The 132,079-nt window shown below is 41.8% G+C and overlaps 7 protein-coding genes and 1 long non-coding RNA gene across 12 annotated transcripts; 5 read left to right on the top strand and 3 right to left on the bottom strand.

Moving 5' to 3' along the window:
* The first annotated feature begins 11,432 nt into the window (after nucleotides 1-11,432).
* On the top strand, nucleotides 11,433-74,506 carry arfgef1 (ADP-ribosylation factor guanine nucleotide-exchange factor 1 (brefeldin A-inhibited)). 2 transcript variants are annotated; one of them, XM_015955239.3, is made up of 40 exons: nucleotides 11,433-11,952; nucleotides 38,546-38,576; nucleotides 43,192-43,348; nucleotides 43,545-43,691; nucleotides 47,551-47,730; nucleotides 48,018-48,071; nucleotides 52,608-52,950; nucleotides 53,233-53,367; nucleotides 53,970-54,202; nucleotides 54,645-54,778; nucleotides 59,793-60,027; nucleotides 60,107-60,206; nucleotides 60,281-60,420; nucleotides 60,489-60,597; nucleotides 65,109-65,310; nucleotides 65,378-65,489; nucleotides 66,393-66,598; nucleotides 66,682-66,766; nucleotides 66,851-67,016; nucleotides 67,100-67,251; nucleotides 67,331-67,459; nucleotides 67,553-67,711; nucleotides 68,305-68,449; nucleotides 68,542-68,632; nucleotides 68,716-68,756; nucleotides 68,844-69,013; nucleotides 69,219-69,370; nucleotides 69,633-69,805; nucleotides 69,923-70,083; nucleotides 70,185-70,315; nucleotides 70,402-70,531; nucleotides 70,608-70,743; nucleotides 71,542-71,680; nucleotides 71,846-71,918; nucleotides 72,031-72,190; nucleotides 72,314-72,453; nucleotides 72,528-72,699; nucleotides 72,782-72,920; nucleotides 73,141-73,258; nucleotides 73,329-74,506. In XM_015955239.3, the coding sequence occupies exons 1-40, from the start codon at nucleotides 11,829-11,831 to the stop codon at nucleotides 73,548-73,550; spliced, it is 5,826 nt and encodes a 1,941-aa protein (XP_015810725.3). In that variant the 5' UTR covers nucleotides 11,433-11,828; the 3' UTR covers nucleotides 73,551-74,506. The 2 variants fall into 2 exon arrangements, with proteins under 2 accessions (XP_015810725.3, XP_015810726.3); XM_015955240.3 differs by lacking the exon at nucleotides 48,018-48,071.
* On the bottom strand, nucleotides 74,035-84,739 carry LOC107382898 (centrosome and spindle pole-associated protein 1). 3 transcript variants are annotated; one of them, XM_070553193.1, is made up of 26 exons: nucleotides 84,680-84,739; nucleotides 84,152-84,226; nucleotides 83,993-84,067; nucleotides 83,834-83,931; nucleotides 83,646-83,729; nucleotides 83,475-83,576; nucleotides 83,106-83,386; nucleotides 82,936-83,025; nucleotides 82,458-82,552; nucleotides 81,137-81,233; nucleotides 80,900-80,957; nucleotides 80,433-80,761; nucleotides 80,253-80,365; nucleotides 80,002-80,083; nucleotides 78,629-78,722; nucleotides 78,416-78,551; nucleotides 78,249-78,335; nucleotides 78,102-78,172; nucleotides 77,885-78,028; nucleotides 77,589-77,822; nucleotides 77,463-77,523; nucleotides 77,275-77,392; nucleotides 76,037-76,149; nucleotides 75,153-75,239; nucleotides 74,989-75,075; nucleotides 74,035-74,870 (listed from the first exon to the last, which is right to left on the bottom strand). In XM_070553193.1, the coding sequence occupies exons 3-26, from the start codon at nucleotides 84,033-84,035 to the stop codon at nucleotides 74,692-74,694; spliced, it is 2,883 nt and encodes a 960-aa protein (XP_070409294.1). In that variant the 5' UTR covers nucleotides 84,036-84,067; nucleotides 84,152-84,226; nucleotides 84,680-84,739; the 3' UTR covers nucleotides 74,035-74,691. The 3 variants fall into 3 exon arrangements, with proteins under 3 accessions (XP_070409294.1, XP_070409295.1, XP_070409293.1); XM_070553194.1 differs by lacking the exon at nucleotides 84,680-84,739 and having other exon boundaries at nucleotides 83,812-83,931; nucleotides 84,152-84,371; XM_070553192.1 differs by lacking the exon at nucleotides 84,680-84,739 and having other exon boundaries at nucleotides 84,152-84,370.
* Nucleotides 84,740-84,940: 201 nt separating this feature from the next.
* Nucleotides 84,941-90,337, top strand: cops5 (COP9 signalosome subunit 5). Its single transcript, XM_015955244.3, has 8 exons — nucleotides 84,941-85,239; nucleotides 85,382-85,616; nucleotides 87,707-87,835; nucleotides 88,113-88,178; nucleotides 88,337-88,422; nucleotides 88,503-88,614; nucleotides 89,274-89,422; nucleotides 90,086-90,337. The coding sequence occupies exons 1-8, from the start codon at nucleotides 85,100-85,102 to the stop codon at nucleotides 90,174-90,176; spliced, it is 1,008 nt and encodes a 335-aa protein (XP_015810730.1). The 5' UTR covers nucleotides 84,941-85,099; the 3' UTR covers nucleotides 90,177-90,337.
* Nucleotides 90,338-91,895: 1,558 nt separating this feature from the next.
* Nucleotides 91,896-98,556, top strand: ppp1r42 (protein phosphatase 1, regulatory subunit 42). Of its 2 annotated transcripts, none has more exons than XM_015955238.3 (9): nucleotides 91,896-92,173; nucleotides 93,148-93,366; nucleotides 93,435-93,601; nucleotides 93,675-93,813; nucleotides 95,332-95,448; nucleotides 96,763-96,880; nucleotides 96,992-97,126; nucleotides 97,851-97,935; nucleotides 98,255-98,556. In XM_015955238.3, exons 2-9 carry the CDS (start codon nucleotides 93,235-93,237, stop codon nucleotides 98,334-98,336), a joined length of 975 nt encoding a protein of 324 aa, XP_015810724.3. In that variant the 5' UTR covers nucleotides 91,896-92,173; nucleotides 93,148-93,234; the 3' UTR covers nucleotides 98,337-98,556. The 2 variants fall into 2 exon arrangements, with proteins under 2 accessions (XP_015810724.3, XP_015810723.3); XM_015955237.3 differs by having other exon boundaries at nucleotides 91,898-92,173; nucleotides 93,169-93,366.
* A 957-nt stretch (nucleotides 98,557-99,513) lies between these two features.
* LOC107383150 (transcription factor 24) lies at nucleotides 99,514-100,763 on the top strand. The gene is made up of 3 exons (XM_015955625.3): nucleotides 99,514-99,644; nucleotides 99,915-100,354; nucleotides 100,504-100,763. The coding sequence occupies exons 2-3, from the start codon at nucleotides 99,953-99,955 to the stop codon at nucleotides 100,615-100,617; spliced, it is 516 nt and encodes a 171-aa protein (XP_015811111.1). The 5' UTR covers nucleotides 99,514-99,644; nucleotides 99,915-99,952; the 3' UTR covers nucleotides 100,618-100,763.
* mcmdc2 (minichromosome maintenance domain containing 2) lies at nucleotides 100,123-113,475 on the bottom strand. Its single transcript, XM_015955235.3, has 15 exons — nucleotides 113,332-113,475; nucleotides 113,121-113,251; nucleotides 112,988-113,047; nucleotides 111,951-112,146; nucleotides 111,522-111,644; nucleotides 111,350-111,451; nucleotides 106,827-106,955; nucleotides 106,504-106,741; nucleotides 106,223-106,428; nucleotides 105,985-106,142; nucleotides 105,727-105,906; nucleotides 105,508-105,647; nucleotides 105,090-105,199; nucleotides 104,793-104,982; nucleotides 100,123-100,261 (listed from the first exon to the last, which is right to left on the bottom strand). The coding sequence occupies exons 1-14, from the start codon at nucleotides 113,426-113,428 to the stop codon at nucleotides 104,816-104,818; spliced, it is 2,037 nt and encodes a 678-aa protein (XP_015810721.3). The 5' UTR covers nucleotides 113,429-113,475; the 3' UTR covers nucleotides 100,123-100,261; nucleotides 104,793-104,815.
* On the top strand, nucleotides 101,746-104,657 carry LOC107382894 (uncharacterized). Its single transcript, XR_001572677.3, has 5 exons — nucleotides 101,746-101,863; nucleotides 103,478-103,531; nucleotides 103,735-103,776; nucleotides 104,290-104,337; nucleotides 104,533-104,657. It is a non-coding gene; the product is annotated as an uncharacterized lncRNA (long non-coding RNA).
* Nucleotides 113,476-113,624: 149 nt separating the features above from the next.
* sgk3 (serum/glucocorticoid regulated kinase family member 3) lies at nucleotides 113,625-129,493 on the bottom strand. Its single transcript, XM_015955236.3, has 17 exons — nucleotides 129,043-129,493; nucleotides 121,729-121,908; nucleotides 121,534-121,617; nucleotides 121,361-121,433; nucleotides 121,189-121,264; nucleotides 120,985-121,057; nucleotides 119,606-119,655; nucleotides 119,436-119,493; nucleotides 119,075-119,158; nucleotides 118,858-118,989; nucleotides 118,440-118,552; nucleotides 118,327-118,363; nucleotides 115,682-115,768; nucleotides 115,407-115,502; nucleotides 115,161-115,316; nucleotides 114,937-115,026; nucleotides 113,625-114,441 (listed from the first exon to the last, which is right to left on the bottom strand). Exons 2-17 carry the CDS (start codon nucleotides 121,804-121,806, stop codon nucleotides 114,271-114,273), a joined length of 1,458 nt encoding a protein of 485 aa, XP_015810722.1. The 5' UTR covers nucleotides 121,807-121,908; nucleotides 129,043-129,493; the 3' UTR covers nucleotides 113,625-114,270.
* Between the last annotated feature and the right edge of the window lie 2,586 nt (nucleotides 129,494-132,079).

The raw sequence follows: 132,079 nt of genomic DNA, 5'->3' as shown, positions 1-132,079 counted from the left end.
TGTTGAAAGGAAGGCAAACATGTAGTTCTTTGGCACAAATCTAAAATAATGTGTTTTAATTCTGGTTTTGTACTTGAGTCCTTAAATAGCTCCAGTTTAACTGTCCCGGGTAAATCCTGGATCAGTTTCTACATTAATCCTGTTTTAGCCCTTGGGTCTGCCTTGTTGCTAAAAGGTTAGGTGTTTGTCACGTTTTTTTTTTTTTTTTTGCGATATTACTTTAAATCTTTTTACATACTGGTGAAAACCAGTAAATTAAAGTTATATTTTAGAAAAGGAATCCCTCGAGGGTCTGGTTCATGTACAAAGTTCCTGGTTGGCTCATGTGCTTCGTGAAATAAAAAAATCTGCAGGCTCCATGGGACCCAGCTGTCTCCTCCCCTGCTTCATATTTACTCCCATATTCATTAAAGTTCATCCTGCCAGCATGCGCCAAAGCTCTTTATAATTTTAGCTTTTCTTTGTTTAAAAGATAATTTACAGAGACAGACACCCCTCAGTGACACGAAGAGTTGAAAAGGAGACAAGACAACAAATGGCATCAGAGTCCAGCTCAGTCCCACTTTTATTTGACATTTCACAACAAATCAAAATTCAAAAACAAAAATTAGGGTTATACTTAAATTGTCTGGGATTACACCATTAGAGTTTATCTAATAAAATAAATATATATTTTTATTTTTTACATTACATGTCTGTGGAGCTGAAAAATGTGTAGCTGTAACTTTTGCTGCCTCTTGGCCAGGACTCCCCAGAAAATGAGGTTTTAATCTCAATGAGACCTTCCTGGTTAAAAAAGAATAAATAAAATAAAAAGAAATATATACAGATTTTTCTGTAAGACTTTGTTTCCATCTAGTGGTGACTAGTGAAACACTCAGTGCATCATTAAATTAACAAACAGGAAAATAATTTAAAAAAATCTGAACATTTTACGATTTCTACATTTATTTTAAAGAAAATAAATAAATGTTATAATAATAAATGCCTGGAAATAAATTTAGTCAAAAAGTGTAATTCGGCTGCGCAGTGGCGCAGTGGTTAGAGCTGTTGCCTTGTAGCAAGAGGGTCCTGGGATCTTTCTGCATGGAGTTTGTGTGTTCTCCCTGTGCATGCGTGGGTTCTCTCCGGGTACTCCGGCTTCCTCCCACAGTCCAAAAACATGACTGTTAGGTTAATTGGTCTGTCTAAATTGTCCTTAGGTGTGTGTGTGTGTGCATGATTGTTTGCCCTGTGTGTCCCTGTGTTGCCCTGCGATGGACTGGCTCTCTGTCCAGGGTGTACCCCCCCTGATTGCCCGTTGACCACTGGAGGTAGGCACCAGCCCCCTCGCGGCCCTGTGTGGACAAAGCGGGTTCAGACAATGGATGGAAGAAGTGTAATTCAATAATTCTATATAACATTATAAAATGACTTTATTTTGAAAGAAAGCCAACCTGAAGCACATTTTATGACCAATAATCACAAAGGAGTCATTCACCAGATGCAGTTCCAGACTCATTTTGTCAAACCTAATTAAAATAATTAAAAAAAATTTAATTTACCTAATCCACTGACACCAACACCTTCTTTATTTTATATTCCATCTTCACAAGTGAAAAACCTGGGCGTGATTTTCGATTCTGAGCTGACTTTTATCCCCCACATAAAAAACATCACTAAAATAGGTTTTTATCATCTCAAGAACATCGCCAGAGTCCGCCCCATTCTCTCTCGGGCCAATACAGAGACACTGATGCATGCTTTTATCACCAATAGGATAGATTACTGCAATGCCCTGCTTTCTGGTCTTCCTAAAAAGAGCACTTCAGGTCTACAACTTTTACAAAACTCAGCAGCTCGTGTCATGACGAAGACTAGGAAGTGGGAGCACATCACTCCGGTTTTAGAATCCCTGCATTGGCTCCCCGTATGTGTCACGATCAATTTAAAGATACTTTTAATGGTTTTTAAGTGTCTTAATGGTATTGGCCCGTCTTATCTCTCACAACTGCTTTTACTATATGAACCCTCGCGATCCCTGCGCTCCTCTGGGAGTCGTCTCCTTGTCCTTCCTAAAGTCAGGACACACACTCACAGCGAGGCGTCTTTTAGTTATTACGGCCCTCGCCTCTGGGACGGGCTGCCGGAGGATCTCAGGGCCGCAGAGAACGTTCATGTTTTTAAGAATAGGCTCAAGACCCTTTTTAGTTTAGCTTTTAACTGATTACCATTTATTGCATTGCTTGTTTTACTTATTTATTCATACCACACATTCATTTCACACCAAACCTTCCGTCAGGAATCTTGGCGTGACCTTTGACCCAGCTCTCACCCTGGATTCTCATGGCAGTTCTCTCGTTCGCTCTTCCTTCTTCCATCTCAGGAACATTGCTAAGCTGAGTCCCATTCTGTCCCGCTCTGAACTTGAGACAGTTATCCACACCTTCATCTCCTCACGCTTAGACTACTGCAACTCTCTTTTCACGTGTCTGAGCAGAACCTCCCTGAACCGTCTACAGGTGGTTCAGAATGCCTGTGCTCGGCTTCTGACCAAGTCCTCCAAACACACCCACATCACCCCGCTTCTCCTCCAGCTTCATTGGCTGCCAGTCAACTTCAGGGTTCATTTCAAGATCCTGGTTCTGGTTTATAGGGCCTTACATGGACAAGCACCATCTTACATTGGTGATCTTCTTAGTTCAAGGGTGCCCAATCCTGGTCCTGGAGGGCCGGTATCCAGCAGGTTTTGTGGTTTTTCTGCTCCAACACACTTGATTAACTTTGAAACACCTGTGCAGCATCTCATCAGGCTCTGCAGAAGCCTGTTTATCATCTGCTGATTGAAATCAGGTGTGTTGAAGCAGAAATAAAACTAAAACATGCTGGATACCGGCCCTCCAGGACCAGGATTGGGCACCCCTGTCTCAGTCCCTACACCCCCAGCAGGTCCCTGAGGTCCAGTGATCAAAGCCTACTGGTTGTGCAGCGCACCAGGCTAAAGATCAAAGGTGAAAGATCATTTGCTGCTGTGGCCCCCAGACTCTGGAACTCTCTCCCCCTGAGCCTGAGATCAGTGGACTCGGTGGTCTCCTTTAAAAAGCAGCTGAAAACTCATCTGTTCAAACTGGCTTTTGTGTGACCTTCTTCACCCTCTCCTTGTTCTGCTCTCCCCACCTATTCCACCTTCCTCAGGGTCTACTGATTTCCCTCTTTCCTATTCTCTCTCTCTCTTTCTTTACATTTTTAATCACAATTGTCAATTTTTGTTGCTAATTTTAAATATATATTTTAATCATTTTCTAAATTATTTTTTATATTCTTACATTTTTTGTTTTTGTGAAGCGCCTCGTAATTTTTATCTTGAGGCGCTACATAAATGATCTTTTCTTCTTCTTCATCATTTATGTTAATTACTGTTGTGTTACACATATATTAGGGCTGGGGGTAAAGGATTATTTTTTAAACGATTATTCTGACGATTATTTTATCGAATAGTCGACTATTCTAATGACTATTTAGACGATTAATCAAGCGATTATTTTCTTAATGCACAATTAATAAAAACAAGAAAATCTCAAATAAATTCCTCAAAGAAATTGATAAATTGTTACTAAAAGATAATAAACACTACAGGCCTTCCATTTTGTATAACACTGCTTTTATTGTGTTGTGGTTGGTTATGTTCTGGTGACGTGTAGAATTTGGGAGTGCAGGCTGCTGCCTGAGAGGTGGTTGGAGACGGAGTGTCTCCATGCTGCTTTGTTTTGGTCACTTATGTGAGTGAGGCGAGTGGTGTTACGACTCTTGTGTGCAAAAAGGAAGGGACAATAACACGGGATTTAAAAGTTAAAATGATGATCAGTTTTATTTACAACAACAAAAAATCATAAATCTTTCCACCCACAGGTTGGGAATAATAAAACTAACTAACTGCCTGTGGGGAATTAAAACAAAAGTGCAAACAACTAGGGATGTCCCACTGGGCAAAGATTACAGGGTTCTGGACCAAAATATGGATCTCCAAAGGTCCAAACTCTAAACTGGGTGGTTAAACCAAACTCAAGGTGATATTTTAAACTAAACCGAAAACCCACAACACTCTAAATGTAATAAAAGGGAGATCGACGCCACAAAAAAATTTAACTCTAAACCAAAACGTAACAGCTTATCCAAACGCAAGAAGCTGTTAGCGAAAATGCTAACAGTAGCTTTACCAACGTTAAATTCAAGTTACCACATTTAAATAAACCAAAAATACCCAGCAGCAAACAGACCAGCACGAAGGAGAGACTGCTACCACAAAAACAGCTCTCCTAATGTCTGAAAGAAGCTCCTTTATGAAGGGGGAAACTCTCCCAGTGATTTTCTACATCTGCGGTAGAGACGAAGTAGCGCATTTGACCCCGGAAGTTGTCTTTTGCCGGGAGGTGAAGGCGGGCAAAACAGGAAAGGAATCTAGTAGTGGACGGACATTGTTCCGGGTCTTTGGTATTTGGCGGAGATGTTAGTGAAGGCGGAGAAGAGGGTGAACTAGAGGAGGAAAAACTTGCAGGTTCCTCTATTTACAAACTCCTGGGGATGCAACAAGTGGGCGTGGTGCGTCGACTACCGGATCTGACGTCGACGAATTTTTAGAATCGAGCCGTCAACGTCATTGACGCTTCGCTACAGCTCTAACATATTTGTTGTTATATTTCTATAATCACATTTTATTGGATATTTTACTATCCATATTATCTTTTGTGATTTTACATGTTACGTATTTTAATCCTTCCAGTGTTTCCTCTGTGGAGCCCTCTGCCTCAGAACCGGTGGTCAGTGGAGGCAGCTGGGGCGCTCCTTGGGTAGTGCCCAGGTAGTGGGGGGAGTTGCCACCCTCCCTCCCAGGGCGCCCTGGATTGGTGTCTTGGCTGCTGCCGTCGATCTGCTGCTGTTGAGGCAGATGGCTCCCTTGATGGCGTGTCTTTCATTACCAGTCCAATATGAGCTCAGCCTAGTGTTTACTGTGGTCTTTTAATGTGTTGTGTTGTGTGTGTGTGTGTGTGTGTGTGTGTGTGTGTGTGTGTGTGTGTGTGTGTGTGTGTGTGTGTGTGTGTAGATAGTGTAGATATCCTTTAATGTCATTAAATGATTGTCCATTCAATGAAAGTTCCTAGTGCTTCACATTAGGTGTCCACTAAAAATGCTAAAAAAAAAAAAAAGCTACAAGTACAATATGCACCATGCAATTTAAAACAAAGACGGTACAAAATACAATAAATAGTATCAATGTAGTTGATTTTTCTGTCCATTCAGGGTTCTAACAGCCCAGGGAAAGAAACTGTTCCTCAGTCTGTAGGTCCTGCAGCTGAGGGATCTGAACCTTTTCCCAGAGGTCAGCATGGCAACAAGGTAGTGGTTTGGGTGGTAAATGTCCCTGGAGATGGTCCTTGCTCTAGTGAGATACCTCTGCAAGGCGATGGTGTCCTAGGAGGGGAGGGTGCATCCAATCACCTTTTCCGCCGCTCTGATGACCTTCTGGTATCTGTTTTTGTCAGCTACTTTGCACCCCGTGTACCACACAGGGATAGCGTAAGTCATCACGCTCTCAATAATTGCTCGGTAGAAAGACACCAGGAAGTTGTTCTGTAGCCTATTCCACTTCAGGACCCTCAGGAAGAGCAGCCGCTGTTGTGCTTTTTTGACCAAGGCAGTGGTATTGATTGTCCATGACAGATCCTCAGAGATGTAAATCCCGAGAAACTTAAAGGAGGGAACTCTCTCCACCTCAGCTCCTTTAATGCAGAGGGGGCAGGGGGCATCCTTACTCCTTCAGAAGTAAATAATCATCTCCTTGGTCTTCTTGATGTTAAAAGAGAGGTTGCGATCATCACACCATTCTGATAAATGGCGAACCTCATCTCTGTATGCTGCGTCATCTAGAAATGGTATGGTATGGTATCGTTGTTATGGATAAGTCCTACAAGAGTGATGTCATCTGCAAACTTTATGATCTTATTAGAGCGATGAATAGGAATGCAGTCATGGGTGTAGATGGTGAACAGCAGGGGGCTTAGCACACTGCCCTGAGGGGAACCAGTGCTGAGCATCAGGGTGGATGACCGCCTGTCACCAAAGCTGACAGCCTGTGGGCTATTGGTGAGGAAATCTTTGATCCAGCCACAGGTGGTGGGGGGAGATTCAGATTGATCAACTTGGCTACAAGAATGTTTTGGATTATGGTATTAAAAGCAGAGCTAAAATCAATCAATCAATCAATCAAAGCTTTATTTATAAAGCGCCTTCTGCAACCCTGTCAGGAAGCCCAAAGCGCTGAACATTGTACAGTTGTATGTAAATATATTGAATAAATCAACAATAAAAGAAATTCAAATTACAAAATACAAAATGGAAATTACAAGATAGATGAAACATTCTGGTAAAGGACAAATGTGTGAAACACATTTGGATTGAGTGGATGGATTGAGTGTACCAATGAAAACTGTGGAATGGATTCAACATAAAAGAGGGCCATCAATATATCAATAAAAACATTCTAACAGAGATGCCGGGGTTCTCCAGATGTCGCAAAGAGGAGTGGAGAGCAGTAGATATGGCATCCTCAGTGGACCTGTTTGCTTTATATGCAAACTGGTAGGGATCCATGCTGGGTGGGAGGAAGTCCTTGATATGTTTTTGCACCAGCTTCTCAAAGCACTTGGTCACCACCGGTGTGAGTGCTATGGGTCTGTAATCATTGAGAATGTTGATTGTAGTAGACTTGGGGAGTGGGACTATTGTTGTTGATTTCAGACAATATGGAACCGTAGCTTCAGACAAGGAGCAATTGAATAATTTGGTAAATACCATGGATAGCTGTTCTGTGCAGTTCTTCAGCACCTTGCCAGGAATACCATCTGGACCAGCCGCTTTCCTCTGATGAACAGCCCTGAACACGGTGCGAACCTGTTGTTCTTGAAGTGTGAGCATTTGTGTATCTGATCTGAACTCAGCAGATGATGTTATAGGAGTGAAGTTAGTTGTCAGGAAGCTGGTATTCTCAAAACGAGCAAAGAAATAGTTGAGTTCCTCAGCTAATGAAGCTCCTATTTCAGTGCTAGATCTGCTATCCTTGTATTTGGTAATGTGGCAGAACTTGGGTGATCCTATAACCTGCCGATGCCAAATAAGGCAATTGTATGTACTCGAATACTTCGCCCAAGGAAATAGTTAAATAGCAAGGCACTTAGAACAGTTTCCCTTTAGTGAGACAGGAGACGTGGTTTTAACAATCACAATCCATTTATTGTTTAAACAAAGAAAAGGTCAGTAAAAAAATCACTCCTTTATTAGTTAAACCAGCCGTAAAAAATGTCCGTTATTAAAATCACTCAGTTCTATATAAGAAAACACTAAAATTAGACAGTCAAATTTGTTTAAACCAGCAAATCCAGGGAGCGATAACAGGAATCAATTTAACCTTCATATTACTCACTTTCCCCTCCCCTCAGTTCCAGGGTAAGTAATGCAAAAAGGTTAAACAACAAGAAAAATATCGAACTGAGGCTAGTGAGGGAGGCAGGGGAGTCACGGAGGCAAAGAAATCCCAACAAAATAAAAAAACATAAAGAAAATATACTGACTTCACCCAAAGTAAGTGCACAGTCACTCCAACGTGAAAGACCCAGCACCAACACACTCGCAGACGGGACCGCCACCTCCGAGACCACACTCCTGCCTCAGCCTACACAAAGGAAACAACAAATTACAAACAGCAATAAAATAGAAGTTTAGTTGTTCCCCTCCTGGGCCCCGGCTATGCGCCAGGGGACTTCCTTGGAACAACTTTTGTCGAGACAAGATCAAGAGAAAGCGAAACAGCAGTGCCGCTGGCCGAACCACGGGGCTCTAAACAAAAGACAAAAGGTAAAGATTACCATCCAATTAACCTTAGTCAGGTGTGGAGCTGGCCAGGCCTACACCTACCGATCTTCCAGCTAATAATGCTCGAACCAGAAGGGAACTTCCTGCCCGGCAGCTACGGAGATTCAATATACCCCTGCTTTGATACAAAGCTGGCGTTAGAATGTTTGACCCACATATCATCTCCCCTTGCAGGAAGATACATACCGTTTTCCCAACGCTTCCTCGACTCCAAGGTGAGAAATGATGTCACACCCAACGCCGACAACTAATGCCCAAGCTGTGGAGTGCACAACACAGCCTGTGAAACAGTAGTCATAGTGCTAGGCCTAATAGCTGTCAGGGTACCTACCACCATTGGAGCAGAGCCAATCGTAAAGTAAAACTCCGCCTGAGGACACAAGCTGGAAATGCCAACACACAGCATTTCTGAAACTAGCCGCTTCCTGGGTTTACTTCCTACATGGGAGAGGCTCCCTTTTATAGCCACAGCACCCTCTCACATGTGGAGGCTGTACTGTTCCAGTCCAATCAAATGAAAGCAGGTATTTCATCTTGCTACATTCATATGTCTCAGCCCTTCCCAGACCCTCCTTGGGTTGCTGTCAGCCAGATGTTGCGACAGCTTTTTGGTGTAGCTCAATTTAGCATCCTTGATTCCCTTTTTAAGATCAGTCCTTGCCCGCCAGTACTTGGCCTGGTCTCCCGACGCGTATGCAGCATTACGTGCCTTTAATAGTACCCTGACCTTATTCGTCATCCAGGGTTTACAGTTAGGGTAGATCCGAACCTGCTTGTGAATGATAACAGTGTCCATGCAATGTTTGATATAACAGCACAGCATCTGTGTAAATTTGAAGATCCTCATTTTCAAAAATGCTCCATTCTGTTTGAGCAAAACAGTCCTGCAGTTGAGCCATGGCAGCGTATTAATGGTTTTAATAATTGGCCTTGTTCCTTTTTTCAGTGGTATGTTTGCAGGTAGGAGGAGCAGAGAGAGATGATCTGACTTTCCATCAGTGTTGTACGAGTTATGTGCACGTGTGTGTGTGTGTGTGTGTGTGTGTGTGTGTGTGTGTGTGTGTGTGTGTGTGTGTGTGTGTGTGTGTGTGTGTGTGTGTGTGTGTGTGTGTGTGTGTGTGTGTGTGTGTGTGTGTGGATTGGGGGTGAAACTGTCATAATTGTTTTAAGTGTGGGAAAGGGAGGGAATGTGGATTATATGGATCATTTTAATCTGTTAAGCACTTTGTGTTGCTTCCTGTGCATGAAAAGTGTTTTATAAATAAAGTTTGATTTGATTAATGCATACCGGTATTCTGAGCAGGAGGGATTCTCACCAGTGTCCCTTTGGATAATGCTCCGTTTGGGGTAGGCATCTAGATCCACAAGCTCTTAGTGTTTGAAAAAAAGGATATTGTGTGTGTATGCAAGGTTTAGATCATAAACCTGCAAACCTCCTTTGACTCTGAATGTGCAGTGCTTTTCAGGCCTGGCTCTGATCCTTCAGTGTAAAGCTTCAGTCCATCCTTCAGACACTCCAGATGATTGCTGTGGAAAGGAAACAAAAGCAGATAAAAAATCAGCATAACAAACATTTGTTCAGTCACCCTTTTAATGATGCCTCTTAATCTTAGTTTAATACATTCACAACTATTTTTGTACACATTTTAACATCCATAACGGGATGTATTTCATATCACAAGAAGAAATGCTGGACTGAGTGTTTTCAATTATCTAACGTTTTTAAAAGCTAAAAGTAAACAAAGGTGACTGTGAGTTGTGGTGCTCATGGCCTCTTGTTCCCCTGCTCTCCTCTCTCTTCCCACTGAGCAGCAGTCTGCCGCTGCTCTAGAGCGAGAACTCTGTGCTGCAGACAGAGAGATGCTTAAGCCTGATTTATGCTTCTCCGTCTGCGTCAGTGCGGAGACACGCAACGCCATTATCCGTCCTTGCGTAGGGCTCCGGCAGGCACGCAAGTACGTACGGAGTCGAGCCCACTTTTTTAAACATCCGTCAAACGAGACGGATTACGCAAGCTTGTGATTGGTCAGGACGCCACTGTTGTTTACAGCGCTGCCATTGCAAAGAGAGCCGAGGATAACTAGCAGCAGACACGGAGAAGCTTGAAGAATGCCTCGCGAAAAAACTCTAAAAATATGAACGTTTAATTCTCCCGTGACTGGAGGAGTGAAGAGATGTGCAGCAAGCGTTTTATTTGTGGACAGAAATGACAGGAAACGTGGGTTTAGAGGTGGGGAGCGCACGAAGCGGTGGGAGAATGAGAGACAAATTTGTCTGTGTTAAAAGTCTCTTATATACACAAAAACACAATATAAACACACTATCTTGGACCGATACATGACAGGATACCACAGAACAGCGCTACGCCCTCTGTTGTCCTGCCGGGCAATTGCTTTGCAACACTCTCCAGGAGACGGAGAAGTATGAGAGCAAAACGCTTCCGTCAATCCGTGCGTGTCTGTCCCTTGCGGAGCTGACAGAGAAGCATAAACCAGGCTTTACTCCACAGCATCCAGAATGATAATGAATCAAGCATGCATGAAGCCCTCGCCAGTCAGAAGTGGTAGACATGAATTTCAGCTGGCCAATCAGTTTGTAGTGTCACCTTGGTCCCAGACGGACTGCCGAGGAAGGGGTCTGAAAAAAAGTCACCTAAAATGCACATATTACCCAGATGTGAAGCCAAATAAGCTACCCAGCCCAGACTGCCTCATTCTGGAATGTACTGAAATTGTTGAGAATAAAAGTACTTTAATTGCTTTATGTGAGAGAGATTTTGTGCAACAAACTTCATAAAAAAGTTTTTTAATTGACCACATAACTGCTATAGAAAAAATGTCATGACATATTTCCTTTAAACATTTCATTTTTGTATAAATGTTGTGGTTTTGACTGAAAGCAAGCCCAGGCAAGATATTTAGGTTTATTTTAGACGTATTGAACAACAGAAACGACAAAGACACATAAATAAAATATTAACAATACAAAAAAAAGTATATTATGAAAAATATTATTATTATCGTTAATCAAAAATGGGAGGATGACACAAACTGTTACAAAACTAAAGTTATACAGTGTTCATAACATTCATAACTCATTTTACTAAACAAATCTACAAGAACACTGTTGACATACATACGAAGATTTTTGTTCATTTATTACATAAATCATGCATGGTGAAATACATGTGATGCAAAAATATTTGTATTGATTTATCTTATAAATTTGCCCAACCAATAAATCAAATTACAGCTAAGGTATGTTATGTAATGTGCTTTTTGGATCAAATATTTCTGTTCAAGCCATTAAATATTGAAATGGCAACTTTTATGTTTATTTATTTTACTTTGGACTTTGTTTTAGGACACAATGTCAGCTGCGGAGACATTTATTTTCATTGTACAAGTGGATTTCTTACAAAAATACCTGCTCATATAAATTGCTACTTGCAAAGATTTAATTTCAGTTTACAATGAATGTTATGCTATATTTCGTTTTAATTACGGTGTGTCTAATGCGGGTGTTGGGTCTTATTATTATTATATGTAACAACAGCTTGCCATAACATCTGAAGATCTTTTGCCCGGTGTTTTCTTTAGTAAAACTCGTATTTAATGGTATTTAGCGTTGGTAAATCGGGTTGATGGATGGATTGATGGGGAAGACTTTGCCTCTCCCTGCTGCCTCACTGCGGCCGTCCGCTTGTAAACGTACGTGACGTCGCTTCCTCTCTCCAACATGGCGCAGGAGGCAGGTTGTTAATGGCAATCTGAGGGATTTACCCCACCTTCTGTATTTATGTTTGTCTCTTAAGGGCTCTGCGGCTGACTTTCGTGGAGGAATACATCTCGGATCGAGGCGGCTGCAGCCCTCACCCCCTTTCTTTGGGACCAGGCACACCTCGCTCCAAATTCCGTAGCGATATGTATGAAGGGAAAAAAACGAAAAACATGTTCCTGACAAGAGCTTTGGAAAAGATCCTGGCCGACAAGGAGGTGAAAAAGGCTCACCATTCCCAGCTGCGCAAAGCCTGTGAGGTGGCACTGGGTGAGTTGGTTTTTATTAGCATCACCGTGTTGTTCTGGACTTGGACTCATTGATTTAGACACGTCATGCACCCTTTCACTTATTAACAGGGTATCCTGGAAGAAATGTCGCATCCTTTTAGCGATAAAGTGTATTCTACAGCTATTCCAAGCCTACCGATTCAGGAGAGACAGTGTTGTATTAAATTTTTTATCCATCTGTGTTTTTATCGACGTGGCGTGAGCCCGTTTTGAGTGATTCCGTCTAAAACACGGAAATGCTGCAGGACGGGTGGGTGTTTGCAACACCGAGCGAGCCGATGCTGCGAAACTAGTAGCAACCTTAGAACGGGCCGAATATCGTACTAAAACTTCCTTGCCGACTGCTGTGCTCCCTTTTAAACGCCAACATAACCCCAAATAGCCCATATGCCATCTTAGTTTAAACTATTGCTATTTAAATAGCTTAATTTGATCACGTTTAATCTATTAAAGGTGAATGTTTGCATCTTTTCCTGGAACACGGTGCTGTGTCCCTGCTCGGCCATCATTGGAAGGCATTATCCATTTAATTAATACGTTATTCATTAACCAGTTTAATCACTATTCGTTCTGGACCTTTCTTTGTCTCTGTTGCTAAATGTAGTTGGCAACAAACACAAAGTAATAGATGACAGTTGCGCCTTCATACGAGAACTAGTCATTAACCGGAAATGGCAATGGCACTTCCGGTTACTTTTAAAATAAGTTTTATGCATAACACACAGGATGCGAACTAGAATTTCAAGGGGCTACTGTTTCAACTTTAGCAGAGAAACTTTGCATTTAGCATAAAACGAATGGAGAATAGTTAATGTTAGTTTCCTATAAAATGTTTTTACTCTTCTTAATAGCATATGGTTTTAAAAAGTGCTTTATTTTTGAAAGGCACATCCCTTAACATCCGTTTTAACTATTAGCTTTAGGAAGCTGTTAGCATGTGTAATTGGCATATATTTAATTTTTTAAGTGGCTGAAAATAATAAAACTAATAACTTGCAACAATTAATCAACTATTTTCCAAATAAAGCCTTAGAACAGAGCTACATAATTAAAATGGGCTTCACTTGGAATTTATCTCTCAAGTCTACTAGGCTAACTGCTTTGTGTAGCTTGGACTAGAAGTGGGGTTCTGTTTTTGTGACAGCTTGGGAAGTAAAATTACTCTGGCAGACTGAAACAAAGAGTCTGTGTTATGGAGCAGCCACACATGCTACCTGTCCTGACAATGCTGCCATTATCCACATGCTCTGCAGTTGCAAGGTTTTGCAATAAGCTGGAAGCCTAAATGCACTCTTCATGTTTCCCAGGGCTTGTTTTGATGTTTTGCTGAAACAACCCACCCACACATGCATATATAATTTTTATTGTCCTACAGCTACAAAAAAAAAGCTGAGTGCCACAGGTTTGCCTGTGTTTAGTATGTGCATAGAGGCAAAATAGTGTTTGATAAGTGCTAAAATTATTGTCCTCTTGGCTCACATCATCTTTAAACCATTATAAAAAAAAATTAAAAGATGAGCTGCATTTGTTTTTTGTAAAGATCATATTTAAGCAAACTGAGTGGAAACAAATGCAAAAAATGAGGATGGAAGTGGAGCCATGCTCTGAAAATTCAAAATGAGAATTTCTGCAAGGAGACGATTAGGGGTAAAGTTATTCTGCACATGGAATTAAAAAATTAAATAAAACAACTGGGTGACTCAGTGTCATGGATTTTATCAATATGTTTATCAATAACCCCATTTCCTGTAGTGAAGAGAGAAGGAGACAATGAGCAGACAGTTCAAACAGTTATAACTGTGGCATATGCACGAGGCAAAATGCCCCGAACATCTGGTCACAGAGTTTATTTATACCAAGAGATAAGAAAGGAGTGAAACTGAGATCATATGTGGGAGAGAGAGTGTGTGTGTGTGGGAATTCAAGAATGTGTGGGTGTGTTTGAATAAGTGAGCATGCTTTGAGGCATAGAGCAATACATATTACATTCAGTTGATTGAATCATTGATCAAGAATAAATAAACATAAAGTATACTAGGTGACTTAGGCCTAGTCCACACGTAGCCGGGTTTTTTTAAAAACGAATATCCGCCCCTCCAAAAACTTGCATCAACACCACCTCGTTTAAAAAAAAACTGTCCCCACGTACCCTGATAAATACGTTGTTAAGGACATGCCAGACCTGTAGGCGACAGTACTTCCCCCATTCTTAACCTCGTCCTTCATCTGTGGTCTTCCGCAAGGAGCAGTAATCCCGCTTGCAAAAACAAACAAGCAAAAAGCGCTTGGACAATTGATAAAGCGAGCGCAGCTTTGAGGGCATCCATGCTGTCGGCTAGTGTAAACACAGGTCGCACACGTGATGTCAGCATTTTTTTGTCACGAGAAAGTGACGTTGCGGACCTTAAAACTCCGGTTTTGTCTGTCCACACGCAGACACCCAAAACGGAGAAAACGCAGATCTTCACTTTGGCCGGAGTTTTTAAAAAGATCCGTTTTCGTGTGAAAAAACTCCGTTTTCGTGTGGATGACAGGCCAAAACGTAGAAAAATATCTACGTTTTGGCAGATCCCCGGCTACGTGTGGACAGGGCCTTACATAATCTCCCCCAGCTTCTCAAAGAGAATATCTTTTAGTCTTATCTTTTCTGTCACTGAAAATCGAATCATTCCTCTCTGTTTTTAGAAAGAGTTTATTCTAATGTTTCACACCCAAAAAAATCTAGAGATGATCAGTAAAGCCGTGTTTATGCTATCTTTAGTAGGCAGGCTACCCTCATAGCTCTTACTCTGACCTTTCTCCTGGATTATCAAAATGTCACTCTGCAGTTTCACACGAGGTATAGCATCCTTGTTTCTCACACACTCCAAACAGCAGCAGCAGGGTCCCGTTATCTGGGAATTGGTCAAAAGGTGCAAAAGGAAAAGACTGATGCAAAAACTTCAAAGCTCCTTTTAATCTGTTTTACCTGCAATTTACTTTGTTCTGTTGCTTCACCTGAAAAGAATTGGGTCAGGAAAAGAGTGCTGAGTTTGAACAATTTTGTGGTTACTCAACACTTTTTTTTACTTTACAAACATTCTCCTAAATAACCAGGCAGAGATTTTATTATTATTATTTTTTGAGCTATTCTAATTTCCGTCACAGCTCAGAAGCAGCTTGTAGGTTACAAGCTGTTGTCTCGTCTTGTAGTAAGTCAGAGTAGTAAAGGAGAATGGTGCTTAAAATAAGTCACCAATTGACAGGCTTTTTTAAGCAGCCCAGTGAGTCAGACTACCCGCTTGCTCAGTGAGCAGACACTAAACAAAACTGACAGTCTTCTTTACTGCCGTCTTATAAAATGCACTATTCAAATGTATTAAGAAATTTGGGGGAAAACTCAAAGCCGGCTAGATACCGTTTTTGTTTTTTAAGCTGTGTTAAATTTAGCTTCTTAGGCCTGCTAAAGAGTTTTGGATTCACGAATCATTTAAAGAGGTTTTAGTTGCAAAAATTAGATTGTAATTTAGGAGTGTGTTTGAGTAACATCACGGTTTCATTCAATTCAATTCAAATTATTTATATAGCGCCAAATCACGACGAGTCGTCCCAAAGCACATCACAATTTTGTTATGCCAATTACAGGGAGTGCAGAATTATTAGGCAAGTTGTATTTTTGAGGAATAATTTTATTATGGAACAACAACCATGTTCTCAATGAACCCAAAAAACTCAATATCAAAGCTGAATGTTTTTGGAAGTAGTTTTTAGTTTGAGCTATTTTAGTGGGATATCTGTGTGTGCAGGTGACTATTACTGTGCATAATTATTAGGCAACTTAACAAAAAACAAATGTATACCCATTTCAATTATTTATTTTTACCAGTGAAACCAATATAACGTCTCCACATTCACAAATATACATTTCTGACATTCAAAAACAATACAAAAACAAATCAGCGACAATATACCGTAAATCCTCTAATACAGGCCGGTATTCAATTAAAGGCCGGGTCTCCAATTTTGGCCGGTGTCGGAGTCAGCGGAGGTAAATAATGGCCGGTCTCTTATTGTGGCCGGGTGGAATGTGGTGACAAGCAAGTATGAGCGTCCCAGCGGCATGGTTATAGTCCCCAACTCAACCAGCAGGAGGCAATAGAGGTTCACCCGGACCTTTATTAGGCTTTTTCTTCAATGGTTAGTAACGCTACAGACACAATCCTCTATCACGCTCCTACCACACAGAGTCACGGTGTCAGTTAACCATGCTAATTCAACCCCTCCACAGAACACACATCACCTTCCCTGTGGCTTACATAACACTCACACAACACGCAAATCAGCACATAGGAACTAGCAGAACGATAGGAAACACATATAACAATACCCAGAATGCACCTGGCTTACAACCCCAGCCAGGTCATTACACTATCAAGTTCAAAGAGAACGTGCTGATTATGCTGCAGAACACTCTGGAGAGCAGCAGTAGGGGGTGTATGAACTAGTCAACTTCACTATACAGTAATCCCTCCCTACTTCGCGGTTCGTTCATCGCGGATTCGCTGCTTCGCGGATTTTTTCTTTGGAGCATTTTTCAGGGGGAATTCGCAGATTCGCGGTATTTTTCACTGATTCGCGTTATTTTTCTATGCGAAATATCAAGAAATTCTTGTTTTTTTCATCAATTTCATCATAAAATGCACTTTTTGTAATAAAACTAAAAAAAAAACAAGTAAAAAAAATTTTTTTTCTTGAGTTTTACCCACAAAAAGAGAATGTGATCATACGATAATTCCATAGGGAGCGTGGTTTCACAGACACGGAAGTGATAGCGTCGGTGAAACGCCGGCCGGTCTAGGAAACCCCCGAGTGTTCGAGCGTCAACGAAGTGACACGGAAATGCCGGGCTTTCCAGAAGTAAGTAAGATAACTTGCTATGAGCTGGTAGTTCGTTGGATTGATCGGTAGGTTGGAAACTCTGATCATGAATCTGAAGAAACGATGACTGAGTGGTGAGCTGGAAAGGCGACTTCCGTTTATAGCCGCGGTTTGTGACGTAGGTGCAACGTGAGGGAATCCCCGAGAGGGGCATGCTGGGAGTCCCTACTTCGCGGATTTTCACCTATCGCGGCCAGGTCTGGAACGCATCTACCGCGATAAACGAGGGATTACTGTAGTGACTTTTTACGCCTGTCATCGACTAGTCGCTGTCACGTGATAATGACCGGCAAGATGCAGCCCTCGGAAAAGACAGCAGCCTGCTGTCAGCAGGTGACAAGCTCCTGATGCGTTTCGCTGCTGTGGAGCGGGGCGCTGCGCGCATCACCTTGTCCTCCGACGCACTGATCACTGATACGGCCGCCAAACAGCGAGCGCTCCGCTGTTTTTGCGGTCGGTAGATCTTTTAGAACTGCAGTTCAAAGGTAACTCATGAGGTGAATATATATGAACCCAGGTAGCAGTTTTTCTTTAGGATTGAGAGGAGATGCAGGAAGATAATAAACAGACAGGACAGAAAAATAGTCAAATAAAAACAAGTTAGTTTTTGTACCTGGTGGTTGCAACAAACAGACACCATTGAAGGTAATCAGAAGTGGAACAGAAAATGAAATAATTATTTTAATGTTTAGAGCAGCAGGAACTCCGAGAGGCTGCAGGCGCATCAGTGAGTTTGCTGCCGCTGCGCAGGGGGAGGGGGGAGATGGCTGAAGCAGGGGGAGGGGGGAGATGGCTGAAGCAGAAAATACTGTTGTTAAAAGAAATGTGTTTAACTTTGAAAATGTGGGCGCAATTTTAATTGTCAAAAACTCCAGCGAACCATTAGTTCATTTTGCTCAATTAGAAATAGAGGCCTGCCTCTAATACTGGCCCTCCTTCCAATAAAGGCCTGGAGCTTGATGAGCTTGAGTCAAATAAAGGCCCGGGCCTGTATTAGAGGATTTACGGTAGCCACCTTTCTTTGCAAGGACACTCAAAAGCCTGCCATCCATGGATTCTGCCAGTGTTTTGATCTGTTCACCATCAACATTGCGTGCAGCAGCAACCACAGCCTCCCAGACACTGTTCAGAGAGGTGTACTGTTTTCCCTCCATGTAAATCTCACATTTGATGATGGACCACAGGTTCTCAATGGGGTTCAGATCAGGTGAACAAGGAGGCCATGTCATTAGTTTTTCTTCTTTTATACCCTTTCTTGCCAGCCACGCTGTGGAGTACTTGGACGCGTGTGATGGAGCATTGTCCTGCATGAAAATCATGTTTTTCTTGAAGGATGCAGACTTCATCCTGTACCACTGCTTGAAGAAGGTGTCTTCCAGAAACTGGCAGTAGGACTGGGAGTTGAGCTTGACTCCATCCTCACCCCGAAAAGGCCCCACAAGCTCATCTTTGATGATACCAGCCCAAACCGGTAATCCACCTCCACCTTGCTGGCGTCTTGAGTCGGACTGGAGCTCTCTGCCCTTTACCAATCCAGCCACGGGCCCATCCATCTGGCCCATCAAGACTCACTCTCATTTCATCAGTCCATAAAACCTTGGAAAAATCAGTCTTGAGATATTTCTTGGCCCAGTCTTGACGTTTCAGCTTGTGTGTCTTGTTCAGTGGTGGTCGTCTTTCAGCCTTTCTTACCTTGGCCATGTCTCTGATTTAGGGCTGCAACAACGAATCGATAAATTCGATGAAAATCGATTACTAAAAGCGTTGGCAACGAATTGCGTCATCGATTCGTTGTGTCGCACAACTCTTCCAAAAGCGCCCCCCCCCCTTCCCGAATCCCGCCCGCCGTTGCGCGCAGACCAGAGCAAGTCAGATCAGCACGAGGGAGAGCCGCAGATCAGCGCGAGGGAGAGCCGCAGATCAGCGCGAGGGAGAGCCGCAGATCAGCGCGAAGGAGATCCGCAGATCAGCGCGAAGGAGAGCCGCAGATCAGCGCGAGGGAGAGCCGCAGATCAGCGCGAGGGAGAGCCGCAGATCAGCGTGAGGGAGAGCCGGTAGCGGCAGATCAGCGCGAGGGAGAGCCGGTAGCGGCAGATCAGCGCGAGGGAGAGCCGGCCCGGCAGACTTGCGCTGCTGCGAACCGGTTCCGCATTGTTGCACAGCGATCCAGGCAGCTGCTTCCAGCGCACGGTCCATTCTCAAAGTGGCGCAACCAAAAAACTATAATTAGCACACGATCGTTCTTGTCTGCACATCTTCTCTATTTTCTGTCTTATTTGTGCCTGAAGCTCGCTACTGCGGAGCTCATCACCTGTGCTGTGGTGATGTCACCTCACGCAGCATCGAAAACGCGCTCTGCGCTTTTCGGTCAGGAGATCCCTTTGATCTGCTCAAAAGTAACTGATGAGGTGAAAAGGTAAGAATCCAGGCAACAGATTTTCTGGAGAATTAAGAGGAGATGCAGGAAGATGAGAGACAGACAGGACAGGAAAATAGTTCAATAAAAACAAAAAAACAATCAATCAATCAATCAATCAATCAAAGCTTTATTTATAAAGCGCCTTCCGCAACCCTGTCAGGAAGCCCAAAGCGCTGAAAGTGAAACAAAGCGCTGAAAACAAAGTGTTGAAAAGTAAAATGTAGGTAGATTTATCACCACTACACGTTTTTACCTATAAAAAACAATAAGTTATACACATGTCATATTTATACATCTGATACAATTCAGATCACCTTCAAAACTCAGTCACACACCCAGGGCCGTTTCAAGACATTTTGGGGGCCAAGGCAAAATGCCCCCCCCCCCCCCCCCCCCCCCCAATAACTGGGCTCCCCAGAAGCCTCTGTGTAATTCATGCCCTCTCCAGTAGTGTTAGTTATACGGTGTTTATAAAAGCCCCTCAGACATTACTGACATGTTCTAATATTGTCAGATGAAAAACTAAATTATCAGACATGCTGTCTCATCTGCTTCTTTTATAAACTTGCAAAAAGTAACAAAACCATTTGAAAGCCACTATTTGTGGATTCTTTGAAAGTTTCCATGGAGTGTGTGACTAGTTATTTTTTCATTGATCCTATCGTCTAATCTCACAGCTGAAACAAGCATCCTTAATAATCCATGCACAGGAAGCGTACCGATGCTGTAGTAAAACAAAAGGTATAATAATTTATTATTAATAAAACCTTGTTGCAGAACTAAAGCAGAAAAATTTGATTTTGCATTAAATATGCTAAATATTTACATATGAATTGTTTTAGAGCCCTTTAATTGGCAGAATCTGATATTAATTTAGTTCTTACAAAAAATGGGTCCCAACATGGTTTGTGTGGCGTTGCCATAGTGTGACATCATAGGCACAGATCCCCTGTCCTCTTGTTTGGAAATGGAAATATGATCACCCTACATTAAACAAACTGTCCACCCGGGCTTTTGCGCTGCACAGAGAAGCTTCGCTGCCTACGACTGAACGTCAGTTGAGAGTCAGTCTCATGCAGAATGACCAATGAAGAGAGGGCCTCAAGTTAAGACCCTCTCCTCATTGGTCAGTCCACACGAGGTGGGTCAAAGGTTACTCTGGGCGGGTTACGTGTTGTCAGGCATTCAAGTATTGAGTATATTTACTGCATATTACAGTAAAATATTCTGTATGTGACCACATTATGGTGATCCTCGGGTCGTGATGATGGAGCCCTTGAATATTGTTGCCCAGGGTACAACAAAGTGTTAATCTGGCCCTGGTTCCGCCGTCACATTCCCGCAGAAACTGGTTGATCACACCGGGGCCAGACTACTAGCGTGTGGTTTTACAACCACAATGTCCTCGGAAGCAAAAACGCTTTTAAAAGGGAGGGAGGAGTCCTAACTGTTGCTGCAGGTGTGTTGTGTGAGAGTGCAGTTATATACTGGTTAATATATTTTTGGGTTCAGTTGCTTTCATGTGGCCTAATGTGAGTCTATTTGGGATCATTGGAATGATCAGCAGCATTTCTTGATGTGACTTTATGGCAGTTGCCCAGGGCATCATCGCAAGGAGGATGGCATTCATTTACTTTTGTTTTATTTGGTATTTTTTCAGTCATTTTTTGGAAATAGTGATCAATTTTGATTAATTCACAGCCTATGTTTAATTACATTTAAAATATATGTCAACAGATGAGATCAAACAAAACAGATGAGAATTGCCCTTAAGCTGTTTAACTTGGACCAAGCATTTTAGGTCACAGATAGATGTAGCTTAGGGTCTCTGTCTATACACCTTATAAGACAATTTAGGTGATGGCATGTTGTTTTTCTGCTATTGAACTGTTTTCTAATAATGTTGTGTTAAATAAAGTGAAGGAAGGAGAGAAATAACGTTTCCCTAGCAGTTTTTAAAAATTTCCCCATGTAATCCGATTAATCGATTAATCGTGTCGAGACCCCGTCCGATTAATCGATTATCCAAATAATCGTTTGTTGCAGCCCTACTCTGAGTATTGCACACCTTGTACTTTTGGGCACTCCAGTGATGTTGCAGCTCTGAAATATGGCCAAACTGGTGGCAAGTGGCATCTTGGCAGCTGCACGCTTGACTTTTCTCAGTTCATGGGCAGTTATTTTGCACCTTGGTTTGTCCACACCCTTCTTGCGACTCTGTTGACTATTTTGAATGAAACGCTTGATTGTTCGATGATCACGCTTCAGAAGCTTTGCAATTTTAAGACTGCTGCATCCCTCTGCAAGATATCTCACTATTTTTGACCTTTCTGAGCCTGTCAAGTCCTTCTTTTGACCCATTTTGCCAAAGGAATGGAAGTTGCCTAATAATTATGCACACCTGATATAGGGTGTTGATGTCATTAGACCACACCCCTTCTCATTACAGAGATGCACATCACCTAATATGCTTAATTGGTAGTAGGCTTTCGAGCCTATACAGCTTGGAGTAAGACAACATGCTTGAAGAGGATGATGTGGACAAAATACTCATTTGCCTAATAATTCTGCACTCCCTGTGGTTACCGTAAGTCTCCTAAATAAGGAACCCAGCAGATTGCTTTGAGTTAATCAATAAATCAATCAATCAAAGATACTTTATTAATCCCAGAGGGAAATTAGAGTTGCTGACTAGTGTCGGTTACTTTACATCAATCCCCATATCAAGTGTGACCTGGTAAGCGCCCTGGCTGCTTGTCCCCGGGGACATCCCTTTGGCTAACTGGTTAGCGCACGTGAATCTCACCTGGGAATCTGAAGATCTAATCCTGCCTGGGCCCTCGTTTCTCCATCTTCCCACACAAGTATGCATGTAGCGACAGTGGAGAGGGAAACTCCTTTTTAAATGGATACTAGGCAACTTCTTTGTATTTTTAAATCATTTTCTTGTGCCAGTATGTGCTAAAATGACCTTTTACTGCGGGGGTAATCAATTCTGGTCCAGGAGGGCCGGTATCTCTGCTCCAACACAATTGATCCAGTGGTTGAATCACCCATGCAGCAGCTCATCAGGCAGCTCATCAGGCTCTGCAGAAGCTTGTTAATCACCTGCTAATTGGAATCAGGTGTGTTGATGCAGACTTGAAACCAAAACCTGCTCGATACCGGCCCTCCAGATCTGGAATTATCCGTTGGACTTGAGCTGACATACCTGTTGCTGCAGTCTGCTTCCAACACGTTCCCTGCATGTTTTAGTTCATGAACACAGCTGATGAATTACTCCTGTAGACACTAATGAAGGCTGAGGAGACGTTTCAGCTGTTAGATTAAGATGTTAAAAAGATGAACGAGGAGATATGTTTTGATTTTGGTTGTACTAAACGGACTCTAGGGGGTGCTAAAAGCAAGCCAAAACTGCCTAGTCTCCCTATAATGGGAAGAAACCTCCAGAACATCCTAGCTCAGTAATGACCAGCCGCCACCACAACCCACTGGGGAGCAGACATGCGTACACGTTCACATGAAGGAAATCCATGAGCAGAGTGTAGTCGCGTCTTCAGCTGGAGTCAGTAAATCAGAGTGTTGAATTGACTCAGTCCACTCACTATTGTTCTGTTTAAAGACGTCCATCTCATGAAATATTTTGAATTCAGTGAATCAGAAGTGTTTTCTTTCAGCTTTTCAACAAGGTTTTAGAATTCATGTTTGGGTCTTACTGCGTGAGACCATGACTTGTGAGCTTTGCTCTGCGAGGAAGTCGAACAGTTCGAGATGGAGCCGAGTGCTACGAGTGTACGCTCGGTATAAATGTGAAGTCCAAAACACCAACTTTACAAGTTACTTCCAATCTAAGCGGTCAGGGAAGGACCCGACCTACATGGACCAGGTTGGATGGGTTCTCACTAGAACGCTACCCCTGAACATGGACACGGCCAGTGATCAGCAAACATCTGATAATCCAAATATTATCAAATCACTTCTTAATGAAATGTAGAAAACAAGTAATGCTTGTTTTATATTATTCTTTTGTGAACAAACCCCATGTTGTGTTGCTGAAAAGTTTCAGCCTTGCATTTGTAGCATCACTGGTGCAACACACTCTCCTCCCGTCCACGATAACCAAGAGCCTTGAGTTAAAGCTGTAAACAAAGACCAGAACAGCAAGTGTTTGAAAGCTCTTTTTGAATTCAAAACCCAAGGCCACTGCCTGCATCTCTTTCCTCTGAGCTGGCAGGAGCGCTAGTGCAACAAATACACCTCTGATCATTAGGAATGGTGAGGCTACATGATAAGCGTCTCCGTTTTCAACGTCTGCTCACCTATGATAAGCACCAGGTTCTAAACGATCCTGTCATTAATTGAGGTTTTGACCATGACTCCCCAAAGACCCGACACAACCTTCCTGATATGTGGAGCACAGGAAACGAAGGGCTCTGCAACAAGGGATAGCCTTGAATGCAACAAGGGATAGCCTTGAATCTTTATGCATTTATTGTAAAAAAGAAATGAACTCTTCGTGCTTCTGAAAGAATTGTAGCAATCATTCGAGTGCTGAGAAGTACCTGGCAGGAACAGAAAGGCATTATTGGGGAGCAGAGGGTAACTATGGGACGAGACGGCACCTTTCTATGACATTTTTATGTCACTCTGATTTCCCAGGCTGCTGTAAAGTGGAACTGAATGGGTTTCTCCTTTGACCCACTGGAAAATGTGAATATGTGTGATGTTTGTGCTCTTGCTTGCACTGAGTTTCCATTGCATTTGTTTCAGGGGCTTTATTCCAAATATCTTGTATTGATCAGTCATTTGTATTCATCTCAGGACATTTGGTTGGCGCTGTGCACATAACACATCACAACAATGCTCAGGAAGAGGCATCGGAGGGGTTTGTTGTAAGGTTGCCTTGCCAAAAACAAGGCGATGTTGCTCTTAAGCAATTGTAATTACACTGAAAGGTTTTTTTTTTAATTAAAAACATGAAGCTGTTAAATCAGACCAGTTTCAACAAGAATATTTTTTAAATACAATCAGTAACTCTGTTTTATATTCAGGCTGAACTTCAAAATTGTCTCCTACCCTGGTTTCCTGTGTTAGCCGCCAAAATAAAATAGACAGTATAACGCTTAGGTCAGAAAACGCTACAAAAATCTATGTCGCAATAAAAGTTAACATTCACTGACTCACCCATCTTAGCTCACCACCGAGAAGGCTTTTGTTGATTTAGCATCCAGGAGAGATGTTGCTAACTGTTAGCATTAGCAAATACCTGTTAGATTAGTAGCTCCACAACATGGCAGAACCCTTTAGGATTTTGTTATTTGCAGAGATAAAACATCAACGTTGCAGTTTGAACAGAGTCTGTTTTAGAGGTGCGTTGCTGTTGGCCAGTCAGAGGCAGATGACCAAATATTAATAATAATGAGCAAGACTCCCAAATCCTGCTGTTTTTCCACGCCCCCCACTTCCCCGACATACTGACACGGAAGCGCCCGAGCTTTTCTTCCACAGAAAATGACTAACGAGTGGTTCATATATACTAAAGTTAAAGTCAAAGTCCCATTAGTTGTCACACACACAGGTGTGTGTGTGAAATTTATTCTCCGCATTTGACCCATCCCCTGGGGGAGCGGTGAGCTGCAGACAAGCCGCGCTTGGGAACTATTTGGTGGTTTAACCCCCCAATCCAACCCCTTAATGCTGAGTGTCAAGCAGGGAGGCATTGGGTCCCATTTTTTCAAAGTCTTTGGTATGACCCGACCAGAAGTCGAACCCCTGATCTCCCAGTTTCAGGGCGGACACTCTACCACTAGGCCACTGAGAAAGGTCTAGTAGGTCACAGCAGGTTTATTGAAAACTAGCCAATGAGAGCTTTAAGTAGAAATCTCTTGTAACTAAGACCAGGGACCCATGAATATATTTTTTAAGATTCAGAAGGAAACGGCCAATCTCTGCTGTTGTATTTTGGTGATTCAAACAAACCGACATAGAGTAGCATCATGTGCAAGCTTGGGTCATTTTCTAGTTGAAATCCTTTGACCAGCAGCACTCAGAACTAAAATGCCTCAAGGACACTAATAAAGAGCTCTTGTTGCATTTTCACTGAAGTTTGTGCTGCAGGCTAGACTTTTGCATCAAACCAGGTAAAGCGTGTCGGGCCTCTTTCCTGTCAGAGCTGCTGTAGATTAAGGTTGTACATTTCAGATATGCAGACATTTTTTATTTTTTTAATGTCAGTTTTTACCTGGTTGCAATGCAAAAGCTGTAAAATCATACTAATTGCTTTTGTTTCTTGTTCATGCTTTTGTTCAGCTGCAGCTCTTGGTGCCTCCAGCTGATGAAAGCTGTGTGAAATGGCCAAGTTTTGTATTTATGAGCTGTAATCATCATTCCCCCTGCAAAAATTTTGGACGTTGATTTTGAACACTTAGAATGCTGCTCAATTAGGGCTAAGCAATCAATCGAAAATTTATCGTTATTGAAATTTCTGACTGTCATCGAGACAAATTTTCCCATGTCAATAAATTTCATAATAAAAAAGTGTGTGTAGGTTGGCAGCGTTCGTGTCCCTTTAAGAAGCTGTACCACCTTGAGTCGAGTAAAAATGTGACTCAACATGATACATGTGACAGCCCCATCTAGTGGACAACTTTTGCTTCAACGCATATGTGTAGCTGTCGCCCATTTGTCGTTATCGAGGTGAAATCCTCAATATGCTCAACTGATTTTCTGTTGGAATAAAAAAGAAAAATATAACTGTAGTAACAAATGGATTGTTTTAAGTCTATAAAGCTGTGCCTGAGTGAAGCTCTGCTTTGTTCAGGTTCCCTGTAACGGCAGTCGGAGGAGTGCAGGAATGATTAGAAAAGGTCACTCTGGCTGAATGAGCTGAAGAGGCTGCAGTTAACACCACATATATTGTATTTATCTTCTATTGACTCACTACTCATCTCCAGCTGCCGCAGCAAAGTATAATGACTCCATTTCACTGAACAGAAAGTGCAGCTCGTACCGTTGGAAAGTGCCAAATCATTTTGTCCAGAGTGGAAATATTAAAGTGAATTAATTTCAGTAACAAAACCAACAGCTGAGTAATCAAGACCTTGCGGAGGCAAAGCGCTTTGGGGTTTTTTGGCTGGAAAACGAGAGCCCTGATTCAGCCTCGGGTGGGAGACTAGTGATTAGACGAGGGCTTACGCGAGCTTGAATGAGGGGGTTGGTGGGACAAACACACGCACGCGCACACATAAAGCAGATATATGTGCACGTGCAAACCTTAGTGCACACGCGATTAGTCAGCCCAGACAATCTCTGACACCATTTCCTTCTTCCCCACCAAATGTAATTACTTTCCTTCACTTTCATCCTGGACAATGGAAATGTCTCAGGTCTGATTTTAATCAGGCGCTGCTCTGTGATCACAGCTGCTGTGTATTTGTTTGTTTGTTGGAAAACGAAGGACACACACACCGAAGCAAGGCAATACAATCGGCGGGATTAGCCAACTGTAGTACCTTGCTGTATGCATTGTTAATATGTTTGTGCACAGTATATCATAACTGATCTTTGAAAAACCCTTGCTTAATCAAAAATGCTTAAAAGAGCAGTTTAGTCTGATCATAGTTAGCTTTTATACCCTCAAGCAACTATTTGTGTCTTTATGGTTAGTTTAAACTACTGCTACACAACACTGGAAAAATATCCACATAGTGATTTTTTTCTAAAACTGCGATGTTCTCTACGATTTTAAAAAATATAGGAATCTTCTACTGATTACTTAAATAGGACTTTATGCTTCACTCCTGCCGCCTGGTTGACGATAAACCCGTTGGTGTTTTAGGTATCGTTGGTGGCAAAATGTGTTCTTCCGGGTCAAGTAAGTGTTTTATGCTAAATGTTACAGTCATAATTGTAGGCACAAGAAAAGCTTTTGGCAAACCACTTGGAAAGGCAAAATAACTCTGCATTCATTGACCGAAAAAAGCCATCTTCAAGAAAAACTACAAGGATCCAGTTAATGTAACTTACAGCCCGGACCACACTGCACTTTTTGGCTATCACACAGGACTGCTGCGTGTCCCACTGTGAGGACTCTACAAAGGTGACCCACTGGACAGTCAAAGATTTCAGTCAGCCAAACTGCACAACATTCTGCGTTAGCAGGACACGCTAACATCATGATCGCACTTGGCAGCACTAAAAGCCGACCCAAGACAACAAATGATGAAAAGAGAAATAAAGCACCACCGTAAACACTTTACCCCCAACAAAACTCCTAAAAGGAGTGGTCCACATGTTTCTGCATGCAGTCTCCACTGGTTATTGTTGCTAATTCTACCCTCGTATTGTACTCTCGTAACTAGTTGTTCGCGTCACTCCCCTGGGTGTGTTTTCATTGGTCGATGGTAGACTGGAGTCGTACATTTTTAAGCAGTGCTTAAGGCTGTTGAAGGCTGGATTTGGGTGAGAGAGAGCGCTCAATATGTTGTCACTGGGCCGGTCACACTGGGTGGCCACAGACTTGCAAATCACCCTCGTGTTCACCGTTTTTGTTCACGATGATGGATTTGTCTAAGACGGCCGAAAAACGCATAGTGCGGTCCAGGTTTAATGTAAAATAGTTAGTCCACAACTCTTACACCTACAATCCATACCGTACCATACCATTTTCTTTCTATAGCACATATAAAAACAGCTTGAGCTAACAAAAGTGCTGCACAAGACGATCATAAAAAAACAATAAAAGAACATGTCAAAAAAGATTAAAACATTCAACACCAAAAAAACAAACACAAAAGGAAGCACAGGCCAAATGCCAAGTCATAAAAGTGGGTCTTTATTCGTGATTTAAAAATGGCAATAGATGAAAATTCGAAATAATATGCTGCTAAAATCTTCAAATTAGCTTCATACCTTTGATCAACATCTTATCTGATCCAGTAGGTGAAGGGTTACCTCTTCTATTGAGGTGAACTCTTCAACTACTGGCTGACAGGTCAAAAGTGCCGCCCCCAATAGCTAACCCAACTGCAGCGGTTGATGCATCAAATAGCCAGTGAAATTTGGAAACAGTGGAATGTCATAAAACCAACCCCTTGTGGTCTGCTTCTGCAAATGGAAGTAAAAAAAAGATTGTGACCGGTGGATCGCTACATGCACTGCAAGATAAGAACACATTGAGATGAACATCGTAGCTGGACCTGCGATGTCACTATCATGGACTTATACAGTGCGATTGCCAGTGCTAAAATCTAACATCGTGCAGCTCTAGTTCCAGCGTTTTTTTTTTTTTTTTTACTTGCACGTTGCCTGGTTAGAAGATCACGGTCCCAACCTGAAGACGTGACTCATTTTGTGGATCTGAACACAGTCACGAACGGATGTGAATTTTAGCAGGTAGCTGCATGAGGAAGTTAATTCCTACCTTGGGATCTGTGCCCGATGCAAATGGGCTCCAAACTTTTTGAAATGGAAATGATTCTTCGGGAGGCAGGATGGCCTTTATCAATCTCCAGTCCCCTTTTCAGGTGATGGTAACCGAATCAGAAAACCATCTCTAACCTCTCTCCCATGTTTGTATCTGAGGAAATTGTTGGAGAGAAGGCATTTGCATAATTAAACTGCAGATTTTTTTTGACCCAACTAAAAGGCAGGAAATAATTAGTATGCATTGAAATAATCCCCCCCCCCCCCTTTTTTTTGCCTTTCCCTTTAAAATGTATCTTAAAGTGAAAAAGTCCCCAGCAATAGGAGAACACATGCTCTTGTATTGCACAGGGACACAAAATCAAAGAGCCATAGAAAGACGGGTAGTTGGAGCAGATTGTCTTTGAAAGCCAGCCTGGTTCCTGCTTCCTCTCTCTCTCTCTGTCCCTTATTTGTCCTCTCTGTCTGAACCCGTCGTCCCCTCCCATTGAGCTGTTTCTTGCTGCTGGCCTTGTGATGTGTCCAAACCCATCTCCAGGGAGCTGTCTGTTTATCTAGCTCCCTCTTACCAGTTTAGCATCCATGTGCAGCATGTGTTGCATCTTAAAGTGATGAAATAGTAAGGCCCTCTTGAGAGATTCCTTTTGTATTTGTGCACTTGAGGTAAATGCAGGTGGTGTGACTGTGATACTGTGGGTTGGATGGCTTGTTGGCAGAACATCTGGTTATTGAATTAGTGCTCATCCATCAGCTGAAGTCGGCACGAGTATGTACCCAGGTGGGAGCGGCTTGTCATTGCTCGACCCTACCCGCCACGCTCGCTGTTAAGGTCTTCTTTAAACCACAACACTGTTCAGATGAGCTCAGTAGACGGGATTATGGTACCCCAGAGGCCATGTTATAGTGATTTCATGGGCATTCATTTAGTGCTTTGCAATCAATCGAATTTCTTTCAGTTTATGTTCCAAACAATCACAGAAGAACAATGCAATCAACAACAAACAACCTCAGATTATTATTATTATTATTATTATTATTATTATTATTATTATTATTATTATTATTATTATAGTGTTCACTGCTGGGTTTCCTTATTTAGGAAACCTAACTAACTGAACTGCACTAATAAATGGGTTCAATAAGAATATTTGCTTTGTAAAGTGCCTTGAGATGACTCTTGTTGTGATTTGGCGTTTATGTAAATGAATTGAATGGACTGAAATCTTAATTCAGTGCTTTTTCATATATTTTTAATCTCACTTTTTTCGGTTGAAGATCAAAGTAGACCAATATTATTTAGTCATTGTCATGGTATCAGAATAATGTAGCAAATAAGCAGAAAATTGCTTAATAGATTGGTGCTGTCATAGACATGCCACTTGTTTTGGAGGTTTTGTAGCAGGCAGCAGGCTGCAAGCCTTCCAACTGAAAATGGATTCAAATTAGTGTTTGCATGTTAAGTGGTCTGTATTTGTATAGTGCCTTCTTAGGGCTCTACAACCCCCCAAGGTGCTTTACAACCCAATCAGTAATTCACTCATTCACACGCTGGTGGGGATGAGCTACGATGTAGCCACAGCTGCCCTGGGGCGCACTGGCGAGGCTTGCTGAACACTGGCACCAACGGTCCCTCCGACCACCACCAGCAGGCAAGGTGGATTAAGTGTCTTGCCCAAGGACACCGCACCAGCATTGTCACGTCTTAGCCGGGATTGAACCTGCAACCTTCTGAATACTTGACAACCCGCTCTACCTCCTGAGCTACTGCTACTTTTGTGTATTGCACACAAAGGGAAATGAGTTGTTGTAATTCTGACCGTTTTGTTTATTTCTTAGAATAGTTCTGTAATTGAAGACCGCTACCCCATTGGAGTTTCTGTTGGTACTTTATATTGCACAGTCCATACAGCTGGAACTGCACTAGTAGAAGACTTTATAGGCAGTGCACTCCTCATAGAAAACATGGGCAACATTCAAAGCCACCTGATGGAAGCATTTGCTTGCATGTGGTATTTTCAGATGGCAGCTAAAACCATCCTCACTCTCGACCTTGATTTGATGTTCGTTTATTCTGGGAAGACGTCATGAATATTCATGCGCATCATTTTACCATATCTGTTTACATAAACACTGAAACTTCCCATTTGAGAGTGAATCGAGTGTAAACTAAGTGAGCTGTGAATCTTGGAGGAGGGAGAGGAAATTCCTCAGCTAATCTCTTAGATCCTGCAAAGTTTTTAACCATTATTGTGAAACTTCTGACCTTTGGCTCAGTGTATCCAAATACCACTCTTGCTGATTCATCACCTTATCTGTTCTAGCTGCACCCTAAGAGGCTGACTACACAGGAGTGTAGTTGATGTCTAAGCCTTGATCAGCTTGGGCTTAGTGTGAGCGTGATTGACGGGGATCACCGATAAGCCCCTTTGAGACATATTAAATAAAGCGTGGCAGAAACCTGTCGCGGCTCAACGTCAGGTTCTCTGTTTAGGTGTGGTGTTGCTGTTTTTCCCTCTCGATCAGGCCAGCCACGTTTAATCCGGCATCACAGTCAGACACTGTAACCTGAAGCTGTCGGGTTGTTTTGTGTGAGTTGACTCCAGCCCGTTGTGCCGATCGTCTCATGTATCTTTCACAGACGTTCTTGTCGTTTCGGGCTCCTATATCAGGTGCTGTTTTGTTTATGAGGGCTAGGTTTGCTTTTATACGTCTGCCACTGAGGTTATAATATACAGGCATTGTTCTGCAGTGTTGTCCTTACTGGACAGAGATCGATGTAATAAACGTGATTATAAGTGGGATCTGGCTTTATAATAAATCTGGTTTGTGGGGCTGGAAGGGTTGCCGAGGTAAAGGTTTTCCGAAATGTGGGAAGTTTCTATTCAGTTCCCCTTCAGGTGGTTGCTCATATTAGAGGGGTTAAATGATAGGGAAGTCCCTGACTGAGGTGTGTTTTCTTGTATTTACCTCTAGTACACTCGCTGGCCATCAAACACCTCTGAACTTAAATTCCCTTCAGTGTAGATAATGTTGACAGATTTTGACAGCTTGAGGATTCTTTAGATGACTGTATAAATAATGGGAAAACCTGCTGTGCTGTCACCATAGGTGTAATTTTTTGGGGGGCCAGAGGGTGACATGCCCCCCCCCCCAACACACACACACTTTTTCTAAAGTCAATTTTAGTCCCCTTTACTTTTTACTGTCCAAAAACAATATTACTCTACAGGTCCTTCTCAAAAAACTAGCACATTGTGATAGAAGTTCATTATTGTCTGTAATGTACTGATAAACATTAGACTTTCATATATATTAGATTCATTACACACAACTGAAGTAGTTCAAGCCTTTTACTGTTCCTACGATTTTGGCATACAGCTCATGAAAACCCAAAATTTCTCTCAAAAAATAGCATATTTCATCCGATCAATATAAGAAGTGTTTTTAAAATACAAAAAAAGTCAACCTTCAAATAATTATGTTCAGTTATGCACTCAATACTTGGTCGGCAATCCTTTTGCAGAAATGACTGCTTCAATGCGGCGTGACATGGAGGGAATCAGCCTGTGGCACTGCTGAGGTGTTATGGAGGCCCAGGATGCTTCGATAGCGGCCTTAAGCTCATCCAGAGTGTTGGGTCTTGCGTCTCTCGACTTTCTCCACAATATACCACAGATTCTCTCTGGGGTTCAGGTCAGGAGAGTTGGCAGGCCAATTGAGCACAGTACTACCATGGTCAGTAAGCCATTTACCAGTGGTTTTGGCACTGCGAGCAGGTGCCAGGTCGCTGAAAAATGAAATCTTCATCTCCATAAAGCTTTTCAGCAGATGGAAATATGAAGTGCTCCAAAATCTCCTGATAGCTAGCTGCATTGACCCTGCCCTTGATAAAACACAGTGGACCAACACCAGCTGCTGACATGGCACCCCAGACCATCACTGACTGTGGGTACTTGACACTGGACTTCAGGCATTTTGGCATTTCCCTCTGCCCAGTCTTCCTCCAGACTCTGGCACCTTGATTTCTGAATGACATGCAAAATTTGTTTTCATCTGAAAAAAGTACTTTGGACCACTGAGCAACAGTCCAGTGCTGCTTCTCTGTAGCCCAGGTCAGGTGCTTCTGCTGCTGTTTCTGGTTCAAAAGTGGCTTGACCTGGGGAATGCGGCACCTGTAGCCCATTTCCTGCACACCCCTGTACATGGTGGCTCTGGATGTTTCTACTCCTGACTCAGTCTACTGCTTCCGCAGGCCCCCCAAGGTCTGGAATTGGTCTTTCTCCACAATCTTCCTCAGGTTCTGGTCACCTCTTCTCGTTGTGCAGCTTTTTCTGCCTCACTTTTTCCTGAGAGTGAGGCTGTAAGGGTGTGGACAGATGATTCAAACCCAACAATCCCTGAGCCTATGTAGCTACGAGCTAACTGAGCTAACCAAAACTAAAGAGGGTTGGCTTTTAAGCAGAAAACCACAATTGAGCAACTGTGCTACCCCATGCCTTCTAGGCTGTAATATTTTTAACATTAGGCTGAGGCTGAAGCCTTCCCCAGGAACAAGCAGGACACGACTCTAGCGCTGACTGCTAATTTGCTACGTGACAATTAAAAGGACACACACCCAATAATTCATAATTGCAAGCTTTAATTACATCTGATAAGTTACAAAAAAATCACTCCTCAGAGTTGTCATGGTGGTAAACTTGACCTATTAAACCCAAAGTAGTTTTGGTACCATGCTGTAAACATGTTTATTTCTGCTGTTAAGTTTGCATTTTTAACATGGGAGTCGATGGGAATTTGCTCCTTTCTGCAGCCAGCCCCTAGTGGATGATAGGGGAAGTGCAACTTTTTTCACTTCCACGTTTGCTTCACTTTTGTCAGTTTCCCCCTTGGGTTGGTCTTAGAAAAAAAGCCAACCATAAAAGGAATTTGTTGAAATTGAAGTATCCAGATTACTTTTGGTCACGCATAAATGATTACTTTTTTTTCATGCTGTTGATCCAAAAGTCCTAAAAGGACCATAAAAATCTCCGTGGATAGTAACCATCCTCATCGTTTAACATCCGACTATCATCTACTGGAAATGTTTTAGGATCAGAGCCAAAGTCAGGGTAAAATACAAAAGTACAGCAATGTGAAAAATGATTATGTGATTTAGGGTTTAGGATGCCCTGCAAGCATTTGTGCAGAGATTTGGTCTGAGGCTGAGCTTTAGCTCACAGAGAACGATGGCGCTCAAATTGGTTATTTCATTTGACAAATCCCAGCTAGGTCAAGAGTCGTGTTTTAGCCTGGCAGGTCTTTAAGGCCAGTAAATACAGCATCGGTCAAAACTGAGCACAAATGGGTGGAATTAAACCCCATTTGAGCAGACATTAGCTGTTATACACACTTGCAAGAAAAACACCTTTGAAGGTGGTGATGGAAAAAAAAACAAGCAACCGATTTCCTCTGGAGACTCTTGAGATGTGATATCCACAAAATAAATACAGTTAATTGGCAGCGTCTGGTACGTGTCAGCTCTCTCCTTGTTGTGTTTTTCATCTCTCTGCTCCGGTTTGTTTCCATTAAGCATCGTAAACATCGACTCAATTCCTCCATCAGTTTCACAGGAAGACATTCGCTCTTATCCAGAAGTTCCCTCTCTGCTCTTTGCCAGCTGTGTGTTTTAGGCCTTCATCTTAGATTTGTCAATCTAAGGTTTTACATTTTCTGCCTGAAACTGCTACTAGGAAAAATCTTGAGTTTATAAAACAACCTGCATGCATAAATTATAGCGTGAGCCATTTATTATGCTCCTATTAGAATAAATATCAATGTACAAATTCATCTAGATTTGATTAAAACAATTATTCAACAAAACATGAAGATGATACAAGTTATAATTATTTATACAAAATAGTCGGTAATAAAATTACATTTAATGAGCGTAAAATGTGACATGAGACTATTTAGCTTAAATAAATTGAGTTTTTTAAATCTCATTTGAAGTTTTGAGGACTAATGCTGAACTTTCCACCAAACGTGTTTGTCTGCATAAAAAAACAAGTAAGTCTAAATAATGAAAATGTTTGTCTCTGCGTCTTTTTGTAATGAATTGCACTAATTTTCCCCATAACTGCAGGGATTTCTTTTATTTTTTGTTGATGGGCATTTTTGCATAAATCCGCAGATCGGTTAATCTTTTATTTACTTGCCGGGTGTTGTATATGATACAGGCGTTGCATCACACTGAGTAATCACTGAATAATAAATAACAAGGAGGCAAAGGTCTTGCCCGTCTCTGTTGATAAGAAACTCTCGAGTCTCACGTTTCCAACTGCTGCTTCTCTTAATTCCTCTGGCAGTTAGAAATTTTTCAAAACCTGCTTTAATTTGCTTTCCGCTGAGCGTTCAGGTGCTAAATATTCTCACCAATTGGATTTCTTTCCAACGACTTTCGACCTTGCAGACATGAAATAATTGAGCATGCCTGTGGTTTTTCCCAACAACCGTGGGCAGGTGCAGTCCTGTGAGGACGCTGCCAATTGTAACCGTGCTTTTAAACTCTTCATCACTGAAGTCCTCTTTTAATGTTTAGTACCAGTAGGGCTCTCTATTTTTGTCTCCCTCTCTCTTTTCATGTGTCATTCTCTAATTTTTTTCCTCTGCTTTACTCCGTCAGTTATCAGTAATTTTCATACAACTGCTTTAATGTCTCAAGATGCGTGAAGTAAACACAAAACTGGCTCACAGACTGAATAATGATTCCATTTTTGGCAGTATCCAAGGTAACATTATCGAGGCTCCTTTCAACTCATTGTGATGTAAACAAAACGGTCAGCTTTACAATAAAAGGCCATCTATTCAATTTTTATTAAGAAAATTTCATTATTATTGGAACTACTTGCATGGCTAATTCTAACTGTTATATCTTAAAGTAACGCAGAGCAGTTTCCTGCTCCTCTGCCCAGCTGGTTGAAAGTGGAATAACAGCTGTTTTAAACAATGCAACTGCAGCTAGTGCTAACAATGAGCTAACACTAACGTGAGCCAACTAAACCACGAAATAAAATGATCCATGCTGTTAGACAAAAAATATTATTACTTACAATTTGAGTAGCAACAAGGCCAGGTCACCATCAGTCTGTGATTTTTTTGTATCCTAATTTAGCTCCCTCAAACTAGCTTTTTGCTTTGCCTCCAAAGACATTACTCTTAATCCTAATTTATACTTCTCCACCTGCGTCGGTGCGGAGAGACGCAACACAATTATACTTCCTTTTGATGGCTCTCCAGCAGGCTCGCAAGGACAGATGGAGTCGAGCTCTCTTTTCTAAACATCCATCTGACGAGACGGAGAGCACAAGCTTGTGACTGGTCGAGATGCCAGTGTTCCCTCAAAAGCATAAAGAGAGCCGAAGATATCTAGCAGCAGACACGGAGCAACTTGAAGAATCCCTCGCAAAAAAAAACTCTAAAAATATTAACGTTTTATTCATCCGTGACTGGAGAAGTGAGTAAGCAGCAAGCTTTTTATTGTGGACAGAAATGATGGGAAACTTGGGATTAGAGGTATCTCAAATGCACAAAAACACGATATAAACAGAATAGTAAAGACAGGATACCACAGAACAGCGCTACGCCCTCTCTTGTCCTGGCGGGGAATTGCTTTCCAACACTCCCCAGGAGACGGAGAAGTCGGAAGTCAAAATGTCTCCATCTGTGCGGGCGTGCCTCTCCCTCTTGAGCTGATGAAGAAGTATAAATTAGGTTTTACTTTTACTTCCTTGCCCCACCCTGATGCCAACAGAAACAGTAAACTTCTTTTTCTTGTTTTTGTGCTTTTAATTGACAATCTACAAACTAAAAATGCTAACCGTTAGCTCCTTCAAACTAGTGTAGGCCGTGTCAATGTTTACTCCGGTTTTAGCGCTTTGCTTTGCCTCCAAAGACTACTACTTTTAACTCCTTGCTCCACTATGATACCAACAGAAAAAGCAAACTCCTCTTTTTTTGTACCCTTCATTGATGATCATTGAACTGAAAATGCCAACTGCTAGCTCCTCCAAACTATTGTAAGCCATGCAGATGTTCACTCTCATTTCAGCTCTTTGCAGAAAAAGCAGACTTATTTTTTCCTCCTTTTGCTTTTTATTGACAGTCTTCAAATTGAAAATGTTAACCGCTTGCATTACAGTTAACAATCGTAAAGCAGGTAAATGGCGCCCCTAGAAAACCTACCGACTCCATTAAACAATCTAATGTGGTTTTTGGTCAGCAGAGGGCTGTAGAGTAGTTTTGGAAATGAAACTGAACAAGTTTCTAACCCACTGGCTCTAGCTTAAAGTTTAAAAACTATCTGTTGTTACTAAAGCACATTTAGAAGAAGAAGAAGAAAATATCATTTCTATAGCGCCTCTCAAGGTAAAAATCACGAGGCGCTTCACAAAAACAAAAAAAAAAAGTTAAAATATAAAAAAGCATTTAGAAAATGTTTAAAATATATTTAAAATGAGCAAAAATAGATAATTGGGATTTAAAAGGAAAAATGTTAAGAAAGAGAGTAAACAGGAAAGAGGGAAATCAGTGGATCCTGAGGAAGGTGGAATAGGTGGGGAGAGCAGAATAAAGAGAGAGGGGTTGAAGAAGGTCATAGAAAAGCCAGCTTGAACAAGTGAGTCTTCAGCTGCTTTTTAAAGGAGATCACTGAGTCCACTGATCTCAGGCTCAGGGGGAGAGAGTTCCAGAGTCTGGGGGCCACAGCAGCAAATGATCTGTCACCCTTTGGTCTTTAGCCTGGTGCTGCACAACCAGTAGGCTTTGATCACTGGACCTCAGGGACCTGCTGGGGGTGTAGGGACTAAGGTCACCAATGTAAGATGGTGTTTGTCCATGTAAGGCCCTGTAGACCAGAACCAGGATCTTTACATTGTTGTTGAACATAGGCAGCTTGGTGTGTCTTATGTAGCTTACCAAAAGGTTTGTGCTGTCTCTTACCTGCTTTCCTATGGAAATTATTAATGTTGTAATGGGCATGGTAATGCTAACTGAAGAACAGTGTTAGCCTAAGCTAGTGCTAATGCTAACTTGTGCTAGTGCTTATGCTAGCCCACCCTCCAGGTGCGCCTGACATCAGCCAGACACACACTACCTCATTACTTCACGAAAGTGTTAGTGTTAAATAGGATGGCCAAGCTCTAGTTGATTATTTTATACATTAATACCATAAAATGGGAGAGAAAAAACTCTGTTGTTAGTACAGGTCAATAAATAATATATTAATTAATTTCTGATTTGATTAGCATCCGTATGTTGTACAATGGATGTGTATTGGGGAAATTTTGGCGATACGGTATACAGGAGAGGCAATATATCACGATATATTGCGATACATTCAGTCAGACATTATTGTCAATTTTCTTAGACTGATCTTTTGTAGGAATATTCAACAAACAGTCCAAACTGATACTTAACATGTTTAACATGAGGTATCTGAACCATAATGTAGAGATTTACTTTTCAATAGTGGAAACAAAACCCATTGCACACTGCTGCCAACTAGCAGTCGGCATTTGAATTGCACTAAAAGAAAAGAATACACAAATGTTGCATGTAAATTCTTCCAAAAATTAGATACACGTCTTTTGAATATCGATATATCACGGGAAAACATATCACGATATATTGCCATATCAATATTTTCTTACATCCCTATTGCACATTAAGACTTGATTTATCGTTGCTTGTTTTCTAAAAGCTGTCATTCATAAGTCTGAACATGGTGACATGCTCTGGTGCATTTGACAAACTACTTTTCTCTCTTTTTCTCTTTTAGAGGAAATCAAGGAGGAATCGGAAAAATTAAGGTAAGTCAATGATAAATAATGTAAGAAATGGGACAGTGGGGGTCATTTTAATGGGTTTTTTTTCTCTCTGGCTCAGATTTAATATTGGTGACTTAGTTTCAGCCTCGCTGTAGATTTCTCCAGTGTTCAGGCTAGTAAAGGGGATTAAAACGTCCCGTGTGCTCTTATGCACAGCCTCCAGTGGGATTTTCTTTCTTTGTGTTCTTGCTTGACATGTTTCCAAAAGCCCCCCCCCCCCCCCCCCCCCCCCGCGCGTCGTCATTAATGGGTTTTCTACATGAAGCCAGGCCCGTTGCTGAAGTTTCCTTTCTTCTTCTTTGACTCCATGATTTGTGAAAGGGTTTGCTAGGTAACACGAGCTTTGGAATGTGACATATTCCCCCAGTCTTTTCCTCTCCACACCACCTCCTTTTCCTTTTTTAAATTCCCTTTTTTGTTTTTTTCTTTCTCTCGCACAATCGTTCTCATCCCTGTTCTTGCTCTCTATTTGTTTCACCAGTCTCCCAGTTTCATAGTTCATGTTGTGACCTGAATGTAAAAGATGGATTTAGAGGCTACAGCCTTACCTAAATGACTATGCTTCTCAATTTTAACAAAAAAATAAAAACTTCCTTGAAATCTCAATAAAAGGGTTTAGAGGTATCGGCAAAAAATGGCCTTTGTGTCGCTTCTAATCAAACAAATACTTGCCCTTTTCTGCCTAATTTAGTTTAATTGAGGAATAACCAATGCTGCCAAGTGTTGGGGTCAAATTAAACATTTACATTTGGAGATACATAAACAGGAACATTATTCTTTATAAAAAATTTAAATCACTGCTATAAAACCATTTATAGAGCCAGAAGAATAAAATGTTCAAGCTAAACCTTCAGTCAATAGAGATGCAAGCTCTTAAAATTTCTAAATATTATGATATTTCCATTTGCAAAACCTGTTATGTAGCAACTGTAGACCTTCAAACTTTTAATTCCTGTGTTAAACAACCTTAAACATGAGCTATAGCATTGGATTGGCTAGTTTTGATGGTTGATCAGGTCAGACCGATCTTAATGGAAGTTGTTTTTAGCTTCAATGTGTCCTACAAACACAGCTGCCCTGTTTATTGCTTCAACATAAAGCAGAAGTGAATAGCGCAGGGTTTAAACATTGTCTGTTTATTTTAGACTGGGGTGACACAATTTTTCTACCTCTCATATCTTAGGCCTCGAGTCTCATCAAACAAAACAGACGTATACATGTATAAACACTAATTAGCTCATAATCCCTCCCTCTTGAACCTGATGGAGCCAGTGTCAGGTCCACGTGCACTTCAAGTATTAAAGTCGTACCAAAAGCATGCTTAACATTCACCAATATATAAGCAAACTGCACACGTACATAACGGAAAGAGGCTCGCCTAAATGGTAGAATCCACAATATCTACCTCAACACCCAATTCCAACAATTAACCACTAAATCAAAAGGGCGTAAAACGACGCTAAATACACATATTGAGAAAAACGCACAGTAGTGACTATGTAATATCATCTTATCCACAGAAGCCATTGTTTAAATGAAAGCCCAGATTCTCCTCTTTAGCACAATATGTCATTTCTCTATGTGCAAAACTCATGGAGCAAGCCATGAACAAAGCAGGAAAACAAAGCTCATTTCATGAAGTCTAAAGCAGAAATTCGGTCTTACCGTTGCTGATTCATGGTTATAATCCATGTTGTAGTAAAACAATATCCACTCGGTTCTGTAATCATTTGTTCCAACATCGCACTGAGATGATTCCTGACTATTTTGGGCTGTTTTACACCTGCTAGAGAGCGTTTACAATCTCTTGACGCCACATCCCATCACTTTCTGGTTTACGGCGATTCTCTTCCTGTGATTGGTTTATGTAAGCCAGCTGAAAAAACTCAACAAGTGATTCCACTAGCTCAGAGGTTTCCACCAATGGCTGAATCACTCAACTTGTCCATTGGGATCTTGAGATACTCTCCTGCGTAACGGAGCTTCTGCCAATGCCCGTAGCTTTTATTACGCGTGACATTTTCAAATAGTTTAAAACAACTGTGTTACAGAAATGCTTTACAATGTTGGTAAATGGCCTGTATTTGTATAGTGCCTTTTATAGGGTTCTACAACCCCCCCAAGGCACTTGACAACACAATCAGTCATTCACCCATTCACACACACATTCACACGCTGGTGGGGGTGAGCTACAATGTAGCCACAGCTGCCCTGTGGCGCTCTGACAGAGGCGAGGCTGTCGAACACCGGCACCACCGGTCCCTCCAACCACCACCAGCAACAAAGATGGCTGAAAGGTTGGACAGCAAAATCTATTCAGTGGAAGTAGTGTTATTGCAAGTACACTGCCACTTGAAGGGTCTGTATATGAACCTCTGTAAAATTGCTGTTCTTCACTTTATCAGACAAACATCGTACAGCTAATGTCAAGATGTAGGGCAATGAAGTTTGAAGCTACATCTGCCTTTTTGCAAAGAGGTATTTGTCCTGAAATCAAATTTAGTGAGGCGGCAAAGAAAAATCAACTTTTTTTTTTTTACAATCTTCCATGTCCATTACACTTAATCAGCGACACATATACTAATATGTACATTTCTCAACTAATCCTACAAGATGTTTCTTTAAAGTGACTGTGGGTATTTTCCCTGGCGATTGAGGGGAGTACATACCTATATTGTTGCAAGCAAGCGGTGTTTTTGAGTTTGAGTAACCCCCAAATTCCACTACCTCCGCTCCGGTCCGCCCCCGCCTTCCGCAGCCGCTTGCTTCCAAACTCAATTTTTCTTGGTACCCGCTCTACAACGGCTCCGCTCCGGTGCGGAGACCTGAGGGGGGCAAACAAGCATGCGCGGGATTTTCGAGATCTTGCGATACAGTCCGAGCAATAAACGCGGAAGTTAGATCCAAACACCCGTTGTGTGGGAGAAGCATCGGCATGAACTGTTTAATCTGCCCATCATTTGTGTTGAGAGATCAGCAGTGTTTGGATCAACAAAGTGTGACTACTTTGATAGTAGAAACTGTATTTATGGCTTACTTTTGTGCATTTAAACTTCAGCCGCCATTGATAGTTGTTAAAAGTTGTTAAACCTGTGCATATGAAACAAAAAAACACCTTTTGTTTATCGATTTATTGTGAAAAATGGAAGTTGTGCTTGCTCCTTTTCCTGTTGGGCGGTTGTGATTCCTGTCCATTTACTGCGGAGGTGCTCCGGCGTCCGGCGAAAATAGGATCGATTCTATTTTTGCCGGACGCCGGAACAGAGGACGGCGCACGGCGCTGCACTGCCGGAGCACGGCCGCAGTAGTGGAATTGCTCTGATTGACTACAACGGGACCGATTTTGCTCCGGCGTTCGTGTCGGAGCGGAGCGGAGGTAGTGGAATTTGGGGGTAAGACCTTATCAACAGATGGCCATTAGGGTCAAAAATCCCTGGGAGCACAACCTCCAGCAAAATGATAAGCTGATGAGACTCTCTTTTATCACTGGCAACGACTGAAGAGGTAAATGTGTAAAACAACGTTTATGAATAGCAAACATTTGTTACAAATCAGTAAATGTGTTTTGTCCTCACGGGCTCCCATAAAAGGAAACATGGCATCTAATATGGCGTCGCCCAGAGACTCCCATGTGTTTTAGACCTGATATTTATGGTTACATGTTACAAAGCCACCGATCTTTTTCAACAACTGGTCATCATTTAATTAATGTTCAACGTTTTGATGGAAATCTCCAAAGATTAAGGTAAAAACTGCACACTGTCTCTTTAATTTTCTTAGCTCCACATTATCACACCTAAGACAAGCGTCTTCTGTTGGAGCTCTCCTAAAGCTTTAGTGAAATAAAGAGACGGGTATGAGCGGATAGAGTTGCTGCTTTGTGCTGATTCATAGCCACACTTAGATCCATCTAAAACATTACCTATATTTGTTTTATTTATATATATACGTGGTATTTGAGTTTTCTATCCCTCCACCATATCTTGATCTATAATTTTTCCACGTTTTATCTAAATTTTCCTCCCTTCTCTTCCTTTACGTGGCCCTTTTATGCCCCTCCATGATTGTGCCCTGCTAAACTCAGCGAGGTCGTCCCTCCTTTAAAGAGCTGAAGTCATCCTTTTTCACTGCCTGGACATAAACAATGCAACCTCCTCCTCTTCATTTGCTGTCTTGTCTCCTCTCTCTCTCTCCTTGGCACCCACCCCTGCTCTGTTTTTCCCAGCTTGAGCAGTGGGTGTGGCACCGGCGCCTGGGGAAGCTGTGGTTTCTGAAAGTGAAAGCGATGGTTCACAGTTTTCTAAATCTCAACGATTCAGGGAAATACTCCTGTATTACTCCTTGTACTACTCCTTAGCTAAGGGGAGCTATGTCGTCATGAACACTCGATGAAACATCAAATTTGGTGATTTTCTCCAGATTTCTCCCCAAGAGGAGCAGCATGTTTATTTTTCTTGCTCCAGTTCGGTGAAACGGACCATCCCTACCTCTTTACGCCTTGTTAGCAGTGCTTAGATGTCAGGAAAAGTGTCTGTTGGACTGAGAGCTCTGTGTTTTTCATCATTTCTCTTTTTTTCCTTGCATTTTTCCCCTTCAGTCCGCCCAGCGGAGATGGCAAATCCAGCTCCAGCACTTTACCACCAATCAAATCAAAAACCAACTTCATCGAAGCCGACAAGTACTTCTTGCCATTTGAGCTGGCGTGTCAGTCCAAATGTCCCCGCATCGTCATCACCTCACTCGACTGTTTACAGGTGAGTGGCAGAACAAATCCGACAGCTAAACCTGTGCGTGTTTTGGTGTGAGAGTCTTTTTTCATCCCTTTATAAACGTCTTACTGAGGAGCAAACCTGTAAAGATGGGAGCGGAACTTCCATGCACAACCCAAGAATAGTTGGTGATGTTCTGACTTTTATTGCGTTGACTCGTCTGAACGTTTGTGACCTGTAGAAGCTGATAGCGTACGGCCACCTGACTGGCAGCGCCCCGGACAGCACTGCTCCGGGCAAGAAGCTCATCGACAGGATCATCGAGACCATCTGTGCTTGTTTTCAAGGACCGCAGACCGATGAGGGTGTACAGCTACAGATTATTAAGGTGTGTGTCTATTTTTCTTCTCATTTCCTGCTTTAAAAAGTGCAAACTGCAAAAAACACAATATGAAACAAACATTTCTAGAGTTTCTAAAAACGGACCCTTTGCACCTATGTCACTTGATCTCGTGGGTTTGCCATGATGGACGTTAAAGATGCTATACCAAATTTGGAAAACAAATTAGCTTAAACATTTTTCCATGCCTATTAATGTTCTAACACAGTACAGCTGTCAATATATTGTGGAGATTTAAAAAACTGGGCGAAAAAAAGTAATAAAGTGGTTCTCTCCTCTTTGTCTAAAATCCTCCACCCTAAAGCAACCACTGGACCAGTAGCGGTTTTAGGCACGGGCAGACGGGGCAGTTGCCCGGGGCAGCATTTTTTCATGACACAAAAGGAGCGCACAAGCGCTGAGTAAAAAATAAAAAAGAAAGAAATTTGCTCCGCACCGAGGTTTTCTATTATCTGTCATATGACAGCGTCTGGATTGGTGCCCCCAGCAGCTGCAGGCGCTCCTGCTGACTGAGAGGGTTCAGGTGCTCTGCGTGTGCATGAAGAAGAGGAAGGGGAGGGGCGCGGCGGGGGAATTCCCCTCTGGGTCTTTCCCAAATGAAATGAGCGGGTAGGGGCTGAATCAACTGTATTAACATGGCTAAAGTCAATCACATCTTGATGTTCTTCCATTTAGCGCACATTTCATTCATAATATCATAAACACAGGCCTATCATTCTTTCAGGTTTTTCTGAACTGTGTGAAATGGCCGAATAAAAAAAGGAAAAACAAAACGATTTTGTGGTCACCCCCCCCATCAAGGTCGAATTGTTTAGTCCTGACTAAAGGAAACTTATTGAGTCAAGAGCCAAACAGAAGAGATGATTATAAAAAGGCTAAAACTACCAGGTGCCCGATTCAGGAAAAAAGAAAAGAAAAAAAGAGGAGAAAGATCAAGATATGTACGCTCTCATGATGCATGTTTTACATTTTTTTGAACCAGTTAACTGGGATTTTAACAGTTAAATTCGGTCAACTAATTGCTAACAGAGCTAATAGGGCTGAAATATTGAAACGAATATTCAAATGGTTCAAAAGAATTCCTTGAATCGTTTTTTACTGATTCAAACTAGGATTTGTCAAATGCTCGCTGCAGCCTGTGGCCTGCCTGAACAACAACAAACACATGTTGATCATGTTCACATAATAATAAATAAAACAACTCTACAAGCAGAAGAAAACTCCCCGGTCACCACTAACTATCCTGTTTATTTATTGCAGATGGCTGCACTGATTATTTTTTACCTGATTTGTTCTGTAAAAGTTGGCATTTTTGGTAGTCTACAGTTTTTTTTATGTCAGTTTAAATTACAATTTCAGGGGCAATTCTAAAATATTATGGATCATGATAAAGATCTATTGGAGATCTACCCCAGCATTTGGACTGCTCTGCCAGTCACTGTGGCTCAAGCTGAGAGGAGCTTTTCAAAACCTGATCAAGTCATACCTGAGGTCAACTATGTTTCGGGGGCGGCTCACTAACCTGGCTTTGATTAGTATCAATCAGGCGCGCAGATAGGGTGAGGGACGGGGGGGATCTGTCCCCCCCAGATTCAGATCGACCCCGATCCGTCCCCCCCAAGTAAGGCCAGAAAGAAAACAAAATCGGCGGTTAAGCGCTTGAAGCTCCTTTTTCCAATTACATTGAATGCAGCATGACGAGAAAACAAACACCGACTCCAGAGGCGCCAAAGTGGTTGCTGCTAGGATGCAGGATGAAGCGAAAAAGGCAAGCAACGATTACTGCTTATTTAAAAAAGACCAACAGTGTAAGTAGGCAGGACCGATCTGTCTGTTTATGCGTGTTGGTTCTAGTTTCTATAGATTGTTGTCAGTGTTGGGACTTACTCGTTAAAAGCGCCAAAGCCTCATTGCTGTCTTTAACAAGTCTCATCTACAAATATGATCCCTCATGAAGTAACTACTTTACACCAGAAGATAGTGGAGATGTGTAATCTTCAGGCTGAGCAAAGTTTGGGAGTTTTTAGAGTTTGAAAATCGCCTCCCGCCGAGAGGCTCCCAGTCGGGGAGAGGAGGAGATACGCAGCATGAAGAGCGCAAATATTAGATAAAACGTATAATTGCCGGCAGGTCTGGTCTTTGTTGACTGATCACTTTGTCTGGTAATGACTGACTCTGATTATGAAGCAGAATATTGACTCTGATGAAGAAATTCACTCATCCGGCCGGGAAGATTCAAAGGAGGCCTCGCCCGGGGAGTAATTCCATGTAGAACCGCCACTGCACTGGACCATCCATTTGTCAGTCTTGAGAACCGCTGCACGTCTGCACTTTCCTAGCCCCTCCATTCATATCGCACTTGTGTGTATTTAGCAACAGAACACCACTGGTGTGAGAGGTTCTCGGCTCAGTAGTATAAGAGAAGGAGAAACAGCCGGCTGCTACCACTTCAACTTTAGGACAAACTACCAAAGACTCAAAAAGAAAAACACTGTTTGACGTCACGGACAGCAAAAGACGTTTGGACCTAAAAAATGGCGACTGGTGTTTAGCGCCATCTTGTTTCCTCCGGTAATGTGGGTTCCACTTCGGCAGAAGTGTCTCAAGGAAGAAACAGGGGGGGGGGGGGGATAAACAATCGATGATGAACAAGAGTCACTGAGTTTCACATGCTGGCTGAATGTGAAAATGGTCTTTTACCAGCATTGCCTGCATTAGCTGCCTGCCGATAGAAAATAGACAAGGAAAATGCTCGGATTAGAAGCGCCACACAATTTGACACCATTATGTCAAATTAGCATCCATGGACTCGCCCATCTTGGCTTAAGACGAAGAAGGCTGTGTGAGAGCCGAGAACTAGTAAAAGCTAACTGCTAGCATTAGCAACCCTACAAAATGGTCGAACTCCATCAGGCTTGTGGTGTTTGTGGAGAGAAAACGTCAACGTTGCAAAGCAAAAGGAGTCAGTGGTAGAGTGGCGTTCCTGCTAGCCATTCAGAGGCGAGATGTCAGAATGTCAGGAAATAAGACTCCAAATCGTTGTGTTCAGCTCAACTCTGATTTGGCTCACTTCTGGTTCCTTAAACATGAGCGCCAGAGCTTTTTTTTCCCCCACATAGACTTACAAGGCATTAATTTATACTAGAGACCACTTCAAATGTGGTGGGAAAAAACTGAACTTGGTCCTTAAGCCCAGTTCAGTTTTTGGACGAAGTAGCGCACCTAGTTAGGACCCGTTGAGCGTGGTATTTAGCTAGCTTAAAACCGACCCTGCTGCTGTTTACACCGATTTAATTAAGTAGCCACCTTTGCTAGAATTCACCCCACCAATGACTTACCATTGTGTGATAAACAGTGCATCACTTTACTCTGCAGCTGATTCAAAAGAGTCCTGATTCTGACCAGTTGTTTGTCTCTGGCTGGGACCAGATGCTGCTGTCAGCAGAGGGACAATATGTCTCATAACAGTGAAGCTCATCATGCAAAATAATAATGTCTTTTTCACACGCGGTCCTACATTGGAACGTTATTATTAGTATCCAGGAATTCAATGTCCAAAAATCCACTAACGCTTTGAGGGCTGCTAGTTTTTTAGATTGATAGCTGCTGTCCTTTGCTGCTCTCGTCTCTTTGTGCAAAGTAAAAGCGCTTCAAAAGGCTACAAACTAGCTTGATTTTGGATTCGCTTTATGGGAGTTTTATTGCATGCAAATAGTTCCTTTGATATCGTAATGGTGTGTATCCTATGAGCAGTGTGGCGTTTTGTGTAAAGGGTCACAAGGGAGGGCATGTTTAAATGAGGTCAAGCTTCTCCCACTCCTCACCCCTCTCCGTCTCACCCCTCCAGGCCCTGTTGACGGCCGTGACCTCCCAGCACATAGAAATCCACGAAGGTACGGTGCTGCAGGCTGTCCGCACCTGCTACAACATCTACCTGGCCAGCAAGAACCTCATCAACCAGACGACGGCGAAGGCCACGCTCACACAGATGCTCAACGTCATTTTCGCGCGCATGGAGAATCAAGCAGTACGTCTGTCCTTCTCAAAACAATTCAGCGAAGAGACAGAAAAGACGGCTTCTCTTTGGAGGCTGCTTTTCTAGAAGCTACTTTTAGCTACTTTGCTTTAATTGTTTTCTGAACTTTATTCTCATTTAACCAAAAGCCTTCTTTGTGTTCAGAGGGACATTTAAGGTGTTGCCTTCAAAGAAAGCTTGCTCTAATGTCATCTTTTTCTTTTTGAATGGCACTTTCCTCCCCCTCCTCACCTGCCTCCCCTCCCCCTTCCTCCCCCCCTCCCTTTTTGGACACATAGCTTACAAATCACAAGCTATCTTGGTCTCTGGCCTCCAGAAAGCGTGACCGCCAGGTAAAGCATGCAGGACTTGCAGTGACATTGCCTGATCGGAACTTTTCAGCTCCTATCCTGTGTGTGTTTGTGTCTGAGCTTTTCCCCTCATCCATCCATCCATCCATCCATCCATGCACTCATCTGTTCTCCTCATTTTGCTCCCACGCTGCACTCAGATTCAGTCTTCCACAGTATGCCTTGGCTTCCCCTCTCATCTCGCTTTTCCACAACATCTTAGTTTTATAAGTGCACCTAGTTGTGCTAAATCTTTGGTATTGATGAGTGATGAAACGCTGAAACAAAGAGACGTGGTAGCCTTTGAGTCCTATTATTGTGCTGCATTGCTGCACAGAGATATCCACTTTCTTACTTTGTGTGTGTGTCCCATTGGCTGCAGCTCAGCATGATCTGATCACACCTACACACACAAACACACACACCCATCACTGTCCAACTGAGGTGGCATTTAAATAATGAGCTTAGTTTGTTTGTGCTGGCTCGACTTTCCCCTCCGGAACATTTGTCTGGTCCTGCCGTTGCACGTTATTAGTCGTTTATGTCAAAGTTTTGCTTCACTGAATTTATTTGGCTCTATTTACTTGTGACAAAGGCAGCAAGCTCGTTTAATTTAAATCAAACGGCTTCATTAGAAACTTAGTTTTCGAAGAATAACGAGTCCGATTAAACCAAAATGCAGTAAACGCCATAAAACTGATAAATTTGTGTCGCATTTAGAGCAGGAAATGCTTCAATAAAAATTCATATAAGGCTATTTTGGTGTGCAATATTAGTATTGTAGAGAATTTTATTAAACCAGACTTAAAATATACTCAAAATATTTGAATTCCACAAGCAAATGGACCCAGATTTCCCTAAATATCAACAGCAACTACACGGCGAGTGCCAGGAATATTGGATTACTGAGGCAGATGAATAAAATTGTGATTGCCTGTTTTCCTAATATCATGCAGCTCAACATAATTGCTGTGCTTTGTGACTAAGTTTCAACATGAACATTTGCACGCCAAACAATTTGTGTGCATTTGCATTCCATACAGCTTGGGACCTGGCCATGTGGAAAAGATCTTGTAAAGGTGTCACATGTAAAGGATTTCTACTGCAAAGTACCATTTAGTTTTTTTCATTCATTTTTTGTGTTTTGAACTGGTTACCAACAGTGAGGGACTGACTGTAGGACATGCACACACGTAGCTGGGGTTTTTGGAAAACCTAATATCAAATCTTACCGATCTAGGAGAAAAGCTTGTTTTCAGCAAAAATCCAGTGTTGTGATGCACATTCAAACGTATAGGTGGCAGTAGTTCCCCAAGTTATTGGTGTCTCATGCTAAGAAACATTCACTGGTGATGTCAGAGCATTTTTATTGCAGGCAGTGGTGTTGCAAAACCTAAAACCCCGGCTATTTACGTCCACAAGCAAATGCCGACAACGGAGAATTCGTAAATCTCCACTTTGGTCGTCCATCCATCCATCCATCCATCCATTTTCATCCGGTTATCCGAATTCGGGTCACGGGGGCAGTAGCCTAAGGCGAGACGCCTAGACTTCCCTCTCCCCAGCCACTTGGGCCAGCTCCTCCAGGGGAATCCCAAGGCGTTCCCTGGCCAGGTGAGAGACATAGTCCCTCCACCGTGTCCTGGGTCTACCTTTAGGCCTCCTCCCGGTTGGACGTGCCCGGAAAACCTCACCAGGGAGGCGTCCAGGAGGCATCCTGACGAGATGCCCGAGCCACCTCAACTGGCTCCTCTTGATGTGGAGGAGCAGCAGGTCTACTCCGAGCCCCTCCCGAATGACTGAGTTTCTCACCCTATCTCTACGGGAGAGCCCAGCCACTCTTCGGAGAAAACTCATTTTGGCCGCTTGTATCCGCGACCTCGTTCTTTCGGTCACTACCCAAAGCTCATGACCATAGGTGAGGGTAGGAACGTAGATCGACCGGTAAATCGAGAGCTTTGCCTTCTGACTCAGCTCTCTTCACCTGGACTTCACTGCAGATGCAGCACCAATCCGCCTATCGATCTCACGCTCCAGTTTTCCCTCACTCGTGAACAAGTCCCCGAGATACTTAAACTCCTCCACTTGGGGCAGGACCTCATCCCTGACCCGGAGAAGGCATTCTACCCTTTTCCGAATCAAGACCATGGTCTGAGATTTTGAGGAGCTGATTCTCATCCCAGCTGCTTCACACTTGGCTGCGAACCACTCCAGCAAAAGCTGAAGATCACGTTCTGATGAAGCCAACAGGACCACGTCATCTGCAAAAAGAAGAGACCTGATCCTCAGGCCACCAAAACGGATGCCCTCCACACCTTGGCTGTGCCTAGAAATCCTGTCCATAAAGTTTATTAACAGAATCGGTGACAAAGGGCAGCCTTGGCGGAGTCCAACTCTCACTGGGAACGAGCCCGACTTACTGCCGGCAATGCGGACCAAGCTCTGACACCGGTCATACAGGGACCTAACAGCCTGGGCCCTGTGGGCCCCCCGAGGAACGCGGTCAAACGCCTTCTCCAAATCCATGAAACACATGTAGACTGGTTGGGCAAATTCCCACGCACCCTCCAGGATCCCCCTAAGGGTATAGAGCTGGTCCAGTGTTCCACGGCCAGGACAAAAACCCCATTGCTCCTCCTGAATCCGAGGTTCATCAATCCAATGGACCCTCCTCTCCAGAACCCCTGAATAGACCTTACCAGAAAGGCTCAGGAGTGTGATCCCCCTGTAGTTGGAACACACCCTGCGGTCCCCCTTTTTAAATACGGGGACCACCACCCCGGTCTGCCAGTCCAGTGGGACTGCCCCCGATGTCCACGCAATATTGCAGAGCCACGTCAGCCAACACAGCTCCACAACATCCAGAGCCTTAAGGAACTCCGGGCGGATCTCATCCATCCCCAGAGCCTTGCCACAGAGGAGCTGGTGGACGGTGGACCAGAATCTCCTCGAATCCGTACGGAAGTCTTGCTCCGTGGTCTCACCGAACTCCTCCCATGCCCGGGTTTTTGCCCTGGCGACCACCTGAGCCGCGTTCCGCTTGGACTGCCGGTACCCGTCAGCTGCCTCTGGAGTCCCACAGGCCAAAAATACCTTATAGGACTCTTTCTTCAGCTTGACAGCATCCCTAACCGCCGGTGTCCACCAGCGGGTTCGGGGGTTGCCACCACAACAGGCACTGACGATCCTGCGTCCACAGCTCCGGTCAGCCGCCTCAACAATGGAGGAATGGAACTGGGTCCATTTAGATTCAATACCCCCCACCCCCACCCCACCCCCGGAACATTTTGGAAGTTCTGTCGGATGTGGGAATTGAAGCTCCTTCTGACAGGAGACTGCCAGACGTTCCCGGCAGACTCTCGCGATACATTTGGGCCTGTCTGGTCTGACCGGCTTTGGTTGTAGTTTTTAAAAAATTGTTCCTGACACCGGGTATCTTTTTTTATTCAGATCACAGGCTAAACTGTAGAAAATGATCTTTGTTTTGTGAGACACCTGGTGGCTACGTGTGGACCTGGCCTTAGTTGTGAAAGAGATTTGGGTATTCTGAGTGTTGGAATCGGTTAGCCTGATCTGTGATTGCTAATCTAAAACTGAAAGCAGTTTGGTCCCTGAATGCATCGTCTTTGTGATGGCAGTACAAGCTCTTCCCTGCAACGATTTTACTACATGAATCATAATTTCACTCTTGATCGGTTTTTCTATGCAAGTCGGAGCTGTTGAAGTGTGAGAAATTGGCATCGGCTCTCAAAATCAGAATCGGTACATTTATTAACTGAATTGCAAATAAAATGAGGTTAAATTACAAACAAAATCAGGACTTGTTGTGACTAAATGACACCAAAACTGTAAAAATGCGTGAAAGTTTTAATATTTTCGTCCGTACCTCTCGTCATCTGTCTGCTTTCTTTTTAATCTGTTATTTTCTACAAATGCTCCAAAGCTGCTGTTGTGGGCTGGCTGAGAAAACTTGCACTGCTTGTATTTTTTTTCTAGCTCGTGTTTCTGTGACGGTTCAGATAATTGATCATCTCTGCTCTTAAAATTCAAATCAGAACCTAAATGTAAGCGTGCTCGGTGTGCAGCTTGAGAGGTGAAATCTCACAAAATTCAGCCGCATTTAATGCACGCTCTTGCAATGTCTTGTGACCCACTTTCAGCTCGAGAGCCAGCGAGCTGAAGCACGGCCACTCTTTGTCGCTCCCTCTATCAGAACTGCCATGACACATCAGTCAGGACGCGTCCGTAGGAACCATTGTCCACCATGGCGCCAGCATGAACTTGATCTCGCTGTGTTTCATTGCTCATTGAGTGGATTAACGTGTTGATCTGATGCATATTCACCCACCATACTGCAGAAACTTCACAGGTGTATTTTATGGTATCTTTATAAAATGTTTTTGCTGTGATCTTGATTTGGGCGCCGTTTGCTCACAGGAGAATTGAGTTGATCATACTGACAAATTAATGCTTTTCCATTTTGTCTGCTTCCTGTTTTTGTTATTTTGCTTCTTCCCCCCCCCCCCCCCCCCCCCCCAGCTGCAGGAAGCCAAACAGATGGAGAGAGATCGGCACCGGCAGCACTCCCCAGTCACCCAGCCCGCTGAGCCAGAATCCCCCCAGCTCCAGACCCACGTCCACTCATCTGCAAAGGCTCCCACGCAGGAGGCCAACGGGCCCGTCAGCCCTCCCACCCCCGGCACCACCTGCCCGTCCACCCCATCCACCCCGTCGACGCCCGCCCCTGAGTCCAACAGCAGGTCTGTGTCCGGGGAGCAGGAGGGGCTCGTCTACGAGAACCCGGACCCTGAAAATGGGTCGGAGTTCTGCGTGGCTGAAAATGAGCAAACGGAGGCGGACCAAGCCACCGCAGCAGCACAGAGTGAGACTTTTTACTTTCCTTCACCACAAGTTTGGGCGCAATAAAAATGTTGATAAAAACACTTGAAGTTGCAGGTTTAGAATCAAATGTTTGTGTTTTTAGTTTAAATTATGAGTCGGCGACCCTCCTCAGAGCTGAAGTTTTATTTGGATTTGGCTCATTTCTTATCGGATTTTCATTTAATAGGTGGATTTTTTTTTCTGTTCAGACTTTGAAGATTAAAGCTTCCAGCAAGCAGAACCGACCACGTTTCGGTCACAGCTGAATGTGTTGTTGTTCTAGATGCTGCATCCAAACAGCACGAAGGAGCGCGTAAAGAGGAAGAGGAGGAGGAGGAGGAAAGCCCAAACTACGAGGAGAAAGCCCAGGAAATAGTCCAGAGTATCCTGCAGGAGGTGGTCAACACTGTTGCAGGAGGTAAAGCTTCTTCTGTGGGCTTTAGCGGCATGTTTTTAAAAAAGGGAAGCGGCTAACCAGGCTGAGAGAGAGAACACCGCCGCGGTAGGCTGCGCTTCAGTTTGCTCACATCTCTGCAGAGAAGCAGCTTCAATTCCCGCATTCTCATTAAATCTTATTTCTGAGTAAAAAAAAAAACCTAACACATGCATCTCCTCTCATTAACATAAGTGTTGACGTTCATACTTCTGATCACCATTCTGTAAATCAAGGTGTGATTTTTAGGTTTAATGTCCTTTCATTTCCCTCAGATGCTGACATAAATAAGGGGAATCACCTTTTTTTTGCTGAAGTTTCTAAAAGCCATTATTTCTTTGCTCTGGCAGCAAAAAAATGGATAAATGTGCTTGTCCACATGAAAGACACGCTGCTTTCCCTTCTTTTAATCCTGCACAGGTTTTCAGGATTTGGAGGAAAACTGAGCAGAAATCTACTCCAGTGTGTTTTTTAGGGATTCTTTAGATTTGCTGCAAACATCTTTCGTCTTTTTTCTTAGTTAGAAAGCCGAATTAGCTCCAGTTGGTCATTAGAAATCACATGATTTATGTATGTTGTCCTCACAGGCCACTGTCTGGATCCTGCAAACCTCTGCTCCGACACCCAGGAGTCCGCCGCGGATTCGCAGCCCGCCATGGCGGGGACCGAGGGAACCCAAAGCTCGCTGGAGGACGAGGGCACCGTGGGGAGTGACAGCGAGCACGTCCATGCCAATGGCATTCCTGGAACTCCGATTTCTGCCAGCTTCACGCCCTCGTTACCCGATGACAGACTCTCCGTCTCCTCCACAGACACTCAGGTCCGAGGAAGCGGGACCATTTCAGAACACCTAATCTCTTGTTATAAATTATGATTTTTGTTTTCATTTACTGCAAATATATGAAATAATGAATTCATATTATATCATATTAGTCATAAAAGATTAATGAGCCTTTAATGTCACATATAAAAAGTCTAAAAAAGACTAACTGAAAACATTTAAGGATTATTTCAAGCTTTATTCATTTATTTTGGAGCTCATTCGTGATGCTATGACTACATGCATCTTAATAACTGAAGAGGTTTCTTTGAAATTAAGGTTATTTTTGTCATTTTAGATGCAAATGTCCTTTTCATCCAAGTCAAACTGATTTCTGCAGGGAGTCATGATTGCAAATATTTCCGGATCACCTGGATTTCCACATTGTAGTGCAGCAGAGGAAAGTGAGTTTAGATGTCTGTTTGTTATTGGCTCCCCTCAGGAATCGGGGGCGACACCAGGACAGCTACCGGGCGCCAAGTTCTCCCACATCCTGCAGAAAGACGCTTTCCTCGTCTTTCGCTCGCTCTGCAAGCTGTCCATGAAGCCGCTTTCAGAAGGACCGCCTGATCCCAAGTAAGACTTTAAAAGATTTATGTCTAAAAGGGACAAATGGCCATCATATAAATGTTGAAAGGAGTCATCATTTAAATGAATCTGCGCATGAATACATTGGGAGTTGTTATTTGTGGAAGATGAGCTCTGGCGCTCCTGTTTCAGGAAGTAGAAGTTAGTCCAAAAAAGGCAGTGTTGGAAAATGGCAGGACTTGGATTTTTACTCATTAACATTAATGATATGCGAGCACATTGCCTCTGATTGGCTAATGGCAACCAGACTCTTCCGCTGCCTCCATTCACTCTTCTTTTTGGGGTAAAATATGCAACGTTGATGTTTGATCTCCACATGTGACACAAGCCTGGAGTAGGTCTGCAGTGTTGTGGAGTTGCTAATGCTAACAGTTAGCTTTTTCTAACCGAAACACACTTTGATCTCACCTGGACGCTAAATGAACGCAGCCTTTCCCCGTCATAGACCAAGATGGGTGAGTCCGTGAACCAGAGCGTTTGTCCCGTCTGTTTTCTATCTGCGTCGAATTCAGGAAACGAGTTAGACTATTAGTCTGCTTGTGAAACTCCGAGTGATCAGTCATATTTCAAAACTAACAAGTACTCCACGGTTCACAGTAACCCTCACCTTTAACTTGTTCAGTTTAGGCAGACAAAATGGTGGATGTGAGTGCGTTAGAGCAGGACGAATTATCTAACGGTACGATCGAAAAATAACTTCAGCTCCTTTCACATACGGACCTGCTCTACTGAGCCCAGATATGGTAAACCCGGCTATAGCCTGGGTTTTTTCCACCCTCTTCCCAAGGTAGTCTGCTACAGGCTGAACTGTCCCAACACACCCACTGCCAACAGATCGGCCTCCTCAAATTCACGCCTACTACTACGGGGAGCCTCCGATTGGCGGATAGAATCAGGCAGCGGGGGCTTCCCGCAATGCGCGATTCATTATCTTTCTCGAAATTGAGGGGTAAACATCTCCTCTGACTGAAGCTGTCTCTGTCTGAAGAACACACACACACATACACACACACACGGTCTTGAGCTGCCACGCTGGAGGACAGACACAGCAGTCTGGGTGCAATATCAGAGTCAGAGTCTCCAAAAGCAACACCGCTCACAGCCGCCTTTGTTTAATTTAAGAGAGACTCCACAGACTCCTCCACACGTCTTTTGCCCCACCCATATGAACGGACATACATGTTCTTGAGAAGTGTGTATGAAAAAACCCTACCGGTGCGAGACCTGGGCTCGACCCCATCCGAACCAGTCAGGGTCGACGTGGAAGCAGCAATATAGAAATGGGAGGGCGTTAAAATTTGGATTACCGTACTGTCGAAAACTTCTTAAAGGAGACATGTTGTATAAAACTCACCTTTTGCAGCCCTTTGTGCTGCCATTTGAGTCTCCATCGCCCCTATAAACACTTTGAATGTGAAAAAAGTTCCAGTTAATTCATTTTCTGTTTGGTTTTAGGAATTTTGTTTGTAAAGCAAGCCATTTTGAAAAGTGCCCATTTGTGATGTCACAATAAGGTAAATTATCAAACCTCCTCTCACCTGCAGGAGTAGAGCTGCTGCTGGAGAAGCAGCAGCTCTACCCCAAGCCCCTTCCAAATATTGGAGCTTCTCATCTTATAGCACTCTGAGTGGGGAATGGGTGGGCATGGCCAGCTCCAGCATGTTTTCTTAGAGTGGCAGAGCCCTGAAGCGGCTTATTTAGGAAGGTACTGAAAATGTCAAGAACAACACTTGAAATTGCTTTAGGTGAGAGGGATTTGTGACAAGATCCTTATAAACATGTTTTGTATCAACCATAAAGCTATTAACGATAACTTAAGAAAAAAGTTATGTGCCCTTTAATTTGTATAGAAATGAAATGGTTGCAGAAAAGCTCCAATTCATCACGATTCATATGGTAGAGCTATGAATTATTCAACAGCTTTCAGACTAATTATAAATATGGTCTAATTTTTTTTTGCTGTAGTTTAATTCTAATTTACAATTCTCAGTAGAGGAAGTTATTTTTTGCTACATATAGGCAGGTCATTACTTTCTTTTTCTTTAGTGGGTCCGTTTTTGACAATTAGAAGATTTTAGAAATGTTTTTCAACCGTCACTCGCGGTTCAAAGTGAGGATCCTCTGCAGCAGTGATGTTTTGGTAATTGTTAATGGAGACAGTGAGGCATCACTCGGCACTTCCTGAATCACTTCCTTGTTTTTGTGAGACACAGAAACCGTTTTAAATCTTCCCCTATAAAAAAAGAAAAAACGGCATAAGTGGAGTGAGGGATTCCACCTTTATTTAATGTTTCCTCTCCTTCAAGCAGGAGGAATCTGCTCTGATGAGTACACCTTTTTAAAAAAAAAACAAATCTGGATTTCTTGTGACTGGTTTCTGTGAAAAACCCAATTTACAGAGTCTGCTTGAGATGTTTTCTCCCTTCCAAACCAGAGAAATGCAGTCCGAGTCTGTGTTGAATGGCTTTGAGCATTACTATGTTGGAAAGTCCTGAGAGACGTGTGTGTGTGTGTGTGTGTGTGTGTGTGTGTGTGTGCGTGCGTGTGTGTGTGTGCGTGCGTGCGTGCGTGCGTGCGTGCGTGCGCGCACGCGCGCGTGCGTGTGTGTTTTGTTTATTCCTGAAGGCCACGCCAGTTACCTCCGATCTGACGTGTGTGTCAGACAGAAACCTTTTACTCGGCTAACAAGGCTATTCCGCCTGATATTTCACTCTGACAACACATCACACACATTAAACAGCTGCAGAATTACCAAGTTATCTAGAATGAATTCATGAGAATGACCAGAAGCTCATGCATCTGATTATTTTTACCAAAGTCTGAGGGGGAAAAAAAACATTTTTTACCAAGAAATCCTCCTTTTTTTGTCCTTGCAGAAAAAGTGAAAGTACATTGTTTTCATGCTACTTAAATCCCACTTTGCAAAAGCAGGAACGCACAGCGTAACTTGGTATATAAAATAGCTGAACGAATGATCTTTTTGATATTTTTGCTGCCTCCTGTCTCACTGCAACAGACAAACAGTCCAGAAAAGCTGCATCTGTGCAGCAGAGGCACTTTGATTAAGTTTCCTGAAGACTGCTGCAGGTTTTTAACTCTGCGGCTGCAGAGATGGAGCTTCATGCAGACTTGCACTCTGCATCTCGCTTTGTTGGTGGATATAAATCTCTTCAAAGGACAGGTTTGTCTTGTATGTTTTAGTCACATTTGGGTTTTTTTATGCAGCTAAATGTTATCAAGTGACTGAAATGATTAAGTCTGTCAAAGCAGACAATGATGTTAGAATTTTAGCAGCTGGATGAAATCATATGCTTTATTTGCACAGGTAAATTCAGATGTCTCACCAAAGACTTATAATTACTAACACGCTATATGACACATAATAGATAAAAGCCTGTATTATAGATACGTCAACAATGGCACCAGGTTACGATACTCCTCAGTGTGTCATTGGAAGTTTGCAGGTAGTAGAAAGAAATAGAGATTCACCGATTGTGGTTGTGATGGCCGATACCGATGTCAAGGTTTTGCACAGCTCTGACCGGCTGATTCCAATTTCTCTCAAACAACGATGCTTGGTCAAATAAAAATAAAAAAATGTTAAAAGTTCTGAATCACACTACTCGGAGAAACAAAAACGTTCAAATGCTAGTTTCGATTATCGGATTTTCTGGATAATTTTACTGGATATTTACGATATATGCTTGTGTCCGTTTTACCAGGCTGGACTCAAAAAGACTTTCCAGGCCATTTCAGGGACCAACAGAGTACCTGAACTAGAGAACGTACTCGTAAACGGCCCGGTTGAGTTGCTGGGCGGGACTTGTGATTAACTTAAGCTGATTGGTTGTAACTCGATGTGAAATGACATCAGCAGATGTCACCAGACAACCAGCATTTGTGAAATTTCAACATTAGAGAAAAGTCTGTTTTTAAACACCTGAAGCCAAAATAAAGTGCTTCTTCTGGTCGTAGGACGCTGCTTTTTATATCACAGCTGCTCCCCTCACCTCCTAAGTTGATAAAAATATGGCGTAGTTTGAAACAAGTAAACTTTTTTTGTGTTATTAATGTCCTTGGACGCTTTCTGGCGCTGATCAAAGCAATCGCAATATGCTGAGTTCTTAAAGTGACAGTGTGTATCTTCCCTGGCGATAGGGAGCAGTAGATACCTAAATCATTGCAAGCAAAAGTATTATTTTTTTGTTGGAGTAAGACCTTACCAACGGATGCCCATTAGAGTCAAAAAGCCCTGGGGATTGCAAACTTCGGCAAAATGGCAAACACATCACACTTCCTTTCATCATTAGCGACGAGCGAGGAGTTAAACGTGTAAAGCAACATTTATGAATGGTGAAAGTTTTGTAACCCTTTGTTACAAATCAGTAAATGCATTTTGTCCTCATGGGCTCCCGTAGAAGGAAACATGGCTTCTGATATGGTGTTGCCTAGAGACTTAGACCCAGTCCCATTTATTTTAGACCTGATTTTTTTTGTTATATGTTACAAAGCTGCCAATATTTTTCAACAACTGGGCATCCTTTCATTCATTTTTAACAACCTTTTCACGAATATTTCTAGAGATTAATGATAAAAACTACACATTGTCTCTTTAAAATCCTGAAAGTGCAGATTTTGTATGGAGATATAATGGCTGAGAGGACCAAGTCATCGTATATTCCCTATCTCTTACCCCCCTCTTGGAAATTTACCTGAGCTACTATAGTGGAAAGGCGGCCCAGGTGGAAGGTCCATTACTGCTAGCAGGAATTCATATTATTGCTCTTTGACAAAGATGCGTTCACACATCTGCATATCTGCCAATCATAGTGAATCAATAATCAACATAAGCATCCAAAGTGCTGATTAGTCATTTTAGATTTAAATGAGATTTTTAGAGGTCATCTGAAGACTCCTACTTGGTATTTCGTGGCTCACCGTGGGGTCCTGATGCTGATTTAGCTTTTTAACAGTCCTTTCCTCGTTTTTGTGTGTGTTTCAGGTCTCATGAACTGCGATCGAAGGTTTTGTCACTTCAGCTTCTACTATCCATCCTGCAGAACGCCGGGCCTATCTTCAAAACAAACGAGATGTTCATCAACGCCATCAAACAGTACCTGTGCGTGGCTCTGTCCAAGAACGGCGTCTCTTCTGTGCCTGAGGTCTTTGAGCTCTCACTCTCCATTTTTCTCACTCTGCTGTCTCACTTCAAGACGCACCTCAAGATGCAAATCGAGGTGAGAAATATTTTAGTTTTTTTTTTTCTTTTTTTTCAGCTGAAATACACACTTGATGTAACGTAAATATTCTGTGCAGGTGTTCTTCAAAGAGATTTTCTTGTATATTCTTGAGACGTCCACCAGCTCTTACGACCACAAGTGGATGGTCATACAGACCCTCACCAGAATATGTGCAGGTTTGTAGTGATTATTGTCATTTGTGTCCGAGTTTATAATATCATGCATAAACTGGTTTATTTGTCTCATTCAGATGCCCAAAGTGTGGTGGACATCTACGTGAACTACGATTGTGACTTGAATGCTGCTAACATTTTTGAACGATTAGTCAACGACCTCTCAAAAATCGCTCAGGGCCGCGGCGGCCACGAGCTCGGCACGACGCCCCAACAGGTGATTGTGATGTTTTTCACTGTTGGATGTTTCCTACAGTCATTTAATCATCTCCCATCCTCATCTAGGAGCTGACTCTGAGAAAGAAAGGCCTTGAATGTCTCGTTTCCATTCTGAAATGTATGGTGGAATGGAGCAAAGACCAGTACGTCAACCCAAACTCCCAGACCAGCCTTGGTGAGTAGACTGGTTTGACAAGCAGTCAACACAATTATGAGAATAAAGAGGCCATGACGGCTTAATGCTGAGTTCATTCTCTGATGCTTGGAGGATGTTGTTGGAGAATCAGAGGCCTGTTGCTGCTGCATCTATGGCAACCAATAGGGGATTAAGTGTTTTAAAGAGAGGAAGGACGGACAGACGGACGGACGGACGGACGGATGGATGGATGGATGGGTGAAGAATGTTTGGAGAAAGTGCAGCTGATCCTCATCTCTGTACAGATTATACCAATGCACTAAGTATGTGGCCGCCAAGGGTGAAAATTGCTGGCCACCCCACTGACATCCCAAGGGAGTTTCCCCCTATTAAATAAGTCTTATTCATGTTCACACACATCGAAGCAGAAATTTGGAGTCTTTCTGCACAGAGGACACCATCTAGTGGCAGAGAAAACGTATTAAACATTAAGCCTCTCTCTTTACCTCCATTTACAGTGGGAAGCAATGCCTCTCGTTCAAGTTCACACACTTCATCAGGGCAACAGAGCTAAAAAAAAACAGGTTTCAATTTTCCAGCACCTGCAATGCAGCTCTAAACCGGACTCCAAATCAGTTTCAGTCAAGTTCACACCATTCTGAGTTTAATTAAAACAACCATTCTAACACAGAAAGTCTTAAGGACATCGATGAGTCCTCGGATGATGGGAAGAAGGGGTATTCATTGGTAGTTTCAGCTCATTAAGAAAAAGAGAGCTACAGTTGCGACTTTCCCATATTCTAGTCAGAATTGACTAAGCTCCTTAGATGAAAAGTGAAACAACTCAAACCCATTATTAATATATACCATTATTAATCTCACGTTATGTCATTTATTTTTAGGGCTGCACGATATTAGGAAAACCTGCGATATTGGATAACAATTATTAATATTGTGGTGACGATATTACTTACGATAATTAAAAATTTAACTCTGGAACAAAAATAATGAAAAACAAAAAAAAATTTCATAAAAATGAGAAAAACAAAAGATGTGAGGAAAGGGAAAAAGAAAATGAACCAGAAAAGGTAATCCGTGGATCCCGGGAAAGGTGGAATCAGTAAAGAGAACAGAGCAAAGCTAACTCAGGTGTTTGCTAACCATCTAAATGAAGCGTCGTCCGCCTCGGGGGCGGGCATCTAACCTATGAGAACCCACCCGATTAGCCAAATGGGTTAAGAGCTTGATTTGATTTGCTAAAATATCATCATGCTTCCATTTGATTGACAGAATGCATTATGTAGCATACATTTGAGCTGACCATTCATTGCGATATTTATCGGTTCATTGTGATATGCATGTTGTGCATGCTGATATCACGATAACGATATATTGACGATATATTGTGCAGCCCTATTTATTTTATTTATACCGGTATGTATTTTTTTTTATACTTACTGGGTTTTTAAGAAATGTCGCTAACTCTGCATCAGTCTAGGTACGTCCACAATCTTCCGTGCATGCTCTGTCATTGACATCTATATGTAGGCAGATGTCTTAACGCTATTGGCTAATGCTCAAGTCAAATTGCATATGGCTCTATGGGACGGGGGGTTAGCAACAAAAAACACTTGACATATTGCTAACATTATAACACAGACTATCACTTTTAAAGATTTATTTTAAAAAATCATACATAATTCCTGAAAGGGGGAAAAACTCCAGATTGCTGCTTTAATCGTGGCAAATGTAGAACTTAAGAAGTCTGTAAGTAAATATAGAATTAATAAGTAAATAATGTTTTTTATTCTAAAATCGGAGGTAGATGTGTTAGCTGTATTTTGTTTCTTAAGCTAAAATCTGAAGGGTCCCAGAGTTACCACAAGGACCGACTTGGTGTGCCACCCTAACATTTTCATTGGGCCCCCATGAAAGTTTTCGGGGTGCACCACTGTGTGGATCTCATCCAGCCAGATGTGGTTAAAGTTTTATTTTGGTAATAAAGTAATCAGGCTGTGCTGGCGTAGACTTTAGTGTAATCTGTCTGGTCTGGCTTCAGTTTTCCTCCAAGGTTAGAAGACTCCGACCCATTAGTAGGGCTGGGCAATATATCGATATTTTTAAAATATCGGTATAATTTTTAAACAAGATATAAGATGACTTTATATCTTCATATCGATATAACTGGTCAAACTGCTATGCTAGCTATTAGCCGCAATGCTAGCGACATGTTGCTCCGCCTCTAAGCGGTTATTACGTGTATTCTCACAAGTTTGCTCTATCTGAGAGCCTCTGGGTGAATGTGCTGCTCTAAACTTTGCATTTAGCATCCTGGTTTTTAATCATTTGGGGGCGTTCAACGCCAACGGAATTCTGTTTATCCATTCTGCTCGTGCGGAGACTAATCAAACCCCTCCCTCCCCTGTGTAATCGGGAAACATCTACGGATAGTCAGAGTGGCCAAATTACCTCAAACGTATTGTAACAGTTTAATAGTAAACTAGAGGGTTAACGTTTTATTTTGAAGGCGAGCTCAACGGGTGAGAAATGTTGTTCCGGTTCCGTTTTTTTCCGCTCTGGTTAGCTATGCTAGTAAATACTCCGTTACGAGCGATTCTGTTGAAAAAGTTAAGAGTTTGTAAGGCATGGGTTACGGCGACAGAAGCCCGAAAATAATCCCCATTAAAGAGCAACCAGAGACTCTGAGTCATTACAGTATAATCGCTGATATGAGTCAGTACGGTTAGATTCCAGCCAGGTTTGCCCTGATTACTAATAACTCCACTGTGCGTGATCCACGTCATCTTCAGTAGATGCAATTACATCATCATAAATTTAGCTTTACATGATATATTTTATTTCTCTGGACAATAAATATACAATATGGGCCACCTCTAGATGAAATTTAAATAATTGTACATTAATTATAAATATATAAATAAAAAGTGCCTGTGGGACATTTGATACACCTCTAGCTCCCAACTGTGTGTGTGTTAACAGACAGCTGTACCAGTGTTTCTAAAGCTCAAACTGGTAGCGAATAGGCACTAAGGTTAAAGTTTGACAAGAATCAATACATTTTTATGCATTTTATCTACTGATTTATGTATGTAATTTCTCAAGACAGCTTGAAGTGAGTTAACTTGTAAACATTTTACAGGAGGAAAAATATCGATATATATCGTATATCGGAATTCAGCAAAAAGATATCGAGATATAAGTTTTCGTCCATATCGCCCAGCCATACCCATTAGCATGGCCACAGTTGGTTGTGGGGTGTACAGCTCACTGTGGAAACGGCAGCTCCAGGAAGGAGGGAGAAAGAGAGTGAGCATTCCTCGGCTCAGTTCCAGCTAGAGGAAGCAGCCAGATGATGCTTCAGTGCACTGAGGCTAATCCAGAAGGTTCAGACCCCCTGAAAAAGAGCGATGTGCTACACTGAGCTGTGATGGAACGCCAGTTCGTGAGGCTGGGAGCACCAGCCCCGCGGGTCTTGGGCACAACAGAGGATTTCTGTCGTTAGCTGAAGGAGGAGCTCAAGCTAAGATGAAGTGCAACTTTATGAAAGAACTGGGAAGATATCCCATAAGCCCCTGGAACAATCCACAGGCCAGCCTCGGGCTGAGCTGTCAGAGTTAACCAGCAGAGACGGCCATGTTGGCTGTCAGGGGCATTAGTGTGCCAGAGCTCCTAACAGCTCATTAGTTTCCAGGCAGCAGCTCAGATCTGAACGTGAAATGTGCCCCGCTGGCTGCCAGGAGTTTCATTACTACAACGGATTTGTGATTGTAAAACATTAGTTTATTTACTGATTGTGTCCTTTTCTCCTCTTTCTAAATGACTCCAAAGCCAGAGCAGGTAATAAAATACTAGGATGCAGTGAAAAATCCCAGTTTAGAGCCTTTAGTTTGGGTAGGTTTGTGTTTTATAACTCGTGTTTGTTGGTTTTGTGTTACCCATAACCACCTTCTTCCTGTTTGTGAGTGTAAGTCATAAATCTGCTGCAGTATGGCATTGTCCTACTTTCTGTTCACCCGGCTGTGCATCTAACGCATCAGGGAGGTCTCTGAATGTTTTAGAGAGTTTCCGCTGAGTAATCAGACGCCCGCTTTGAGCTCGGTGTGGGTTACGAGGTGGACCCGTGCTCCAGTAACAACGGTAGATCCTTCAGCTCCTCTCAGACGGACTCGTAAACGACCTCTCCTGGCATTTAAATTCATTTCCCCTATTTGGCCACACGGAGTGCTTTTAGAAAACCCTCCGTCCATAATATCCTTCCCCTCTGCCTTGCATAGCAACTGTTCCGTGTGTGTGTGTGTGTGTGTGTGTGTGTGTGTGTATGTGTGTGTGTGTGTGTGTGTGCGTGCGTGCGTGCGTGCGCGCGCGCGTGTGTGTTTGTTTGTTTGTTTGTTTGTTTCTAGAATAATAATATTCCCCTCCTGGCCAACAACCACCGTTACAAATGCCTCTGAGTCATTTCTTGTGCCGTTTCCTCTTAGACTCACAGACGTTTGTCTCTTTTCTCAATAATGAATTTTTTTTATCTCCAGGCCAGGAGAAGCCTTCAGAGCAGGAGAGCACCGAGACGAAGGCCTCAGAGACCATAAACCGCTATGGCAGCATCAACTCTTTGGACTCCACAGCTTCATCTGGAATCGGCAGCTACAGCACGCAGATGTCCGGCACCGACAACCCCGAGCAGTTTGAAGTCCTCAAGCAGCAGAAGGAGATCATTGAACAGGGGATCGACCTGTGAGTGCCCATAGATCACCTGAGATGTGTGAGAATGTTTCTAATTATTATTGTTTTTAATACTTAGGTTCAACAAGAAACCAAAGAGAGGAATCCAGTATCTTCAAGAGCAAGGCATGCTGGGTACAACTCCAGAGGACCTTGCTCAGTTTTTGCACCAGGAGGAGCGGCTTGACTCGGTAACAGCCTGGAGTTTTATTTTTTATTAGTTATTATTCTAAAATAAAATAAAACATCTGACTGTGTCTGTCTGTCATTTAAATGTGTCTAGGCCTTTTATTTTTAGTTAGTTTTATTTCATTTATTCTTTTGTTTTATTTTATTTTTAGTTAAATTCATTTTACTTTTTTTGTTAATTTTATTTAGTTTATTAGCTATTAATTTGGGGTTTTTTTTATTTGTTTTATTTGTTTAGAATTTTTTTCTTGTTTCATTTAGTCAAAATAGTTTTTATTTCATTTTTAGTTACTTAGAAAACAATGAAAATGTTTTTGTTAATTTTATTTATTTTTTGCTGTATTTTAATTTGATTTTATAGTTATGTTTATTTGATTTGTAGTTGACTAAGTGTTTTTTGTTTTTATTTATTTTAATTTGATTTATTTTCTTTCATTTATTCAGTTTTTTTTAGTTACTGAATTATTTTTATTATTTTTTTGTACATTTTTAAGTTAATTTTATTTATTTGTTTTTCATTTTATTTACATCAAACAGGAACAATACATTAAATAATAATTTTTTTTAGTTAAAAAAAAGTTCCTGGAATTTTCTCTTTTGCTTTCTGAGAATCTCAAAACATTTTCAAGGCAATTTAGAAAAATGTAAGCTTTTGCTTTTCAAACCAAATTATATTTACAAAAACAGGTTTGGCATGAATCCAGTTTGTATTCTCAATTTTCAACAACGCGTTGATAGTTGCTTAGCAACAGTGGTGATAGAGCCTCTCCACCCTTTCACTTTGTACCACAAGAAAAGCAAAATCTCTCTTTTTTTTAAAGAAAACATGTCCTTCTAACTCAGCCTGTAAATATGGGTTAGACCTTTATAATAAGGAAAACACTCCGACCCCTTCGCTCTTTCAGACTCAGGTGGGAGAATTTCTCGGGGATAATGACCGCTTCAATAAGGAGGTGATGTACGCCTACGTGGACCAGATGGACTTCCAGGGAAAGGACTTTGTGTCTGCACTGAGGATGTTCCTGGAGGGCTTTCGGCTCCCGGGCGAAGCCCAGAAGATCGACCGGCTCATGGAGAAATTTGCAGCGAGATATCTGGAATGCAACCAGGGGTGAATAAGAAACACTTTCAGAAAGTTTAACCAAGGAATGTTTCCTCTGTGTGGCTAAACATATTCTTCATTTCTTTTCCAAGGCAAACTCTTTTTGCCAGTGCGGACACCGCGTATGTTCTTGCCTACTCCATCATCATGTTGACAACAGACCTCCACAGTCCCCAGGTAATGAAGCAGCGGGTTGTTACATGTTAGTAAAACACACATCACAGGGCTTTTGACACGTCTCCTTGTTGTCACCTGCAAAAGGTCAAAAACAAAATGACAAAAGAGCAATACATCAAGATGAATCGAGGCATCAATGACAGCAAAGACCTGCCTGAGGAATATTTGTCGGCCATTTATGACGAGATCGCCGGGAAGAAGATCGCCATGAAGGAGACGAAAGAGCTCACCATGAAATCCAACAAGCAGAGTGAGTATGTAAGAGGTTTGAAGGCGGGGCCTATTTTTCTGCTGGGGTGGTTTCTGATGGGTTTGCGTGTTGGGCGGATGTAGGCGTGGCGAGCGAGAAGCAGAGGCGTCTGCTTTACAACGTGGAGATGGAGCAGATGGCCAAGACGGCCAAAGCTTTGATGGAGGCCGTCAGCCACGTTCAGGCTCCCTTCACCAGCGCCACACATCTGGAGCACGTCAGGCCCATGTTCAAGGTAACGCCAGCAGATGCACACACTGCTGCACACACACACACACACACACACTATGGTAACCATCGTCCCTGTTCCTCAGCTGGCGTGGACTCCCTTCCTTGCTGCCTTCAGCGTGGGCCTGCAGGACTGTGACGACACCGAAGTGGCCTCTCTGTGTCTAGAAGGGATCCGCTGCGCCATCAGGATAGCGTGCATCTTCTCCATACAGGTGCTGCATCCCAAACTGCAGGTTCTCACTGTGTGCCCCACCCAGCTGCAGTCTGACACCCTTTTTTCTTTTTCTTTATTTGTCTTTGAGCAGTTGGAGAGGGATGCGTACGTGCAGGCTCTGGCGAGGTTCACCCTGCTCACAGCCAGCTCGGGCATCTCAGAAATGAAGCAGAAGAACATCGACACCATCAAGACGCTCATCACTGTGGCGCACACCGACGGCAACTACCTGGGCAACTCCTGGCACGAGGTCTGCCCCTCTCGTCATGTTATGTGAAGAATAAACTGATCTTTAAAAAACTTAAACTAAAAGAAACCGACACATGGTGATTTCAAACAAGAGAGCAAAGTTTAAAAGTTAGTGATGTCCACCCGTCCACAAAGGGCACCACCCTGCATGCTTCAGATGTTTTTCTAGCTTCAGTGGGTGATTTGCAGGATTCTGCAGGACTTGAAGACACGTTAAATAGGTAGTTAAGGTGTGTTGGAGCAGGGAGAAGACTAGGAAAATGGGGGCTCGTCCGGGATTTTTAATAAATTTTACGATTTTATGCTGCATTTATTGATTTAAACTTCCCGCTAAGGACTTTTAATGGCATGTGTTATTAAACCTTTTTTACTATCTTGCACATGCCTTTTGTGTTGTGCCCATGTCCTTCCATTTTTCCACCCCATCGGATTGTAACATATTCATATAAGCTATAACGAGCTTAGGTCTGACCTGGAAGTCTGTTCCAACTAGGAAGAAACAGGAAAACTATCCCGGATTCCAGTCCGATACTGCCTTTCTTAGCCATCAAACAGACATTCCCTTTTATTTATTTATTTTTTGCTTCTTCTCAGATCCTTAAGTGCATCAGTCAGCTGGAGCTGGCTCAGCTGATTGGCACCGGGGTGAAGGCGCGCTACATCTCAGGCACGGTCCGGGGCAGGGAGGGCTTCATAACGAGCACGAAGGAGCAGAGCAGCGACGAGTACTTGGGTTTAGGTTGGAGTTCACACACACACACGTCTGTTTTATTTTTATTTTATTTTTTTTTCTCTAGAAATAGTTGTGAAGCTTCTCTTTTGCTCCTGTAGTTGGAGGAACTGTGGACCGTAAGCAGATCGCCAGCATTCAGGAGTCCATCGGCGAGACAAGCTCTCAGAGTGTGGTGGTTGCTGTGGACAGGTATCGTCTTTACCTTGAGCTGCATCCACTATGTCGGCATGATTTTAAAAGCTTTTATTAAATAATCTGTCTTTTTGCCGCAGGATTTTTACAGGTTCCACCAGATTAGATGGGAACGCCATTGGTGAGTCTAACCAAACACTACAGTTGTGTTCTGGATATTTTTTAAACCATAACGACTCACGCTGATCATTTCCTGTCCCCTCTCCAGTGGATTTTGTGCGCTGGCTGTGTGCCGTGTCCATGGATGAGCTGGCCTCGCCCACACATCCACGCATGTTTAGCCTGCAGAAGATAGTGGAGATCTCTTACTACAACATGGGTCGCATCAGGCTGCAGTGGTCCAGGATCTGGGAGGTCATCGGGGACCACTTTAACAAGGTGGGTGTGGCCTAATGCAGAATAGCCGGCAGCATTGTTCTGCATCCAGAAAGTAAAAGTGTATCATGAGTACAAACAAATAAATGTTTCTCTGTTGCAACAGAATTTTAGTTTTTTTCGCCTTGGTTACGAATCAGTAGCAGGCTCTGCCCTCAAAAAGCAGGACTTGCCATCTCCATAAGGTGTGTTTTTTACTTGCTCTCAGGTCGGCTGTAATCCCAATGAAGACGTCGCCATTTTTGCCGTGGATTCTCTCAGGCAGCTGTCCATGAAGTTCCTGGAGAAAGGGGAACTGGCCAACTTCCGCTTCCAGAAGGATTTTCTGAGGCCTTTTGAGCACATCATGAAAAAGAATAGGTGCGGAAACAGACCCCGCCTCTTTTATCCTCCCCTCAGTCTACCTGTGAGGGATTCTGCTCTCCGTTTGAAAAGCAACTGAACTGGAATAACCACTTAGCTGTGAAGAGATGCTTGTCACCATGGCAACAATCACTGTAATCAATCTAGAATCGTCATCCCTACCTGAAAAATGAGCCCTGGGATGTTTTGGATGTGACCCGACATTGATGAAGAGATTTTTCTTGGCTGCTTTAACGTTCTTTCCTCCGCCGTCCATCAGGTCTCCCACCATCAGAGACATGGTGGTGCGCTGCATCGCCCAGATGGTCAACTCCCAGGCGGCGAACATCCGCTCAGGATGGAAGAACATCTTCTCTGTCTTTCACCTGGCTGCATCTGACCAGGATGAGAGCATCGTGGAGCTGGCCTTCCAGACCACCGGGCATATCGTCAGTGAGTCCCAACAGTTTTCCCTCTCCCGTTTCTGCTGCCTTGTTAATCAGCAGCCCGATGAGGCGTCGCCCCCGAACTCACGGCTTTGTATTTTTTTTCTTTCTGGCCATTTCACAGCGAATGTATTTGAGAAGCACTTTGCCGCCACGATCGACTCCTTCCAGGATGCGGTCAAGTGTCTGTCCGAGTTCGCCTGCAACGCCTCGTTTCCCGACACCAGCATGGAGGCCATCCGCCTCATCCGCCACTGTGCCAAATATGTCTCGGAGAGGCCGCAGGTTCATAAAAAGCACTAAAGCCATGTGTTCTGCATGTCTTCAGGCAATAGCTGTGTGTGAGGTAAATATTGATTTTCTCTCTGATTCTTGATTTCTGGCAGGCCTTTAAGGATTACACCAGTGATGACATGAATGTAGCTCCTGAGGACCGGGTGTGGGTGCGGGGGTGGTTCCCCATCCTCTTTGAGCTCTCCTGCATCATCAACAGATGTAAACTGGATGTCAGGACCAGGTAGGTGGAGTTTGGCGGTGGCAACATTCAGCTTTCGTTGCCTTTTGGAGCATCGGGCCAAGCGGGTGTTTGTTTTTGCTCCCCAGGGGGCTCACGGTGATGTTTGAAGTGATGAAGACCTACGGGCACACCTTTGAGAAACACTGGTGGCAGGATCTGTTCAGAATCGTCTTCAGGATCTTTGACAACATGAAGCTACCTGAGCAACAAACTGAGGTTCGTTGAGGGTCTCTCACCTCCCTCCGCCTCCAACAGTCTCTGATTTCTGCCATATTTGTTTTGGGGCTCTCAGAAAGCAGAATGGATGACCACCACATGCAACCACGCACTTTACGCCATCTGTGATGTCTTCACCCAGTACTTTGAGTCGCTCGACGGCCTCCTGTTGGACGACATCTTGGCTCAGCTCTACTGGTGTGTGCAGCAAGGTGAGCAGTTCGTGTAAACTAGCTTGCATTCAGGAAGCTGTCACTCCACCTTTTCTGTGCAGATGAGACGGGCTAGCACAGTTGTTCTCTTTCCTCTGAAACAACGCTCAACACTATTTTAACACTTGGAGCTACTTCTTTCCTGTCTGTTTCTGTGATTCTTGAGCCAGACGCTTGAGAAGCTTCACTAGTAGAGCACTCTGCTGCCCTCTGCTGGCCAAAAACTACACTAAGTAAGTTTTGGTTCGAGTAGAAACAAGCGAGAGGTGGAGCATCGGCTGGGGTGGAGTTTACTGTGCTGGTAGCTTGTATAAATGCTAGCAGGTGGCTTTTTCAGTTCGCCGACCAAGAAGAATTTAGCATTTTTGTGGTCTTCATGGCGGAGTCTGGAATTAAAAGTTATGTCTTTGGAGATGAAACAAAAAGCTAAAACTAGAATGAAAATCAGTGCAGCCTACACTCATTTGTTAATGACAGTTGTAATTCTGCTTTCAACCAGTAGGGGAAGATTTTTAAGAGTAATTTAATTCAGTGTTTCTCACTAGTGGGGCGTGGCCCCTCTGGGTGATGCCAGAGTCAGGAGAATTTAATTTTTTAAGCTTCTTTTTTCATGCTACGCCGCCCCCAGTCACTAGGTGGCACCAGCACTCAGACTAGTCCACAGGCTGCCTGTTTACACCAAGCAGAAGAAGCAGAGCTGTCAGGGAAAAAAACAAAAAGTGTTAGTTGGAGGGAGGGTGACGGAAAATAATTGCGAAACATGTCTTTAATTAGTCATTTCGTCATGCCCGCCTGTAGATAACGAGCAACTTGCCCGTTCGGGCACCAACTGCCTGGAGAACGTGGTCATCCTGAACGGGGAGAAGTTCTCCCTGGAGACCTGGGACAAGACCTGCAACTGCATTCTGGACATCTTCAAGACCACAATCCCACACACGTAAGCTGCTTCTCTGATGGATACGAATAAAGAAAAGAGTGTTAACTAAGATGGAGTTTATTTACTAGCTTGTATCTGAAGCTAGAAGACACTAAATCTAATTGGCTTTGCATGATGGGATTTGTTGTTCTCTAGAGTTTGATGTGTTGCATAATTATTTTTAAGGCTGTTGACATGGAGACCAGCTGGAGCAGAAGGAGAGCCCTTCACATCACACGGCTTGTCCGACAAACAGCTGGTGGGAAAATCTCAGATGTTTACCAAAATGTGTTTTAAATAACTCAAGTTGGGTCGTTTTTATTTAAATAACTTGGGATTTTTAAAGTACGATCTTTCAATTTTTCTCCCAGGACTCTATTTCTCAGAAGTCTTTGGACATCCAGTCCCGCTCTGAAGACCAGAACTCCATCAGCAGCGCCGACAGAGCTGCTGTGGACGCCCGGCGGCAGAGCCAGCACAGCACGGCGTCGGGTCTGTCTGAGGACGTCTCCAGGAACAGGAATCCAACCAGTAATTTGTGTGTGTGTGTGTGTGTGTGTGTGTGTGTGTGTGTGCGTGTGTGCGTGCGTGCGTGCGTGCGTGTGTGTGTTTGCGCGTGCGCGCGTATTTCCTGATGAATCCTTTGTTGTACAGAGATCCAGGAGCAGCGTTTGTTCTCGGCGCTGCTGATAAAGTGCGTGGTGCAGCTGGAGCTGATCCAGACCATCGATAACATCGTGTTCTTCCCCGCCACCAGTAAGAAGGAAGATGCGGAGAACTTTGCTGCTGCTCAGGTACAAGCCGCTGCAGTTTAACGGCGATCGCTGCAGATTTGTGCCGGTTACTCAGTTGAAGTTGTGTTTTGAAGCGGGATGCGGCGGGCGTGGCGGGCGTTCGGGTGGAGACCCAGGACCAGGGGATGTACCACTATCTAACCTCAGAGCAGCTTTTTAAGCTGCTGGACTGCCTGCTCGAGTCTCACTGCTTCGCCAAGGCTTTCAACTCCAACAACGACCAGAGGACCTTGCTGTGGAAAGCAGGTAGGAGGGCGGAGCTTCGTGTTGTCTCCGAACATCTCGTCACGACCCTAAAAACCTGATTTTGGTCATGTGCATGTTAAAGGTTTCAAGGGAAAGTCCAAGCCCAACCTGCTGAAGCAGGAGACCAGCAGCCTGGCGTGTGGGCTGCGGATTCTGTTCCGTATGTACACGGACGAGAGGCGGCGGGACGCCTGGGAGGAGGTCCAGAGACGACTGCTCAAGTAAGCTACAGAGACTCTTGTGACAAGAAGGTTGGATGATGCATGAATGTTCCTTTGATGGATTCGTTTTTGGCTGATACTGAATAAAAGTGACCATCATCCTCACACTTTTGTCGTGATGAGGCAGAGGAGCAGATGCTGCTGGCTGTAAACGACAAACGTTTAAATATATCTGTTTTCTGATTGGTTTAATGTTCTTCCTTGTCTTTGTTTTGTTTAGCGTGTGCAGCGAAGCCGTCTCGTACTTCCTGGCTCTGACGTCAGAAAGCCACAGAGAAGCCTGGACCAATCTGCTGCTGCTCTTCCTCACCAAGGTGCTGAAGATCAGCGACGAGAGGGTAAGACTCAGAAGGATCTGATGGTGTTTTACCAGGAGAAGTCATTGATTTTCCCTCCTTCCTGTTGCAGTTCAAGGCCCACGCGTCCAGGTACTACCCCCTCCTGTGTGAGATCATGCAGTTCGACCTGATCCCCGAGCTCCGGGCCGTGCTGAGGAAGTTCTACCTGCGCATCGGCGTCGTCTTTCACATCGCACAGCTGCCTGAACCTGAAGCCCACCCCGATCGGGGGCGGGCGGAGCCAGAAACGGACACGGAGGTGGGGGAGGAGGCAGGGGAGGAGGCTCAATGAAGCTCCACTGAGGCCACGCCCCCTCCGCTGCTGCGCCGCCTCCTGGCTCCCTCTGTGTGCACGGTTTCCCTGAACATTAGACTGAAACAGCTGATCCTAGACCAGCTGTTCACACCCACTCCACACTAGGGTCCCAGATGGAATCCTCAGCATCACAAATTTGCACCCCGGCGTAGCGCTGCCTCCGCCGACTACTGACCGACAGGCGGCTCCTCGGATCTCTGACCTAAAGGAATATATTGCAACACGTGTGCTTCTTACTGTATATTTAAAAGTGAAGAATGAACGGTCTCAACCAGACGCAGAGCAGCGACCGCCACCCGCGTGTGACCGATCGCCTCTGGGATGAAACTCGTATGTACAGATCTGCCGCTGTGTAAAATAATCCTATAACACTAGATTATCTTTATTTTTTTGTTTGTTTTAATTTCTGGATTTGCTGCACTTGATCTCATTTTTTATTTTTATGCACTGGAGATTTAACTTTCTTTTTTTTTTTTTTTTGTTTATAATTTATTTGACTGCACCACCTCCGTATGTTTTGTCACGGAAGCAGACGGTGGAAAGTGAAGGGTTAAATTATTCCATTTTATGTGTTCTTAGGTTTTTAGACGTAACTTTGCTTTGAAAACTGGAAGACGAGGGAGCAAACTGATGCTAGCTGCTTTTGGAGTCACTTTTCCGTTTAGCTTTCACTCTTGTACAAAATCAAAATAATATATTTAATGTTTTTGTTTGTCTGAGCAGCAGAGAAGATGAGAAGGTGTTAGCTGTGCTTTAACGTATGAATGGGACGCACTCCTGCTCACGGATGTAGAAAACACAATGTATATGATACAGCAATGTAAAGTTTTCTATGTCGCAAAAGATTATGTACAACTTTCTGTACGATGCGTCGTCTGGCATTCTAATCAGGTTCTAGGTCAATAAAGTTTTTGAACTTGGTCGATTTGAAATGAGCAGCTTCGTCTCCTAATGATCAGTCGGGATATTCGTGAAAAAAACGAACGTTTAATGTTTTTAATAGAACAATCTGACAGGATTTATCTGCTACAAACAAACAAGTAAAAAACTAACAAAAAAAAGTGTTTTAAGATAAAGTAAGGATGTTTTAGTTTTGAGTGGAAGCGCCTTTAGACGCTTAGGTGACTCGCTGCGTCAGCCAGGGTAAAGCGCCCGACCTGATGCCTGGTTTCTGTCTGTGCGTCACATGTTTTACGGTGTCTGATGTTCCGGAGTGTGGCCAGGGCTCAGTGGAGACGGTTTCCATGGAGACGGGCCTCCTGCGGGTGAAGCGTGCAGACGGGACACCCAGCCTTGCTGTAGAGGACGGAGACACATTTTAGGGTTATTAGATTAAGATGAGATTAGCTTTCAGATTGTGTTGGAGGTGATTTCTGAGTTCTGCAGTAGTGATCAGTCGGTTAACTTATCTCACCTGATCTGCTGGGATCACAAAAGCCAGGCTGGTTTGTGGCTTTTGGTGGTTGATGGTTCTGACCTCGCTCCTCTGTAGAAAGCTCCTGTTTATAACACGACGAGATCCGTGACTAATCTGTGTTTGACTCTTAAAGTATTATTGTACTCATCAGGAGCATTCCTCGTAGGCTCGCTCCCTCCTCGGTGCCGTCCTCTCGCATCGCTCCTCTGTGGGTCGCGTTGCTCCCTGCTGGTAGACCCGGAGTTCACCTGCAGCACCAACATGAACATGATTATTTTGTTCATCTGCGTCAAAACTTTTTGAAACAAGTGAAGAAAAAAAACTTGATTGCTCCTTTTCCTGCCCTTGGCCTTTAAGCTGTTATCTCTGTACTATCACCACCCTGCAGCTGACACCGGCACCGTGCTTCCTGTTCTGGCACCAGACTTTTTAACTGGCACAGAGAGAAGCTCCAAACTGGTCCAGCTAGTGGAATGCATGAGCAGCAGATCCAAACCCCTGTCACTTTTATGGAAAAGAAAAATATCTGGGTGTGTTGTTGCCACGACGTGGGGACGATGATTGTGGTCTTCATGAATCTTGCCCAGCAGCAGTGACTCAACATCCTCAGAGACAGGCTCCGCCCCTCTCAGATCTGACAACTGCAGCTTTCTGATTTATTATTTATAGATAAAAGTTTGATGTGTGCTGGACGCTCCCCCTGCAGCCTTTCATCCTCTTGCTTCTGAATTTTCCTGAAAACTCGTGTCCCGGTCTGGGAACCCGTTCAGGGACGGCTTCTCGCCCGCTTGGATTTCGTTCACTGCTGCTGCTAAACGTGTCGCTGAGTGACAGATGGAAGCTTCTTCTGATCTAGAAATACTCAAGTCTTAGTAAGGAGGACTGATATTCTCCTGTTCCCTCGAATGAAAACATAGATCAATTATAAGAAACCAGAAGGTTCTATTAATCACTTTTACTCAAGTGAAAGACGATAAGTCTCCCATAAAATGAAGAAAATACATGTAAATATGTTAAGGCAGACACAAGGTTACGTATTTATTACCTCCTTGTTTAGATGGATTAAACTCGCTCTGCTTTTGTTTTTCAGCTCTTCTAGAGTCACGAGGATGACTCTCATCCTTCACAAATTCAAAGGCATCCATCCTGGGTGGTCTTCTGTGTGTAAGCAAAAAAATAATAAAGTAATCTGATTAACCCACAGGTGTATTTAAGTAGATGTCGGTAGTTCAGTGCTGCAGCTTTCTGCGTCAGACGTTTGTACCCAGAAAGATGCATGCAGATAAAACCAAATCAAACACCTTCCGAATCTTCAGAAATGCGCAGTTTAAACCTCTCGTTCACTCGTCATCTCAACACATCTGCAGTGGTCTCCAGTATGAATGAAAGCTTTGTGATTCGATCTGTGTGGGGAGAAATCTCTGGTGTTCCTGTTACAGGAAGTACAATTTGGAGGATGGGGAGAAGAAAACTGAAGGAATTTGCATCTTACTCAATATTTCCTGATATTTGGACATCTCGCCTCTGATTGGCTAACGGCAACATGATTCTACAACTGATTCCATTTGCTTTGCAACGCTGATGTTTCATCTCCACAAATAACACAAGTCTGAATGAGTTCTGCCATGTGGGGGAGTTGCTAATGCTAACTGTTTCTACTAGCCAAGATGTGCTCTGCTCTCTCCTGGATGCTATATTAACAACAGCCACCCCCGTTGTGAGTCCAAGAATGTTGACGTTAAATGTTGCATAGATCTGTGAGGCTTTTTCTAAGACCCCATGTTGGCGGCCAGTGCAAGAAATAGGGGTAGACTATTTTCACATGTAGCCTGTATGTGATTTAAAAACGTAAAAAGTAAAAATCTCTTTCTCTGTGAAGCTGGACTTTAAAAGGCGGGTAGTTCTTGCAGAAGCGCATTTTGCACGATTCCCTTATGTGAGAGGTCATCAGAGATCTTTCTGCCCACAGAGTGCTGGAGATGGACACCAGCCCCCCTCGACCCTACATGGATAAGCGATAACGGATGGATCATCAGAGGATGAGAAGTGGAGTTACAGCTAATCTGGAGAAATCTTCAAAATAACTTGTGATCTGTTCAGTCTTTCAGTGTGTGATGGGGTTGACTCTTAGCTGCTACCACATCGAGGCTCAATACGATCCACGTGGATTTGAATTCCACATCTCACCGCTGCTTTCAGTCATTCATTCATTCAGGCCGTTGAAACACAAGGTGTGAAAATGTATAACTTGTAAGGTGAAACGTGAAACTGTCCCTGGAATACCTGTCCAGGTGAGGGTGGGCGATCGCTGTCCGATTCATCTGAAGCTCCAGCTGATTCTGCTTTTTCCTCAGACAGTTACGGAGAGCTGAAAGCTCTCTGATCACTTCCTGCTGGCCATCTTTAGAATGAAAGGCGTTAATGATTGTGGCATCATGATTATGAGAAGACGCGGTCTGGCTAAATCGTACCGTAAAGTGTTGGGACTTTGGATGTAGCTCGTTGGACATGTGGGGCTGACACAGAGCGGCCCTGAGAAAAATAAAAGCATTTATAATGTTCTACATACTCTCTGCCAGGGGGGGACGGGGACGTACAGCTCTGGAAGAAAGTTGGTTGATCTCAGTCGAAGGCCTTGACGGCAGAAGAAGCAACGTTGGAATCGGAGGAGACGGCTCTCTCTGCAAGGATTGCTGCGCCTCATAAGTCTGATGTGAGGTCTTCTCCTTTTCCTCCTTGGCACTCTCAGGCACTCTCTCTTTTGAGGTTCTCTTGACCTCCGCTTTGTGAGGAGTCGTGGCTTCCTGGGTCATCATGTTCCGCAAGTTTTCCTGCAACATCGCAACAACATGAGGCGAACCCACGACAAAGACCTGTTGAACAAACTCCCCACCTGAGCTTCCCGCTGTCTCCTTTGCTCCTCTTCGTATTGCTGCTGCATGCGAGCCCTCTCCTTGGCCAGCTTCTCCTCCTCTTTCTCCTCTCTAATCCTGATCTTCTCCCGCTCCTCTGCCTGCCTTCTCTTCTGTTCTTCTATCTGTTCAAACGTTACAGTGAGATCTGTGTGTGTGTGTCCTAACCCTAAAACAAATGTCATTAAGATGATCTACCTGGCGCTTCAGCTCCTCCTTGTACCTCTCCTTGGCGGAGAGCTGCTGCGATGGTGAAGGATGACTAGAGTCTGCAAGAGGTAGAACGGACATAAAGAAAAAAGAAAATGCAGCCGACTCGTCTCAGCTTGAAGAGGAAAACTCCACCTGCAAGTCGGTGAGAAAAAGGAACCTCGGCTTCATTTGCAGCTGACATTTTGTTATTATTGATCCGGTGCATTTGTCTGAGGTCACCTAAAATAAAAGAAAAACTCGTGTACGACGTGCTGTAATCCGACATGTTTCATTCATTTCATTAAAAGAAGTTCACTTACTAACAAGGTCTCCATTTTGGTCTACAATAGGAGCCCCTCCTCCACCCCTTCCCCAGGGGTCGTAGGCCATCATCGCAGCCTCCAACTTTGCATATCGCTCCTCCTCTCTTCTTTTCTGCTCCTCTCTTTCTTTGATCTGGACAACAACAAAAACCACCGTGCACCTCCTCAAACCATCAACGCTAAAAAGGATCTTCAGATGTAACAGTTCACCTGCTGCTTGAGTGCTTCTTGGTAGCTCAGGACACTCTCTCTCCTCGGATTGGGCCGGTCCACGTGAAGCCCTTCGGCAGCAAAAGGAAACGCTCTGAAAGCAGACAAAGTAAGAAGTTGAGTAGTAAATAAAGCTCAAAGCAAACAAAATCACATCAAAATTAAAACAAGACTAAATCCAAAGAATTCAAGATAGTTGAAAACAAAAATGAGTAAAAAAGATCATTGTGTAGTATTGTATACACAGTACAGGCCAAAAGTTTGGACACACCTTCTCATTCTATGGGTTTTCTTTATTTTCATGGCCATGACCGTTTGCAAAGGGGCCAACGAGTGCTAAACACCTCTGGGAACTCCTTTAAGACTGTTGGAAAACCATTTCAGGTGACTGAAGCTCAGCAGGAGAATGCCAAGAGGGTGTAGAGCAGTAATCAGTGTAAAGGGTGGCTATTTGAAGAAAATAGAATATAAAACATGTTTTCAGTTATTTCACCTTATTTGGTTAAGTACATAACTCCACATTTGTTCAATAGTTTTGATGCCTTCAGTGAAAATCTACCAATGTAAATGATCATGAAAATCTAGAAAACACAGTGAATAAGACAGGTGTGTCCATACCTTTGGTCTACTGTGTATACTATTGTATGTAGCACCATGTCTTTATTTCTGCATTCTCAGTCACTTTTGTACTATTTTGCTATCTGACTGAGCTGTAGAATCAATAAAGCCTAATTTTATCTTAGCTTAGCTTATCTTGTCTTAAACCAATTAATAAAGATCGTTAAAAACAAATAAAAAAATAATTATACGAATGAATAAAGATCATTTAAGAGCAAGTCACCCCCAAATCAACTTTGTTTTTCTGATAAACTACATGAATGTGTGTGTAATCGTGCTGCAGACACGTGTCGTCAATAGTTTTGCACTTTATTTCATTTTAGTTCAAATTTTCATATTCTGCCTAAAACTGTCAGTGTTGTGCCGTTGTCAGGTAAAATTTCTGCACTGCATTTAAATTTAAATCTGCCATCGCTATTGGCTAAGTGGTACCCTAGAACGTTAGCTGGTACCATATGATGTCACAATTTCTTTGTGAGCCTGTGTGTGTATTTGTTACCGGCTCCGCCCTCTCGGACTGCTAGGCAACAGCATTTGTTGCATTTTTCAAACAGGAAGCGGGAGTTGAGTAAGAATCTGGTAGGGGGTGACTTGCTCTTTAACAACAAATGAAAATCATAATTTACGACACAAAAGCTTTTTAGATGTACAGTTTTCTGTCAGGAGGGACATCTTTGGGAGAAAAATATATGTCCAAAACATGAATTCTTCACATTTTATCTTAGTAAGTAAAAGGGGCTGAGAGGGAAACGTACTCATTGGCGCTGACAGGAAGTGGCTGCATTTGGGAAGTAATGTCAAAAGTCCCAGGCTGCTCAGCCTCATAGAGCAGATTATCTAATGGGAAGATTCACAGCAAGTTAGTTCAGCTCTGACACGTGATGGGATTTAAGTCCGCTGCAGTGAAGATTTAATTCAGTTATAAAGAAATTACTGAATTAAGAGGTTAAATATTTCAAGTCATCTGAGTTCTGAAAAGAAATGAGACTTAAGCGATAATCTGTACTCTGATTTTGGGGCGGATGAGAATCAAATGAGTTCCTGTTGCCATAGTGATGAGATGCATCATATGGATCGTGGATGGCGTCTGGAATAACAGGAAGAAGAACGGGAGCGCTTCTGAAAAATAAAACCACAGTGAATGAGCAATGATGTTAAGTTACAACAGAATGTCACTCTGATCCACCTTGGGACGATCACGTCTGGTGTTCTTGTGACATTCCCGTGATAATCCTGGTTAAAATAGTCAAACGGTGCGCCTCCTGGAGTTTTCCGCATCCTAAAACCAGGCACAGCGTTCCCCGGCTGCTGACTGAACGCTGAGCCAAAGTCCACCTGGGAACACCCTCGAGGAGCTCTGTTACTCCCCGTGTTCTCACGAGGCTTTTCATCTCCCCATCTTGGATTACAGTCTCTCCTCGCCACATCCAGATGTGTTCCAGACCTGTGAGGAACATCCCGTCTCAGGTTTTCATGCTGCTGACACGCAGCTCCAAACTGCTGGATTCGTTCAGGCTAGACAAGCAACATCAACAAAAACAACAAATAAAGCATAAGATTTAGCAATACTGTAATTTTGGAGCAATGTTCAAGATTAAAATAAGCAATATGTTTTGAAAAATTAAAAATGTTCCTTGAATGCAACTGTACTACCTGTTTCTCTGGGTCTGTGGCACCAGTAGCAGCCACCTTTAGCTCAAGCCTCTTCTCTCTGGGAACAAGAGGGTGCTACAAATGTGCAAGCTGCAGAAACTCCTGTTTTAATTCAGTCATTCCTTTACATTTTACACATTAACTTTGCTGATTAAGTCCCAAACACGTCATAAGGGCTGGGGTTAATGCGCACTCAGAATTAACCCCAAACTGATTTTTCTATCATTAAAGACTCACTTTAGCTTGTTTCCCTTTTGTTCAGCCATTTGTAGAAGCAGCTCCTGCTTGTACTGCTCTTTTTTCATCTGGGTCACCGTCCGATCTTCTGCTGCTCCTGCATTACAGATAAAAAAAGACACAAAACACTCTAAAAAATGAAATGTTGAAGTTACTTAAAGCAGAAACCTGGAGGTTTTTTGTCAGAGGTCACCATATAGAGGCGCAACGGCTGGAAGCAACGCATCAGTCTAGGTGGGCCACACACTCAAGCTCTGTGATTGACATCTGTATGGAATCGGATGTCTGGCGCTATTGGCTAATGCTGTCAAAAAAAGACTGATAACCCCATATTATATCACAGCACAGGGTGAGATTATAATGCCGGGTCTACACAGGATGCATCAGCGGTGCAGAACAGCAGCGGGACGGTTTACTTGTGTGAGTCTCCGCGAAATCACAAAATCCCTCGAAACTTCAAAGGTCGTGGTTGGCTTATGCCGTCTGCCATTTACCCAAAAACAAGATGGAGATCACTTGTGATGTGCTATATAAAGCTGTGCCTCTTCGCTACTGGGGTTAAAGATATAAAAAACAATTTGTTGCACTTCACGAAAGATCTTGGGAGTAGATGACACAGATATGAAATCGCATCGCTGCAATAGTCTTTTATTTTGAAAATCACCTGATGTTTTACACTGAAACGGTGTATGATTTCCTGTCTAGTTAATTGTGGACGTTGATGTGTCCCTAAAGCGGCTCGTGGCAAGAATAGAACCCAAACCCAACTAGCGGCGTGGTGCGGTGCGGCGTGGTGCGGTGTGGCGTGGCGTGGCGTGGTGCGGTGCGGCGTGGTGCGGTGTGGCGTGGCGCTTCTAGGATGCGCCTGAAATGTTCCATGCCACGGCCAGTCTGAATCCGCCCTATGGACTATAATGGATTCATTTTGAAGCAGTGACATTCCACTGCCATTCCGCGCTGCTGGTGCTTCCAGTGTGAACCCAGCTTTCTGGATTTCTAAAAATCATTCACAATTCCTGAAAAGGGGGAAGTCTCTGGATTGTTGCTTTATCCAAGTTATCTCATCTGGTTCCTCTAAACCTAGATGGCTACATGTAAAAAGAGTAGCCTACATTATCATGTTAAAGTAAACGTATAATACTCTTTACATTTAAGCAACTAGGTTTAGTGGAAGCAGATGACATAACTTGGTCAAGTAAATTTTCTTTTTTAGAGTGTACAAGTACTGAGTCTCGCTTTTAAATTGGATTTAAGCAAGGGATTTCATCAACTATCTAGTAAATCACAAAAGCAATTTAGAAAGAGTGAATTTTTTCTTTACCAATTATGAGTCCAGTTGCAAACTCAGCCTCATCCTTCCTGGTAGCAGATGTTGATCTTACAGCTGTTCTCATCTCGTCTGGAGTTTCTTTTGTGCTGCAGATCCACAACCAAAATGAGACTTCACAGGAATCCCGCGTCTAACACACATCAGAGCCACACCCAGCTCTGATTTAACACCACGCAGCTAACAATCTGCCTGCAGAGAGTCCTGCGCTATAACTCAGCTGAGTTAATCGTTTTTCTCTCCAATCAATACAGCTCCTCTGACTGAGCCAGGATGTGCGGTGGTTGGCCTGCAGCGGGACCAAGACCCACTCTCCATGTGGGAACAGATCATTGACAGGAACTTAACTTAATAGCCTAAAACTGTGACAGGAACATGAAAAAGTAGGTCAGCAAAGTGCTGACCTACTAGACAAAAGGGATTATTTCATGTTCATGGTGCAAATTGAACTTAAGAGATTCATTCTTCTTACTGCGACTTTAAGATCCCATCGGTGTTGCTTGGATCATGTGGTGCTGAGGTCTTTATCTCCTCCAAGTCCTGCACAGCTCTGCATTTAAAGCTGAGAAAACAAAAGAGCTCAGAGATGAAAATAAACCAACCGGCACCACTTTCTGGAGTTTTAAATGATCCTAGAAAGACCTGTTCATTCTGGGTTTCCTTGTTTTCTTCTTCTTCTTCTTGTGCTCCTTATCATGCCTCCTCCTATATCTGAAATCAAAGTCCTCCTCATCTTCTTCTGAGCTTGTTTCCTCATTAAGCTTTTCTGACTTACGGAGTTGCCATCTCCTTTGTCTTCTACAACATCCTCCTTCAGTCAGAGTGGCAGCATCTCTACAGGATGCAGATTGCTCCTTGTGAAGAGGTGGAGGAGGTGAGTTTGTTTGAGTACTGAGGAAGGGCGAAGGAGAGCCTTGCGAAGCCTGGTTAGGGATAATTTAGGGAAAATAATCAGTTTGAAGAAGTTTTTAACACATTTTGTGGCAGAAAGGCTGAAAACATGTTTTTCGCCTTTGAGGAGATCGGAGGTGTTCCTCTCTTGGACCTTCTCTTCTGAGCTTGCTCCTGGAGGAAGATGTTGTATTCTTTTTTCCTCTCTTCTCGTAGTCTGCCCTGTGAGAGAGTCACACATGTAACTAAATTTTTAAAATGTGCATGTGCACACAAAACATGCACACACACCTTTATTGATGCTCTCTCGTTGATGGGTAAGGAAAGACCCTGGTGCTCCAGCACCTGGGGCTCACAATTTCTGAAATTATATATCTAGAAGAAGAACAGTGCGGATGATGAAATGGTAAAAAAAAAAAAAGATGGTGACTCTAAAGCTGTTTTAAGATTTCTTTACATTTTTGAGTACATCACCAGACCTTAGCAACACAATCTTTGTTGTCCAGTTGCAGCTCCTGTAGATGTTTCTGCTTGTTTTTTTCATAATCACTTCCCAGCCGCAAACTCATGTCCAAACCTGACAAATAAAATACTTTAAAACACTAAAACCCCACCCCCCAAAAAATGCTCTGCGTTACCTCTGTCTGGGTGCGATGCAGGCGCTGTTGATGCTGGACTCATACTAAAGTCTCATTTACTGAACATCATTATTCCTTGGTTGGAAAAGAAATCCACACAGCAAAATTACTGATTTGTTCATTACCTGAGGTGATTTGAAAGTATAGATGTTTACTCACCCAGCTGCTGCGTGGCATTTTAAGGTGACTTTTCTGTGTTTTGCTCCTTTAAGATCTTCCCATCTTACCATTGACCTACATAAGTATATCAGAAGTATAGAAGGTCCAAATTATTCTAAACTTGCAACCATGGAAGGAAAGACGCTAATATGTTTTATCCGCATCTAAAACCCAAACAAACGCTCATCCGGAAGCACTGCACAAAGTGCGTTGCTAGGGGCAACCATGACACAAAAGATAACCCCAGGAGGCTAACTAACGCTGCTAATACAAAATTGTAAACAAATGTGTCACGCATATAGTCTGAAATTAATTTAGAATTTATTATTTTACTTTTTTACACCCGTGAACACGTTTTATTTAAACCGCAAGTTTACTCACAGCTAAGCTAATAGTAAATATTTTTAGGAGCTGGTTTATATTTAATACATTTCCTGAAATATTTAACAGTAGTTCGGGTTATTTTAATTAATGAACTGACGCAGTTTCTAAAGAAGCGTGAAGAAAAAAAGGGTGTCAGAAACAAACCTGCACATACAAAATCCGCCGCTAGATGTCAGTGCGTCATTAAGTGACTCAACAATAGACCTAACTCTCTGTGGGTGAAACCATCTCTCAGAGGGGTGTTTACACTTACACAAACTGTAACTAAATACCTAAAATCCGCTTTGTTACATATTTAATTTCCACACATGATACAGTATCAATCTTGAAATTATGTACAATGTTTTAAAATGTTCAAGAAAGGATTCAGTTTAAATATTGCAACCAAAGGAAACGTCAAACCTGGGAATTGGTATTGTTCACTGTCATGGCTTCCTGAGCGAGCGGTTGTTGGGGCCTAAATCATCTACGCTGAAATATCGCTTTTCTTCGTTCATTTGACTGGGAATTTAAGGGCTTAAATACTGTTTTTTATTATTATAATTATTTTAGCCCGATTAAATCATGATGACCGGCAACAGCACGGCTCAGAAAACATGGGAGCTGTCTAACAGAATGCAGGAAGTCCAGAGCATCGATGAAATTTACAAATATGACAAAAAGCAACAACAAGAAATCCTCGCTGCGAAGCCATGGACAAAGGAGTGGGTTAAATACGGAAACGAATGATGAATTTTCAAACACTTAGTCTTCTGTTGTGATATTTAGGTGTACTTAAAGCAATAGTTCGTTTTTTAGTTATGCCTCTTGTTTGTTTATTAACTGTGCTTCTTCTAACTCCCTCAGTCACCACTACTTCAAATACTGCAAGATCTCAGCTCTGGCCCTGTTAAAGATGGTGATGCACGCCAGGTCTGGTGGAAACCTGGAGGTGATGGGTCTCATGCTGGGAAAGGTGGATGGAGAAACCATGATCATCATGGACAGCTTTGCTCTGCCAGTGGAGGGGACAGAGACCAGAGTCAACGCGCAGGCTGCAGCTTATGAATACATGGCTGCCTACATAGAAAATGCCAAACAGGTAAAATCAAAGCCTGCATGTTGCTTCCTGTGGCGATACACTTCATTTTACATGGGTATAGACATTTTAGAATATTTTTAATTGTGTTTTAACGATACAATGTTAGATTTACCTGTAGCTGTCTTTATGGATCCACATGCAATCAGACGAGAATAAGCAAAGAACACACATGCAGTGGTGCTCTCAGAAAGGTTTTAATGGGGGGCCAGTGAAAATTTTGGGGCAGCACACCCCATTAGTGGAGTTTATCCTGTTGCCATTGAATGCTCCTTCACCTAAAATCTGTTAGTTTCGTTGACAAAATAGTTTTAGGGTTGTTATTTTTGTGACAAATTAATTTTTGTGAACAAAAACTAAAATGTATTACTTCTATAAAGACTAAATTATGACTAACATTGATTGACGCATTACTTGATGAATAAGATGACAACAAAATTTGACTGTAACTAGGGCTGCAACAACAAATCGATAAAAATCGATGAAGAACTGCATTGGCAAGCATGGCCAAAAATGTATTTGGAATTCAGTAGTTTTATAAAACAGGTAACATAAAAACTCAAGCAGGTAACTTTCAGAATGTTCCTTTGGGGCGTTTTAAAGCATCTACCACACACACACAGACACACACACACACACATTCATAATAACCATGTGCCATTGTTATTTAGGGTGGTCGCTTTCTTTTATCTGACTAGAAATAAATTTACAGGAAGTTGTTAGTGACATTTAAAGAGCAAGTCACCCCTTACAAGAAGCGTACTTCACTCCCACTTCATGTTTGAAAAATGCAACAAATGCTGTTGCCTAGCAGACCGAGAGGGTGGAGCCACTAACAAATACACACACTCATGACATTGTGACATCATAATGTACCAGTTTACATCATAGCATACCTCTTAGCCAATAGCGGTGGCAGATTTAAATTCAAATGCAGTGCAGAGTTTTTACCTGACAACGGCACAACACTGACAGTTTCAGGCAGAAAATTTAAATTTTTACTAAAATGCACTAAAGTGCAAAACTATTGACTACACGTGTCTACAACACGATTAGACAAGCATTTATATAGTTTATCAGGAAAAAATAATTGATTTGGGGGTGACTTGCTCTTTAACCTTTATTCTTTTTTATTTAAAAAGAATAACAACAATTAATTATTTATAATGACATTTTTATCATAACTCGACTAATTCCCAGGAATCTATCGAAGGCAACAGGCGTGTGTAAATTAAAAATGTTTTTCTAATAAACAAGTTGGCTCCTTTGTTTAATTAGCAATGGACCGATATGAAATTTTTGGGCCGATACCGATAATAATAATATCACTGTTATGGCCGATAACCAAACGTCGATACCGATATACTGAAATTAATGCTTCTGAAATCAGCAGAATTTGTATAGTCTGAAAATTATTAAAGCTGAATTTATGTTATTATGTACACACAACACACACATTTATGCTTCTGAGATGATTACAACCACTGTCACATGACTAAACAAACACACATCATCCCCCTCACCCTCTGAAACAGATAAACAAGTGGAAACAAGATGGAAAAAATATCAGTTGTTAATATTGGCCTGGTTTTATTTATCGGACGATAACGATATGTTAAAAAATGACTAACATCGGCTGATATTGATGCCAATATGTTGTGCATCCCTAATGTCAACAATTAGATTTAAAACAATATTACTGCTTATTTCTATTTGTATTTGGCAGAATGTTAATTATGAGTGTGAGTGCAATTGTACAGAAGCTCTACGATGCACATTACAAATGCATTGTGTTGGAGTTGGAGCTGGGTGCTGAATTGCTCTGTGTTTTTGCCGTGGTGAATTTCATGCTGGAGTAATAAAACAAAACGTGTGCATCAACTGTTTCTACTACTCCACTAGGGTGTGATAAATGATTTATTTTTCCCTTTTTCCATCGTTTTGAACCGTTTTTTAGGATAAATCTGTTGTTTCTCTAGAAATAATCTTCAGTTTGAAACAGTTTGGAGTATTATATTAACTAGTAGGGAAGCAGTCCTTTTATAAAAATGTTTGTGTCGTATTAAATCTGTACCATCGGTCTCATCTGGTAGGTTGGTCGGTTGGAGAACGCCATTGGCTGGTACCACAGTCACCCCGGCTACGGATGCTGGCTCTCCGGCATAGACGTCAGCACTCAGATGCTCAACCAGCAGTTTCAGGAACCTTTTGTTGCAGTTGTGGTGAGGCAGGAAACGCCACTTTTTTGTTTCTTCAAACAAATAAACATGAATGTTTATGTCACTGAGAAGATGTATGAGTTGTAGCTTTCTGTGTTGTGTTGATGCAAACATGGACACTTCATTTGGTGCAGCGGCTCTTGGCTGCCAGCGGCATCACATAATTAAGTGTGTGTGTTCTGTGCTGTGACAGCTCCGGTGGTCAGGTTTGAGTGGTCCCCGGAGGCTTTCGTGACCTCTGACCCTGTTTTCCTGCTCTACTGTATCTCTCTCTCCACAGATCGACCCAACCCGGACTATTTCCGCAGGGAAAGTCAACCTCGGTGCCTTTAGAACATACCCAAAGGTAGAGGAAAAGAGTCGGGCAAATTATGTGTTTAACGTTTTTGGGACACAAAACACGGGTGTGCTGTTACAATAAGTTTCAATTAATGCTAATCGTTTTAAATTTAAATCTGTTCACTTTGGTTTTTAATTTAAAAAGTCTTTTCTCTTCACTTTCAGGGTTACAAGCCTCCAGACGAGGGACCGTCAGAGTACCAGACAATTCCTCTGAACAAGATTGAAGATTTTGGCGTCCACTGTAAACAGTGAGGAGCTGTAGAATAAAATCATTGCATTAAGGTCACTTTAACTTTGTGAAACTCCTTATTATTTATTTCTTTTGTAGGTATTACGCCTTGGAGGTAACCTACTTTAAGTCATCCCTTGACAGAAAACTCCTGGAGCTCCTCTGGAACAAATACTGGGTTAATACCTTAAGTTCCTCCAGCCTCCTGACGGTATGTAAACAAGCTCAAAAATCAAAATGTGCACTAATTGTTTGGCATTTTGATTTATGGTTAATTATTACACTATAACTCATTCAGACATGCGCTCAGCAGCTTGAGATGTTGTGATTTATTGCTGCAGAATAGCTAAGCCTCCTTGTTTATTAGTGTTAGTAATAAGCTTAATGTGGACTTTTGTAACGAAGATGAGTAGGAAAGTTAGGCGCTCTCCCGAGACTGATGTGAATTTGCATGGTGGCTCTGTCCTGAACGGGAATAAATATGTCAGGCTTGAACAAACGGTGAGTTTTGGGGGATTCTGGGTGAGGATGAATTGACTAGATGTCAGGAACGAGCTGCTCCACGGGCGACAGGCTTTGTCAGGAGCTATAGTCACCCTGCAAGGTCCCCGTGTCACTATTAAACGCAGCCTCACCTTAAGTCAACATTTCAGTCATTCACCACCAAAGTGTCCCAGCAGCCTGTCGGACAGATTTGTTAGCCTCCTGCAAAAAAAAAAAAAATCCTATGTAGAAAAATCTTTTGCTGGCAAATTGTGCATGAATTGGTTTCTGTGTGTGTGTGTGTGTGTGTGTGTGTGTGTGTGTGTGTGTGTGTGTGTGTGTGCGCATGTGTGCGTGCGTGCGCGCGCGTGTGTGTGTGATGATCAGAACTCGGACTACACCACAGGCCAGGTGTTTGACCTGTCGGAGAAGCTGGAGCAGTCCGAGGCCCAGCTTGGCAGAGGCAGCTTCATGCTCGGCTTAGACACACACGACAGGAAGTCCGAGGACAAACTGGCCAAAGCGACACGAGACAGGTAGCTGGATAGGGCTAGACAGTTCAAATCAAATGTTAACTAGTTTATTTTGTCATCACATGGATCATTTACATGGGCTCTTCAAGGTTCGTGGTTCATAGGATCACATTGATTGATTTTATTATTTTAACTGTGACTTCTGGCATTAGTCCACTGAAGTCTTTTTCACAGAATGACATAAAATCTGTTATTTACTTTTGTAAACTTTCAGATTTTAATTAAAGCCCTTTTTAGGCTTATTAATATTATCTATTATTTATGAACCATTTAAGTCACAATTCTGATTAAATCAACAGTTCAATTTTTTCTAATTCTAGACAAAAATCAGTTTTTGAAGCAAATGGTTTTTTATTTATATTGGGCCATACTCAGATTAAAAATATGCATTTGACACTTAATTAAATTAAGCACATAATTCAGATTTTTCATTAGAACTGTATTATTGTCTAATGTACCTTTCTTTATTTTTGTGTCAAAAATTTGTTTCTTTGCTTTTTTCCACAGAATTAATTATCAACAAAATATCAGGAGAAAAATTCAGACTTTAAAATTCAAAACAAACTTTACTGAAGCTCTGTTTTGTCTTTATAATGTTTTCTAACACCAGCAGAGATGTTTTATCTCTGTGTCGCACTAATTTTTTGTTTTTCTGTTTCTTTTTAGCTGCAAGACGACCATAGAGGCGATTCACGGTCTGATGTCTCAAGTCATAAAGGATAAGCTCTTTAATCAGATCAACACTTCCTCCAATTAAAGCTCCACCCGGAGCCAATGTGTTAGTTTTACATGGGATGTCTTTACTGTGCATGCATCCACTGTTTAACTCTGCACCATTTCTCTTTGAAGTGATTTTTGTTTGTCCGAGAAGTGGCCAAGATCGCGACAATGCAAGCAAAAAATAAAATATTAAGTGCAGATTGTGTCAGTGATTCATAATTTTTATTTGTTCATATGTTTTTTTTTGTTGTTGCAGGCTCAGCTCACTATCCAAAATGAATTAGATGGATTTTATTATTGTTTCTTTATAAGATTTTGCCTTTGAACAGTTATTTTTCCTCACATTTCTCTGCAGCTGAACATTTAAATAACACACTGTGGTCACATTTATGTCCTAGCCCTGCTGCAGGCGATCATTGCTTGTCATAGCATTACATAGTGGAACAACAAACTCAACCTCCTGCACAGGCTCAGCGGGAATCTGCTGCCATGAGTGGGTTGTCGCTGGCGTCACTTTCCCGTGCAGCTCGGCGGGCGGCGTGCTGGCAGAGTGGTTGGGGAGGCAGGTTGCTGCGAGGCTGTGATGCAGCACAGAGACAGAAGCCTCAGACACAGAAGTCCATTCACCCAACGTGTCTGCTCTCCATCGAAGCAGACACTCACCGAGTCTGCCTTTTATTCTAACTGACAGCTGCTCTGGTCTGGCTTTGTGTCATGTCTTGTTTTTTTGGTATTGTAATGGCTAAACGTATATTTTTGGTGTCATGTCCTGCAGAGTAGAGAATCCCTGTGGGACCGGTTACATGCCTGTGTTTTCTCACGCACATGGGCCTTTGGCACCAATTCTTATAATGATTTTCTTCTACCATTATAGGAAATGTCGTAAAAATGGAGCGGTTTCAATTTAATTCTGCAGAAGTGAGAAATAATTTAAATATAGAAATAGTTTTAAAGGCAATCTAGTGAAAAGCTTGTGTTTTTGCCAGATATCTAAAGTAATTTCATGGCAGAGAGTCACCCTTTTGAATAACTATGTGAAACATGCACAGCTGAAAGATTTGCTTAATGTTTAAGTGTTTCATGGGGATTTTACATTTGTTGGAACACATTGAACTTGTTAAATATGGAAATTTGATTATCACCAGATGGAGTTTTGTGTGTGTGTGTGTGTGTGTGTGTGATTTCGCCAGATGGAGTTGTGTGTGTGTGTGTGATTTAAGTTTGTAATAAGAAAATATATGTACATCTTAATCAAGTCCAAGTTTGTGCAGCCAGAAAAAACATTACCCTTATTTTCTGTTTGCTTTTTAGCACAATTTTAAAACCTTAAAGCACGCTCATTACTGTAAGCAGTAAAAACAAGATTTGGCTCCAGCTATTTTGGGTTTAATGACTTTTTAATCTATAAAGCTCAAATTTCCAGCTTAGATTAGTCAGTATTTATTAGGACAGTCAAAATAGCATGTTTTTAATTGTTCTTCAATTTTTTCTTTATTACGGAGGCAAATTTATTATAATCTTTGATTTTTTTTGCTCAAATTTTAAAATGTTCTGACTTTTAAAAATTGTTCATTTAAAAAAAATTTAATTAGTCTTGTTTCCCAAGTGGGAAAGGATCAGCTAATGCATAAATAAAAGCTGAAAAAACCCCAGAAAGTCTGAAGAAGTAAGTAAATAAAGCCACTTTAAAATAGCCCAAGAAGGCTTGACATGATTTATTTTTGTTATAAAAAATTTACTAATATTTTTTCTAATAAATGTTTATATATTTCTCTTGCCTAAATATTGAAATAGTTTGTAATAACAGTTAATTAAAATTTTTTAATCAATTTACTCATCAATTCTTTGTTTACAACTTCCGCCTGGACAAAACTTGACCGCTGCGTTGCTTACGTAGTTTCCATAGCAACCGCGTGATAACCTGTAACAAAAGTGTCTCAAACTTACCTTAAGCGAGCTCACCGTTTGTCTTACTGCCTTTTAAACAGCTAGTTGGTTCGCTGGCACTTAAGACCTCTCCGTTGATCTCGAAAGGTAGAATAAGTTGTTTTTGTTTTATAAACATTAACTATTTTAAAGAGAATTTTTACGTAGTAAGCTAACAGCTAATCGGGGAGCTGTGAGCTTGCTTTGAGTTTGAGGCTGTTTTTATTTACGAATTCGCAGCAGCTAACATCTCTAATGTTCTACAACCGGATACTTTATTTCACGGTGATGAACTGCTTGTTATCAATATATTGATGTCTGTGGTTTTACTGATAGTGCCCTGGGGTGTAGGAGTTTGATTGCTTCTGTCTATAAATCAGCCTCAGTTTATCGATCAGTGACACTTCGCTCCTTTGAGCTGGTCCTGATAAGTTTTGTTTTCATGTCAATATAATGGTGCAAAAACGAGTTTTAGAAAACAAATGACAAAAATAATGCGGATAATCATTTTAGTCAAGTTTTCATTTGTGTTTTTAATTTAGGAAAATTCTGTTCATGCCTCATTGGAATTAATATATCTTTTAAATTTAATAAATAAACATCTATTTTTTTTCATAGTTTTATTTGTCTCTGGAAGACCAAATGGCCCTTTCCCTGACTCCTTGAGCTCTTGGGCCCGTGCCTTAAGGCTGATTCAGTAATCCGTCTCAAACTACACACACTGACAGCTGTTTATTTAGCAGGTGGAAAGGTGATATATAGCCAAGCATATTATATAAGCAACATAAAATCAAAGCGCAAAACTTAATACCTTGGTGTAAGGTCAAGCTCATAAAAAAGCCCCTTGGGAGTGGAGTATCAGGAAGCAGAGGAAGCTCTGCTCCGACTGAGTGGAGAAATGATCACCCTAATTACAACACAAACGGAGTTGAAGTTTACCCTCAACATTTGTTTTCCTTTGGATTGTTTTTAAGATTGAGTTTAAGATTAAAGTTGAAATCTAAACAATGTATCTGTTAATGTGAGTGCAAATATTGCTACCAAAGAGTAATTAGGAGGAATTCATCTTTGTGTTATTTCAGCTAATGTGGGTCTGTTTACAGCTCACGTGTGTGCCGTGCTCTGAGTGACTGCTTCAGTCCCTGAAGCCGAGCTCACGTCGAGCCAACATGGTGCGTCTGACCATAGATCTGATAGAGAAGTCTAAAAGCTACTTCAAAAAGAAAAGAGGCCTCTCGTTCCCAAAGTACCTCAAGACCCTCACCCATCTCCACTTTTTCAGCAAAAATATTGATGACATTGTAAGTAAACTAACTTTGTCTCTCCTCCTTATTTGTTTCCCAATTAAATCATTTGAATGTCATTTTAGGGTGACGTCTCCATGTGCACGAACCTCACTGTTCTCTACCTGTACGATAATAAGATAACAAATATTTGCAACCTCGACTTTGCCTCCAAACTCACCCATTTGTTTTTACAAGACAACAACATCTCTAGCCTAGGTAATCTCCAAAATCTGAAGAGACTCTCCAATCTGTGAGTAGAACGTTTTAACAAACTCATTTTTCGTGTTTAAAGATTGTGCGTGAGCATGTTTCCTGCTCTTTAGGTACCTGGGTGGGAACAGGATTACTCTGGTGGAGGGTTTGGAGGAGCTCCATGAGCTCACGGAGCTTCATCTGGAGGATCAGAGGCTGGCTTCAGGGGAGAAGTTGCTCTTTGACCCCAGGACTCTCCTCTCACTCGCTGTATGACCTACATTTTACACTGCTGAGTACAGAAATTGCACTTATAATGTTCCACATACTTTTGTAGATCTTTCTTTTTGTGTGTTTTTACATTTGTTGCATTAGCTTGATTTATTTTAAAGAGCGAGTACTTTTAACGATCGTTCACTAAAAGTGAAAATCACCCTCTACTCCTATTTTTTTCATTAGTCGCCGATACAAAAAAGATGGGTAAAGATCTATGTCACACTGAAAATTAGCATTTATGGACTCACCAATCTTGGCAGAGTCCAGGAGAGAGCAGAGCACATCTCAGCTAGTAGAAGCTAACTGTTAGCATTAGCAACTCTGCAACATGGTTGAACACATTCAGGCTTGAGCTATTTGTGGAGGTAAAACATCAGTGTGGCAGAGTGAATGAAAAAGTGAGTTGCTGTCAGCCAATCAGAGCCCAGATGTTCGAATATCATGAATAATAATGAGCAAGATTTCAAATCCTGCAGTTTTCTGTCCCCCTCTCCTCCGACTAACTTCTAGTTCCTGAAACAGGGTTGCCAGAGCTTTTTGTTTCCACAGAAATCTACTCACAGGGTCATTCTTTTATACAAGACTTGGTCTTTAATGTTTCTGTAAAGGCAATATGCAGGGGCTGACCTCTGTAGCTCTCTGTAGTTTGTCAAATCAGATTTGTTTACTCTGTTTATAGCTTAAGCTAGAGGTAAACAAGTCTCAGCTCCTTGTTTGTTTGGCTAAATTAAAGAAATAGCTGGCCAAATGAAACAAGTCAGCACTTTCTTTTTATTAATGTGCTATTATGGAGCTTCGAAACGTTTTTAAAAAACCAACAGAAGAATAAATTGTGTTTATATTTATTTTAGACAAAACAATCATGCAATTTGATTAAATTAAAACTCTGCTTTTACAATTAAAGCCTCTGTATTTTTATCATACACTGCAAAAACCGATTTTCAATAAAGTAGAAAAAGCGTTGTTTTTAGACATTTTATCTTCTTTTAGAAAAAATTCTTGTCTGCAAAAACAGCACCGTTAGAAATAGACGCTCCCTCAGCAGGACGTTTTGGTGCCACAACAGCAATTAAATTCATTAAAGAAGTAAAAAAGAAGAGTAAAAGATAATAAAAAGTATATTTATGAGGTAAATATTCTTAAAAATGATCAAATTTTCTTGTTTTGAGTAAATATTTAAAAAGAAATCTAACATTAGAATAATTTGCTACTTTAATTATTCTAGCCAAGCAACTGTTTTTACCCCATTGACAAATTTGTACTGAAAAACTAAATTTGTTGTCATATTTAAGAATATTTACCTTCTTTCAAGCAGTGTTGTTTCTCCAGATAAGATTTCTTTCTTTTGAGAATAAAAATGAGGCGAATTCTTTTTTACTTTATTGAAAATCGGCGTATAATCATAAGATCTGACATTTACGGTACTTATATTACAATATTTGTGGTTTTTGTTATTTCTCCTGTTATTTTAGCTCCTGTTTTTGTTCACTCTGGTGATTTTTGTGTGTACAGGAATCTCTTTGTGTCCTGAATATTAATAACAACAACGTCGATGATATCAGGAACCTGTCTGTGCTGAAGAAGCTCCGCCATTTTTCTGCAGCAGATAATAAATTGCACAGCATTGGGGTAAGTAAAAAAAAATTAGTGCTAATAAAAAGTTTTTCCAGTCGTGCACATTGTGAGGTGAGTGCAGTAAGTCTGCATGACACGGCGGATTAAAATCAACATGCCATCCATTAGCTGATGAGGTCAACGTGAGCACGGCTCTGCAGCGGTGTGTGAAATGATATGGAGGACGGGGTTGAAAGGAATTAAATCCTGCAAATCCTGCCATGAGTTCCCAGTCTCCACGACTCACACAAGGTCAGAATTATTCAACAAATCAGCGAGCTGCTCCCCTGAGACGTTTCTCACCGACAGCTTTAAGCAAGCACAAGTTTCTCTGTTTCCTTGGGAGGCTGATGTTTCTCCCTGCTTCAGAATCCTGTTTGATATCTTAAACCAGCAGAATATCGCTTAGACGAAGGTTGGTCTCAATAGCGTCCGCTTGAAGAGTCTGATGATTTGATTTTTACTTTGTGATCCAGGTAATTGTTGTCACTTTAAGCAGATCTCCCAAATAATTTATACAACCCCGTCTGCCACTATTGATTCCACAAAGACAGCTCTATGAAGGGTCGATTTCTCCGTTGCACCATTCGGTGAAAATCCCGAGGAGACATTATGGATTATTTAAAATAGATTATGACAGGCAGTCAGCCGGGGTGACAAATGGGGAGCATCTTTGGAGGCTGTTAGCTGCACATGGGGCAGAGAGGACAGAGGAATCGAAGCCGTGGTCAAACGCAGGCCTGTCATTAGCTCAGCCCACAGTCAGCCAGCGTGTTTCAGTGAGAATCCAGCCGCTGCTGGTCTCCACGCCCCCGCGTGGGGGGCAATTTGGCGTAGGGCTCCTCTTCAGCGAGGGCCTTCTGAGTGACGGCCCTGACACGATCATTTATCAAAGCCTGGGAGCGCGCGGTGCTCAGGGGTCCCCTCTGAACTGATTGCGGCTGGAGCTGGAAAAGTGGAAGCGCTTTGGCCAAGACAGGAAGGCAATGAACAATCAGAGCGTGTCCAGAGAGTATTCATATTTCCAGGCTTGGATTAATGTGCCTTTAGATAAACATACAACTAGAGGCAAGTGGCTGGAGGAGCCAGCCTCACGCTGCCCCAGGAGAAAACTTGTAGTTACATGACACCGGCGACACTGTTTATTAAAACAGACTGATGTGTTGTTTACCTTCTGCCGGCCCTTTACCCTGTCTTCACAGGTTTGTTCCAAGCTTGCCTCTAATTATTATTCATGCAGCAAATGTGCAACACTTTAGTTCAGGATGGAGACACGTTTAAATCAGTAGCAGTTCAAATGAAACAAGTTTTCTGTGTGTGTTTTTGCAGGAGTTGGAGGCTGTGTGTAGCCTCTGGCCTGAGCTGCTCCAGATGGATCTGAATGGAAATCCTGTTTGTAAAAAACTAAAGTACAGAGACCGCCTCACAGTTTCATGCAAAAAACTTGGTAAATTTGAAGATAACAGACTTCAAAGCTTTATTCTTCTCTGGTTCATAGCCAAAAGTCACAATAATAAAAGTTTTATAAAATCTTATTTAATCTATTTTAATTTTCTAGAGACCCTTGATGGAAAGGAAATAAAAGAGGTAACCCGACAGTTCCTTAACAACTGGAAAGCAGCAAAAGATGCCAAGAGGAAAGGAATAGTCACTCAAATACCATCTGGGTCATTAATAGCTCTTCCTCTAGACAGTAAGTCATTAACATTTGTATCTTATTACATTAATTTAATCATTATTGATCACATTACAATTTAAAACCTGTTAATTTTTTATGCCAGATTTAGATTTTTTTTCTCTAGAGTATGTAAAACTAACCTATTGCATCCTTTTGTGCTGCCATGTGGGTCTCTGCTGTTTCTATAAAAACTCCAAATGTGAAAAATATCCACCCATCCTTTTTCTGTCAGTGTTTGGTTTTAGAAACGATGTGCCTAAAACAAGCCGTTTCAAAAAGTCCGTGTTTGTGATGTCACAAAAGGGGAATTAGAATACAAACACCTCTGACATGCAAGAGAGAGCTGCTGCTGGAGGAGCAGCGACTCTACTCCAAGCTTCAGATGTCAGAGCTTCTCAGCTTATAGCAGCCAATCAGGGGGTGGGTGGGTGTGGCCAGCTCCAGGTAGTTTTCTGAAAGGGACAGAGCCCTGAAACAGCTCATTCTGGGAGGTACTTAAAATGTCAAGAATAAAACTTCAGAAATTTATTTACATGAGAGGGATTTAGTGCTTCATAAACATTTTTCGTAGAACATTGAACTGTAACAACTTCATAAAAAAGTCCCAAAATTCTTGTTCATGTAGAAAAACAAAGTTTTAGATTAATCGTAATGAATTAATCTGTAAAGATTTTTCTTATTGTCTTTCATGCATTTAGGCACATTGTCCTCTGTATATATGGCTTTGTTTACGTTGCAGATGACTTTAACAAGGGACATTGTCCACTTCCTGGTCACATCTACTGCCATAACACGCCAGGGTGGGAGCCACATCTGTCTCTCAGGTCCAGTACTAGCCTTGCTGGGCTTTTGTTCTTATTTGCTTAAAAAGCAGATACTAAAATAATCTTGTGTGATGAGATAACTTTATATTCATAGGTGTATATATGCAGGACGTATAGGCTATGAGACTAAATATTTATATTTTTAATAATTTCAAGGCACCAATTTCATCCTTCTGTCATTTCCACCTTAACTTATCTTAGAAATCTCTTTAAAATCATATTTATGAGTAATAATTTTATTCTAATGCTGGAATAAACACAAGTCTCTGGCTGCTTATAACTAATTATAAAGGTCTTTTTTTGCTCTCTGCTCATGCAGGACACAGAAATTAAAGTTTCCCGTGAGCAGATTCAGTCATCTGTCCATCTCACCAGCCATCTGCAGCCTAGAGGACATCTGAGACAAACCTGTCTTCCCTTGAAATGTCTTCACACACAAATCAACCGGATTCTGGGACTATAATGTACATTCTTGATGTTTCCTCCTTAAAGCAGATCATTTGTTATAGCTGCAAAAACAATGAAGTGGTGTGGAAAATGTTGTAATGATTCGATTTCATGAAGTTTTTCCAACTAAAATAATAAATAAAACAAATATCCCTTCCAATCTGGTTTATCTTTATCTTTTTTTTTTTTTTTTTTTTGCTTTCTGCAGAATTAAATCATGCATTTTCACAGAAAGTGCTACATGATGTGATTTTTCTTCTGAGTAAGATGCAGAGAGGCACAATCTAAATGATCCCTCTGAGCCTTTATTACAAGTCTTTACATTATCCAAAGCTCTTATCCAAACAGCTGTAATAAACCACTCAGGAACATTACTCCCGTATTCATCATGAGCGATACTTGACCACCCTATAATAATCGGGATAATTAAGGAATCAAGCTTACTTAACCTCCTTTAACTTCAGCTGTTTTAATTAGTTGCCCGGGGCAACGCTGTTACTCCATCCTTACAAAAACAATGTTTACAAAGAGCGGTCTGAGAATATGAATAATTCCTTTCATTAATTCACCGACATCTCCGTTTGGAGCCACAAAAATCAGAATGATTAATTTATGAGTCTCGCAAGAATTTCCTAAATGCCTGCCTGTTGATTGCAGCTCCCGAGTTTATTTATTAGCTGCTCCAATCACCTCGCAACTTGAAGCACGCCGGCAATTCTTCAAGTGTTTTGCGTATCATCTTACGCATGTCACTTTGTTTGCACTCACAGCTGCAGATAGCTCTTTTTTTCTATTTTTTAAAAGTAATTTCTACTAATTCCTTTCTGTTGAAACGTTTTATATGTTTTTTGAAAAAAAGAAAAAAAAAGAAAGCCTAGTACAGGATCAAGTTCTTAGCCAATTAGATGAGACGTGGCCGTCGGACTTGGAGAGAGGGGAGTCCTGACTGGTGGAAAACGAGCCTCCTCAGACACAAACACACTGATCTCCTGTGAGAGAGTCATTAATTACGTCTGAGTGAAAAACTTGTCTACAGCTTCGTGTGTCCAATAAACGAAGCTCTCCGGAGACTTTTACGCACACAGGTGAGGCGTTTTGGATGCGCGTAAAGAGGAGGCTGCTGCGCTACCCACCACTCCTGCACACACGCGCGCTGGACCCGAACCTGGACTTCACACTGAGGAGTAACGTCTCTGTCCTAATCACTGTTTAAACTGTCTTCATGTTGTTTATCAAGACGTCTTCTTGGAGAGACACAAGAGGTAAACTGTAATACTTTTATTCTCGGGTAATGAGTCTGCGCAGCTGGGTTTTTTCTTGTTTTATTTATGAAGTTAGGAAATCTAGACTTGTGTTTAAATTATATCATAAAGAATAAGCTGAAGGCCTGCAGTTTAATACAAGTTACAGATTACAATAAATAAAATAGGATTACATGTCAGTTATTATAACTTAAGTTTTATTTTGATGTGCGACATATGGCCAGTTTCAACAATAATGAATAAATAAATAAATACGTATTGAATCTCTAGGTTTGTAGGTGCACCCTTATGGTCGGAAGTCAACAAACATGGACAGCGGGAATTGTTCCGGGACGGTGGTGGACGACAGTCCGGCTTCCAGTCCGAGCTCCAGCCCCAGTCCGGACGGCCGTCACCGCGACCTTCACCGGGCCAGAACGCTCCAGAACGGCGGGCTCGGCGGCAGAGGGCGGCCGGCGGCAGCTAACGCGGCGCGAGAGAGGAGCAGAGTGCAGACGCTGAGGACCGCATTCCTGGAGCTCCAGAGGACTTTACCGTCTGTGCCCCCGGACACCAAGCTGTCCAAACTGGACGTCCTGATCCTGGCCACCACCTACATCGCCCATTTGACTCGAACTCTGCAGGAGGAAGGGACAGAGGAGGGAGAGAGCACTAAACAAACAGAAGCGTTACATTCTCTAAAAGGAGAAGGATACCTGCACCCAGTCAAGGTATTCTTGTTTTTGAAGTTATATTTGATTTGTTTCATTCTAAAAATAAAATGTATGAAAAACTTTCAATTTGAAGAACAACAATATTAATGATACAGAAAGTAATCGATGAAAAACAGCAGTATTATGTTTAATTAATTTCTTTACAGAAATGGCCGATGCGATCCAGATTGTACGTTGGAGCAACCGGGCAGTTCCTGAATCCTCCTTCAGAATCAGAGAATCAAGGCCCATCAGCATCATCATCATCATCATCTCAGTAGATTTAAATCACATATTTATATTTGCATGACTGCAGAACAAAATCTAACTTCCATTGAAGCCCGACAATAGACAATGTATATTAATATATGACGTGAATGTGAATGTATAGGTTTTTGAAAGGAGGACGAAAACAGCATGTATTAGGTTTCTGTGTTATTATTTTGCCTTTTCCTAAATGTGCACTGTGCAGCTCCACACATGTCCCAAGTATGATATTTGCAGAACTTCCATGGAACCCGTCATGCTTGAGCGTGCACTTTGACCGCAGACTTTTGCACTAAATGCATGTGTGAATAACTTAACATCTGTCATGTGAAGTGGTCTGTCAGGAAGTCCACAATGGAAGCTCGTCATCTCATGTTCCCTCTTGTTCTTCTTCTTTTATGTGCATGGTTGTAAATGTTTGTGAATAAATCACTAGAATCAGAAACGTTTCCAACGTTTTAACGAACGATGTGACCTTTTATTATAGGTCCAATTAGGGGAAAATGTTAAAATACTTAGTCCCTATTATTATTATTATTATTATTATTATTACTATTTTTTATTCAAAATATTGTTAGGCATTTTAAGGTGATTACATTGGTTTTCCTTGAGTCTGAAACAGCTGAGCATTTTCGCTTATTAAGTTTTCAATCATAACAGGCAACGCATATCTAATAAATTACTAAGAATTTTGCATTAGAATTTAGATTGAACTGAAGAAATGTAAAAGGCTAAATGATAAAAACACATGAGATAATAAAATAAAAACAGTTTAGAAAATAAAGGTGGTTTATTTTGGAATACTACAGGAATATTACAACTCGCATAGAAATAAAAATCATGCGCATTAGTTTTTACTATAATAAAGGCTGACGTATTTTTATTTGCAGTTTCAATTAAGCTTTCGGCCTCATCAACCTGGTGCAGAGCTTTTAACTATTTTAAAAATAAACGAATTTGTCGCCGTTTACATGGATTAAATCCTTTTTAATGAAAACATTTTGCAATAGCTGAAAATCTTTCCAGAAAAATGTCACTGTGAAATAAATCATTTGAAACCACCGGTGAAAAGCGATAAAGAAAAAGCACCTTGTGCTACACATTATGAAGGAAGCGCTACTTGTCCTCTGAAGCCAGCGTACACTGCGCAGCTCTGTTGCGCATGAGCGGAAGCAGTGAAGAAAAGCTCAGACGAGAAGTTGAACGTGATGTGTGTGGAGCTGTCGTGGCAGCCAGCAACCTCTCAACCTTAATGCGCAGGTGGGAACCACTGGAGTAACTGTGTGTTTGCGTTTTTAGTTTTAATGCGTTAAGAACTGTTGTTGGTTCCTAGTGTTGGAACTAGCCTGATTGTTAAGTTAGCACAAGGCTAGTTAGCATCGACACCACGTGTTCGTTCATGAGCAGCCGACCGCTCTGTTTCACACTAAATGAGTACCAAATGTGGACCTGCCCTTAATGTTTACTACATTAACGGGACGATGCGATGGTCCCAGCGGAGCAAAGTAAGACTTTATCCTTGAAATCCACCGTCCACGTGGACGTGGTGGCCTGGGAAGTCCACGTGGGCTTGGATGATGAACTGAAGCGTTTAATGTTTGTGTTCGTGGAACATGATCAGCAGGGTTATTGTAGAATGACGATCTTTAACTTGTTTTGAAAAAGAAAAGATAATGGAAACTTAATCCGTGCTAAATCCTCCTTGCTCCACCTCAAGCTAGCAACCAGGCTCTGCTGCTGGTATTTTCATTCATAATGGTCGTTAAGAAATCCAGATACGTTTTTGGCCGGGATCTAATTCTGTTAGTCTTTTAACCAGGCGTTTGCTCTTGGAGGCTGTTCATATTGCTCACCCTTTGAACAACCTTGGTTTAGAGAAATAGATTATCTCATAACTGGATTGATATTGGCTTTTAATGCCTCAAGATAAAACTCACAGATGCTTCACAAGGACAATGAAATAAAAAATGAAAAAGATTTAAAAAATATAAAGAAGACAGATGAATTTTTTTTTATAAAAATATTGACCAGTGGAGCTTTCTGCCACTTTAAAACATTCTTAAATATTAGATTTATTTGGTAAGTAATTACATGGTTACTCATATAGATGTGCTGTTGCATTTTTGTGTAAAGATTAAGACATTTTGCATAAACTACACATTGAAGCTTAATTTTGAGACAGTAGCAACCTTATTTGTGGGTCATAGTTAGCATGTCTGCTAACTACATCAGGTTGAAATGCTAATGGTTAATAACCTTCCCACTGAACACCTCTGAAATGGGTGGATTATCCCATTAAGATGCTCTGACAGGGCTTAGGTTTAGTCCCCTGTCTCAATATGGACAGATCTTGTCCCTGTAGTACGACAATAAATCATCGTTTGTGACATTTGAACAGGGAAAAGTGTCCCCAGTGTCATTCAGCCGACTGCAGACTTGTTTATGTGTGATTTTAAGGAGAGGTCAGCAAAACTAATGCTGGCCAGGGAGTCACCTCGCAAGTGTTTCACTGGAGAAAGTCACTGTGCTGTGACCCACACACACACACACCATACACTCACACACACAAAGGACATGGGGGGTCATTTCAAAGGTCATGACCTGCTGTTGAACCTGTCCTTAGATCTGTGGTGATGACTGTGTTTCCAAGCTGTGTTAAGCAGTACCCTTTGACCTCCAGGTGATCAGTCATCTAACCTCACTCTATTGGCTAATCATTCAGTATGTTTTCTCCATTCAAGCTCAAAATCAATGGCGTTGTGCTTGTTAGAGTAGTACAGGAGTAACACCAGTGCTGCTGATCTTACTGGGCAAAGTGCCGAGCTGGAATTGGTTAAGCCAGCTTCATAGTAAAATGTATTTCTTTAATTTCAGGTGCTGTGCGGTTCCTGCAGATGAGCACACGCCTCAGCTGTGTGGACGTTTAAGGTGAGCGGTCTGGTTTATCGTGGCTCTATTTTGATCTCAGCTGTTGCTGGAATAATGATGAGTTCACTCTTATGCCGTTTACCCGTCAGACACAAAGATGGTGACCCTGTGACGAACTGAAATGCTAGCGTAGTAGACTTTGTGTGGAAACTTGATGTGTGGATAATGGTAACTGCGGTGTAATTTTTTTTTTTGGGATCCAGATTTTCTGATGTGGTTTTGATGTCTGCTGCCCTGATAAGGAGGTGAGTGATTTTCTCTGCTGTGCATAAATGTTGCAGGAATAGCATGAGTTTTTATTCTCTCTGTACCAAAAGCAATAGTAACTGGTTAATTTGAAATTAATTCATACTTTCATGGATTTCTGGGATAAAGCCTAGTTTATGCTTCTGCGTCGGTACAGAGACATGCAACGCCATTATTCTTCATTCCTGGTGGGGAATTGCTTTGCGACACCCCCCAGGTGACAGACGTCCGAGGGCAAAACCTCTCAGTCAAAGCATGTGCGTCTCTCCCTCGTGGAGCTGACGCAGAAGCACAAACTAGGGTTAAGTCTACCTGTAGTAGTGTCAGGACTGTGTATTATTTAGAAGTGAGCTAGGATTGTGATGAGTTCACATTTTTGCCGTTTACCCGTCAGACAATGAAGTGGTGAAACTGTGACGACTGAATATCCGGCTGCGTTAATGAAACAAAATACAGACATTAGTTTATTAATGTTTGAGTTTAAATTTAATAAAAATGTTTATAATCTGCAGGTAGCGGCACGGCACGGCCATATCTGTGGCTGCTCCCCCTCATCTACGGTAAGTAAACTGTCTTTGTAGACGGGGGTCTTTAACATTTGTGGTGATGAGTTCACCTTTTCGCCGTTTACCCATCAGACTAAAACAGGCTGCTGAAAATGTGACTAACTGAACAAAACCTCAGCTTTATCGTTTAAATGACTAAATATTGTAATTTTTATTTATTGGATTATTTTTTTGTTCTTATTTTGACAGGGTTTTGGAGCCAGTTGAAAGAGGAAGGTTAGTATGAATTCTGTCAGTTTGGGTTACTATAATCCACATTTTTGTGTCTATTGTAAATTAATAATTTATCAATAAAGAACAATCCTTCCTCTGTCTATTGGTTGTTTTTGTCGTGTGAATCTGAATTAGCATCACTAATAAAATGTGATGCTTAAAAATGTTTAAAGCACATAAATCACATTTTAAGTAAATACAATTTGCAACAAAATTTGTGTTTTTATTTTATCTACCTTTCCTAACTGCAGAAGTGGTGTTACTCTTCTGTGATGTACGTGTCTGCTCCAGGTGCATAAGTGTAGATAAAGCGTAGGATATTCTGGTGCAGCTTGTCCAGGATTCTGTCTCTCTTGTGCAAACCGTCCACCTCTCTGACATCACAGGGAAACACGGCGTCGGGTGGAACAGCAAGAGCAGAGGCTCCTGGGAGAAGAAACGGTTAATCCTTGAAATTTGGTCAGAACAGTAATACAGCTAGGTGTTAGCATTTTTTGCAACTTGGTGTTTTTGCTAAGGAATAAAAAATGTACCGTGTCTGAGAGTGACTGAGTTCTCACACAGGAGCACAGCGATCACCGCATCCTCCTCCAGAACCCGACTTCTTAAGGACAACTTGCAGTGAGCCTCGGCCAAAGAGACCCTGTGACAAAATCCAAAAGCGGTAACGGCTCAGTACAAATGCAGATGTTAGGTAGATGGCTGTAGATTAAAAACCTGACATGTAATTTAGGCTTTAAGTAAAGCTGGAAAAGGGATTTTAAATTTGGTGTGTAACTGGGCCTGCCTGCTCACTGGAAACATGAGATTTAAAACTCGAAGCTCACGGTGGTGGAAGAGGTTTGTAAACGGTCATAATTCAGTGAAAAATGGTTGTGAAAACTTGATGCAAGTTGGTGCCATCTACTGGAGGATAATAGCATTACAGCAAGGGCAGGATGAGATGCTTACAGAAGTTTGATGGAAGCCGGAGAAATCTTAACAGCTTGATTCAGAGTGCGAGCTCGGCGGCTCGCCATGTAAAAACCATGAATCAGTTTCTCAGCTTCGGGGCTCAGCTCCACTTCCAGACCCCGACAATAAGCCACCAGCTGAAAGAAACAAATTGATTGGGACTGATGGGATTTTTCTTTTCTAAATTAAACGATATAACACAATTTGTTAATAAACCTCTCTGTAGTCTTCATTTGAAAAGTCCCAACTAGACGAGGGGGGCTGTTTTCTTGGCTGCACCGCCTGTAGGAGGGTGTGCACAGTCTGAGCGAGCAACGCCTGCTCCCCGACTCGATCTCCACAGTGAATGACGAGGCCGAAGGCTTCTGCTAGCTGAACTGGGACCGGACCCATCTCCTGCTCACAAGACAGAATTTGATGTCCTAGGATAGATTTGCCATCAAAAGAACACTGCTGCATGATATTCGTCCTTACTGCAGTCCCCAGAAGAGCAGAGTCCATCCTCTTGGAACAACAACAGGAGTCTGTGATGCCCCAGAAGCTGCACTGCACTGGTAGAGAAATCTGCTGATCAGCATCTTCGCCATACTTCTTCCCTGGGATGAACACGGACACAGAGTGGCTCTCCAGGACTGAAACACAAACAAAGATCTAACACTTTACATATTTATCACAGCAATTCTTTGTAGCAGACAGAAACATCTCCCAGTACCTGACTGAATGGAGTCCATCTTGTCCTTTTTGTAAAGACCCAGATCTCCCAACATGCAAATGCCTTCGGTGGCGAGTAACGCAGAACCAGCATGGATGTTAGCCGTCCCCGCTCCGTGTTCGTCTCGAGACAGATATGCAAACATCTCCCCTGAGGCTTGATGCCTGACCCCACGACACGCCAGGCTCAGGCTGTATGTCATTAGTCTAACACACACACACACACATTGCAGCTATTACAAGAGTGTAATCCAGATGAACGTAATCCAGATGTATCTTTACCTGTCTAGTATGAGGGCATCAGTTGTCACAACCAGGAGGTCTACACTGTGAAACGTGTGGTTTGTGTCCGTCCTGGTCTGCACCAGGCTGAGCAGCAAACCCAGTTTCAGTGTGTCATATAAGCCAGGGGGAGCCAGGTCCAGTCCAAAGTGGTGAGCTACAACGGCAGAGAACCTCCAGGGAGAAGATGAGGAGCTCTTCCACAGCTCCTGGAATCCCGGAGACACTTTATGGCAACCTGTTGTGAAACAAAATAACATGCTAATCAGCACGCCTTTAGATAGAGCTGTGGTTATGATAGAGCAGGATTATTCCTGCCTTACACTTTGGCTCCCACAGTTGGACACTATTTGCCTCGACACTCCAGGTAAGGTTGGGCCACTGGTGAACAAGCACAGGAATGCCTATCACCCTGTAGAGGCAACCAATTCTCATGGAGCCACACAGCTCGTCTGCGAAGTGGAAACAAAGCAGCATTCCTTAGAGAGCCTTATTACAGAAACATTTCACTAACGCGTCCCGCCGAGACGAACACAGCCAGGCTCTCTGAACAAAGATTTGTGTGTGTGTGTGTGTGTGAATCACACGGCCAGCTAATGAGTGTTCCATGCACTTATTAACATATATGTTTAGTAACTGGAACCCGTTGGATTGAGTTCCTCCACAGGACTGGGTCAACAGTTGGTGCTGAGGTTTGTTTTGGTCCCAGGGGTCCAAGCAGGACAATGTTATTAGAGGGGACAGAAACAATGTCCTACCATCAGACACAGCTAGTTGCTCAAAATGTACCTTTTGAGCTGCAGAATAAATCTCAATGAGATAATGGTGAACTTCACCAGACTGCAAATAGAAGCTTTTCTAACCACATGAATCAAGACTGGGAGAGTCTGGTTATATACGCAAATAATACACTTTCATGCTTTTAGGCTAAATCAGGGGTGTCAAACTCACACTGGACCAAAATTTAAATCTGGGACAAAGTTGCGGGCCAAACTTAATATTTTTTGAAAAAGTGACGGCAAATTTACACATTTTCTTTATCAACATATATGTAATTTTGAACCTTTTAATTTAGAAACAAACTTATTTTTGCATTAACGCTGAATGTGGAATAACCAAATTACACACGAGCAAGTCAATTTTAAATAAAACGCATCAGTGGTATTCATTACTTGTGGTATATTCAGCATTTTTAAAATCTATTCAGGATTTGTGTTTTCTTGTTGTTTTCATATTTATTTTTTATTCTCCTTTTTTTCTCCTGTATTAAGTGTCATCGCTGCTGTGACATAAAGCTTTCCCCACTGAGGAACAATAAAGGGATTTTCTATTCTATTCATCTATCTGCAGCCTTTCCACTTCCTGTTTACTGTAGGTTAAATATTTTCTCACAGGCCAACAACAAAATAAAGATATAATTTTATCTTAAATGAAAATGCAATATCTCACCTGTTAACTTTCATGTTTTGGAGCAGAAAAAGAGCATAAAACCAACATATTTAAAGCTCAGTTGGCGCATAAAACCAACATATTTAAAGCTCAGTTTGCTCCACTGATTTACTGTGATGCTCACCTGTTCCAGCCAGATACCTGCATCATGGAGTTGATCTGAGCTGAGGAGGAGACTCCTGTTGTTTTGTTCATCTTCATCATAATAATGACAACATTAGATGACAACAGGTGCTCACATAGGTCTGTGCTGCTGAACATGTCTGAGCAGCTTGACCACGTTGTTGTGTGTCGGGGAGGAAAAATAAAAACTACAGCAGCCACAAAGTCATGATGATTTGAGCGTGTCACTGCTCGCTGGAGTTATATCAGCTCTGTCTGGAAGTTAGTTGGAAAACTTTCTCTTTCTCGTGAACACATTACTGTGTGGTTAAAATCTCCGTTTCTGGGCTTCAATGTCGGCAAATAGCTGAGTGAACTCGGCGTTGAGTGAGAGGAGTGTTTAGTTTGGCCGAGACAGCGGAGCTGCAGACATCGGCAGCAGACCCTGGAAAAAACACAAAGGAGGAGGCGGTTCGGCTCCGCACTAACGCCGCAAAGCATCATGGGAGTTGTAGTCTTTGCGGTAAAATCGGCCAGCGGGTCAGTTTTAATATATATATATATGATAATGATCTCGCAGGACACATAAAAATGCTCCGCGGACCTTGTGTCTGACACGTGGGCTAGACGAAGCACCTGAAAGAGGATGATCAACTAAACAGTGTTTTTAAAGGCATGATATGTAAGAATTTTACAGTGAAATATCACAAAACTGTTTCAATTATGTTGGAAGGAAGATCACATTGAAACGGGGTTGTTCGTTTTTCTCCTTTCAAACTGAGACTCCACATGGTTGCAAAGTCTGCATCAGCATTTGTAATTTGACATCAACAGGCAAAAAGCTCCAGACTTGCGAGTAAACAGGAGCAACCCAGAAGGTATTTCTTGTACCCCCAAGAAGCCACGGCTTCTTTTTTTTAACTCTAAAATCGAGTGAAGCAGAATAGAAGATAACTTTGAGCTAAGAATGCTTACAGTGAATTAGAAGCAAATAGTCGGCTCTAAAAATATCTTAAGCTACTTTCACAATTTCAAACAACTTGACATTACAGTGAAATGTATGTGTGAAGTGAATAATGAGTAAAATGTGGCATTTTACTTCCTTAAATCAGTCATTCAGAACTATAACAGCAAGAAGACAAACTCCTTACATAACCATAATATGTGTAGTAAGTGCTCGCTGCCATAAAACACCCAAGGGTGCAAGCACCAGATATGATCATATATTTTTAAGGGTGTGCAATCTTAGGTACATCATGGTTTGATTTCGATTCAGGGTCCTTTGACTTGATTATTAAACAATTCTCATGATTAACACGATGCATTATTTCACCGTTCAGTTTTTTTCTCCGATCATAGCTCTTTGATTCTTTCAAATTAATTCAGCACACATTAATTTACGTTACCAAACACTTTTAAGTCCACTATCTTATTCATGTAATACTGAACACTCAGCATTAGAGGCTGACCAATATGTTTTTTGAAGGTCGATACTAAATTTTAAAGAATTTTGTTGCCGATGGCCGATATCTAAACCGATTAAGGCCGATTATATATATATATATATATATATATATATATATATATATATATATATATATATGTATATGTGTATGTATGTGTGTTTTAGCAGCACATTGATTTTGAAAGACAACTGAACACTCACTATGAGCAATATAAATGAAATAAGTCAATACATTTCTTCATATTTATTGAACTTCAAATATAAAACAAATTCAAAACATTAAAGAAACTGTGTTTTGGGGTCCTTCAGGTCCTTTCTTCGGTCTAGTAGTGGCGGTGGCGGTAAAGGATCTGCTCGGGTGCAGGATCGGCTCGGGGTCCTTCGACTGCCGATGATGTCACATTACTGCAAATCTACTCGGCTTTCACACATACGTTTTGGAAAGACATCAGCAGTTTTGTTAATAAATTCTTGTTTGTTAACACCTAAATGTTTTCTTTATAATTGTAATTTGTTAATAAAACACCATATTATCTTTGTTTTGTAAACAATGTGAAACTGCATAAAACCAACATCGGACTGACAGAAAATAGAACAGTTCTTATATGTGAAGCCATATCTGTTTGTATTAATGTGGAGCTCGTCTGTATATTTCCTTAGTTGTCATCTAAATACATTCTTTGACTCAAAATATTGCTTGGTGTCTTTCAGTAAAGTTCTTATATTTTATTTTGCCCCATTTCGTCAACATCAAGAGCTTTTGAGGGTCACCGTTTATCATTTGCTTATATTTTACATTTCCTTTAGAAATTCAAACATATTTTATCCAAAAACTGTTGATTTTTGGACTACAGGACTACGACCGCAAATTTGTTCTGACCAATCAAAATCAAAACGTGATAACGTCACTTCCGTAAGCTTCATGTTCAGCCAATCAACTACTTTGACGTCATCTGCAGTCGAAGGACCCCGAGCCGATCTTGCACCCGAGCAGATCCTGTACCGACAGCGGCAGTTGGCCACACGTGCCTGATTTATTTATTTTTTTAATCTGCTTTCAAAAATAAATTTGGCCGATGGTCAATATAGAAAAAATTTCATATATCGGCCGGCCGATATATCGGTCTCTACTTGGCATACTTTTGGATGACATCCACAGATAAACGTGAGCTTCTGGTGTTTAGATCATCTGACAGTTCACGCGCGACTGTGAAGAACAAACACCTTTTGGAGCGGCTTGTAAAAAATAATAAGCAGCGTAGCATCAATCTACATAAAAAACAAGTTATGTTCATGGTCCTAAAAGGATGTTGTGACGGGTCAGACGGCCCCCACGCGCTTTATCCCCCCACCACATAATCTTTGTGAAAACACATGATCGCCCCATATTACCACCACAGACTGATACCTTTTAAATGACCAGCATTATTTATAATCGTTTATGAAAGTTTGCAAATCGATCTTGAATCGGCACGTGCCACAATGTTATGAATCGATTAAATGGTGAATTTGCACACCCCTAGTATTGATCTACTTATCAACTTACTGTGTATGACTCGTCATCTAGTCTTCTGGCACTGATACGCAACTGGCAACAGGCATGAAACTCACAAAACGGGAGTGACATAGTGACTTTTTGTGTAGGAAAATGGGCTGCAGTACCCATATTTAAGCACAGGATGTCATTCTTACTTCATTCTTATATATTGCCTTGTCATCTATCACCAGTTTTTATTTCTTTCTAGGTATTTTGACATCACACTAACTTAACTGCACTATCTCCAAGACTTTTGTTGATGCTGTTTGATAATTTAAAAATGAACCCCCTACCTCTCAGAAACAGGGTGATGGACTGGTATCTGAGTGAGCTTTGCTGATGACCTCTTAGAACATCCAGCGCTTTCACATGGGTCAGCTCCACCAGCTGTTTGTCTGTTTCCAACAGGAACACAGTGTATTCATGCACAAAAGATAACAACGCAGTGAAATGAAACCCTCTCACCTCCTAAAACTCTGAACTTCACGTCCTCTTTCAGCTGGGAGCTGCAGATCGTGCAGCTGAAGTCGTTTCTCACAGTAGCTGACTCTGTGGCTCCGGGAGCGTGGACTCGGATGTAATGGAACCCTGGAGCCAGAGGATTGTGTGGGAAATGCTGTTTGCATGTTGGAATTTTACTCTGAAGTGTCTTTGATGTTGCAAGTGTGTAAAAGCCTTTAGTCACAATCTTTTTTCTTAGATCAGTCTTCATTGATGGTCATTTGGGCTTCTTCAAGACATTTTACATCTCTTCGTTGGATGTTAGCTTACTTTAGCTTTATTTATATATTTTTTGGCATTTGGTGTACCTTGTACCTTTTTCTTACACTTTTTCTTTCTTCCTTCTAAAAACATAAACAAGACCGAGAAGATTCTGTTTCCTGTGTTATGTACCTGCAGAGCAGGAGCATTCTTCATTAGTACACAGGAACCTTGCCCCCAGAGTGTACTTCGTTACTCTTGTCATGGCAATAACTACCCCCTCCATGGAGACGGGCCTCATGGGCCCATACACACGAGGAAAACTACAAAGCTCCAGTGTGTACTCAGGGAATGGAGGCAGGTGTGTGAAGTTCAGAGAGATGTTCACCTCAAAAGAAAGACCAGAATACACAATAAAAAGGTGGGTTTGGATAATTAAAATCTCTTTTACAAATTCATGCCTATATGTTAAACTTATATAAAATTTTCACGCAAACAAAAATAAACAGATCTAATATAATTATTTAGAATAAAATCTACATTTATTGTTGTGTCTAAATGTTAAAATTTTGATATGTCACAAGTTTAAAACTAAATATTTGGCTAACATGCAAAATCAAACTGTCGTTAAACAGAAGTAGGATTTAGAAAATAAAATGCTGATTGTAAGTCTGTTCCTCAAATCAATGTTTCTTTATGTGTTCTCACCTCACATTAAAACAAACTCACTCAATGAAAAGCTAAAAACTCTTTCACTTATGTGACAGAATGAATTTGAACGTTAGCTCAATATTTTGTGTATGAACTGCCACATTTATATAAATATTGAAATTTAGCATTGATTTATTTTCTGAACATTTGCAAAATTCTTTTTTTTAAGATCAAGCGGGTATATACATATACACAGATATGTACATATGTATGTATGTATGTATATATATATATGTATAAAACTTGTATAATTTTCAATATTTATATAAATGTGGTGCATATATATGTTTCTTTTGTCCTCACTACACGTCACTGTGTAACTATATATATATATATATATATATATATATATATATATGTGTGTGTGTGTGTGTATGTATGTATAACTCAGCACCCCATACATAGTAAAGATTATGACTTTTTTTTATTTTATTGATGGGAAAATGTAAAAGGCCAAATAAAAGTTCTATTCAGCTAAACAAAGGATTTCAGGGGTAAAAAGAGAATTGTACTCATACCTGACTCGCTGTTTGTATTTTTTCTGAGAGTGAAAGAGTCTTTATAGCCAAGAAACAAACCTAAATATGAAAGTTAGGACGTATAGTTAGCATAACAGTAAACATAGGTACATGTAGCATTTTAGCTACTTACCGACTGAAACAGAACTGTGGCTTTAAGCGGGTCGTGCAGAACATAGTCGCCCAGAACGGGATCCACTTCTATTAAATCAGAAGGATTAACACGAACCGTGAACCTGTAGACTGCCTCCGTGTGTTGGAGGTCTGGCAATGAGGCACAAACAAGAACATTTTAAGTGTTCCAAAAGCGTAATTTTAGCCTTCAGATTAAGCTAGCACAGTACCATTAAGTGGTTTGCAGTCGTCAGCGAGTTTCTTAAGGCCACCGCTTCTGTCTAAATAAATCAAAACTGATTCTTTCAACGCTAAAACACCAGCCATGTCTTATAAAATGTTTAGATGAATCTTAACTGTTGTAAACTAGCATAACCACTGCGAACTCCTTTAGCTAGCGTTTGCCGCCATAATTGGAAACTTGTCGCCATGGTAACCACTCAAGTTCATAGAAAACCATATATATGTTACGTATTTTTTATACAAGTTGCGTTTTTTTTACGCAAAATGAATACATCGAATATTAGATATATATTTTTATTATTGTGAGAGTACAGGCCTAATTAACTGCCTGCCACATACAAGCACTGATGATTTACATTTTCTTGATAAAAAAGAAAAATGAAAACAAAAGTATTATTTAAACAATTTATCAGCATTTGTAAAGACAAAATGTAAAGTAGCTGTGAGTCCTTCTCATGTTTTTTTAAACAATTGTGACCTATAAATCAAAATCTCTGTTTTCTCAAGTAAACTCCACATCATACAACTTAGTTAATATTTGTACAGTCTATTTTTATGAACATATAATTCCACTTAGCAGTCAAATTGTCCAGTGAACTATTCAAGTTTTCATATTTCTACTTATTGATTTTATTTCAGGGATGAATTTAAGGCTTTCAAAGGCTCGTTTACAATATATAGCTATTGATAGAACACATTGTGCAATATTCTAAAATAAAGCATCTGTTATAGATATTTATATGAATATAAATACAAACAGGTAAAATATAAAGATTTTCTTCCAATGAAAATCCATTTAAGTGCAGGTTATTCTCCACTGTTTGCTTTGGTGTCATAGAAAAAAAAGAATCCATTGTATAAACTTTTCCCTTTAGTCAAAATTTTTTACAATGGTTAAGGCAACTGAAGATCTCATTAGGAATGTCTCATAGGAAAGAGTCATCAGAAGCTGGGGCGTAAGAGAAGCCCACAAAGGCATCGTCAGCCTCTATAACACTGGCGTTGACAATGGAACGTTCTTGAGTCCAGCAGATGGAGTTGGGAACCTTCTCCTCTGTGAACTCGGGATCAAAGTTTGAGATGTCACTGCAAGAAGACTGTAAAAAGCACATAAGAAGAAGAGCATTAATCAGTGGAAGGTTGTGCAACATTTCTGTGACTTTGTTTTACAAAAAAAAAGCCATAGTGTTGAAAAATATATTCATAGTACATTTTTATTAATGAACAGGTGTGAAATTGTGGAATGAGTTAGATGATGATTTGAAGAAATGTACTTCTTTACTAAAGTTTAAAGCAGGTGTAAAGTGTCACATATTTACAGGGTATGAAAAGTATGTATAGACATTAATGAATTTTCATTGTGGATATTTATATTGGGGGAAAATAAAAGAAATGTATATTGGTTATGTATCTTAGGTGGAAAATAGGGTAGGCTAAAATAAGCATTGCTTCAGCCTATTCCTTTTTTGGTTTAAATTCAAATTGTTAATATTGTTTTGTTTGAAAAGAAAAATTTTATGTTAATGCTATAAACCAAAATAAAGACCGAAAGAAAGAAAGAAGAAAGAAGAAAGAACAGACAGAATATTTACCACATTGGGTTTGAATGGAGGAGGGATTTTCTTTTGTTCAAGGTCATTCCAGTTGATGGATAAGAAGAAGCTGTGAGCTTTAATCTCATTCTGAGGAAAAAAAAATGCATCAATTAGAGTACAATTATGTACCAAAACACACTTAATAGACATCACAGTAACAGATCAGTCACTAGAGGGAGCTAGAAACTAGATATTGTGCTGAACGCCAACAGGAAACTTACAAAGTCATCATTGGAGCCCAGTCTTTGTTCTCTGTCTTTCTCCAGCAGACCTTGAATCAGAGACCAGGCAGAACTGGACGCACCGGCTCGCTTCCCCAAGGCTTTGTGGAGAATGTTATCATACATCTCATGTGTGTCCCTGCTATAAAACGGTGGCTAGAACATACATAAAATAAAAATAGAAGCATGTAAATGAACAGGTACTTGATTCACATTTTAAATTTGAGTTAATTTACTCAAACTCACCAAGCCAAATAGCATTTCATACAGCACTGATCCCAGACACCACCAGTCCACAGTGTTGTCATAAGGCTGCTTCCTCAGCACCTCTGGGGCTAAGTACTAGTCCCAAGAAGGAAACACAACATTCTATTTACTTATAGTTGTTAATAAACCAACAAAGAGCTTTTGCAGACATATGCTCATCCCAAGCACTTAAAGCAAGATGGAGCATAGCATGAACACTGACTAAATTGAGGACACTGGTGGAAAACAAGTTAAAGACAGGTAAGTGCCCATACCTCAGGGGTTCCACAAAACGTAGTGGTGGTATCTGTCAGAGAAATGCCTTCCTTACATAACCCGAAGTCCGTCAAGACAATATGTCCCTTCAAAGAGAGGACATGAGCATTTTTAGATACCATGTGCCACACAAGCAGCTCGTTATCGCTGAGCACTGAGGCTTCTATTGTTGCTAGGAATGTTGGCTGCAGTGCAGCTCAGTCCGTCCCTTTCACATTTCCAACACCTTTTAAATCAGGCTAAACAGGACAATCATTAGTAGGAGCTAAACCAATCACGTGCATTCTGTTCAGCTGGTACAGGAAATTACAAGGTGGATATTAAGGTTGGCCGATTGGACAAATGTATCAACCATCAGCGATTCTCCGAGCCCTTTGCAGATCGCAGATTTAACGTGAGATATTTATTTATGTATATCAGAGACATTCTAACACAGAGTAATTTTTCCTCCACCTCTTCATCTAGTCACCACCTCTAAACTCGCGTTTCCTGTAACTTCCTGGCACGAATAAAAGGTTTGCTGCATATATTTGTACTCCTTCAGTCACGGGTGAATTAACATTTATATCGTCAGACTTTTTACACAAGACAGTCTTCAATCTGCTCTGTGTCGTTCACTAGATGTGTTCAGTTCTTGTTTTATTTCTTTGAGGGGGAATGGCGTTGCTGTTGACGAAGTTAAAGGAAGCAGCATCCTGACCAATCACAGGCTTGTGGTCTCCAATGCTTCTGAAGGATATTTAGAAAAGTCCGTCCATCCTTGTGAGCTTTTTGGAGAGCCCTTGTGACGATGGATAATTGCATTGTGTGTCTCCATGGCTTAAGTTCTGAGTTGGAACATTACAAACTTCCATATCAATTGGTGTCTTTTTGTAACAGCCGTTCTACGTACATATACCTATATACATCAATAGAAAGCTGTGAGTGTTGCGATTCTAATGATTTATGTCAATCAAGAATAAATCCATAACTGTAGATACTGTAAACACTCAGAAATTCAAAAATAGTGTCTACCTTGTTTTCAAAGTCTCATATCACTGACAGAAAAGGGCCATTTCAAACAAATCGAACCTGAAAAATCCAAAAAGGTAAAATAAAAGTACACCAACAAAATAGTTGGTCCTCAACAAGTCTTATGTTCACAATCCAACATAATAGAGCACTTAAAAACTGTCCTTAAGATTTGTCTCTTTCTCATTATAACTCATTATAACCTGTTAGCATCCCCAATATTAGCTTCAAACTTTCAATCAACAACTTAGCTGATCCAACGGGGTGAAGGATCCCCTCACCCCCCACAGAGGCAAAAGCTATATTCGCTGATTGGTCAGAAGTCCCGCTCCTTATTCTAATGTGTAGCTTGAACCAACTACGCAATACTATTGCAACAAGACAACAAACAACAACCTCAAACACGAGGACCCCTTGTGGTCTGCTTGCGCAAACTGAGCTAAGGACGACTGTGATTGGTGGATTGCTGTGTGCAGTGTGTGTCAGGTCCATCGTCAATTTCTTATAACGACGATTATGTTTATGTATTTAGCAGACGCTTTTGTCCAAAGCAACTTACAAGTTATAATCAGCATGTTGCCCTTGAGGCTAACAACAACAATAACAACAACTACTTGACATCAATCATGGAGAGGAGGGAACAAAGGAGTCGACAGTAGAGAGGGGGGGACGGGTGCAGACAAGGTGCTAGTTAAGAAGATGCTCTCTGAAGAGCAGGGTCTTCAGGAGTTTCTTGAAAATTGAAAAGGAAGCCGCAGTTCTGGTAGTGCTTGGAAGGTCATTCCACATTTGTGGAACGATGCATGAGAAGAGTCTGGATTGTCCTGAGCGTGGTGAAGGCACTGCTAGCTGACGAACTTGTGATGACCGGAGCGGCCGGGCCGAGACGTAAGCCTTTACAAGAGGATTCAGGTAGATGGGAGCCGTACCATCTCGGACTTTGTATGCTAGTTAGCAATTTGAATTTGATGCGTGCTGCTCGCGGTAGCCAGCGGAGCTCAATGAACAGAGGGGTGATGTGTGCTCTTTTTGGCCGATTGAAGATCAGACGCGCCACTGCGTTCTGGACCATTTGAAGAGGTCTCACAGTACAGCCTGGAAGACCAGTTAGAAGGGCATTGCAGTAATCGAGGCGGGAAATGACAGTAGATTGCACCAGGAGCTGGGTGGCATGTTGTGTTAGGTATGGTCTGATCTTTTGTATGTTATACAGCGCAAAGCGGCATGAACGAGCAACAGAGGTAACATGATCTTTAAAGGTCAGGTGTTCATCAATCACAACACCCAGATTTCGAACTGCCTTTGAAGGAGCCTGAGATAGGAAGTCATTTTGGATTGAGATATTGTGCTGTATGTATGGTTTTGCTGGGATGACGAGTAGTTCAGTTTTAGAGAGGTTGAGTTGGAGATGGTGGGATTTCATCCATTTTGATATGTCAGAGAGACAGTTTGATATTCGTGCAGATTATCACTTGGAATAATTTATATCACCCAACCTTAGTGAATATGAATGGAAAACTATGTCCTGAGCAGTAAAATGTTAAATTATTGTAATCAAACAACTTCCAGGGGTTGATGCATTTCATTATAATAAAAGTTTGACTGAAACACCGTAACAAATATAAACGCTCACCTCATGGTCAAGAAGGATATTTTCTGGCTTCAAGTCTCTGAAAAAAAAAAAAAAATTAACAAAAACTTTCACAAAACAGACCCCGATTACACTGGCATCAACCATAATCGTACCTGTAAACAATGTTTAGAGAATGCAGATATCCAAGTGCACTCGCCATTTCAGCAATGTAGAACTTTGCTCTTTGTTCAGGAAAGGTTCGCTCTTTTTGAAGATGGAAGAAAAGCTAAAAGGAAAATGTTCCTGTGAGTTTTGTGAACATGCATTTCTCATTCGAGCGCGTAGGAGGCAGGCTGCTGTTAGTCACAGTCACAAATGGCAGATGATCACACTTGGTGGAAATCCACACGGATAGTCACTCTTTACACCAACCAATGTTGGGTTTTCTAGCAGGGATTTCACACATGCAGATGTGTCAGCTAGCAAAAGTACAGCTCTACGGTTTTCTATCCCGTGTCACTTCATTCCACAGTGAAGTCATGTGAGTCATTCCAGTGTGATCTCATTATTCACCAAACCGAAACAACTTACTTCTCCTCCATTGACGAAATCCAAGACGAAGTACAACTTGTCTGTGGTCTGAAAGGAATAGTGGAGCCCAACCAAGAACGGGTGTTTCACGTTCTTCAGCAGCACGTTACGCTCTGCCATGATGTGTTTTTGCTTATTGGAGGAATAATTCAGAGATGGTCACACATGTGCAAAGATACCTGAAACCATCCAAACCACATCTTGTTGCTCACGTTACCTCTTTTCTGTTGAGAATGACTTTCTTCTGTAGGACCTTGACTGCATAATACTTTTCGTCGTGCTTATGTTTTGCAAGGAAAACCTGTATTGCAGGGAAAACCAGGTCAGTTAAGAAGGCGTAAAAGAGTTTAGCTCAGTGATTCCTAACCAGGTTCTCACTTCCTACGTAGAAAGTCGAGATGTGCAGAACTAAAACTTGTAACTTCCACAAAAAAGTATTCAAGACAAGTTTCTAAACCTCACACATAGACTAACTGGAAGACTTATGAGACACGCAGTGACGACTAGGTTTATTTGTACTGATTTAACACACTTGTAGATTGTTTTGTTTGTTTTCATTCAGAATATGGTTCACCTACTTTTCCAAAACTCCCTTTTCCTATAACTTTTAAAAAGTCAAAGTCTGTAGGCTTGGCTCTGTAAAAGAAATAAACATTTTATTTTACCAATGGGAAAATAATTGTGGATGCATCATAAATGTTTTAATGTTTAACAAAGTTTGAACTAAATAAATATTTAAATTACTTACTGTGGATTTCCAGAGAGACCCAGGTTTATGTTTCTGGAGGAAGACCCATTCTGGTAAACAGAAACAACATTATCCACATTAGTGAAATATTGAGTGAAATTATTTCCCAAAACTCCATCTTTTTTCCCCCGATGATTTTAATGATTAAGATGATTTTTATTTAAAACCCTGGCAGGATAAGTGGCAAGCAATATAAATTCTTAAAGCAACAATGTGTATTTTCTTTGGCAATAGGGGGCAGCACACACCTAAATCATTGCAAGCAAGCGGTATTGTTGTCTTCGAGTAAAGCCTGATTTATGCTTCTCCGTCTGCGTCAGTGCGGAGACACGCAACGCCATTATCCGTCCTTGCGTAGGGCTCCGGCAGGCACGCAAGTACGTACGGAGTCGAGTCCACTTTTTTAAACATTCGTCGAACGAGACGGATTACGCAAGCTTGTGATTGGTCAGGACGCCGCTGTTGTTTACAGCGCCGTCATTGCAAAGAGAGCCGAGGAAAACTAGCGGCAGACACGGAGAAGCTTGAAGAATGCCTCGCGAAAAAACTCTAAAAATATGAACGTTTCATCCTCCCGTGACTGGAGGAATGAAAAGATGTGCAGCAAGCGTTTTATTTGTGGACAGAAATGACAGGAAACGTGGGTTTAGAGGTGGGGAGCGCATGAAGCGGTGGGAGAATGAGAGACAAATATGTCTGTGTTAAAAGTCTCTTATATACACAAAAAACACAATATAAACACACGATCTTGGACCGATACATGACAGGATACCACAGAACAGCGCTACGCCCTCTGTGGTCCTGCCGGGCAATTGCTTTGCAACGCTCTCCAGGAGACGGAGAAGTATGAGAGCAAAACGCTTCCGTCAAGCCGTGCGTGTCTGTCCCTTGCGGAGCTGACGGAGAAGTATAAACCAGGCTTAAGACCTTACCAACGGATGGCCATTAGGGTCAAAAATCCCTGGGAGTGCAATTTTTGAACGAGAACTTTGTCAGGTCTTTCAACTTCCCTTTCATCACTGGCGATGAGTGAAGAGGTAAATGTGTAAAACAACAACGTTTACGAATACAAACTTTTTGTGACCGCTTGCAAATGCCTTTTGTTCTCACAGGCTCCCGTAGAAGGAAGCGTTGCGTCTAATATGGCGTCGAGACTTAAAGACAGTTATATGTTACAAAGTCAACTGGGCATCATTTACCTCATTTTCAATAACATTCCAATGGATATTTCCAGAGATTAATGGAAAAAACGACACACTGTCACTTTAAGGAACGCTAGAGCTTGAAATCAGAGGGTTGGCAGTAAAACAAATCTGCAAATAATTTTAAAAAGTAAGCGATTCGCTAAAATGTTATGAAATGAGTTACAAGCCACTTACTTTGTCATCTTCATCCTCAGATGGATCTGAAGTCTTCCTTCTGTCCATCACTAGAAAGATCCTCACATCTGGACTGTAATGTTTAAGAGAAACCAGAAAATCACAAAACAGTGACTAAATCTAAAGTTAAACACATTTTACCTAAATATGTTTCCAATCGGATTAAATGTTAAAGCATTCGTGTATATTTATGTGGGCACTCACTGGTTGTAGAGCTGAGGAGTTGAGACGATCCGCTTAATGAAGTCGTGTAAACCAGCTTGTCTTTGCTTCAGGAACTCTGTTGGGTGGATTTGAGTGAATACAACACTAAGCTAACATGGATCTACCCATGTGGGTACGACATATTGTACGTTAGCATGCTGTGCAACGTTACCTGGGTCAAAGTTGTCCCCAAATATTCTCTTGGGAGGAATTTTTAAGTTCATGGATGGAAACTGTTTTCTTAACTGTAATAAATGAAGAAAAGAGCAACATATGCATATAAATGTAAGACGTATAAACTTTAGTAATTTGTTATGTTTTTGATTTGTTGTAAAGTCAACTCACTATGTTGTAGAGTTTATCAAACTCTGCATATCTCCTGAAGACGAACCATTCCTCTCGTCCAACAGACACAATCACCTTGTAAACCTGTGATGAAAAAACCAAGAAGAGTTTATAAAACTAAGGCCTAAAGTTCAGTAACTCGTCTGTACTTTTAACTTCACGGCAAAGAAAACTTGTATAAATACTCAGACGTACTGTGAAACGCTTCTTCTTGTCCCTCTGCTCGTCGTGGCTGGGTATGCTGACGTTGGGGAGACCCGGCTGCTCTTCCATCTTCAGCTTCAACAGCGTTCACAGGCGCAAAGGTGGTAAGTGATGTGTCCCAGGATCGAGCTTCAAGTATACAGCAGGTCAATCTTCATGCTGCATGAACCACTGCATGAACCAAAAAAATATAGATGTTTAAAACATGTTTCAGCCTGTAATTCAATATCATATTTGAATCTTATATGCACCAGCTTGTCTTCCTAAACATTTTGCTGCCTTACACTTGATCAAATATAGCCTTTCTAGGCTAAGGGACAATGTTGGATCACACATAAAGGTATTTAAAATCAGAAGCATATTGAACATTCACTGCTGAATCTAGCAGTCTAAACTATTTGTATTTATCCCTTTGACCATTAGCCCACTAGTATGAGTATAAAAGTGAGGTGGGGTTTTTCTGGAACATTTTTGCAATATTGCTTGAAATTCTCTTCACATACTGAGGGCAACAAATAAATTATCTGTCTGTACGGATCGTGAGTTCTCAGCTCAGAGCAGCTGAAAACGAAGGACAGCCAGAGCTAGGCTAGCTAGTAGGGATGTAAGAAAATGTCGATTATGACAATATATCGTGATTTTTCCCCAGCGATATTATATCGATATTCAAAAGCTGTGCATCGAAAATATCGATATCGCAATATATCATGATATTTTTTCTTGCAAAAATGTATCGATATTCAAAAGTCATGTTTCTAATTATTGGAAGAATTTACATGGAAACATTTGTGTATTTTCTTTTCTTGTGGTGCAATTCAAACGCTAACCACTAGTTGGCAGCAGTGTGTAATGGGTTTTGTTTCCATCATTGAAATGTAAATCCCTCTGTTATGGTTAAACATGTTAAGTATCAGTTTGGACTGTTTACTGAATTTTCCTATAATAAATTTAGTCTAAAAAATCGCCAATATCGTCTGACTGAATGTATCGCAATATATCGTGATATATTGTATTGTCTCCCCTGTATCGTAATACGTATTGCATCGCCAGAATTTCACCAATACACATCCCTACTAGCTAGTGAAACAGATTGAACGTTCCATTCTGTTATTTGTTTGCTAATTTAATTTAAGGAGGTGTTTTTTTTATTTAGAGTCTAGTTTTGTTTTAGTAAGGGAAATTTTTAGGTAACGGACCTGTAGTCTGTGAACGCAGCCTGTCATCTGTCGGCTGGCAAAGGTGTCAGTCAGTCTGTTGTCTTGGCACTACATGAGCCATATATTTTACCATCTTTTTTAGCTCTATTAGTCAGGAGTTTTTTTTTATTAACAAACAAGCAGTTTTGAAAAGCAGAAAACGTATTAATGAATGATTATGAAAGTTTCACTGTAATTGAATTTAATTGTACTTCTGGGTTGTCTGAAAGTCCTTTCATTATTTTCTAAAGATGAAAATCTGTTAAGAGAGCTCACTGGGAGTCAACAGGTGGCAGGTTGTTCTCCCTCCAACTGGGCAAACATTTAATTCACTCCTTCCTCACTTGTGTGCGTGCCTCAGGGGTAATTTATCCACTCCGTGGAAGAAGTGAGAGAGCTTTTCTGTTCTCTCTCACTTATTCACAGTGGCTCTGTGACATGTTACTCCAACTGCTTACTATCACATCATTGATGAACACCGAAAAGCATCTAGTCGATAGAGATCAATGTTTTTATCTTTCAATTTGTGGGCCTGGTTTTAAATTTTAGGCGTATTGTAAAAGTTTTTTATTGAGTGATCAAACCAAATGCCACAGAGAATAACATCCTTCACTTGGGAGTTATACAACGTCTGTTCAACAACAAAGCGCTTTGTCTACTGCTCTGTTTGTCCATTGTTTGATCTCGATGAGGTCAGCTCTGTTTGTTTAGTAGTTTTATATCTCAGAAAACACACAGAAAGCCTTTGTGTCAACTTTCTCAGCATCCATATTGATTCTGAATGCATCCTGAAGGTAGATGTTAGGGGCTTTTATTAGCAAGAATCTGGCAACACAGAAGAGATGATACAATATATGTCAAAACTAAAAGCCAGATGATTTTTGCACATTTAAAGACAGAATTTAATTAGAAAACTCAGAAAAGACGCTTCCAGGACACATCCAGTGTTATCACGGGATCTCATTGCTCTGTCAGAATGAAAAAATGGATGTCCTGTATTTGTATGGCTCCTCGTAGGGTTCTACAACCCTCCCAAGGCACTTCACAACACACCCAGTCATTCACCCAAGCACACACACATTCACACGCTGGTGGTGATGAGCTACAATGTAGCCACAGCTGCCCTGATGGAAGCAAGGCTGCTAAACACTGGCGATAAAAACTGCTACCTAGCAGTTGAAGTGTGGTGCGTGTATATTTTTTCCATACATTTTCCCGTTGGGAAAGGTCCTACGTGCAGGAATGATGAGCCGATACAAGCAACCCTCTCAGAAGTGGAGTTATCCAGGAGGCAACGGTGTAAACGAAGCAGTCCAGCTGAATGTCTCAGACATGTTTTTAACCACATTAAACATTATTTTAGTTTCAATTGAAGTCTCATTAAGTGAGACAATAATTTACTATACGGTATAAATAAATGACACTTGTAGAAGGAACATCTGATTTTGTGATATACATTTTTCCTAAACTGGTTTAAAGTTAAAGTCCCACAGTCATCATCACACACTGGTGAAATTCATCACCCCATTTGACCCATCCCCATGGAGGGAAGCGGTGAGCATTGGTGGCTGCACTCAGGAACCATTTGGTGATTTAACCCTCCAATCCAGCCCCTTAAAGAAGAGTATCAAGCAGGGAGGCATTGGGTCCCATTTTTTAAATCTTTGGTATGACCCGACCGGGAATCGAACCACAATATCCCAGTCTCAGGGCGGACACTCTACCACCAGGCCACTGAGCTGGTTTAAGAGCTTCATAAGACAACCACAAACTGACGTTAGAGCTTATGGAACAGACTTGAAATGTTTGCTTCCTTTGATCAGTTGAATGTTTTCCCTTTAAAATACAGAACAAGGAATAAAAAGTTAGGTTATTTTGTGTTTTAAAAATCGGACGTTTGTGCAGCTGTGACTGGTAAAGAAGAAAAAAAAAAAGAGTCTGGGGTACTTCCCTGGGCCGTATAACATCTGCTTTTGTTTTCATGGTTACATAGCTCTGAACATGCTCAAGTAGGAGCTGCTTTTTAACATTCCAGGAATACTTTTGTCAAAAGTAGAGATGGCCTACAATCGTCTTTTCTTGTGCAACGTACACTTCAGCTGGACACTTACTCCCACACGAGGAATGCTGCTGATCACCACACCCACAAAGAGCCCTTGTAAAGGTAGATGAAGGAACTGATAAAAGAAAATACTCTTCATGCAGACAGAGCATTAGACAAAGGAACTAGATTAGAGAACCACATTCCCACAATGTAATTTAAACCCAACACACCAGAGCATGAATTAACATGAGCTGACAGGCACAAATGGGCTGAGCTACAACACGGGATCAAAAACAAGCTTTCTTCTTGCAAAGCACACGCACACACACACACACACACACGCACACGCACACACACACACACAATTATTCTGCATGGATCTTCATTTGTTTCACTCCGTTAGTGTGGTTGTGTATCACAACAATCAAACATGAAAACAAAGCAGAAGTAACACTAGAATAGGAAACCGGACATGCAAGCTGAAGATTTGAATGGAGTCCTACTTCCAAAGCTTACAAAGAGCAGAAAAAGATGTTTTTATTGGAACATTTGTGTATTTTCAGGAGATACTTTTAAAAGAATCTGTTTGGATTGGATTACCTTCCTACTTTTAAACTGTCCTATTTGAGGGTCAAACCAAGTGACTACTAATGTTATTCTTATGTCAGCTTCTAATTAAAATGCAACAGAGACAGATCTCTGTTTGAGGAAGTGCAGCTGGAGAAGCTTGACAGGAATGAGCTCAGTCAACTCCAGTCCATACCGCTGATGCAAATCCTACCTAACCTTCAACCCAGACAACTCCTGGACAGGGTCATCCTTTTAACCCTCTGGGTGCAGGCGTTGCACATTTGCAAAGTTAAAACCTACCTACCTGGTTACTCCACATACGTATTTCATGAGCATTTTTTAACTCAAAAGTACCCCTGAAGGACTTGTTCGTTGTTCGTCCTTTTATCAAAACTTATTTTGAGCCTGAGAGGGTTAAAACAAGTCTGATGAGGTTTGCACAGTGGTGACCAGGTCCAAGATACAACTTTAACCTTCTGTTGTTTCTCTGCACATGTGCAACTTTTTAACAACTTTCTCTCTACGGTACCCCCACACCAGCTCTGGCTACATTTCTTATGAAAGTGCATGGAAACACTGTGTCTGAACTACATGAAAAATTTGTAAATATTGTCTATTGTATCGACTGTATCTCAATCACACACAGAATAATTTTAAGTAGGGATGCACAGATACACATTTTTTGGGCCGATACGTATATCCGATATTAAGGATGGACAATATATCGGCATCAATTTCAGTATCAACCGATGTTAGTCATTTTGAACATATTGGTATCGGTTCGATAAATAAAACTGGGCCGATATTAATAACCAATATTTTTTCCATCTCATCTCCATTTGTTTGCCTGTTTCAGAGGGGGGGGGGGGGGGTAATTGTTTAGTCATGTGAACAGTGAATTAAATAATCTCAAAAATGTTAATGTGTGTGGTGTGTATACATAACAATGTAAATTCAGCTTTGATAATTTTCATTCTATACAAAATCTACTTATGGACAGGATTTCTAGGTGCAGCCAAGGTGTGTAGGGCGTCCGTTTTGGTGGACTGAGGATCAGGTCTCTGCTTTTTGCAGATGATGTGGTCCTGTTGGCTTCATCAGAACGTGATCTTCAGCTTTCGCTGGAGCAGTTCGCAGCCGAGTGTGACGCAGCTGGGATGAGAATCAGCTCCTGTAAATCTGAGACCATGGTCTTGATTCGGAAAAGGGTAGAATGCCTTCTCCGGGTCAGGGATGAGGTCCTGCCCCAAGTGGAGGAGTTTAAGTATCTCGGGGACTTGTTCACGAGTGAGGGAAAACTGGAGCATGAGATCGATAGGCGGATTGGTGCTGCGTCTGCAGTGATGCGGGCGTTGTACCGGTCTGTCGTGGTGAAGAGAGAGCTGAGCCAGAAGGCGAAGCTCTCGATTTACCGGTCGATCTACGTTCCTACCCTCACCTATGGTCATGAGCTTTGGGTAGTGACCGAAAGAAAGAGATTGCGGATGCAAGCGGCCAAAATGAGTTTTCTCCAAAGAGTGGCTGGGCTCTCCCTTAGAGATAGGGTTAGAAGCTCGGTCATTCGGGAGGGGCTCGGAGTAGACCCGCTGCTCCTCTACATCGAGAGGAGCGAGTTGAGGTGGCTCGGGCATCTGGTCAGGATGCCTCCCTGGTGAGGTTTTCCGGGCACATCCAACCGGGAGGAGACATAAAGGTAGACCTAGGATACGGTGGAGGGACTATGTCTCTCACCTGGGCAAGGAACGCCTTGGGATTCCCCCGGAGGAGCTGGCCCTAGTGGCTGGGGAGAGGAAAGTCTGGGACTCTCGACTTAGGCTACTGCCTCCGCGACCCGACTCCGGATAAGCGGATGAAAATGGATGGATGGATGGACAATATCTGCTGATTTTAGAAGCATTAATATCAGTATATCGGTATCTGCAAATATCAGTTATCGGCCATAACAGTGATCTTAATATCGGTATCGGCCCAAAAAATTTCATATCGGTGCATCATTAATTAATATCACTGCTGTGGCCGAAAACCGATATCTGCTGATACAAATATGCATGCATGTATGTATGTATATATATATATATATATATATATATATATATATATATATATATATACACACACACACACACACACACACACAGTGGCATTTACGCTTCTGAAATCTGCACATTTTGAATAGACTGAAAATTATGCAAGCTGAATACTTGAATGTTTTGCTTTATTTCTATAAAGTGAAATTTGCGATATGTAATTATATATTAACACATTTACGCTTCTGAGATGATTGCCACTGGACTAAACAATCACACATCATCACCCCCCTCACCATCATAAACACATACACAAACGAAAACAAAATGAAATTAATTCCATTTTTGGTTCTTTTTAAAACACAGGAAAGGTTTCTCTTCACCTTGCTAACGTTTCGTTTGCCGACTGCAAAACATGGGTCCGCGTTTTTGATGTAAACGTTCTAAACTGCGGAAGTCCTAAGGATGTTTTGCAGTCGGCAAACGAAACGTTAGCAAGGTAAAGAGAAACCTTTCCTGTGTTTTAAAAAGGACCAAAATGGAATTAGAAACTAGACACAGTAAGAACACACCAAAGTAGATGGAATTAAAATTGCTTTTTAATATCGACCCAGTTTTACTTATCAGACCAATACCGATATGTTAAAAAATGACTAACATCGGACGATACCGATATTGATGCTGACATATTGTGCATCCCTGATCCTAAATCCCCTTTTCTGGCAGTTTCACACCCCTAGTTGCCTAATGCCTACTCAAGACAACGCTCTAATGTATAATACTTTGGGGAGCATTTATTCCTGAGTTTATTTTTGCAGTGCAATATCACAGTTACAATTTCATTGACATCTTACAGCCAAATCAACAACTTTGAAGGGTTTATGACCCATCATTTCTACAATAATCACAAGGTAGCTGAGTATGAGCATTTAAAAGTGCTGGACTCGTTATGCTATGGGTTGAAGACCTGCTTGGGAGGCTTACGACGGATTTTCATGTCAAACAGGATGACTAAACACGGGGTATGACTTTAAAATCTAAACACGTATCACGTGTGTTACAGGAAAAAAAGACTGCTGGCAGAGAGGGGAGAGCCAGTAGGGAGGAACTGACCACACACACACACACACACACACACACACACACACACACACACACACACACACACACACACACACACACACACACACACACACACACACACACACACACACACACACACACACACCTAGATTAACAGGCTCTAAGACAAGGCTCCGATGTGCAACACAAGCTGTGTACATACTCTGAATGCCTTTGTTTAAGTAGCTAACTCAGCAGCTTCTACATTTAATGTTAAGTGTTTCTAATATAAAACGGAATGATGAGAAAGTGTTACAAAAAGTACCATTTAGTAGTCCGCGCTCTAGAGCCTGTTCCGGCGAACTAACCAGGACAAGGTAACCAGCTGAGCGTGAACATCACGTACCTTACGGCGTTCAGATGCTGTGCTCGTGGACTTCCAGTGTTGGCGTTTGGCTTTAGAACGCTCAAAATGTTCAAACGGCTAACATGTTTTCTCTTCAACATGAGGCGGAAGGCCAGAGAAGCAGAAAACAAAAAATATATATTTTCTCACCGCTGAGAAAGTCAGACAGAGAAGCAGGACACATCGGTCTTTCCTAACCGTAGAAAGTTCCAATGAGTTTCGTCACGGGACCGCGCGCGCAGCCACGAGCACTGCTGTCACCATAGATATCATATATATTAGCTAGATCCCTCACCCGCGCTGTTCGTCAGGGGATCTAGCTAATATGATATCTATGGCCTCAAGAGCTCTCAAGCAACCACGCTTCCGGTAATGATTTTCAAAATAAAACAAGGAAACTTGGAAACCTGTGCATATAGACCACAGACATTAATACAGCGTAGTCGCCATATTGGGTGAGTCTCTAGCTAATATGATATCTATGGCTGTCACCATCGCCTCAAGAGCTCTCAAGCAACCACAGCTTCCGGTAATGATTTTCAAAATAAAACAAGGAAACACGGAACGCTGTGCATATAGACCACAGACATTAATACAGCGTAGCCGCCATATTGGGTGAGTCTCCTAACTGTTGAGATTTAATATTTTAATTTATTTTATTTTTTTATCAGCTACTGCCACAAGTGAATGACCACAGACATTAATACAGCGTAGTCGCCATATTGGATGAGTCTCTAGCTAATATGATATCTATGGCTGTCACCATGCCTCAAGAGCTCTCAAGCAACCACGCTTCCGGTAATGATTTTCAAAATAAAACAAGGAAACACGGAACGCTGTGCATATAGACCACAGACATTAATACAGCGTAGCCGCCATATTGGGTGAGTCTCCTAACTGTTGAGATTTAATATTTTAATTTATTTTATTTTTATCAGCTACTGCCACAAGTGAATGAGTTAAAATACCTTGGGGTGAGATATTCATGAGTGAGTGAAAGATGGGGCGAGATCAATAGGTGGATTGGTGCTGTATCTGACTGCAGTAAATAATGCAGGCGTTGTACTGGTCTGGCATGGTGAAGAGAGCTGAGCCAGAAGGCAAAGCTCTCGATTTAGCGGTTGATCTACATTCCAGCCCTCTTCCATGGTCACAAGCTTTGGACAGCGACCGAAAGAATGAGATAGCCGACACAAGCAGCCAAAATTTCTCCGCAGCATGTCTGGGATTTCCCTTAGAAATAGGGTGAGAAGTTCAGTCATCCAGGAAGGGCTCAGAGTAGAGCTGCTGCTCCTTCACATCCACAGAAGCCAGTTGAGGTGGCTCAAGCATCTGGTTAGGGTGCTTCCCAGTCCCAGATACCTCCCAGCTGAGGTTTTCTGGGCACGTCCAACCGGGAGGAGACCTAAAGGAGGACCCAGGACACGCTGGAGGGACTAATGTTTCTCAGCTGGCCAAGGAAAGCCTTGGGACTCCGCCGGAGGAGCTGGACCAAATGCTGGGGAGAGGGAAGTCTGGGCTTCTCTGCTCAGTCTACTGCCCCTGCAAACCAACCCCCAATAAGTGGACAAAATGGATGGATGGATGGACAGGTATGTATTTATATTTTTATTATTATGCCATATTATACGTCTGATTTTGTGGAAAAGCATAATAAAATTTGTTTTGGGTTAGGGAAACACATTCCTCAGTAGAAATAATTGCACTGGGAGCGAATGGAGGCCCATCCAAGATGGCCACTACGAAAGCTTCCATAGGCAGCAACAGCCCATGGGGCGTCTATGTACGTGATGTTTGTAACACTCTACTTTCTCCATTTATAAAATGTGAAGTGCTTTAGCCGCTTTTTGGGATTTCTAACAAACTATTTGCAAAACTCAAGCATGCTTTTATGCCGTTACTATTATCTTTGGCTCCAACTAAAAGCAACAACAGAAATTAAGCTGTGGATTATTAATGAAAATTGTTATTATTACCATCTAAGAAACACGCTTTAGTGGTCAGATGGTAACAAAAGTGTCATATATATGTTAAATATATCACCTCTTTCGATTTTCCTGTAATTCTAACGATTCTGGATATGCTCAAACGTTGATAAAACATCAGCAATTTGTACAAATCGTGTAGCTCTTAGGTAATGTGATGACAGTGAGACTCAGCAACATCTTTAAATTTGACCCATTTTTGTGTTGGCTAATGTCGGTTATCTGTAACCAATAAATGATTTAATCAGTTGTAGATCAGCGATCATAGCCAGTACTTCAAAAACATTAACACAATACTCAATAATTCAATGTACAAGTGAGAACACATTCATGTAACGAATAAGAAAAATATTATATGGAACAACGCTGACAGTTTAGACTTTTCAAACCCAACACCCAACAAGACAGCTGCTCTTTTTAAGTTCGGGAGATGTCGTCTCTCAGGGTGGCGTCAATCCAATCAAACCCACCCAGGTGAACCTCTGTGTGACAGAACTTCTACGTCTCTAGGAAAATATCTCATCCAAGAAAACCCCACAATTTCACAACAATTCATACCACATATCACAAGTAAACAAGCGTTGTTTAATTCTCTTTACACAGAATCCTTACATCTTGTTACAGCTGTCGTACAGATGTATCAGCCATGTTTATTTGCTTTCATCTTCTGATGGATCGGAAGTCTTCCTTCTGTTCATCACTAGAAAGATTCTCACTTCTGGACTGTAACAGATTACAAAACAGTAACAGTAATTAAATCTGAAGTTAAACACATTTTACATAAATATGTTTCCAATCAGATTAAATGTTAAAGCTCCTGAGCTCCTGAGTTAGGAAAACTCCAAATCTCGCGAGAATTCATCTTGCAGCGTAAGGTTACTTATGGGTTGTAGAACTGAGGAGCTGAGATGATCTGCTCAATGAAGTCGTGTAAAACAGCTCGTCATTGCTTCAGGAGCTCTGTTGGGTGGATTTGAGTAAATACCAGCGGTGTGACCAAGTCACTGCTTTGCAAGTCACAAGGAAGTCACAAGTCTTTCCAGTCAAGTCCA

The sequence above is a fragment of the Nothobranchius furzeri genome, chromosome 7 (assembly GCF_043380555.1).
Source record: "Nothobranchius furzeri strain GRZ-AD chromosome 7, NfurGRZ-RIMD1, whole genome shotgun sequence".
In the NCBI taxonomy this organism is placed as follows: domain Eukaryota; kingdom Metazoa; phylum Chordata; class Actinopteri; order Cyprinodontiformes; family Nothobranchiidae; genus Nothobranchius; species Nothobranchius furzeri.
Note: the sequence above shows the minus strand (reverse complement) of the source record. Positions and strands in the feature narration are given on the sequence as shown.

Coding starts and splice junctions, on each gene's coding strand:
- LOC107382898 (XM_070553193.1), bottom strand. CDS start 84,035: ATGAGTCCAGCATCAACAGCGCCTGCATCGCACCCAGACAGAG. Junction 78,336..78,415: donor CCAAAATGGAGACCTTGTTA/GTAAGTGAACTT, acceptor CTTTTATTTTAG/GTGACCTCAGACAAATGCAC. Junction 75,240..76,036: donor TAATCCATCTAAACAAGGAG/GTAATAAATACG, acceptor TTGGTGCTGCAG/GTGAACTCCGGGTCTACCAG.
- sgk3 (XM_015955236.3), bottom strand. CDS start 121,806: ATGGAAGAGCAGCCGGGTCTCCCCAACGTCAGCATACCCAGCCACGAC. Junction 121,434..121,533: donor TTGATAAACTCTACAACATA/GTGAGTTGACTT, acceptor CATTTATTACAG/TTAAGAAAACAGTTTCCATC. Junction 121,265..121,360: donor TGGGGACAACTTTGACCCAG/GTAACGTTGCAC, acceptor TCCACCCAACAG/AGTTCCTGAAGCAAAGACAA.
- arfgef1 (XM_015955239.3), top strand. CDS start 11,829: ATGTATGAAGGGAAAAAAACGAAAAACATGTTCCTGACAAGAGCTTTG. Junction 38,577..43,191: donor GAGGAATCGGAAAAATTAAG/GTAAGTCAATGA, acceptor TTTCCCCTTCAG/TCCGCCCAGCGGAGATGGCA. Junction 68,450..68,541: donor CGACGAGTACTTGGGTTTAG/GTTGGAGTTCAC, acceptor TTGCTCCTGTAG/TTGGAGGAACTGTGGACCGT.
- ppp1r42 (XM_015955238.3), top strand. CDS start 93,235: ATGGTGCGTCTGACCATAGATCTGATAGAGAAGTCTAAAAGCTACTTC. Junction 96,881..96,991: donor AGTTTCATGCAAAAAACTTG/GTAAATTTGAAG, acceptor TTAATTTTCTAG/AGACCCTTGATGGAAAGGAA. Junction 97,936..98,254: donor GAGCCACATCTGTCTCTCAG/GTCCAGTACTAG, acceptor CTGCTCATGCAG/GACACAGAAATTAAAGTTTC.
- LOC107383150 (XM_015955625.3), top strand. CDS start 99,953: ATGGACAGCGGGAATTGTTCCGGGACGGTGGTGGACGACAGTCCGGCT. Junction 100,355..100,503: donor GATACCTGCACCCAGTCAAG/GTATTCTTGTTT, acceptor ATTTCTTTACAG/AAATGGCCGATGCGATCCAG.
- cops5 (XM_015955244.3), top strand. CDS start 85,100: ATGATGACCGGCAACAGCACGGCTCAGAAAACATGGGAGCTGTCTAAC. Junction 85,240..85,381: donor GCGAAGCCATGGACAAAGGA/GTGGGTTAAATA, acceptor TAACTCCCTCAG/TCACCACTACTTCAAATACT. Junction 88,179..88,336: donor CCTTTAGAACATACCCAAAG/GTAGAGGAAAAG, acceptor CTTCACTTTCAG/GGTTACAAGCCTCCAGACGA.
- mcmdc2 (XM_015955235.3), bottom strand. CDS start 113,428: ATGGCTGGTGTTTTAGCGTTGAAAGAATCAGTTTTGATTTATTTAGAC. Junction 113,048..113,120: donor CCACAGTTCTGTTTCAGTCG/GTAAGTAGCTAA, acceptor TTTCATATTTAG/GTTTGTTTCTTGGCTATAAA. Junction 112,147..112,987: donor AAATACAAACAGCGAGTCAG/GTATGAGTACAA, acceptor CTTTCTTTTGAG/GTGAACATCTCTCTGAACTT.